The sequence below is a fragment of the Crocodylus siamensis genome, chromosome 11 (assembly GCF_052110815.1).
Source record: "Crocodylus siamensis isolate JL-2025a chromosome 11, ASM5211081v1, whole genome shotgun sequence".
Lineage (NCBI taxonomy): Eukaryota > Metazoa > Chordata > Crocodylia > Crocodylidae > Crocodylus > Crocodylus siamensis.
In genome coordinates this window covers 46,844,049-46,964,736 of record NC_143405.1, presented here as the reverse complement: position 1 = coordinate 46,964,736, position 120,688 = coordinate 46,844,049, and the positions used below count along the sequence as shown (strand labels likewise).

Here is a 120,688-nt window from a genome sequence, read left to right as displayed (position 1 = left end):
ATGGCAGCAAGGCTGCTGGCTCCATTGCTTCCCCATCTGTGCAGTACAGGTGTTGTTCTTGACACCCTTTCCTAGTCAGCTGATGGGATATTCTGGCTTCCATAGAAATGTAAGCACCTCTGCTCTGAAAGCTAGCCAGCTTTATGAGGCTCCCTCTTGTAATGACATCAGATTTTGTCTAGGGAGTGACTTAGGGCTCTGAAAAACTGAGCAGTAATAGGGAGACCCAGGCACACAGTGCTAACCAGGACTAGAATGTCTGGTAGGCTGTTATCCAGACCCTACCACAATGGCATTAGTCAGGGCTTCCAGATGACCATAAAGAAGACCAAAAGCACAATAAAAAGTATGCTCTAGAAACAAATCATTGTGCCAAAAGCTGCATCTGTTTCAAATTTCATGGCTCCCAAAGTGTCTGTGATTCAATCTGGATCTTATCAGCAAGGCATCATGACTGACTTTGAATTTTTTTTTCCCCCACTAGAGCTGATTTCTAATCACATGCAGGAGAAAAGGTTGTTGTTTCTCTGGCAAAGAGATTCCCTTTTTTCTATGCCAAAAAGAGCTGAGCAGAGGTGGATATTATCAGGGAAGAGATTCTCTTGGACTGTGTTCATTATATCCCAGATAACCTGGTGTCCTATCACGGCTGTGCCCAGTTGGCTTTGCTCCAAGGGCAAGTCTGTCTGCACATAAAAAGGTGATTTAGCTAATCTGCTGTTGCTCCCCAAAAGGAGACTCTCTTTTAGCCTCCAAATGAGAACGATGAGAGCAGAGCAAAACTGGTCATTTTAGTTTCAGGAAAAAGGACCCAACTCTTTTCCATGTTGGGTTATTAGCCAGTCTTGTAATGTAGCCATTAGCTTTATCTCAGTTGACTAATATCACCACATAATCCACCAAAGCCTATAATAGGCTTAGGAATAACAGGGGTTTACATCCTCATTAGTGTTCGGCACTAGATGTCAGAAGAAAGTAACAGTGGAAGAGTCCTTTGAAAGACAGCAGGGTCCAAAGGCCTGTGGACAAGACAGAGAGGATTATTATTGTTATTCAACTTGTGCCATAGGAAGGGAAAAGGGAAGCACGACAAAGAACTGGAAGCGATAAAGTCCTTGACACTGCACACACCTACCATGAACTTAAATTCCATTGAGTCAAAAGACAGCAAGTATGATGCAAGCCAGCCAGCCATAAGGTTAGAAAGGCAGGGACCGATTCCCCCATCTGAGATCTGCTGAGCAATGAGCTTACTGGTAGCACCCCCTGATTTATATATCATGCAACATATCAATAGTGCCCCCCACAATGTACATACATCTATTGAGTCCAGACCCAAGCTTTGGTGTGCTGACTGCTCAAGCTCTGCAAGTTACCTCCAATGGGCTGGAACTTTTTCCTTGCTGGAGCCATTAGGGTAAAAGGAAATTAGGTGACTGCCACTGGCTTTCATTGAATGTTAGGTGCCCAATTGCTGTCCATACCTTTGAGGCTTCTCCACAGCAGACTGTATAAAGCAACCAGGTTGACAGGGTTGCTTTAAGTAAATTTGCGGGACTTTGTGAAGCCCATTCACCAGAACAGGCAACCACCTCTAGATGCCTGACTTTTTGATCTTGTGATATTCAGCATTGTTTTTATCTTTGCAGTCTGTGGGAAAACTTCCTTTGGCTGAAGACCTTGTGCATCTCTGCCCCCGATGCTTCTGTGCTCCTGGTCCCACAGTGCTTGGAGAGTGTCCTGCCAAGGGACCGTTGGGCCTGACAGGAGGCAGTAATTAGAATATGAACAAAATGAGCAGGAGCCATGGTACGATGTTTAACAGCAAAAAATGGCTGCCTAAAACCAGCCTCCCTCTACATTTATAAGGTCTTAAATGCAGAACTAGATTCTCAGAAACACTTTGCAGAGAGTGAGCAGGAGCTCAACTCCTCAGTGTTTCTGAAATTCAGGCCACTTCTTGGAGGGTTTAAGAACAGAAGAGCTTCAGTGCAGACATTGGCACCTGGGAGAATTTGGGCCCAGATTCCAAGATTCTCTTTCCAGTTCTCCTGTTGAGTCAGCATGTAACTGGGGCAGAGTGGGCCAGTCCCTGAAGCTTGGTTTACCCATTTGTACAACAGCCCATAGATTCACGAGCTAGAAGTAACCAGAACTATTTTGTCTGACCACCTGCATAACAGTGATCCCTTCATCAAGACCATAATTTTGGTATGACTTGGTGCAAATCTGTCAGAAAAATGTCAAGCCTGGATCCAAGAACTTCACATGCTTGGAGAGTTACATTCAGAGTTCATTTCCTCCAATGGCTACTTACCCACACTATAAAAATCTGCATCTCACCACTGACCCTGCACCTGCTTAGCTTCAGCTCTCAGCCCAGTTGCTTGGATTGCATTATCCTTGTCTGCCAGTTTAAAGACTTCTACCACCTGATTTCTTCTAATGCAAGTATTTGTAAGACCATGATCAAGCTGCATCTTAGCCTTCTCTTGGGTAAACTAAAAAGGCAGAGGGGAATTTTTTATTCTCACCACAAAGCAAGTTTGCCACACCTCAAACTGAACAGCTGATGCACCAGTCCTCTTCTTTTTACTTAAGAGTAGTTAAAATATTCATGCCACATTGTCCTAGGTGACATCTGATTTGCGGGGGAGGGAGGGGCAGCTCATCTAATTCTGTAATGGCAACTTAGAAACTTCCACTGCATTTGATAGGCACCAGTTCACAAATACACCATACATACCAGTGCTCAGGCAGACATGGCACAACATTCCTTTCTACTCTGCTTTCGCTCCAAGGAGAGTGCCACACAAGTGCATTGCTATGGCGGTGGAGGATGCAGAATGGGGAACTTCAGATCACATGCCTCCCTTCTCTCGCTCCTGCCCAGAGCAGGGGGTCGGACTTGATGATCTCTTCAGGTCCCTTCCGATCCTAGAAACTATGAAACTTCTAGCATTAGGTTGACAAAGCACTGAATCCTGTTAATTTTTTCATCTATTTCCTTGGGGACAAGGTTTTACATTCCAGCCTAAACTCTTCCCAGTTAAAAACAAAGAACAGCAGGACACTTTCACTTGCAGATAGTGCATCTCCCACAAGCTTCCTCTTTTTTTTTCCCCACCCCCTTAGCCTGCCCTTGACTTGTGAAAATGGCTCTTAGCTTACCAAGCTGCTACTCTCTCCTCATTTAAATCATTGTCACATATTAATCCTGTGCTGCCAATACTTTTTCAGGTATAAACTCCATCTATTTTGTACTTAGAGAGAGACAGCAGAGAACAACCAGACACTCTTGCTGCTGTTAGCTTCTCATGACTCTCCAGTGCATACTGGTCCTATTAAGAATCCACCCTCATCTACTGCATTATTTCTGCTACTTGGATGCAAGCATATTGAGGGGCAGACTATCTGCCTCCCGTGCAAAGGGGTTGGTCCACCCTCTACAAAGTAACCCATGGATTGCATTCATTTTGATCTGAGAGACTTTCATGGCTAAAATACAAATGCAGAAGGACATGAAGATAACAGATACGACCCCATACACAGGAGATGTGGTGCCATGAACCTGTCTGGCCAACATCATCATTCATTCACACAAGATCATTTTAGGCTTATCACCAGGGATCCAGATTTTCTATTCACCATGGAGAAAAGCAGTAAAACCCAGAATTTTCATTTTAAGGAGCAAAACCCAGATTTTTCTCCTTTTAAAGGAGAAAAATATAGGAAATGGTGGATTTCTCCATGCAGGCTGGCAGAGTTTCAGGCTGCAAGGGGCTGGAGGAGCAGGAGGAAGGCAGTCAGGCAGGGGGTGCCACATGCATGTGCACATGCACATGTACACATACACATGGCCACCAGACAGCCTGGAGAGCAGCTCCCCACAAGTAAATCTGGCGGGGGGAAGAGGGGATTGAGGCCCCCATAATAAGGGAGTTGGGCAGGGCTGGGGCTGCTGCCCAGCTGGGACAGTGCATGTGGCTTGGGGCCCAGGACCATGTGTGGCCACAGGGCCCAAGCAGGGAGTGGGATGGGGCCATGGGTGGCTCATCCAGGGAGTGGAGTGGGGGCTGACTCCCCACCATTGCACACACTCTCAGGGGGAGGGTATGGGAGGCACATGCCCCCCAGATTTGTGTACAGGGTGGGGGTGGGCTACCTACTGAGGACTTGGGGCTCCTCGCCCTGCTGCCCTCCCCCTGGGGCCTTAGCAACCCAGTGGGCAGGACCAAGGGTGACAGGGCAGAGCAGGGTCGGGAAGTTCAGTGCTGCTGCCACAAGCCCCCTGCTGTCATGGAGAGTTGCCCATGGCCACCTGGAAGCAGCAGGGGCAGCAGCACAGAGGCAGGCAGCCCACTCCTGTCCACCACCACCACGGCCTTTGCCCTGCCCATGCCACCCTTTGGGGAGGGGGAGCTGGGTTCCACTCTGCTCTGCTGCAGCAGCCACTGCCTCCCACATGTGGCAGCTAGGGCTTGGGCGCTGCAGCTGGGGACCCCCTGTGGCAGGGCTGGGGGTGGGGCAGGAGGCTAGGGTGGGTAGTGAGGGGCACCAGCAGGGCCAGGGGGGCATTGAGTAGAGACTGGGGGCCACTGGCAGGGCCCGAGTATATCAGGGCTGCTCAGCACCACAAAGCAGTGGGGGGGAAGGGAAGTACAACAACATCCACAGCTGGACCCACATCCTGGTGAGCAAAGGGGGCAGGGGGAGCTCTGATTTTCCATGATAAAAAAACCCAAAATGAAATGCCAAAATTTATAGGTATTTTTAATTTATTTTATTATAGTGATTGAGGCACTGGTAGGCTTCCATACCGCTTTCAAATTGTAAATATATCAATAAAACATTGTGTTCAATGGATACTTATGTATATAGTAGTGTTTCATTTTAATAATGGAAAAACACAGATTTGGAGGTTTTAAATTGGAGCATTTGGCATTTTTTTATCAGAGAAACCCAGGATCACCACTTGGGTCCTTCCACCAGATGTTTAAAAGGGCATCAGAAGCTTCCCATTCAAGTAGGAAAAGTCAAAGACTGTTTTTCAGCCAAGTGATGTACAAGCACAGCTCTGTGTTGACCCCCTGTCATCTGGGAAGCAATGGGAGCATTACAGAAGTTACAGGCACTAGTGGGAAAATTCACCAGCAACTCATGTCTAAGCAAGAGCAGTCACAATGGCACAGCTCTTCAGGGTAGCAACGCGCAGAGGGACCCAAGCTGGGCAAGCCCAGGAGGAGAAAGTTGTCACCGCTGTAGTTGCAAACCAAACCAATAATGGCCTTTCTTGAAATGGGTGCTGTAGTTTCCAGGGCTGTTTCTTGCCAAGCTGTGAGGGAGGCATGTCATTTCTTGAATGCTCTGTCTCCTCCAGTGCCCTCACAGGGACCAGCCAGGCTAGTCTGTCCACTGGCTCTTCTTAATCCTCTGTTTTTGGAGCTGACAGCAGGCAGCCTTTATTAACATGACTGCTTTGCTTTGTGAACAATATTGTTCTCGAGGTTGTTCCTTCCCAACTCTCAAGAGGCTTTTGAATATCACTTTTCTGAAGAGCCAGACTGCAATGCGCTCTCCTTCCAGGCAGAAAAAACTCCTCTCTAGGAGAATGAGAAGCCAATTTTAGAAGGGCAGCCTGACCTAGGAGAGGAAAGCGACCTCCCTTGCTGCTGCACAAAGAGCAGGGAACTCGAAAGAGCAGCAGAGTTCTGCTTCAGGCTAAGATCACATTTAAACCCTGCCCAGCCTGCAGTTCCCCAGCATAGTTAAATACATTTTCCTTTTATCGCGGGTGCTTAATTGGACAGCAGGACGGAAGCATGGCTTTGCTGTATGCCTTGCCTGCACAATCAAGGATTAGGCAGATGGGTAGCCAAGACAAGCACGCAGTATACAGAGCTGACGGCTCACTGGGAACCCCTCAAACACACAGCATTTCATTTTCTGGTTGGAGGTCTGTCTGTACAGCTGCAGTCTGGTATCGTTAACCACTAGGCCTGAGCAAAGCAGCCAGCAAGAGGATATATGACAAAGGCAGGGACAGTCTCCTAAAACAAAGAAAGCCAGAGGGCATTTCAGACCAGCCCTAGGGGGCAATTCAGTTGCATGATGTGTGGGGGGCTGAGCACAAAGCCTTTGGGAGAGAAGGTCCTTGCTCTGAAGAGCACAGCAGCAGAAGCAATGATGTTCTTAGGAAACAGCTGGACACAGGCGAGGATAATAGGATCTGGGACAGGGCAGCTTACCTTCACCGCAGGACACCACTCGCATTTATACTCAGCTAATCTGTGCTGCTACGGCTGACTGCCACGGTTTGGTTCCCGTCTTCCAGAGCCATGGCCAGAGCCTAACGAGGGCAATAGACAACAGGAACAACCGCTTATGGAAAACAAACCAAGAGCAGAGGCAGCAGCCTCCTCTTCTCAGAGGTCACCTCACACCAAAACAAGCAGCACTGACTTACACTGAAATGACACCTTCATCCATATACAATTAAAAGAGTCAAGGCCTTACCCCTTCTACAAAAGAAAGCAAAACCCGCACCATTCATACTAATCTCACCGTGGGGTAAAATTCCTTCCTGACCCCAAATACGGCGATCAGTCTGACCCTGAGCAGAGGGACAAGACTGCAGCCAAGAAACTCTGGCTTTAAGTCCCAGCAGGAGCATTGGCACATCCCAGTCAAAACCCCCCCAGCCTTGGCTGCAGCCAGTATCCATTGCCGCTGAGAATGTGTTTAATCTTCTCTCACACATGTAGCAGAAAAGGAGGAGGTGGGGGAGGGCTTCTCAGCCCTGTTCAGCCCACAACCTTAGTCAGACCCCCCTCTCAGCCATAATGGCACTTGCCATGGTGCAGCAGCCCTCGGGCCTGGCCAGAGGGCAGCACTGGCTGCACCTGCTTCTCCCGGCTCGAAAGGCCTTTTTTACTTGTAGATTTTCAAGTCGATAGAACAGGCAGAGGACTGCTGGGATATGTGGTCTGGTTCCCCAGGGGTTTTGCTCCAGCTTCAACAGAGATGCAGGACAGCAGTGGATTTTCTTTCCTGTCTAGTCTGCTGGGACCACTGTGGCAACAAATACTAAGAGCAAAGGAAACTGCCTGCCTGCAGGGCTCCAGCCATTGATACCAAGAGAGAAGTGAATGTGAGGAGAGCCAAGACCTGTGCTCAGTCCTCTCTTTCCACAGCTTTCCTCAGAGGAAGTGGGAACTCACCAGGCACTGTCCATCCACAGGCTGGGGCGAGTTCACTTTTCCTGTGACTGAATAAGCAGCAGGCAAAGAAAGTCACTTCCTCCTCATCGCACCCAAGAGTGGCAAGAGCTTTCCATGCTCCCATGTCTTCAAGATTGCAAATGGTGTCCTGGACATACGCAATGGTTTGGGCAGTGCGCAGTAAGCCAGTCAATGAGTCACCAACAACTGGAGAATCCCACCATGTCCAATCACTGCCTCATTCCCTGCACCCTAATCAAGGTAGGCAACCCACAGAAAGAGCAGCATGGCAATACGTGGGCCAATGGGGCCAAACAATTTGTACGGGCAGCCTGGGTTCTGACCTTGAACAGGGACTTTGGACTCTGCAGCCTTAAGAGGTTCCTTGCTCATTGCCTGACACTGTCAAAGGGTCCTATCATCCTTGTGGCACACCAGCATCAAAGTCTTTGGGAAATGGGTGTCTAACTTGCCAGCTGTCATCTATACCAATAGTTGGGCGGAAATTAAAGCAATCTACACTGTCTATCTATAAAACAGAAAGGCACTACACCTCAGCAACAGGGCTGAATTCAGCAGAAGTGGTGAAGTATAAAAGCCATTGCCCCTTGTCTGCTTCTTTGTGGTCTGAGCAGGCACTTGCCCTCTGGTTGGCTGCTGTGGGCTGTCTCTAAGTGACAGGGGATACCCACTGATTTCCTGATCTAGGGACTCTTCAGTGACATCCCCTCCTTCTCCACCCCCAAAAATGCCGAGTGTGAAATAGGCCCGTTCTATCAGCCTACGCTGCTGCCCCTCATGCTTCCCAGATTCTGGGACATCCTCTGCTTGGCTTTCTCTGGTTAAAGAAAAACCAAGCAACCAAGACTGACTTCAAAGGGAAAAGCTCTATCAAACTGAGGATTCTGCCACCTGCACTGAAGTTTTCCTGTTACCTTAGCCTGGTCTCCTTGTGTAGCACAGTCCTCAATAAAGCTTCCTGGAGGAAATTTTATTTATGGCTCATGTTTCAATTTGGTCTTGCCCCAGAAGACCGCAGCCAGGTTGGCTGATCATAGAAGGATTGGTTTGTGCTGAGGGTTGTGTGTAAACCAGAGGGCCAGAAAAAAGAGGGTTTTGCTTTTTCTGTATAATGTGACCTGCCTGGCTCACCATGAAGCAAGGCAGAGGGCACCATTCGAATCCAGGAAGAATCATAGACTCAGAGAAGTCCAGCTGGAACGAGCCTCCAGAAGTCAAGTCCAACCCTCTGTCTGAAGCAGGAGCAGCCTTATCCAAACCAAATCCATTTTATTCCTAAGCATCTGATAAAAATTGCTACTAACAACGATCACATTGGTCCCCCAAAAAGATGAGCCCTGCTGGTTCTCAAAGTGACATATGACGGTGAAAGAAATCAGTACTCCAGGATGGGAACAAACCATCGTTGAGGAAGAGGTATATGCATGGCTCCAGAAGGACTAGGAAACAGCCACCTGTTGGAGACCGTTTTAAAGGGGGCTCAGGCCCCCCCCCCCCCCCCCCCCCCCCCCCCCCCCCCCCCCCCGCCTTACATCCTGCCATTTTCCCAGCTCCCTTATGGGATCAGGAAGGAGACAGGGACATAGATGCAAGCACATGGGAAAATACAGAGCCCTTTTTCTCAACAGCTTTAATTCAAGGCATCATTACAAGGCCACATCTGATAGCCCACAGCATGTTGGCCAGTGTCCAAGTCCATTCTGATCAGAGACTCTGGTTAAACCCAGCACAGCAAATAGGAATCATAAAAGCAGAGCTTCACAAAAGCTGTTCATCTTTTCAGACAATGCCCTGGAAAACACTTATCAAGCGCCTCTCTGCATTATTAGCTGTTTCTCAGCACATTAAAGTGATATTTCACTGTTACAGAGGAGCCGACTAACAAAGATTGGCAGCCAAGCGCAGCAATTCAGTATGTACCATCTATGCTGAAATATCTGTGGGCAGATCATTATCAGCAACCAGCACCATGAGCGGCTCGGGTGACATTGAAGTCCCCGGTCTGGGGCTAGCATTTGATCCCAACCTAACAAAAAGAAATGAAGTTTCCTAATGAATTTGTTCCAAGACAAACCCCCTCCATAGATCTTGGGTGGGCAGATGGCAGGACTGGGGCATCACAATGCAGTGCACGGCCACCCTATCTTCTACACAGGTCTCACTGGCAGACTACAGGTCCTGGCAGACAGCGCCCCAGTGCCTGCCACCATACTGGACCTCCCCATCACTCCTAACAAAGGGCTGGAAGTGTAAATACCAGTGTGTGACAAGCACATGCAAGAGGCCCAGATACCGAGTTAATGACACTTTGCACCTCCTTCACCACGGGGCTTGTTGTCAGGAAATCCAATTGGAAGTGTAGCAATGCTTTTAAAAAATTATGAAGGCTTTCAAGTTTATTTGTTCTAATTACCTGGGCAAAAGCATGGGGGAGGGGGAGCAAGCCATCAGGGCATTACCACCACAGAAGGGCTGTAATTGAATCATTCCAGACATTAAAACAAACGTGCTGGGTCACCTATACCAGACAGCTTCTCCAGTGCCAGATCCTGATGCCACTCACCCCTGAGATGTAATAAAAACATGCTGATCTGAAGAGATACGGGTTTAATAACAGCCCATGATGAAAACTCAAGTGCGTTATCTGTGCCTGTCGCCAACAACAGAGCTGCTGAATAGGCTCCCAGATAATGAGTTTGCAGAGGGAATGCAGGTTTGGATTTGCTCTGATTTGCTAAACACCAGCCTTTTCCTGCCAGGACACTCCTGGCACAGAAACACTCACACTCTTGTCCCCATCCAGACTGGCAAGGGAAGCAGAGGGCATCCAGCTCCAATTCATTACCTCTCTGTGAAAACCATTTCTCCTCCTTCACCTTAGTGAGATCCTGCTGACTGCAAGGAAGGGACTGAGCTTTCCCAACCCACCCTGGTTCCCTTCCATTTCTTTCTACCTGGACAGGTGAACCCCATGTGTCATGAGCTAGACAGGTTTGATATTACACCATCCTGCAGCTTTTCCTCCCCTCTCTCCCTGCCTAACCACGAGTCAATAGCTGTTCTTTCACTATGGAAGAGGACCGGGCCTTAGAGAAGTCCCTCAGCTCACAGGATCTGAAGGGCAGCCACCATGTCGCACCCTGCTCCCCATGCTGCAACTTCTCTGGCAGCTGGAACAGTCTAGGCACGAGGGGGCTGATGCATCTGAAGGGCTCTGGGACAGATACTCGCTGCCATGGAGAACACAGCTTCCTGGGCCAAAGCACCTACCCCAGCACCACCCCCTGCATTGGTACAAGTGCCCCAGCTAGCTGGAGGGTGGGGAGGTAGAAAGCCCTACACCAGGTAGAGCAGGGATTGCGCAGCAGGATGAAGCTGGGACCATGAGCTTCACAGCAGCCCGAAGGAATAGCCATCAATGGGCAAGGAGGCATAGCATGTACTACTACTCAAGAACCTTGCCTCTGCTTAGGACTGGAGTGTCAGTGGAGGGAAGCCATGGGCTTTGCCCAAGAGCTCCATGGCCAAGGATCTTGATACCAGGAGCACGTGGCTCCCTCTCAGCACCTACATTAGCCTTTGCAAGAGATCCTGCTGCAGCCACCTAGGCTGAGCTTGTTAGCACCAAGGCCACAGCTGTACCAAGGGGTGGTGTTTGATGGAGCTATCCATCATGTGGGTAACAGCGTGGGGCATTTTGCCCCAGTGGGCTTCATGCCAAATCGAGTTGCAGGCAGCTCCCCTGATACCCCTTACAGCAGCCTTCTGGAGCGCAGTGTCCCACAGCCCAGGCAAAGGAGGCCTGTCCATGGCAATGGTGGCAGATTTCACTGTGCCTCTCCTGTCAGGCCACAGGCACTAGATTCTGTTACAGCAGAGTTAAAGCACTCCTCCACCCTTCCTCTCCACCACATGGTCATGAGGCCATGGTATATACAAGGGAACAATGGGCCAGGGCAGGGTTGAGGTCTGGCACCAGGCACTCACTTTATAAGCTGAGCTTCAGTTGTTGATAAGTGCTTCATTACTGCAGACAGGTCAACCCTCAATGCCTGCTGAACCAGCAGCTCTGCTGGGGGAACACATAAGCAGTGGGCACACCATGTGAGCTGAGCTGCTTTAGCATCAACGGCAGAGACATTGTCTTGACAGGCCATGTCACAGTCACTGCCATGGCTGGGCCTGCTCTCTTCCCTGCTAGAACCCACATCCTTCTGACTTGCATCAGAAGCTCCCAGGGTGACTGGCTCCCCCACTTCTTGCCCATCCTGTCAGGGAAGGAGGGGAGACTGGTGGAGTTTGGTGCTAGATGTTTGTGGGCCATGGTGCCCAGTTGGCATTGCCCTGCATTATCTCCCGGTGTCTAAAATCAGCTCTGGCACTGCAAAGCCTCTCATATAGAAGGTCAATGGCCTGAGGTTTCACAGCTAATACCACGTGGCAGCAGATGGAGGGCTGCCTGCCTTTCTGAAATGGGCCTTGCAGCCTCCCCAGTAGGCACCCCTCACACACAGCAGCACAGCCTTCTCTCACAGCCTCCCCCTGACCCCAACCTCCGGGAACACCCCTCCCTCCCCTCCAGTACCTGGATGCCACAAACAGGAGACGCATTTGCACAGTTAAGACGTTTATTCCTTTGCAAGTTACAGTCACTTTAGTGTTTAAGAAAATACAGGTTGCTTTGACGATCATACATTTGTACAGGGGAACAGAGGTTTCTCATGGGGCTGTTTGTTCACCGTGGGAAGGCCAAAAACAACCTCCCGTCCCACTCCCACTTTTTGAGCTTTACAACCAATGCCCTTCTCAGGGCTTCACACTCATGGCCCATGGCTTTAGTTATGCTTTAACAACCTGTTGTTTAAAGCATATCCAGTTCCAATGGCTTCTATGCAGAGCACTGCCAAGCTCCAGAAGAGGGTCCTCTGGTTAGTGACAGAGCAATGGTTCACACAGCATGGGCAGAGTGCCATGCTCAACAGACCCGGGTCAGTTGGGGACCACATCTGTGACAGGAATTTTTGCTAGGTCCCTAGAAGAAATCGAACTAAAGGGGTCTCCACACGCGCACATTCACAGAGCGACAATGCCAGGCTCAAGCACCCTGTCACAGGGAGAGGGGATACAGCAAGGCAGAGCCAATCACTACTAAGCTCAAGGCTAGAAATCCACAGGCATTAAAGGCAGCACTCCCTGCTCCCAGCTACACTCCAGAGGAAACAACTGGGCAGACAGCAGGAGGTAGGCTACAGCTGTCACCAAGCGGGACATGCTTCAGGCCTGTGTTGAGGCCAGAGGCTTCTGGGAACAACGTCGCTGCGACAACCATTACTTCTGTGCCAGCACAGCGCACATGGGATTCAAACCTAAGCAGCATGATGGAAGCAAACCAGAGCAAGCAGCTGTCGGGGGAGACCCCAGCCAGGCTGGCAGGCTGCAACCTAGAATGAAGCCTGGGGTGAGGCAGGTATGGCTCCCCAGACACTGTATTGGAGATCCAGTTAGTGCCTCCCTTGCCAGGCCTGTGGCACTTCTGCACTAGCAGCAAACAAAACAGATGTTACAGAAGCTTCTTCCAAGCACTGGCGGACTCACCTGGGTAACTGCAGGGAGAGATGCATATGGAGAAGGGGTAGGCTAAGGCAAAGGCCTCTTGCTTTGGGACCTCAGACACCAGCAGAGCTGAACACACAACGCCAGCCAGCCTGATAAGTCCCTGTTGTCTACACTCAGACAGGTAACCACCTTCCTATCCCAGGCCCAGTAACAAATCCACACCCTTGTGCCAATCTGCTTTCTACACAGTGTCAGAGCTCTCCTAGGGGAGGAAGAACTCAGGGGGGGGCGCTTTCTACTGGGGTCCTGCACTGCAGACACTTCTAAAAGGCCCTTTGGCATTATCTGAACGCTAGGCCTCACCTGAAGGAATAACAAGGTATGAGCTGTACTGGGCAGGGATGGGGAGGAAGTGTCGACAAGAGATGTTTACGATCCAAGTGGTTCTCTTGGTCCAGTGCGAGGTCCAGTTAGCTGGTGCCAGAGGCAATCTCTGGGAATTCCTTATACATCTCCCAGATGATCATCTTGTCCATCTGGCACTGCTGCCCCTCCTCCTCCTCAGCCAGAATGCGCTGCAGGATCCCCTGGAGATCCAAGAGGCGGTGCTGATGCTGCAGATAGGGTGTGGAGCGGATGATCGCATGCATTAGAGAGAGATATTCCATCCGCAGCTGCAGAGAGTAGGGAGAGACTTTATACGAGGTAAGCCAGAGCACCAGCTCCCATTAAAGCATTAAAATCAGAACAGCTGCTGCCAGGTGACCAGCAGGAGGGGATTCCATCACCCATACCTCCCCTTCCCCCACCCAAAATCACACCTCTCGCTTCCCCCAGCCTTGGCAATAGTTACAGCAGCATGTTCCCGTCTCTGCTTCACACAGGGGCTAAGAAAGGGAACTGCTTTCCTCCTGGAAGCCCCAAGGCAAGCCCACTGGCCTGCATGGCGAATGACTGCATTAGCCAAAACCCCAGAGTACCCTGAGCGAGCACTTTTGACCACTTTCTGTTGGGGAGGGAAACCGACCCTGCCCCCCCCCCCCCCGCACTCCAGAACAATCCAGGCCACTAGTGCTCCTGAGAGCTGGTGCCACCCATGCCGACAGGAATGTGGGGATTCTCTGACAGAGCCCTGATAGCTCCCTAGAAGGCAGGTGCGTGGCTGAATGCGTCCGTTTCCAAACAGTCAGGGCACTCTCAGGGCCTCCAAGACCTAGCATAAGCGTGTCCTTCTTTCAGCAGACAACAGGCAGAAAGGGTGCTGGCCTCCCTGCTGGCCCTGCTGTCGAGAAGTCTCGGGTGCCTGTCAGCTGCTGGACCGGCGAGAGACCACAAGGTTGCAGAGAGCCCCTGCAGGCTACTTGGCCAGTCCTGCCAAGCCAGGAAAGATGGGTCCAGAAATAAGTGCTCCACCCAGCCCAAGCACCCACCACTGCTCCAGACTGCTCTGCTCCAGTGCTCCTCCTTGGCTGCACAGCACCATTACACAGTAACTCTGCCTACTGAGGCCCCAGCCCCTGTCCCTACCCTCAGAGCCTTGCGCTTGGTACCTTGTCTCCTGGGGAGAGGTCTGCAATCTGCCGCACCGTGATGTCGATCATCACCATCATGTCTGTGTGATAGAAGATGCTGGCCGTGTCCTTGCTGGCAAAGATGTCCTGGAGGAACTTCAGCACTGAGTGCGGCGGCTGGGGCTGGTGCTTGAAGATGCAGACAGGATCATCTGGTGTCCAGACAGAGGAGGACATGTGTTAACATACACATGCAGCCTCTCACCAGAAGGGGAGGAAGGAGAAGGGATTCTTGCACCTCTGCCAGGGCTTCACCTGAGCACTAGCAACACATCTGCACATCACCAGCCTGCATCACAAAGCGTGGGCTGTGCACACAGCACAGTGTGTCTGTGCGAGTTCAGTGCAGTATCATGCTAATGTGGCTGCCCTGCCCCTGGTCCCAAATCAACCCAGCCAGAGCAAGTGCGAGTATCCTAGAAGGGCTGAATGTTCCCTCAGCACCTCACGTTTTGCCCAGGAGATGGCCCATGGCGACACTGCTGCAAGGACCTGAGGGTCTTCAAAAGGAGGCTAGATAGATACCTTGCCAGAGTCGTTTGACCCCAGCATTCTTTCCTGCCCATGGCAGGGGGTCGGACTTGATGATCTGCTCAGGTCCCTTCCAACCCTACCAACTATGAAACTATGACATGTGCAGAGAACAGAATGCCTAAGGGCTTGCTGGTATTCACTTAATCCCAGTCTGCATTGTACCTAGCATGCTGCAGGGAAAAGTGCTGCCCTGCTCCTGGCCTGGCTGAGCCACAACGGCTCACTTCCCCCTGGTTTATTAATCCTGCTACAAACCCCTCCAAACAGCCAGCAGGACTAGCATGAGCCTTCACCATGGGGACCAGCCTAACCATCTACCTGGAGCCAGCAGCACACCTCCAGGCTTCAGCTGGCTGCTGTATTCCCCCTTCCCACCCTTTTGGAACAAGTTAGTGCTGTAGACCTCACAAGGCTTTCCAGACCACAGGGACTCCCCTCCCCAACCCCACCCTCATTGCTCAAGCAGGAGGAGGGGGCTGGTGTGATTCTCACTAGGAGTCTGTGGCTACCCAAGTTTTGCTGCTTACTACAGCCTCTCTGGACAAGATGGAGGCATCAGGTAATCACGCAGTGAAAGGGTTAAGTAGAGTCTTTGGGTGGAGGCCAAGCACTGAGGCTGCCAGCAGCCTTTGTGGGTGCTGTACACAGCCTGTGACTCACAGCCCTGAAGGGAATGAAAACCTGAGTGAAGAACTCCAGAGATGATAGACATGGGTCAGGTTATTTAACAGCAAAATCAACAGAGAAAGCCAAAGCACCAAGGATCCAGCACTCCAGAAGGCAGCAGAAGGACACTGTGCCAGGGTGCAGAAATAGGTAGAAAGACCTGGCATGGCACAGTGGGGGGGAGCAGAGCTCTTCAGGAGTCTGATGACCTGCCGTATAAAGGCTCTTCACAAACACTGGGTTTAATATGCTTCCGGCAGCAGCAGAACTAACTCTTGTTGGGGGAAGTAGAATGGGACGGTGCCCTGTAAGCAGAGCTCACCAAGGCAGGCAGCCCTGCCAGCTGGACTTCAAGCAGGGCAGTGACAGGAGCCCATCAATCCAGTGGACAAAGTCACACAGACCCTGGCTGTGAAGCACAATGCACTCTCAGGTGGTAAGGGGAAAACGGCTTTCAAGCCAGGGAGAAGCCAAGTCCCCTGCACCTCAAGACAACTCCTCGCCTTGCCTCCAAGGGTCTCAGCACACAGAAACCAGTGGAGAATAGCTTGCAAGCAAACATCAGCTCAATGGACATCATCATGTAGCTAGCAGATGTCAACAGCAGGATTTCTTTCCAGCAGCCATGGCCTTCAGAATGCAGCTCAGTGACAGGAGAGTGAACCTTGGATGAAGGCAGCAAATCTTAAGCAGGCTTTTCAGCTCATCTGCCAGCTGACCACCCCCCAACCCCTTAACGAGCATCAGGCTCATCTCTTTAGATCTGTGTTGCTATTAGCCTTTCCCTCCTGCTGGGAAAGTAATAAAGCCACAGAGACGCTCACCTCCCCTGTTCAGCAGTAGCAGCAGCTTTTCTGTGAAAGTCTTGACGTTGGAGTGCTTGCTTATCGTAGTCATGATCACGTTGTGCTCTGGGACTGAGAGAAGGAAAAGGTGGTTACTCCAAGTGACAGATCCCTTCCAAACACGCTGCAGATTTGCTTAAGTTTCACTCTTTCCCTGCACCCCACCAGCTGCCTTACAGCTGGCACTGCCCCCCCATGAAGTCAGAGTAGCCTCCATGCCCTGCAGGAAAACACATTTTGAAAACACCACTTGAGCTTCATTTCAGCTCCAGCCCTTTCAAGTACGTCCTATCCAGTACCTTCTCCTCCTGTCCCAGGGAGGCAGTGCATCGCTGGGGCTCTCACCTGCTCAGCTTACAAAAGTGAATAAGCAGTGGGCAAATGTTTGTGTGATGTTCCAGGGGACGGGCAGGCTGAGAGGTGCTGCTGAACTCCTGAATGATGATGCAGGGAAAGGGGGGGAAGAGGGGGTGGGTCCAACAAGGGACATTTCTTTCCTCCAAGATGTACAGCTGATTAGAAAAGTTGCAGGACAGAGGAGTTAGCCTTTCAGCCCCAGCCAAATTCATGCCCAAGTCACAGCCTGCCTCCCTATGCTCCTCCTCAAGTTTCAATGGAGATAGATTTTCCTGTGCCCTGCAGGCACAGACTGCTGCAGCTATTAGGGCTGCGCGAAGCTTCAGTAGCCAATTTGATTTGGAGAACATGTGGCCCGATTCGGGGGCCGAATCTCCAAATCAAATTGGGAAACCCATTAAAAGGTCTGAATAGATTTGGAAGCCTCCAAATCTATTTGAAGATTTAGACGGTCACTGCTTGCTGCTACAGGGAGCTGGACTCAGGCTCTACGCCAATAAGTAGCGAGCAGGAGGGGAGGGGCCATGGGGGGACCCGCGCCTAGCTCCATGCCCCACCAGCTCCCCCAGCCCCCACCATGGCTGCCCTGCCTGGCCCCAGAGTCCTGGCACTAAGAAGAGCCCCGCACTCACCAGCTGCAGCAGCACTGATTAGGGCCTCTGGGGGCTCGTGGCAAAGCCCCTCCATGCAGCCCAGGGCAGCAGAGATTGTCCCCCTGCAAAGCACCCACGTGGCAGCTGTCACATAGTACAGGTGCAGCTCGGTTCAGCAGGGCACTGAGGGATTCCACATGCTGTCCAGGAGCTGGGGCCACTTGGGTTGAGTGCTGCTGGGTGACTGACAGTGCGCAGGACCCTGCCGAGCCATGCTGCACTCGCGCGATGTGACAATTGCTGCGCAGGTGCCAGGCGGGAGGGCCGATACCTGCTGCCCTGCACTGTGCTGAGGGGCTCTGCCATGAGCCCCCAGGGGCCCCAATAGCTGCTGCTGCAGCCAGCAAATGTGGGGATTCCCCCCCCAATCACCGAATCAAATCACTGTCTCTTCAAATTGGCCGAATCCAAAGCTGAATCAAATACTTGCTGCTTTGCACAGGCCTCACGGCTGTGCTTGCAGAGTCTCAAAACTACTAAGAGAATCTCTCAAAAGCTGCTGTTTCAGGGGCAGTGATCCCCATCTATACTGTGTGGATCAAGGTACTTCAGTGTCCTTCATGCTGAAATAACCTGAATGTATCAACTGGTCTGCAGAACAGTTTTGAGCTAACGCTGCACCAGCCAACTGCAAATATTCTGAGATCTCCTAATGTCCTGGGAATAAAAATTCAGCCTGCTAATAAGGAACCCAATCATCACTTAGCCAGTTCCTGGAATCAGAGGACAAGTTGCTCTGCTTTCAACTGCACCCCAGGTGGGCAATAATCCCGCAGAAACACACTGCCTTTCATGCACTATTGCCTAATTACTGAAGCCAGCCAATGTGTCAGGTAACAGTCAGAAGTGGTAATGGATGAAAGCAGAGGAGAACACACTTCAGTCTCCGAGTGAGAAACTTGCACAAATTGGAAATTTCCACATGAATGTTAATGAAACAATTCCAATGACCGAGTGAGCTCCAGGACATGTCCTTGCTGCTTCATCCTCTCCTCCTGGGGAAGCCAAGGATAAAGGCATCATGTGGAACAGCGGCAAGTAATTAATGCAAGACAATTATGACCAAGCAGCAGGAGATTCCACAGATCAGCTCAGGACTAACAAGTGGCATCCCATACTAGGGTCTACCACTGCACTTGGCACATGGACTAACTTCAGAATTGCAAGCAGCAGTGGCAGGCAGGGTTTGGCCTGGCAGGCAGGCATTGGCTTCTTCACAGCCAATGGCTTTGCCCATTCTTAGGTAGCTCAATATTCAATCAAAGCATCCAGGAGAATGTGCTGACTGGAAGAATGCCGCCAGGACAGACCCTACCACATCTTCCTTTAATGAGATTCAGGGATTGGCCTAGCAGCAGTCCTACCAAACCCCTAAGGCAGGCAGGAGGTGAGGCATAGATAGGTGTTAAGCACCCACTGAAAGTATTACTGCTCCCAAATTGGTATTTCTGTGAATTAACCCATGCAGGAATGTGGCACAGTATGAAGAGGCAGGGTAGATATGCACTTTATAGCCCAAATAAATAAGATACATTTAGAGAGAACATGAGCTTTTGTGAAACTGAGTTCACTTCATCAGACAGTCTGAAGTCAGGCAGTTCAGTGTAACATGGCTAACTGCCTCTCTCTATGGCGTGAAAAGAACCATGCAACTGTGAGGGTGGTGGGGAAAACAAAAAAAAAAACCAGAGGCTGCAAAATCCCTTTGGGCCCAGGCAGGTTAAGCAGTTTGCTACAGGTTCTAATTTAATCACAACCATCTTTCAGCCTGAGTCTCCAAGGTGGAGTTTTGCTGTTCCTTCTCAACCATAAGCAGAGGTATTGGGGAGCAGAGGAGCAAGGCACCATGTCCTCATGGACAGGTTCTTTAACTGATGATCCTCCTCCAAAGGAATTCTTTCCCTATCCATGACCTTGCTCAGTACCTATTATCAAAGCCTTGGGAGCCCAGGAGAAGGCATCACACACATCTAGAAAGAGACTGGCATCTGGCCAGTTAACACAATGCTACCCATGGTTCTAGGACCTCCCCTGCCCTCATCTGTGACAGCAAGGACCTGCGACAGGAGCATCACTAACCTGGAATGTGGAGATTGAAGGCCAGCAGGACATTAACAAATAAGTCAGGCAGCTGATCTGTTGTGTCTGAGGGCAGTCCATCCTCAATCACCTCCAACAAGAACTGGACAAACTGTGAGTTAAGGTGTTCTGTACATGAGAAGAAGAGGAAAGTTGATGCAGTGCTGATAAGTCACATATCAGGGGAGTGATTCCCACCAGCAGGCTGGACTAGACCCAGCTAGTTGTGAGATCTTTGTGGTGGGAGATACAAACAGCTCAGAAAACATAACCCACTTTTTACAAGCAAGAAACCAACTGGCTGGTTTCCTGAATGAAATCCCAGAACCTGCACCAGCAGACCAACCACTGAAGTATCACTGGCACAGATTTGTATTCGTACCTAGTGGTTTGGTTTGTCTATTTAAAAATTAATCCAAATCCTTTGTAATAGCTCATGTTTTAATCTAGCTATTAGGGAGGCTTGGTGGCTCATGCAAACAAGTCCACCTGCAGGAAATAACTGCCAGGGTCATGTTAAAGGAGCAAAACAATTATTTCCAGAAGCCTGAACAAAGCGATTCACATCCCTGGTCCCTGCAGCACTGGTTCCAAAACCTGCACATTTATCACAGGGTCTAGTGAACCTGTTAAGGAGATTCTTTGGCAAAACTCTCCACAGCAGCCATAGAAAACAAAGGTCAGTGGTTCCCAAACACTGCGAGCATCTGGTTCCAGCAAAGTGGAAGGGCATTTGTGTGCGTGCGCACGCGCGGAAGACTAGGGAATGTAGTTGGCAGACAAAGGCTGCATAAGAGCAAGAGGTTAACAAGTACCAAAATGGGGTTCAAAAGACAACAGCACAGTTGGCATCTGCCTATTGATTCTCAAGAATCTCTGCTTTCATTAAAAACAAGAAGCTTAAAGGGTCTAGTTATGAGCTAGCTTCAAAAAATCTAAAGCTGCAGACATCCCAATATGCCCAGATGAGGACTGTACCACAACCTCAAGAATTCAGGACTGAAACAAACAACCCTGGTCAAGGAGTCCAGGCCCCTGCTATCATGGGCTCAGCCTAATTTCCACTCTGTATGGCAGACTACACCCATTCTAATGCAAGGGGGTGTTTTACTGAGAACAAAGTTAAGGTCCTTGAGGCTACAGATCCCTGCATGCAGTGCTCCATCTGAAGCCAAAATTCCTAGTGGAACTCTGGACTGGGATCCATGGTCTGTACATGCCCCTTCCTGTTAAAACAGGAAGCGACCACAGAGTAGTTCCCTAGGATCCACTTTGGTGACCCCCTGAAAGCAATGCCTTGCTCCAAGTCTGACACTGTCAGGCAGACTAACACTATCAGTGCTACAGGGGACAGGAGGGCAAATTCTATCCCCTTCTATTAAATAAAAGGCAAGGAGAGGACAATATTTTAGCAGGCAGAGGTGAGCAGGGGACAGCCAGACAGCAGCATTAACAAAGAGGAGAACAGATTTCTTTGCAGAAGAGCTGCTTGGTAACAGGACTTATTCCTGCAGGTAGCAAAGCTGTTTCCACACCTGTTTGCTCTCCCCTCCCTCAAGATCTAGAATCACTGTAGTCCAGTATTTCAGCAGCCCTCCCCCATGCTGTAAGAGGAACTTGGTTCTCCTTAGCTACAGGGCCACCAGAAAACCCTGCAGGATGCCTGGGTGTCAGCTTTTTCTTTCTGTAGTGCCTCCAGTTCCTACCGTAGTGATGATATGGCAGCGGCTCTCCCATAGAGAATATCATTGCCAGCACCAGTGCAGAATAGCACATCTTTTGATGATCTGTAAGATAAATCCATAGATCTGGTCGTTAGTACTCTCAGGGGTACAAAGTGTGTCCTTTGGTTTGAAGTGCAAGTCATTTCAGTACATATAGGAAAGAATAATGTCTTGTATTTATTGATCCATGAGACAATAGCTATCTCCTTTATAAGACCCTTGTCTTCTGCAACACCAATAAAAATCCAGCCAATTAATAATGACCATGCTGAGGAACATAATGAGGCTGATGTGCGAGACATGCAGTTGACTGTACCCCCTTCTCCACCCAGCACAACAGACTGTAGAACTACCTGGGTCTCAGGGCACTGCAGTAACACACTGTTAATCACCACTCAATAAGGCAATACAAGATGAAGACTCTGGAATTCTTCTTCAATTTTTGGTTCAGTTACCATGGCTTAAAGAAAGGTGGGGAAAGGGTTCCATTTTCTTCTACAGTCCTTCCCAAGCATCTCTGCTCCAACCACATCTACCCCCTGTAATTTCAGTCTGGAAATCAGGCCCTCCCCCACGCAAACCCTGCTTTACCTCCGCTCTGACACACACCATGCCAAGGGGACTGGTCTTGGACCTTTCAAGAACAAGACAGCTATCAAGTGTGTGCCACCACTAAACTACACATCAGCTAACATCCGTAGGTGCAAGACAAATCAGAGTAATGCAAGTTTTATGAGAGGCAGTTAAAAAGAAAAAGAGAAACCCCATTTTTAGCCATGAACTAACACAGGATTTGAACCCAGGTCTGCATACAAGAGGTCATTACCTTCATTTACAATGCAACATGGCCCCTCACATGCATTTCAGTCACAACTTTAAAACTGCACTAGTGAAGTAGAAAAGCCACTCACTCAGGATGGGGCACATGTATGCAAGCAATAATCTACCACATGCTCAGAAGCAGACTCTTTGGGCCAGTGGTGCCTAGCAGCAGAACTATGCCTATGCTTTCAGGCAATGACCCCGAGGGCATGGAGAGAAAAACACCATGGCCCAGTGGCCACTCTACTCCCTTCCCATCAGAGAAGCCAGGGTTCCAGGACTCTGCAGTAGCAAAGAAAAAAGCACATTTTGGACTGTGCACCTGTGAAAACACCTCTGAGAACTCCTGTCACCACACAGCCTTTTTTGTCAGAATATTAGTTCTTGGAGATCCCACTCTTAGGTTTACCAATGTTGATGCTGAATGTACCTGCTCCATGCTGCCTCCTGGCATGCCAGGAATGATCTGACTTCCTTTTGTCTGACTATATGAACATGGGCTATCACTTGACCAGCTGGCTCCTGAATCAATGGTAGGAACTTGATACAGACCTTTCAACTGCTGTATGTTCCAATGTGTTTCTACAGAGGTCAGCCATCTCACAACCCCATGTGTGCTCCATCAGAGAAGCAATGCATTACTCACTAAAGCATGGGCTGGCAGAAGCGATGACAAAGTCTGCCTCCATGCCTCCCTGAGGTCTTTTTGCCTCAATGGATAGGAGCAGAAGGATCCCCAGGGTACATGCACGGCCAAAAGGAGGGCAATGTTGAATGGAAAGACTGCCTTCAAGCACATGGGACATTCATGTGCCACTGGACTGACCAGATGAATGAACACTTAAAGACAACAGTCTGATGGGGTGAAATGTCCTTTGATACAAATGTCCTTTGATACACACTCAACTGGAAGCCCATAGTTTATCTAGCTGTGGTAATCACTCCTTTCCTATAGCAATGTAAAGGACCACCTACTGTAGTCAAAGAGAAAGGAGAAGACGAATGTGAGGGAGTTGGTGTGGAAGACATCTTTTCTCAAAACATCAGAACAAAGCTGAGTTCTTTTCCTGCTTCAAAAGAGCATCTTAACTAACAATAGATGAATAATTTTTTTTAAAAACCCTCATCTACACAGTCCACAGCTTTCAACAGTTCACTGAAAAACTGAACCCAGGAAGGTATCCAGCCCTTCAGCCATCTTTAAGTATTTCCTGCTCAGCACAGGATTTCCTGCTCAATATTTCCTGCCACATCACAGCTACATTTGTTCGCAATCATTTCTGGATGATGCTGTTTTCAGTAGATTGGTTCTGGCTGAATTAAGTCCCCACACAAGATCCTGAAACAATGCTCTGGCTTCCAGGTGTGCATTCTGCCAGCTTTCTTGGGTACACTGGCATCTCGTGTCTCAATGTGTCCGATGGCCTGCTGGTCCAGCACAATTTTCACTGGAAGTGGATCTACATGAATGCTCCACCAGATCATAACCTTTGCCTTGCTTGAATCTTAATTAGCCAATCCACTTCAGTAGGGATTTACAGAAGAACCACAGGAAAGGGTATATAACAAAATACAGTTAATTGAGTCTGGAAGATTTTAGAAAGAGGTATGTGTATGCTAGTACAATGCTTTGCAAACAGGGCAGGATACAGAGAGATAAAGTATGTTCAGTTTCATCTCTCAGGCAGTGGTTGTGTCACTTGTTATTTATGAAATAAATGAAACCTGGATTTCTTTTAAAGCAGCAGGCAGGCCAGAATGATCCTTTTTACTACTTGAATGTGAATTTAGTAAAACTGTCCTTTCAGCACAGTACTTTCACAGTGAACCAGGGGTCCCTGCAATCTATTTCCCCCACTCACTCCTGCCAATTCATTTTGAAGGCCCCTCACTCAGTCCCCTGCTCTGCTAGGTCTGAACATGCTGTCTGAGAAGGATCCAGTCAAGTCATGGGAAGGTCAAACTGCTGAAGATGTCCACTGTAAGCACCCTGGGCAGAGACCATTGCTAGATCACTGGTGTATCGCTGCATCAATAAAATTACTATACTACCCCCACCTCTCTCATATAGAGAACAGTAACAACTACAGTCCAAGACTGAGGTTTGCTAGCCATTCGAGAGCTGTAGGAAATGTCGTGGGGAGTTCCAATACTCCTCCAGGAAAGGAATCCTCCAGGCAGGCATTTACTACCTGCTCAGTCATTTGAAGTTTGCCACATTTACACTATGGAGTTTGAGTCACCACTCTGCATCAGGGGACAACAGCAACCTCTAAGTGACCCTTTTTAGCTGTGTTGTGCTGATTGCAAACTAATGACATCTAACTGCCCATTGGATGTTAACTCCTGACATCCAAGTCTAAGCAGCTACTCTGTCTGACAGGTGACCTGGCAGCACGAGACAGAGCAGGCAAAATGAGTATTAAGCTTCTCATTATACAAGGACAAGGAGATTCAATGACCATTTAAAACACATGACTACATCTTAGTTTGTGAAACTCTCCACAAAAAGGGATCAAGCACCAGCTAAGTTAAGGGCTTGGATACTCGTATCAATAATGGAAACACATGCAGCTATAGTGAGCAGGTAAACAATCTGGTAGGATACAAGGCAATCATTGCCTGCTTGATGCTGAGAAGAATCTCCCTGCCTGGGCATGTCATTCCATAATTATTCATGAAGATCCTTCATGCTTCTCTACAGCAGCTGGTGCTGGCCATTGTCAGAGACAGGGTACTGAACTGCGGAGGCTATTGGTGAGGCAATTCCAATTCTCCTAATACAGCAAGGAGCTTCCCTTGAAATTTGAAGTGATGAAATAATGACAAAAATGCTATTATCAGAAATTGAAAGTGTGGGGAGCAATTCTGCTTCCAGTAACTGGAAACCAAACCTGGAAGAAAAGATCCCAGTTAAGGAGGGGCTGAGGGAAAGGAAAAACTTAGACTGATGCTGCCCTGGCACATCTACACTATAGCTAGCCAGGAAGAGAGCAAAAAAACCCAGCAATTAAAGCAAGGCAGATACACTTTAACTAGGTTTGGCTAAAGGCAAAGAATTCACTGGCATTATAAACTGGAACCATCTTGGCTTTGTTTGCTGCCTGCAGCCCCCTCAGCCTAAGTTTTCTGACCTGGGGGAGGAGATATCAGAGCTCCAGCCACAAATGGCTTCTTCAGTTCTAAAACTGGAGTAAAAATGGTGGAACACAAAGAGAAGCTGGACTTTAAACCAGTGCAATTATTCAATATAGATTTGAATATGTGGTTTATTGGTATATGGAGCAATGGGCAGATGTTTTGGGGCATTCCAGCTCCAACTAATCACTTTCAAGGGACTGGCGACTCATTGCCATATTCTTCATGATGCCAGCACTGTCCTGAAGAGCAGCATCTGCCATTTAAAGCATGACTTCTTCTGGGTGGTACCAACTGCTGCAGAAATGCACTCAGTGCTAGCGAAGCTCTTTCGGAAGAACACAAGATGGTTATTTATTTGACTGGTTTCGCTGACAGTTCACCTGAATACAACTCAACTATTTATGAAGGACAGTAGAGGCAGGGCAGGCACATATTGCAGAAGCATTTTGCAACAAAAATGTCTGTTCCTATACATTTTAAAGACTTTCTTGCAGACCCTTACAAACTGTGCCTCTCCCAGCTCAGAATGCACAATGGAAGAGAAGGGCAGGGGAGAGAGAGACAAGAACTGTCTCTACAGCCCAAGAAAAGAGATTCTGACAGTAGTTTTGCATATTTTGAACTGCAACAGGGGACAGGGCTGATTACAGAGCGGATTAGCCGTCTGTTTTCCTTGGAAATGTTCTTGTTAATTCTGCCTCACTGTCTTTTTATAAGCTCTTCTGATGACACAGAGATAGATCTGCAGGCCAGCAGCATCTCAGGAAAATGACTGTCCAGGAGCAATAAAACCAAGGCATCTGGCAGAAGAACTGGATGGCAGCCAAGATGCCTGCATCAACCCCAGGGTAAAGTGCTTTCTCATCAAAGGCATCCAGAATCCATGCCGAGAGTTTTAGCCCCAAGTGTGCCTCTGTAACGAGTCAGGCAGGATCCTGTCAAACTTCTGCAGCCGGCTTTACAATCCCCAGTTGCCCGAGTGCTGGCACCAGTGGATCTGGTCCCTGCCATCCACAGAAGGGATTAGACACTCTGCAGCATATCAGACAATGGATCAGCTGCTGCTCCCAAATTCTTCATGCCAAAAGAAACTAAAGCCACTTCAGGAATCAAGGTCACATTTTAACTCAAGGTGCTATATTCCAGCACAAATGTTGCTCCAGAACAGTACACAGAAGGTCTAAAGGCCCCCAAGCAGGCCTGTCTGAGGCAAGAACAGATACCCATATTACCCCACGCCCCACCCCCAACTCCATTTCCTAGAGCTGGAGCCCCTACCTTTTTGCGAGCTGCTGTTTAAAAACCCATTTCCCATTGAAGTGAGTGGAACATCAGAAAGACAGGCTGCTTGGCAAGAGCAGACACTACTTACCTGCCAACGTGAACCTGGCAGGTTTAAGCAGCACAGGATCCAGGCATCGATTTGTAACGCTGCCATAAAGGGGCTATCTCTAGCTCTTGCCCCCTTAAGTAAGGGAGGAGGAAGCACAGACACCTCCTCTATCTGGAAGGGATGCCTTTCAGGATCACTGCTCTGATACTACCTGGAATAGCAATGAGAGGAGCAAGGGACTTTTTATCAGTAGAAGGCAGCTCTCACTTTTATGAGATCAGGTGACCATTACAGAGACCAAGAGGCTGCAGCACAAGGAGTTCAGCAGGAGGCAACGTACCCAGCACCTCAAAGCATTTCAGTCACCTCCCCACCTCGCCTCCATCACAGCAAAGCTTTGTAGTTCAGAGACTGCCCAGGATGCTGTAGGGGAAGTCACATTCAACCAAAGGAGCTAAGAGAGTTGTGTGCATGCCCAAGTAGATTACAACGCTGCTCCATCTGCATGGAGATCTGCAAAGCTCCACACGAGTCGGCTGCTATCAGAGCTCACTGCTTACACTGAGGTTGACTGTGCCGCCAAGCCACGTTGCAGCCCTGGGACAAGAGGCTTTCCTTTCCAGCAGTGCCGTTGGCCAGTTGATGAGCAATAATGAAGTACTCCCAAGAAGGTGAGAGAGCCCAAGGAAGTACACGGTATTGTATAAATGTAGGGCAAGCAAGGATGAACGCCAAAGTGAATGCAGCACTCCCTGCATGCAGAGAACAGCAAAAAAACATCCGCCTGCAGATGGGCTTTATGAATTAGTGATGGATGCAAGGGGAAGTTTATTTTTAGACAGCACCCCATTAGGAGTAACCCTGCCCTGGAGGCAAGCTTCTTGCAAGTGCTAACAAGTGGGGCTCCATCACCGCTCATTTCCATCTCAGATGAAAAAGAAGACAAGCTACACAAGAGGTGCTTTTGGTGCAAACCCAGAAAAAAACACTGATGCCATGTTATATGCACTGTGCAGGATAGATAAGCCCCAGGAACAGAGAGATTGTTCATATAGTCTTAACATGGGGAGCTCTGTCCTCATCATGTTAACCCAGCGTACCACGTGCTAACCCCAAGCTTAAAGTATCTTTTAAATCACTCTGCCTTGTGCCAACGCAGTCAAATCATGGCTTTCTTCAAGGAGAGACAAGGGCTCTCCATTAGGGTCAGCCCTTTTTTCACCAGGCACTCATCCAAATGCTAAATTAGATACATTAGCCTTTCCCATTGCACAGGCTGCTTGGCTGCTATGGGCAGTGGGTGGAGTGCCTTGAGGCAGCACATCCTATTACCCCATTTCTCAGAGGCAGCCCACAGGAAACATCCATCACTGACATAAAATGGAGGTAAGGAGCTGTCCTGAGCTGAAAGGTTAAAATCCTACCAGCCCCTCTGGAGACCAGATCACCACCTGGAACATGGGTGACAACACTTGCACAGGATCCAACAGCAGTAGGGACTTGGCTCAGGGCTTCCATTTCAGTTATGCCAAAGCATCTCTTTGTAAGGCTACACTCAAGCCAGTGTGCCCAGGCAGCAAGGGGCAACATCTCCTCCTCAACTGCTGGGAATAAACTCACCATACTCCTGCTACCTAAGCACATCGATACTACTCACAGGCAATTGATGGGGCACAGGCTGGACTCAGCATACAGTTCACTAGGGCCTCTGGGCATCACATTTTGGGCAGGCTAAGGATCCATGTGGGGAGCCAGTGCTGAGCAGCTCCTGTGCTGTAAATGTATACCTCATCTGACTGTGTAGGAACTGCCCCACATGGATAACACACTCGAGACCCTTCTGTTATGCTACAGGGGATTCCTCCAAGGGATGACTGAGGCTTGTCAACAAGGAAGAGGAAAGATAGCCTGCATGTCTGTGGCTTGCTTTCTTCCCATTGGCAAAGCAACCAGGGCTGTATGTCAAGCACTAGAAGGAATCCTTAGTACCAAACCTCGGTCTCCATAGTGCAGGGTTGTATGATGTATATTGGACAGAAAGGGAAGGCTGAGGGTAGCAGAAACATGCATCTAAGCTCTCAGCATCTGCTCTGTTGCACTTGCTGAGTCCGGCAGGTGCTGTGTACTTGCAGCAATGCAACTGCCAGACAGAGCCTTCACCAGTACATGTCCCTACAACAAATTCAGGTGACCCAGAATGGACAAGGACCCCCTCTATGAGCAGCCCTTTTCTTTAAATTTCCAGTCTTGCTCCCCCTGGTTCAGTGGCTGAGGTTGTTTGACATATTTCCTTGTTCCTTTGTCCATCAATGACCCTGTCACTGATCTCTACAGGACCTCCAAGGCAGCATGCCAACAGCCCGATACCCCATTCACCCAACCTTGAGCAGCGCCCCCCCCCCCCCCAACGGCCTATTTTCTGCTTCCAGTGGAAGCCACCAGCTCCAAGGTACCTGGTTTCAAAGAGATTAACAAAGCAGCTAGAGGTGTACTGATACGTCAGTCTGATATGGGATCGGCACCAATCTAATAATGTGGGGAGCAGATCAAGGCTCCCATGGTGAGGGAGGGAGTAAGGCAAGGGCAGGGCAGGTACTACCCAGCCAGGGTGGGGTGAGGACCAGGATAGAGCTGTGGAAACCTGGGGGTGGGGGGGCGGCATGTACCCCTGGATCTGTGTGGGTAGGGTGGGCTGTAGCTGCGGGCTGGGGCCAGGGCTACACTGGGCTCTTCCTAGCATGGCGGGGAAGGGGAGGGTTGGGCCAGGACAGTGTCTGGGGTGGGCAGCAGCAGTGCTGGGAGGAAGAGTTGGGGGGAGGGGGAGGGCGGCTATGGCAAATTTTGGGATGGCTGCAGCCCCTCCCCCCGGTATTCCCCCTCCCAGTGCCACTGCCACCCATCCTGAGTGCAGCCCAGCCCCTGCCAGGAAGAACCCTGTGCAGCTGCAGCCCACCCCGCCCACACCCCATGCAGATCCAGGGGCACATGTCCCGCACCCCAGTCAATGAGATTAGCCATCGGGGGACCCTCCCCAGTCACTAACTGGTGCCCTCTGACTCGAGAGGCTCCAGTTGCCCATGCTTGTAACAGAACCATGACCGTGTTTTGAAGAGCAGCATTGCCTTTAAAGGGCAGTGTTTGTAGCACATGCAGCCAGCAGAACAGGGATTAATAGCCCTGTAGCCACGTTAGCTCACAGGGGGCATCACATGACTGGAAGAGGGCTCAGGCCCAGGCTATGCGAGCCCTGGGCTTGAGCCTGTCTAGGAGGCCATCCCTGAGAGTTGCAGAGTGCAGAGATCCTGACAGCAGCACAGCAGGGCCCCTGACTTTACAGTAGGGCTGGAAGGAAGCAGCTATGTAGGCCTGGGACCAAGGAGGAGCTACCTGAGAGCAGAGAGGGAGAAACTTGTTATGCAGACACGTGGCCTTTATTATAAGCCCAGCAAGGGTTTGGGTGCCTAGCAGAAGGTAGAAGTGCTTTGATTTAAGGTACACCAGTGGCTTGGGTTTGGGACTAAAGGGATGATTTGGAAGCCCCGTTGGTGTCCTAGGGGCATGCGACTAACTTGAGCCCTGCTGGCAGTAGGCTCAAGGAAGAAGAGGTGCTGTGCCCAGAGCAAGATAAAGGGTGGATGGAGCTGCAGAGCCCAGAACCTGAAGCAGAGCAGAGACAAGGCCCATGGGTCTGGCACCCAAGAAGCCAAAACCAGGGCTGGGGCCCAAAGGTTGAGAACAGTGGGCACTGGCTATGGGACCAGCCAGAGTAGTGGGGCAAAAACTGTGAAAGAGTGCTTATGCCAAGCAAGGCCTAGCATTAAAAACAATGCACTAAAACTCCCAGAATGCTTCAAGGAGGTTGAGAAGTCAGCGATTGACATTTTGGTAATCACTTTCTGACCCTTAGATGAAAATACTGAACTTCTGACCTTTGAACAATGATAAAAATAGCAGACACGCCGCTTACATTGTTAAGAATAGGAAACTGCATGGCTAAACTGCAATGACAAAAAAACAACCGCATATTATGTCAGTTTTGACATTTTAACCCTGCAAAAACCAGCAAAACATATAGATGATTAATGTATTAAGTTATAGAAAATTAGCATAAGAAATATAAAGGTCATTAAGGAGTAACATAAAAAGCGTAATGATTATAATACAAAGCGTATCACCTGATATTATAATATAGATAAGTTAACTAAATAACCAATAGAAGTAAGAATTAGAAATGCATATGTATAAGTGTTATCATATAGAACTAATAGTAAAGTTATGTTAGATGCCTCACTTCCACCATGGGGACAGTTTTGTATCTTTTGCCTAAAAAAAGATAAGGGACTCCTTTTAAATGAGCTGTTGACCACTTCTGAGACTACTGAATCAGGCAGCTGCACCTAGCCTCCGGGGTAGAGAGCAAGGGCTTGATTTGGGAACCTTGTGAACCAACAGACCTCCTTTAGTGTATGACTTTGTGAAACAATAAAAGTTTTAAACTGAACAGGTCTGAGCCTGTGCTTAATTCAGTCCTTATATAATTCAGCATTGAGCTCACACAAAAACCAGGAAGGCTAAAACCCTGGTAAGGTAGGGACAAGTATCCCACCTGAATGAGTACTCAAAATACCTGCAAGGCTTGAGCCATGGTGTAGGGGTAGAATGAAGCCACATAATTCGCCTACAAGGCATTGACTCCCAACACCTGGGGATCGTTAGTGCAAGATCAGGGCAGCCTCCCGTACTTTGTTAACAATTTCCTTCAAGCCATGGCAGGAAAAAAAGGTGGAGTGCCCCGAGAGCACAGTGCAAGAAATTTGCTCAGGCTCCAGGAGCTTCACAGCCACCCAAGATGGTGCCCTGTTACAATGCTCTAACAAGCACCGTTTGACCTCCAGGTAGTGTGACTGCAGAGGCAAGTAGATGGGATCTTAACTACTCTCTCTATGGTGCCTATCACCATCATCAGCTGATTAAATTGGTCAATACCTGAAGCATGAGACCATAGAGAGAGCTGGGTTTTTTGGTTTTTTTGAGGAGTTCTTTTAATATTAAAAAAAAAAAAAAAATGCACAACTTCTCTTCACCCCACAGCTCCACTCAGAAGCTAGATCTCAGGATACAAGGCAGACAGACATAAAATGGCAGAACACCACAACAGCAAAACATCACAGGTCAGACCTGTCAGGCGGGGCTTTCCCACTGACACCTAAGCCATTCAACAGGAGATGGGTCAGATTTCTGAAAAACGTGCAATACGCAGGAGAGGAATGTTAGGAGGTGACAGTGCTAGGAGCTGAGGAAGAGGCAATCCCTGGCCACAGCGTAGTTTGATGAGATTGTACCCTCCAATGCACTTTGATGGGAAAATGAAAAAAAAAAAAAATCAAATTAGTCTTCCCTTCTCTTGCCCCACCTCCAGGTTTTCTGTTAGGTCACTCAGTCTCCAGCACAGCCCAGTGAATCCAAGCTGCTGATAGATGTTGGTGGCTCCCTAACACTTTTCTCCAGTACAGGGCAGCTTCTTTTCATTCAGGGCAGGGTAAGAAGCAACTGACCTTCCTACCGCTCCCTCCCTGCTCAGTGGGATTTTTCAAGTCGCATTCAATGCAGAGGCAAACACTATAGCTCTCTTGCTGCCTTCTTGCCCAGCTCTAATGAATGGTTGCTTAATTTTGGTCACATCTGGCTGCTCACACAGGGGAGGGCCAGCTTAGCTGTGACAGTGCCCCCTTGCCCTGGGTCAGGCTAAGTTTGGCCTCAGGGTAAGCCCAGCAAAAGAGGCAGCTCAAAGCGAACGGCCTCCCTGGGGAGCTTCCCTCTAAGTTTTATTCTTTGTTTCATCTCTGCACCAGGAGCCTAGAGGGGCTTGTTAAACAGTTTTCTCTTTGTATTTGACATGGAAGCACCACCCATTACCTCAATTAAGCTGTACTTTCATTTGGCAGGTTGGCTTCAAGTGCTTCCCCCACTCCCTTCCTTCAAACCGGGTCTTCAGGAAGGTGGAGTTGTACTGCTGTCATTTCATATCAGGTGTTAGCCGAGAAGAAAAAAGTCAGCAGCTTTCACCAGTAGGGACTGAACTGGGAGGAGCCGGGGCATAAGTCTTACACACAAGGCCCAGAAAATTTCTGTGGCACTGCATGGTACCTACAGCCATGGACAGTTTTCAGTTGTGCTAAGGCTACAGAAAGGATCCAAGCTGCAGCTACCTCCAGAAGCAGCATGCATGTTCCAGGGCAAAAGGGCTGCCTGTATTAATGCCAGAGGACCCCAGCCTTCCCTTATGAGTAAGAGAAGAGTCCCAGCTCTCTCTCTTGGAGCTGTATATTCATTAAGAATACACTCTGCATAGCACATTCCCAAGCACTACTAGGTGCTGGCTATCTGCACATGCCCTCACAGGAAACAGGTTTGTTTCCATGTCCTCATCCACACTGGTGGCAGGACAGCTGGAGAGAAGGAAAAGCACCTCTGATTCTAGACCAGGTCAGGGTTGTGCTGTCAGTCTCTCTACAGAAGATCCAGACCCCTTGCAGGGGAGGGAAATCTTACCTTTAGAGGCCATGAGCTGCAAAACCTTCCCATCTGCAGCTCTACAAAACAAAGGTCATAATTGCTGCCAACCTAGAAGGCATCTGCCTACTAAGATCCAATACGGCTGGCTTACCACCACCCTCCACCAGCAATGCATATAAACAAATGAAGGGGATAAATTACAGAACAGTACAAGGAAACTGTCAGAGGAACAAGATGCTTTGCAGTATGTTTGTCAAGGGATCAGGGAAGTTTCACTGCTTGCTTTCAAAACCAGGCAGAACTGGAAAAGTAGGGAAGGAAACAATCCACACCTTGTGCTCTGGTGGTACTGACAAGCAGTCAGTCTAGCCTCAGGGACAGCTGCTTGACTTGAACTGCTACATCTGTCAGAAAGAACTGGGCACTTTGCACAGGGGTGGAAAGGCTGGGGTTCAGAGATGCAGCTGGCCTGGAAGCAGCCAGATTTCTGCATCAAGGACCTGCATGCATCCTCCACCACAGCCTTGAAAGAAAGCTGAAATACTTGAAGCCACACTGGTAGATACACAGAATACCAATGCATGCAGCTTCCTGCTTAGCAGGACATTGGAGAGCGAGGCAGCCTGTGCCAGTGGGATGCTACCTCCACATTTATTTATAGCTTCACTCAGAGGATTAAACCCAGCTGGCTTTACCAAAGAAACCAAGCTGCCTAACCATAAGAGCAGATATGCTAGTTTCCCTGAGAGCCTCCAGCAGCTCGCCAACAACTTGTGAGAGGTTAGAGCACAAAAGCTTTGTTACAAGCTGCTGAGGAATGCATCTAATGGAACAACACACCCTTGGGGAATCGTGTCAGAGCAGCTCAGAGATTGTGGCTCACCTTGTGTATGAGTCTGCATGTCTCGGGCCAACTCCATGGGGAGGACAGAGTTAACGAGCGTGGAGATAATAGCAGCATCCAAGTTGCACATGGCTCCAAAGCACTTCAGCAGCAGCAGGCGGAGTGGCACTCGGTGTTCCTGGAAAGGAGAGCATCCTTCAGAGAATCATAGAGAAGCAGGGCTGTTAGAGAACCTCCAGAGGTCACCTAGTTCAGTCTCCTGCCTGAGGCAGGATCACCCTATCCAAACCATCCTACACAAATCCATAAGCTAACCTCTTTGTAAACTACCATCAACCCAGACACAAGACGGAAACACACTAACCTGCCACAGGTAAGGCAGGGGAACCACAGCAACCAATATCCTGTTTCTGTAAAAGGTTGTTAATATATGGCCAAGAGCTCCCAGGTAGAGGGTCATGCTCCTCTGCTACAGAGAAAGGCAAAAACCTCCTCAGTCCATACCAATCTGACTATGGGGTAAAATTCCTTCCTGACCCCAAATACCACAATCAGTCTGACCCTGACCCTCTAGCCAGGAACCACTGCTTTGAGTGCCAGCAGGAACACTGGCACACCCCAATCAAAATCCCCAGCTTTGGCTCCAGCCCACACCAAATGTCTCTGAGGAAGGCTTAAAAATACCCTGACATGCAGGAGAAACAATGCCAGGTTTTACACAGAAGCCCAGGTAAGCATGCAAACACCTGCATTTACACCAATGTCTGCATTTAGTTCTAACGTGGGAATAGCCCCAAGTTTCAGCGCATCATCAGGAACAGCATAGGGTTGTCTGATAAGATTAGACTGTGCCCCCATCCCAGCTTTTAGTCTGAACTCTTTAAGACCCACCCTCATGGCTAGATTGATCTCAGACAATCCCAAAGACTGCACATGCAGCAAAGGCTCAGATTCTAAATGCAACTCAACTCTGCTATTGTGATGAGATAGGTGATGCTCAAAAGCTGGTCTGATTTAACGAACAAGCAGACAGACTACATGAGCCCTGGTATGAGAAGGCAAACAAATCCCCTGGGAGCACGAGGCTTGCAAAGCCTCCCTTTCCCTTGTAGTGTCTTTGATAACTCAAACAGGATCTTGAGGGGCTGCTATGAGATTATTTGGTTTGATGCTGAGAGGATGGGATTTTAATCAGAAGACTTTAGAATGCTGCTCTGTGAGCTCCATTGTCAAGATTTTGTGCTCAAGCCTGGGGTGCACAGAGACACCACGGTGCAACATTAAGCCTGCCACTGCTCCAAAAGCCAGCCTAGAAACTGCTCAGAGCTCAGAAGGAAAGCTTGATGAAAGGGCAGCTAAGTCCTGGCATGTGATGCCCTAGCTGCTATGTGGGCAGCCTTACTGCTCTCCGTACGGTCAGCCCTTCTGTGCAGATGCATTCAGAGAGCAGGGCAGGGCAGAGCACCATTGCATGGTGGGGAAGCCAGCAGATCCCCATTTCCCATTGCTCTTCCCTGTTCTCCGAAACGTGCTGCAGTCCTTTCATGCCAAGCTGAATTTAAATAGAGAGAACATACTAAAAGCCAAGCATAACAATACTTAATGTACTATAGCTGGAAACTAACAAAGATCCCCCTGTCCACGTCCAAGTCCCACAGCAGCGTGCTTCGGAAAGGGATGGGGCACAGAGGCATTTCCGTAGGCTCTGAAGGCAAACTCAAACTTCTTCCTCTGAATACTGATTTCCTTCCTCAGTCCCAGGGCTTCTCCTCACAACCTACTTTCCTAAGCAAAGCTGTTTACTAATGCACAGACGTGCGTCAATTGAGAGGAACAGTAGCAGCCCATCAGCTTTCCCATGGCATTCTCAGAAGCCCTTCCTCTCAGTGACAGCAGAACTGCTACTTCTGCTCCCAAGTGGAGCTAAAAAAAAGAGCAAGCTATACCCTTCAGACTCCTGGCACAGAAAACTGGACACTGCTACTGAAGCCACTCCAGAGGTCCAGTCCTGCATGTAACCTATATATGTACTACAGTAAACCAAAAGCAGGAGAGGTGTTTCTGAAACTCAGCCCAGTTTAAAGAGCAAAGTGCCCAAATGGGAAAGTTTCATATGTTCACCCTTGTTAGCCCTTCTCTTGAGCCTACAGACCCTCCAATAGAAGAAACAGGCTGCAACATCTCTTACCATCTGATAATAGGCCACAAGGGACAGGACTGATTCAAACTCATTCTTCTTGCACATTTTCTTGCAAACCTCAGGATCTGCATCCGTCTGGAAATACAAATGGGCAGGTCACACAGGTGGGACCCTGCAGGAGCAGGATGGACTGTCAAGAATCTGCAGCGAGCCTGGGTCAGGCTGTCCTTCAGCCGTGTGAAAGGTTGTTCCCATTCAACCAGGCCTCACATTCCTGTGCTCTCAGGCCAAATACCTTATAAACAAATGAAGGGCAACGCCTGAAACCTGTATCTGAGAGCACAGCTGCATTAGAAATACAAAATAAATAAACAAATCAAAGTTCTGGAGATGTCTAAATGCCACTCCCATGCATCCGCCTCCAGGTCCTATAAACTAAAGAGCAGCTTCTCAAAACTACCGCTATGCAGTACCATGTTGTGCTATGGTCATGAGAAAGTTTAATATATGCATATGTAATCCAGCTCCCACACAAAGTTAAGCTTGCGTGGACCACAACAGCTGCTTCCAATGAAAATGCAGCTCTCCACCTATGTCACATGGTGGGAGGACATTTCACATTTGCTAATTAAAAATTTTGAAATTCACCTTCAGGGCTTCTGTACCTTTGCAAACAGGATAGCTCTTACCTTGCAAAACCCTGTGGGCACACAGCAAGCTATGGTTAGAACATGGTTTCTAACGTCATTTGCCCTACGTGAGCTGGTTGGACAGCTAAGCCAGCGTAGTTTTCTGACAGATTTGGCTTCACATGAGCTTCATGGAGTTTCACTCCCACCCTTTGCCTGGGCAGAGGATTTTGGGTGACTAAGATGGGTTACTACTATGCTCACTGGCATGTAGGACAGCAGGGACTAAATGTTTTTCATGACAATTTTGCAAGGTGGATTTGAACATGATTACCCAGCAAGGTAGACTGTACAGGGGCGAGATTGCTCAGAAGCCAGCACCCTCCATCACAGACTACATTATTGTGTATAAATGGAGTAATGACAGGACTACATACCTGGAATAATGGGTGCAAGACAGAAGCCAGCTGCTGAGCTGGGGGCAGAATGAGGAACAAGGAAAAGACAGCAAGGAGCGGACAAGGGCCCCGGGATCCACAGAACCAACATGCAGGCACTCACCAGGATGCGAAGCAGCTCTTCCAGGTAGCAGCAGATGACATTTTCGTCTTCATAGAGAGCCCAGCTGCGCTGCTGAGCATCATCTTTATGCCTGGCCAGATCAGCAAAGATCACCTCGAGCCTCTGTTCATCATGGCAGATCTGTCCCGATGGCAGCCCAGAACTCAGATTCTGCAAGATGACAAAGTGCTAGCAAACAGAATCCCAGTATTTTGTGTTAGCGAGAAGTTTTATGGGTCTCAATACTGACAGATTATTTCACATAGCCAATATAACTGGTGGCAGGTGGGGCATCAGGTGAAGACCCCACCTTCTAATCAGGATAGTTTACACTTCAAAACATTTTCCAGTTCTCTCTTTTCCCCTTTCTTGTGAAGCTCATGGCATTGAGAAGTCAGTGAAACCCTCCTAGAAACCAGCTTTGCATCTGAAAGCCTCCCACACTTGGCTGGTTTGCCTTCACAGGGTGGGAGAAGCTCACTTAGTTCTCATTAAAGGTTTCTTTACAGAGATGTGGGCTGGATGCCAGAGCAGCTGATTTTCTCACCCTGACCAATGAGAAGCCTACCCTCAGATCAACTCCAGCAAGCATCCTTCCAGCCAGGAGAATTTATACCTGGGGCTTGTTTGAATCAGATAATTATGATGCAGCATGTACATTATTTCCTCATTTCTTAACAGGGAGTCGGAGCACTTGGAAAAACAGCACATTATTTGCACTGCACTAGAGGAATGCTGCTGAGTGAAGAGGTGAAGGTGTTCTCCACCAGAAGCAGCAGAAATTTGGGAACTGGCTCAAGATGAACTAACTTCTGCTTCCTTAGACCACTGCAATCTAGCAGATTCACAATGTACAAGGAAAAAAAACCCAAGCTGCCATATTGGTGGCACCAGAAAGGCACCAGTTTGCCAGACATGTCCACTTTCCAAACATAATAAGGAGAATAATTTCCTTTTCCTTAAGCAGTTCAATATGCTAAAAGCATCAATTAGCCTCCTGACACCCAGCTAAAGTATGCTGCTCCCAACACACAAAGCTAGTGCTTCAGCAAGCCCATTTTCCATCATAGAAGCATATAGGTGAACAGGATATAGGTGAACAGGGTGGATCAAGAAGTTGATCTGAGTGGTAAGCCCAGCTGTTCTAGCATGGGCTGCATGACACATTTTCCCAAGAGAGAAGTATTTCAGAGTGAGAGTGCAACAATGGAGAAGCTCTGAATGTGATCACACCAGTGTGGAGGCCCCATTTTCCCTCCACCTGCAAATGGACAGATTTTCATTTCATTCATCTGTCAGTTGTGTCAATTAATAACAGAAGGGTACCTATTTGCATTGCACTTTGACAACATAAACACCTTAAGTGTCAAGCTTTACGAATACAGCCAGGAACCAATTTCTCTCCAAATTGCTTCACTTCTGCCTTTCCTCAGATATTCAACCTAGATGACAATTCACAGTCATCAACCAGTCTTACTGAGCACAGCTCTCTCTCTCCGATTATAGAGTCTGTATGCAATGGCAGCCACAGCTTGCATGGCACTACCTTCCTGTTGTTTTATGCAAAGTCTTTGAGCTAAAGAGCTGACTTCCTCAAAAGGTAGTGAGCGAAGGCAAAATAAAGGACCAAAAGCAAGATCTGGTGGTCAGATGGTAATCAGTCATGTCCTGATAGTTTTAAGTACTACCTTGTTTCTGTAATGAAATGGAACCTGATTATTCTACCCTACAAACAAGCTAGTTTCTTCAAGGTATCAGGGGAGCAATGGGTCTTTAGGAGGGATTTCAACATGAAAATACCCTCAGAGCAATTCAAGTTACAATTCAGGATGAAAAGGGCAGCAATGGAGGCACTGGAATGCCTGGGAGAGAACAGGACGAACTACATCCAAAGACTGACACTATTTGACAGAGGAAACAAGACACCAAAAGAGGCCAGAGTTTTCTAGTAAGAGAACTATGCAGAGCCCAGAAGACAAGGAAGAGCAGCCTGAACCTGATGAGAGATCCCAAGCTCAGAACAATAGTCATTGATGAACCAAATCAATGAAACAAAAGGGGTTTTGTAATCCAATGCATGAGTAACAGACTGTGACCTCCTCCGGGTAACAGAAAAGGAGGACTGCTCATCTCATCACCACTTACTTAGAAGATGCAAGGAAGAACATATTTAAAAAGGTAGGGTCCTGGACTCTGGAAGGCTTCAGGTTCCTTTTTGCTGACATGAACCTTCAAACCATCAATCTTTCAAGCAGCAGCTTATTTCAGAAGCCAGAGTGGCACTGGTTTACTTTAGAGAAGCAAGTCAGAATACGGAGTTTGGATTAGTACCTGCCCTAAGCAAGCTCAAAAGTCCCAGAGCAGGAAAGCAGGCTGTTTATATACCAAAACACTGCAACCCTACATTGCAAAATGATTTCTAACTTATTAATTCCAGTGTTTTAAGATGTTTCATTAGAGAGACACTTGTTCATAATTTGCTTCATGGCATTTGAGGTGTGATCTAATTAGGACCTTTTTCACTACATAATTGAAGCACCAAATCAAAGTATTCTTCTTGTTGCTGTTAATTATATAATCTTCATCAGGCTGAGATAACGAAGGCAGATTTCACACAAAGCTCTGAAGGTTCTTGGAAAGGTATTTTGGGAAGCTACAGATGGACGAGGAGGCGGCTGGCTAGATTATCTGCAGGTTGGTGTTAGGCTTAGAGTGGTTTCCAGCAACACAGGGCATGAACTGAATGGAATTAGTGATTTATCACAGGAGGCAGAGAGAAGAGACCTACTTGACCACATCTGATTTTTCCCTCTGCCATGCAACACAATCTCCACAGCTCCAGCTGGCCTCTATTCAAGCATCCCAAGTAAAGTGGCTTTCTTCAGAGACTATTCTACACCCAAGGTCTGGACACTAAGTTAAATGTATCCAGCATTCCCTTGGCAGGTAATCAGACTAGGCGGAACTGTCTTTATTTGTTTTAAATGCTTACTTTTAACTTCTCAAAATTCAAATCTCAGCTTTTACCACCCCTCATCCGTAGCCTTTCCAATTCCAACATCCATTGAACTGCTAATGGGCTTGAAGGAGATCAATCTATTAGCATAGCTCTTCTGTCTAACCAGTACAACTGTATCTGTACGGTCTGAACAGGATCTCAGCACCAGTCTCATTTGCCACAGCCTCGGCCCTGGAGCCAGGTCTATGCCTGTTAGGCAGTTTGGCGGTTACGACTCCCCTACACCTATGCCTGCTGCAATGTTGCTTCAGGAAATCAGACCATTCCCAGAAGGTAGCTGTAAGCAAGTGGATAGTGCTAGATTTGTAATGAAGTTTGCTTCCCATGACTGTGTTGTCTTTCACTAACAGCTGGTCCCCTCCAAACAGAGGCAGAACTATTAAACCCTGCAGGGCTTTCACTGTTGCTAAAGAGAACAGGATTATTTTTGGAAATGTCTGTCTCATCACCCCACCCCAACCCACTCGCTACTAGATTGCCAGGTCTGAGGGGCAAACTTGGCTGAACTTCCACAAAGCTGTTTTCTCCATCTCCTCCTGCTTTTGATGCCACCCCCACCACTGTGTCAACAGCACTGGAGAAGAATCACTGTTGCTTTGATCACAAGCATCTTCCCAGTGTTCCCCTTCCAGATGAGCAAATATCAACAGTAGCTACAGGAGACAGCAGCTTGTAGCACAGACACAAAAGATCAATCCCCATATTTTACCCTTGGCTGCTGCAACAAATCCCACTACCTTGGACTACTACCTGCCCTAACAAGTCGCTAATGAGGAGAAGGGCTCTTCTCCTCTACATCTCTCCCCAAGAGACCAGCCCAGATAAACAACATGGTAGAGGACAAACAGATTAAATTCACTGTACCAGACTCTCTGGGGTCACACCACTGAGCACACTGGCTTCAAGTAAGAGCTCCCTGGCTAGGCTTATAGCACTTATGGCTGTCTTGGGAGCTGTAAACCTGTTAGAGAGCAGGGCTGGTTTGAGGAGAGGCAGGGCCCACCGCGTACAGATGTGCAAGGGTGTCACAGGAAGCAAGAAGTCACTTGGCTTTCAAGCCACATTAGCTATGCTTCAATAGCATCTTCCCAGACAGTGCCTTTCAGGTGTTCCAGCCATCTGCAGGCTAACAAACAAACAGTCACGCCACAGATTTATTCAGCAGCAAACCTCTCTGGGTGACTGCAGCCCAGGACTGAGATGGCAGTGAGGAAGTGGCACACCTGGAGGGTCTGACACCAGCTCCCCCCAACAGGGTTGCTGCAACAGCAATTCATGAGCAAAAGGCCCCCTAGTCCTAATGCTGCTTTTCAAAACCTGTATTAAGGGAGGAGACGCAAGTGAAATGTGCTAGTTGTAAGCACTCACCCCGCTGAGCTCCCCATTCTCTGGGGGAACAAGCTGCCCTTACCAGGCTGAGAAAAGCCAAACCTGGAGAGCAGGGGACAATCCCCAACCAGACGTAAGCATCACTTGTTTTAGGCAAAACAGAACTGCAGGGCTGACTGCAATCCAAGACAAAAGGCAGCCTGCTTAAAGAGGCAGCAGCATGGAGGAGGCAGGCGCAGGGAGGTTTGTTTGAGCTGATGAGAGGGCAAGAGCCGTCACACCTACCCCTTGAATGGACAAGCAGGTGCAATCCTGTTCAGACTGTACAACCTGCCGCCAGCATAAATTCGCCAAAAGGAATGCTGCTGGGACCCACATGCTGTCCTGCTCTAGCAACAGCCAGTTATTTCGGTTTTCTACTCTCCATGTCAAAAGCCTTGTTTCCCCATCTATCCTGGCCATCCACCCTGGACTCAACACACAAAGGCAGCCTGCTCTGTGTCTGCCCAGACAGGATTCCAACTCCTCTGGGGCTAGCAGAGAGCTCAGGGTTGCAGCAGAACGTGACCCAGCTGTCTAGTCTCAGAGCTCGGACACATCTTTGCTGGCCAAGGAAATTGCATGAGAACACCTTTGCCCAGGCAGTGCCCAAAAGTTCATAGTTTTAATGGAGGCAACTGTAAATAGGTGGAGAGACCTAAGTGGAGTTTGGTGGCACTGTAACTTGAAGGGTAGAAAAAAAATACTGAATCATACACAGGACAGCCAGCAAATCTTCCTGCCTGACAGCCACCCTCATATCAAGCACCCCTCCAGCCGTGAGCCCTCCTTGGTGTTCTCCCTTTCTCTGTATGGCTTGCTCCATAGAATTAGAGAGTGCATGTCTAATTTTGCTGAATTTTGTCATCAACCAGGAATCCCTAACCTGCTTTAGACATCTTCAACAGACTTGACACCCTCATGTCTCTCATTCCTCTCTGGTTATGACAAGCTTTCAACCCATACCAAGTTCCTATGCAAGCCAATTCAATTTACTTGTCAGGGAATCGTTACAGTAAACAGGTCTGCAAAAGCCCAAAATGTTATTTTTCTCCATTCCCTAACAGGTTATGCAGTAAGGACAGAAAAAGGAGGGGCCATTTCTTAGACCTAGTCAATCCTTTCTTTGAGGAAAGTAAACAGTTCCAGACCGAGTCAGGTTTTCTTCTGGAGTCTGATGTTCCAGAGGGAAGCGAGGGGAGGAGGTAACAGGGCCTCCTGCTATCCTGGACATGCTCTCTTTCTTTTTCACTGTTTCCCTTTTAAGGATACACTGGGAAATTATAGATTATTAGTGATCTTAGCTCATGGTTTTGGAAATGTCTCCTGTTACACAAAGACTGGTCAGAGGCATCCAGACAGATTTGGGGAGGCAGCATGTAGTGCTGTTAAAGCAATAAGAAGTCATTTCTACCCCACTCTCCAGTCATGTAAACTGGGTCTACAAGAGACAAGGCAACTGAATGGAAAAATGCAAGCACTTCAACCTTCATAGGAGCACGGTGGGAATAAGCTGGAGGTAATAGATTCTAAAATTGATTTAGTAAACCAGTGATTTGACTTCAAATTAAAACCAGAAGGAGAGAAGAAAGGATACAACTAATTAGAGAATGTAATATGAAGCCTGAAACAGGCATGAGATTTACTATGGGTAGGCTGAAGCTTTAATCAAAGATGATGTCTCACTTCACTTAAAAGACAGAGTCCCTTGAAAATGCTCTCAAGAGCAAATATGAGCATCGGCCAGGTTGGAAAATAGACCCCAAAGTTATATGAAGTCTTTTTAAGGAATACCTTTTGCTTAAAACTGAAGACTCAGTCATGATCCAATATACCATATCAGATTGTTAAAATCCAACCTGTATCCCCCTTGGACATACACATGCATAACTGTTTAAATATAGAAGGATTTGTATGCTTATTCTTTACAAGGATGATCAAATGCAAGTTACAGTGCTTGAACTATAGTGGTATAGCTAAAGCCATTCAAGCCCCCAGTGGTCAAATTTGATCAGTATTAACATGATTTATACTAGGACTAATATTTCTGTGCAGGAAGATGAGTAGCTGTCTCCGTGCAAGGTCCATCTTCACTAGTATAAAATTACACATGTAAGGAGTTGCACCTACATAACTATTTCAGTAAGGAAACACACCCTAACTGAAACCAGTTCTACTGGAATGAGTGCTGTGCTTAGACCAGCCTGAACATCCTTTCCAGATGAATACCGAGATCAGGCTCCACTAACAGCTAAATTGCTCCACTAACAGCTAAATTGCAGTGGTCTGCTTTTGTTCTTTATACAGTACAAAATGCATCACCAGGGCATAAACAGAGAGAGAGAGAGAGAGACAGAGAGAACTGTGAACTGCACATCCATGTTCTCCCCTCCTGCAATTCCAAACCAGTTTTCCCAGACAGACAAGTGCTCAAGCAAGAGGGTGGATACCTTCAAGCTTACTAGCGGGAACTTGGTGTGCAGGCTTCACTCTTAAGTTTCAGGAATGTTATGAAAAAATAAGCAAATATAATAAGAAAACAAGGAAGGCCCTGTTTTCCAAATATGTTGAAATGCCAAGTTTCTAGATGTTTGTCCAAGGTGCGAGTAAGGGGAACTGGAAAAAGGCTTCTTATGTGAGACAAGCCCCAAACTGCCTGAATATTAGTTAAAAATTTTTGCCAAATCCAGATCAGACACATTGTCTATTGTTATTGTGTGAGAAAGCTATTACCTGATGGGGCGAGGACCACAAAATGTGAGATTTCATGACTACTTACAGGATAATCTATTCAATGTAGATAATTAACTGGATTATGATTTGATCTAAATTTTGAATGCCAGCAGTTCTGCATATCTGAATGCCTCTGAACACTTCATTATAATCTTGCCATCAGCAATGGAACTCTAATCTTAGATTTTTATAAGAAACGTACTCCTTTGGGCTCTGTTTAGCAAGTGGAAGCTGAAATTTATTATCCCTCCTTCTAAAGTTGAGGGCTGCCCAGATGCACACTTATCTGTCTCAATGGCTGCAAAATTGCATTCTTTTATTTCTCTGGGCATGTAGAGGGAGGAGGGTTTGCTTTTTATTTATTTTTTTACAGGTATAAATTTAAGAGGATGTTGTTGCTTGAGTGGCTTGGGGAAGCACCCTTCAGAGTTAAAAAGGAAGCTGAGGAACACATTAGGAAACAGGCCTACACATTAAGCTACAGAAAAGCTATATCTCTAGGTAAGCCATCTGAATGCTGGAGGAGAGATCAGTAGGAAAACCAGGGAAACAGCTGAAATGTACCAAGTTAGTGCACTGGGACAGGAACTGGCCATAGCACTTCCAGCGCCTTCCTTGCCCTTGGTGTCTTTGCTTGCTTTGCTCTCCTTCCTCCTCAGGGCACATCCTTAGACTTGTCTCCATTATTGCTCTTTAGTTCATGGATAGTGGGAGCAGAATTCAGCACTGCTGCTGCCCACCTGCATGCACTAGAACAACTCCAAACACCCACAGACTGAGAGAAGGGGGAAGTGATCCAATGGGAAACACTGCACAAGCATCAATCACCATGCTCTTCCTTCCCTGTAGTAGAGAAGGAAGGAAGAGCCTTCCCCTGCTGCACTGCCACCTCTGCCATGGCAGCCAGCCTTTGGCTGGGACAAGTGTAATCTCCCTAGGTTCCATCAAGAACATTTCCCAGAGTGCCACAGTCCTGCAGTATCTGCATCCACTGATATGTCTTACTGCTGGCACTGTCCTCCGGGTCTAGAAGCTCTTACCTCTCCAGCTCTCATGTTTGCTGGCAGGCTCGTGGCATGCTGGCTGCCATTCCTTGTCCTGTTCCACCTCCCTGCCACCCTAAAATGCCTACCTCCTCTGCAGCCTGCACACAGCGTACCTAAAACCCAAGCCAAAGGCTTGACATCTCCAAATGTGCCCCTTCTCCACATCCTGCTGCAGTCCATCTGGAATGAGGCCCTGGGCAATGCATCAGTTGGCCAGTTCTCTGTTGCTAGCTAGTCCCACTCAGAATTGGTCTCCAATGCTCTCCCCTCCCTGCTGGACTTTTGCACACCTTTATCAATCAGTTCATTTTACCATGGGACTTTCTTCCTTTTGTTTTGCTCCAAGGCTGAGAACAGAAAGGCAAACTGCTATCTAGAGATCTCCTTCAGCACTTTGACCATTACTCGAGCCTGGTCCCCAGCCTCTGCAGAGCTTGGTATTTCCTTTACCTTGCTTTCCACTAGGGAGATGAGAATCTGCTCCATGATGCTGCTGGTCGCTGGGACGTTGCTTTGTATGTGGCCAATCACCACGCCAATGGCCACCCGGGACAGCTCATAGCTCAGGTTTGTGTTTCTGCGCACCAGCTCAATTAGCTCAGCACCCATCGTCTTCGGCACTGATACAGCCAGGCTGTTGGGTTCTGGGGCCAAGGACTCCAGGGCAGTTGCCTTTTTCTCTTCAAGGGAAAGCGAGTTGAAGGCTTCTAAGCCTACTGGGGGAGCCGCAGTGGTTTTCTTGACCTGTGGATTCTTCTCCCCATCCACAGTGAGACACCTTTGAAGCCCTGCTTCAGTTGGAGGGGCCGGGGCAGCCCTCTTGGTCTGAGGAGATCTGGTTATACCATCCTTTCCTGAAGTCCCATGCTGTGTGTGGACAGAAGAGCCAAAATCCAAGCTGCGTGATATAGTAGTGTGGGCGCTCCTGCTGGGCACGGGTGGCGGGGTGTTGGCGGGACTGGAAGTGGCTGTTGGGAGACACATTTCCGAGGGAGTGGAACCAGTGTACAAGCTATCGAGGGAAGTGGAGCTCACAGAAGAGGCACCAGAAACTGACCCAGAGGTGATTTCCACAGCATCTGAAAAAGAAAGGCCTTAGCAACAGCATCAAAGAAAAAGGAAGAAACAAATTGCCACAGCCCAGTCCATTAAGAAGCTCATTGTGCATACTACCAAAGCAGTTTAACTCCTTTTCCTGGCTCACTTATCTCAAAGCAAAATTGTATTAGCTCTCTCTTGAGCATTCCAATGCAATCACCTCTTTAGCAAAGGGGAAAAATCCTATTCCACCAAGATGGATTTGCTTCAAAGAGCTCACAGCTTCACAGGGTGAAATAGCTCAAGGAGAAAGGAATCTTTTCCCCCTAATTTAGACAATAACTTTTTCCCCCCTACATACTGAGCATGATGGTTACTTCTGACATGGCTGAATACCAAGATCTGTAAGACTGCACCTTGTGGCAAGCATCTTCTTTCCCTCCTGCAGAACAGACCATGCTGTTGGTGTAGTGTCAAAAGCAAGAAAGAAGCACTAGAGCATTCGGCTGGCAGGCACCTGTGGTTTCTCCCTCTAAGCATTCTAGATGATTAACTTCTAATCCCCAAAGACATATTGCTGGCTGCCCTACCACTACACGATCACTCCCTATTGTTTATTTTGGGGTGTGCTGTCCATTTTAGATATGGCTAACTCCAGCCATGGTGCTTACGCCATTTCTCTAAAGAAACCAGCTCAAAATCTAATTGGCCTCCTTGTCAGGACATTTATTCCCCCATGAGCCACAATATTGACACAGCTTTGTCTTGCAATTTCTAAAAAAACAGGACTGCAGAAATGTATCCCACATCAGCCTCTCATAGCTCAGCAGGGAGACACAGTCATTCAGGCAGAGTGACAGAGCCCAATCACTCCCTCTCTGGACCCCAAATTAAGGGATTCACAATCTGTGGGAGGATGAAAGTCCCCCTTCAGGTTGACCTTGATTCCCAAGGCGAATTCACTTCAATTTTGTATGCTGCACCGGCATTCACATCACTGCTCGCTGTTCTTTGCTGGCTCACCTGTTTATCCACAGAAAATAAAAATCTCCTCAGGCAATGAGGATTATCCCCAGGCAAAGGGAGAGAGAACCTCTTATGTCACCAGGACATTGAAAAGCCTTTTCTACGCTTGTGCTGTGTGAGGCTTCAATAATCTTATTCTACAACCAAGTCCTATCACTAGTTGCACATCACTGGCTGAGAAGCACCCCCCGCCCCACCTTTTGAAACACAGAATACTGGGATCTTGAGCACCATTTGGTCTCAGGTCAAAGACAAGTAGGGTTGCATGAACTATACTATCTCCTAAAAAGCACTCCCCTATTTTCTACCTTCCTCCTCTGTCTAAAGATAATAGTCCACATGCTGTCTCCTAATGAATGGGGTAGTTTAAACTAATCACAACTGTGCAACCTCTCACTGCTGTAGTGTGGAATGGCACAGGCCAGGTGCCTGTCCCACGTTTCAATTACCTGCCCAGAATCAGTCAGCTCCATCCTATATCTCATGTAATCACTGAGGAGAACATGACTGAGGTTGGGTGGAGCTGGCTTTGGTCACAGAACAATTGTGGCAGGACAAGAGAAAACCATGGCAAGGCACCACCACACAACTAGTATCACAACAGAATGGCTTTCCTCATTCACATCCCAACTAAAAATAGCTCCTCAGACAGGTGTCAACTATATATTTATTTGTGTCAGCCCATTAGCACTTCTGCAGTCAGGACTGCAAGTTTTCACACCCACAATGGGGTCGGTCGGTCTGTCTGCAGGATGTACGCAGGTGATTTACAGCAAGGGACTGCAGGTGGCATGCTTCTGCCTTTTGGCTAGACAAGGGACTGGCTTTGCCAAACTCTAACCTGAGGAACAAAGAGCTGGGTGGACTGCCAGCAAAAAGCTCCAACTGAATGCAAGCCAGTTCCTCACTGCATTAATACAGAGCTCCCCCTGGCGACTGACCAGATTTATCGCATCCAAATGCAACAACATCCCCCCAGACACCCCAACTTATCATTCCACCTGGCCAAAACAATCTCAGTGGTATTTGTGCAAAAATACTGGAACACAAGGACCCCGGCCCACTGTGGCTGCAGGAGTCTTTCAAGGAAGCAAGCTGAGCAGAACGTTGCAAACGCTGCTTTTGCAAACCCTGCCTCCAGCCAACACTGAACTCCTGAGAAGTGTCTAACTCCTTTGGAGATGATGGGGAGAATAATCCATTGGTGCTGGACCAATACTGAATTACAGGGTAGGGAGAAAACACAGGTCCCCAACCCATGGGTGTTATATTTAAGAACCAGGAGGTAAATTGTCCCAGCTGCTGACAACACGGTTTCCCTCCCCTCCTGCCCAACATCCAAAAAGAGGGTGTCTGTCTCCTTACTTTTAATGGGCACTGCTGTCTGTGTGCTCTTGCGCTTTTCTGGTGGTGGTGGCGTGACGGGAGCAGCTCGGCGCGGCTGCGGTGGGATCTAGAAGGGAACGTTTTAGAGCAATCAAAGGAGGCTGACAATAAAGACATTCGGTGTTAGAAAGCCTTTCTTTGTGCACACGTGTAAATTTGTCCTTACGTCTCATCATTCCATAAAGATCCCTCAGGAGGACAGATATTAATAGGCAGCTTCCCGCAAGAACAAAGCCAAACTCCAAAACCCCCCCTCCCACTGACAGGAAAAGCAGCGGTTGTTTAATTGCTATGTTCAGCAGTGTGCAACATTTGTGTCTCACAGACCTGTCAAGCATTTACTCCTTTCTTATTCCAGATGCAATCCCACATGTTTGCCATGACTTTACACTGCTCTCAATAGCTCCACAGAGGCAGCAAACAGCACATATTTAGACACTCTTTTGGAGAGATCCATCGCATTAGCTACAAATACCCTTGAAGACAGACAAAGCCAAGGACTGAAGATATGCAAATTCCCACCCAGTTCATACTTTCACAGCAATTTCTATTTGGGCAGGGAGAAAGGCTAAGGCGAGAATTGTTGAGCAAACTTAAAGCCCAAGGCTTTTCCCTAACAAGAAGCTTCAACTAGAGTGCAGCACTAGACTCCCTACCAACAGCCCTTCCCCAACATAGCTGCTTCCCCGGAAATAATGGAAAAACAGCAAGGTCTCCAATGGCTAACACGCCAAGTCTCTGACCTCTACATGAAAGCAGGGACCCTTTTCATGCTTAAATATGCCTTTGCCACCTACAGTTTCGAGGAATGCAGTGGGCCACTGGGAAATCATGGTTCATGCTGAATATACTCAGCCAAGTTCAGTAGTTTTCTCCAGGAAGCAGATTTCACAAAATCTCCGAGATTTATATAAGCTGCCACTGACCTCCATCCAGCTTGGTCCCACAAGGCCTGATCTGGTTTGAAGCCAGCATCCCCCACGCTCACAAATAACATTTTAAAAAAATATGAGGTTTCTTTTATTCACCTCCTTGTTTCAGAGCCATTAGCTGTACCTACAGCCTTGAACAAGACATGTTAAGAATCTGAATGGTGTCCCAAATGGTATGACCGAGACCCAAAGGGAGTACCCCGCCTGGATCTACCATGCTCCATTGGTAGACCGTATTCTTAAAGAGTTGGTTTCTCCGGAGCTGGCCACTGCTATGCATCCTGCCAGGTTTGCTCCTGTTGGGAGGTCAAAGTTGCCTACCAAGAGGTGTTTCCTTTGTTCCCTGCCACCTGGGCACTGTGCACTTGGTCCTGTTTCCTTGGCAGGTTCAGCCACGATACTGACTGTACACTATGGACACGGTTCTGGGTACTTCAGAAATATCCTGTCTCATCTCAGAATGACACAGCAGTTCAGACTAAACTGGAAGCACCTGAGCTCTTTACATGGCAAGAGGGTTAGAAGTCCCCACGAGATACTCAACTGTGCAAATTGCTTTTTCCAGAGGTTTAGAGCCTGAATTTATTGACATCCAGGCAATACTGTGATGTACTCGTTATTGTTCTTCACCACCCAGCTCTTCTACTTCTATGGCAGGTCAGGTAAATGAATGCAAGAAATTGCTCCCACATATGGACCTTATGCTGGGGAATCAAGCTGAGCTCTGTGTTCACTTAATGCCTGAGCTCTTTGCTTATTCCCATCCCCACACAGACGTATTGTCAAAGTGCTATATAGAATCTGAAAGCTGAACTGGCCAGAATCCAGGAATGTACTTTCTTGCCCTTCAAGAATGATTAATCTTTGGCCCACAGAGACTGCACAGCTGTGAGAGTCGCAATAGAACGGAGGAGGTCTCTGCAAAGGGCTGGCAGAAGGCCCTCCCTGGCTCCGATAACTGCAGCTGTGCTAAAAAACAAACAAAGTCAGCCCTATCTTCACAGAACGTCAGGGAGCTAACTTTACAGGACACAAAGCCACTTGGCTCAGTGCACTCATGATTAGACAAACAGTGGGATTTAGCAGCCAGCTCTGGCTGGCTTATAACAGCATCCTCACACTATTTGGTACCCTACAGGGAATGGGCTCATTCCTGAATATTTCCATGGCTCCACGCACCCTTCCAAATTTGTCCCATATTTAGTTCTAATTATTATAGAAGTAATGGCTGTAAAATGTTACCAAGTACCACAGAACATAACCCATACACAGAGCTATGGACACCATATCCATATGGATACCCAGAGGGGCAACCAGAACTCTCTCCTGGACAGTGAAGGTACAATAAAACCATCAATCTCAGCAGAATCCAAACTGCTTCATCCAAAGAAATCTAGATTCCTCAGTTAAGATGCAGCTCTTTCAAATGGGATGGCAGTAGGTCCTCAAGCATGCAGAGCACTCCTCCGCCACCTCCCCACCCCCCACCCCTGCCTGGTAGAGCTGTGTGCAGCAGATGAGGTGCAAAGGTGCCTGGGAGGCAGCCCCTGCCTCAGCCACAAAAGCTTTGCTTTTCACCAATCAGTGGTATTGAGCAGACAGCACTGAGTCTCTCTGAAACTGACAATCTTTAGCAAAACTGTCAAGAATCAGATGGATTTCACTTAGCAAAACTGTGGGCAACAACTCAAAAAGATCCAAATGTCCAGGCAAGGGCTAGACAGAGATTTTTTTTTTTTTTTTAATATATTTTGTGTTCCAGGTCAAAAATCAGCCAAATCGCACCGATTGAGCAGGCAGAACTCAATCGGATCTAAACACTATGCATGGTGCTACAACTGGAGAGCATCCTCCAAGCCCAGCCTCTCACCCTGGGACTTCAGATACTCTCAAATTCATTGGCAGGCATCCTACATACAGGCTCAAGCCAGGAGGTCTTGGGATTTGGATGCCCCAGAAACTACAGGCAAGCATCTTTCAGATACTTCTTACACTCAGTCTTAGCCCACAAGGGGCCAACTGCTTTCCCCAGCCCTCGCTAAAGTCCAGAGTTGACTGGAGATAGCATGAGACAGGCAAGAGGCTTTAAAGTTTGGGTCATTTTCAGAAACGAGTGAGAAGGAGCTGTGCAAGGCATGGGCTATCCCGAGACTTGCACAAGACTGAACCTTCAACCAGGTCCAAGAGCAGGTTTCAATCACCTTCCTCTTCACAGCACTGGTGTCAGGGCTGAGCTGAGGCCTGGAAAGGGGAGAGGCTCAAAAAACAAAAACAAGTCAGCATTGCTCCAGGACTGTCTTGGGTAGAAAGAAAGAATGCCCAACCCACTTGATCTCTTGGTGGCCAGCCTAAAGGAAGAAATAAAGCTGGTGCCCGCTCACAGAACTAAAGCAGCACTGCTGTTATTGGCTTGCTCAGCTCTCCTGCTCCTGTTTAATCCAGATGTTGCTGGGATGGACTCTATGGTCTACAGAAAAGCCTCTAAGAGCAGGAGCACAATAAGCTTATCCCCAGGTAAGCAGCCTACCAAGCATGCAGAGATGCAGCAGGTTTTATAGCTTTTGAGATTCCAAGCCTCCTCTTTAGCATTGGTTATACAAATGCTCTGAATCTTCCCCCTCATGCCACTCTAAACTGACAAATTACATAAGTGTCCAGCTTGGATTTCTCCCACCACACATTCTGTTCAGCTCAGCCCTTGAGAAGCAGGGAAGCAAAGTCTGAGTGCAAGTCACCAAATAGCTCAAAGGTTACCAGGGCAAACAGTAAGACATAAGCAGCATACCCAAGTGGTCAAAGGCATCTCCCTTCAAGCATCTACTCCTCTCAATGTAATAGGTCTTTTTTTAGGCTGCTTCAGAAAGTGATTGCCTTAAGAATGAACTAGGGCAGCCTCTGCTTTTAGCAGGGGACACAGGGTGCTTCTGTTGCACTTTAGCATTTCAGGAACATCCCCATCCAGCAGTGACAGTCGAATTAGTCTGGTCAAGGGGCAAGCACAGGTCTTACAAAGGCAACAACTCGGAGTGGGCTCAGAGACCCAGTGTAGGAGGGAGCTGGGCCTTCTTATTAAAATCAAGGACTTCAGTTTCCTCCAAATCTTCATTGCAACTAGGTAAGCACAGCCTTATAAAGAAAGATGGGGATTGAACATTGCAGAGGGTTTTGTCTCCATCTCATTTTGCTCTAACGCACCTGGCTTTCCCCTCCAGAAACCTTTAGAAGTAGGTTGGGTTTGTTGCCTAGAGGAGAGTAGGAATAGAAGGGAGTTGTATGGATGCCTATATTCTATTTCACTCACCAGCCTCTTTTCTATCTGAGTAGACTTCAGGTTCCCTTGTAAGTCCGTAACAAGCTCCACCTACCATTGGTGACAGATACTGCTGTAATCTAGGTAAGCAGGTCACCTCTCCAGCTTCCTCATCGAGAACAAGTAGCTCTGAGTTCAGGTGCCTAGTCAGGTTCTCTTACATGGAACAAGTTTGTCCCCACAGCAAACAAAGCACACAACAAAATAAGAAAGTATGCAAGTAACAAAACCAAAACTTGTGGTCATTCCTCAGACCTAGAAAGGGGCACCCCAGGCTCTGTGCTACTCCCTCAGCATGCCAGCCTCCTCTCTCCCTGTAGCTCCACCTTCATTCACTGGTCACCAGCTGCAGCTGGTTCCCAGCCAACCAGACTCTTAACTGCTGACTACCTGCAGCTGGGTCCAGCTCCCTGAAGGTTAAGCACCTCCTTACTTTCTGACTCCAAGCCATCACCCTGAATAGATGGGGCAAACCTATACTACCAGCACAGCTGTGGGAGGGGATATTCACTGCACTTACATCTTGGCTTCATCTCCAACCTCCCAGGAGCACCCTTACAATGTAACTGGTTAGACCCTGAACAAGGGCTGTAAAGACTACTTTGGCCTTCCTCTCTGAAGACTTGTTGATGCCCTACAGTAACCCTGAAACATGCTCTGTTTAAAAAGAATTCTGCTTGTAAGTCATACTTCCTGTGTTTCCCCTCAGATTCATCATTACTAGAGACATACGCACGAACACAGGGTCTTTACACTTTACAGCTTCAGCAGAGGAACAAGCAGCTGAAGCTGTTGAATTTCTAGGGGAACATGAACCTAGTTTTGTGCAGATTTCACAAGAAAGAAACAAAAGCAGAGAAAAAAAGTTTGACATAAGCAGAACTGTCTCCAAATATGATATTTTTCAAAGTATTCCCTGAGTAGTCAGCAGCTCTTTAAAAAGGTGTCAAGAAAAAGACAGTAGCATAAACTAGACCAGAGCTGGTGCATTTACATAAAATCCTCTGGGAATCCAAAGTGCTTCACAGATTTAAACAATACACAGGGATTGTATCAGCCACCCTGGGATAGGACAAGGCAGCTGTTTAGCAGCACACAATGAATCCACACAACAGTTCAAGGCAAGAAGCAGAAAAATCATTCTTCAGTTTTAGTTGAATACGGAGGCAGTTTTCCTGTGCCACACAACAGCAGGAGGAATTCTGGAAGCAGGCACATAGGAGATGCTAATGCTGATGTTACCTGGTAAAGACTTTCCTCATTCTCTTGGAGCTCGGTGTTAGGAAGGCTGTGGTGTCGCTCATATCCTGTCCGGCACACCCCATTGGGCTGCCGTGCCATATCTAAATGGTGATCACTAGAGGACGGGGTCATAGTCATGCCCTGACTGGCTGGCGAGTGGCCTTTGCGGGATACAGTCTCCTTTCGATGGTGGATCAACTTCCTGGCAGATGGAACAGGAACAGCAACATTAGGGATGCAGAGGGAGACAGGAAGTCACTATTCTAGGTTACAATGCTCTAAATTTAGGTACTGGACAGTACCTACAATGGCTCTCTGCCTAGAGAAACTACTTACTAATGGTGGAACAAGTCCATTTCCATAAGAGCTTCCTCAGAGGGGAAGAAAAAGTCATCACAAAAAGCAGAGTTCACAGAAAGGAGAGCACTTCAAAGAACTAAGGTTTAAACATCATGTTATGTGCTTCAGAACTCTGGCGCCTCTGCCTTGCATCAAACAGCGATGAACACAAAATGGATGTGCCTCAATCTACAAAACCCACATCTCATAAAAAGCATTTGTCAATGGTGCATTACAAGGATGCCCTCTCCTCTGACTTTCATACCTCCAGCATCCAGCTGACCACCCAAAATGGTTTAAGTTGGCAGAGGCAATGGGTAAAAGATTTCTTAGGGTGATATCTTTTATTGAACCAACTATGTACAGTTGCGACAATTAGACAAGCTTTCAAGTGAAAGACATTTTTTTCCCAGGTCTCCGATCACAGGGAACCAGACACAGCATAGTGGAAAACAGCAGAGGAGAGGGTGAGAGAAATTCTCAGGGGTAGCAGACCTCAGATAATTATCAGTGAAGCAGTAAAAGGGGAAAGACTCAGTGCTCCATGCCCCCCTCCCCTACGCAACCAAGCCATAAAAAAGCAACGAGTTCTGGATACCAACAAGTGAGACAGATGATATTTGTTAAGTGTGCTTCATTCTCCCATATCTTTTTCCCCAATAAGAAAATTGCATGCATAAAAGATCTGTTTGGTTTTTGTGAGGGTGGTGTGGGGATGGATTCAGTTCCATGGGGCTCTAATGGAGCAAGTTTCCCAGGAGGTCGCTCTCAAGAGACAACCACTCCAAACTGTAGACATACTTGTCAACGTATATACACCCCAATATGAAGAAGTTAGTCTCTTTTGCACCTGGAGCCTTACACACAACTCAGCCTTCCCAACGAGAGGAGCAGCCAACCCCGAGTTGTGTGTAAAATTCAGAGGCACCTACCATTCAGTGCCCTTCTATTCTAGGGCAGGAGATTTACAAACCATTCCACTATCTGCAGTTTCCCCATAGCAGATGCATTGCATAAATTCAGTCCTGAAACTGCTCTGTACCACTGTTATGACACTGTATGAGCTGGCCTTTAAGATGCATCTTAAGTGGTTCACTGCCTGGGCCTCGACTGCAGCCTCACAGGGTAAAAAGACCAAGCTGCAATCAGGAAATGAGGACTCCCCAGTTGGAGAGAAGCACAGCTAAATATCACCCAAATGAAGCATAAAGATCCTTCCACTACCTCACTCATCAGGCAAGACTGACTCCTTCTGGTTCATTTGTCTAACCAGGTGCAGCTTTAACGAGAAAGGCCAAGTGACCTGGGAGTCCAGGCAGGAGGGAGGGCACAGATCTGCACTTGATAGATAGGAAATGCGAACAGCCAAAAAGCAAGAGATCTCCCCTGGCTTGAGCAACAAGAAGGACAGAGCATCTCCTCTTTACCCACCTGCAGAAGGAGCTAGCAAGGAACCTTGGATATGAGGCAACACCCCAATTCACTGAGGTAAGTTTAGATTGGCAAACAGTTGTCCAGGGAGTTGGAGCTGTTCTGCAATGGGGGCCTATGGCTGGTGACTGGGAGAAGGGGATGTAAGAGTAGGCTGGGGGCTCACCTGCTCACCTGGCTCCATTTCCTGAGGAATGGAGGGATAGCCCTCAGCACACCAGAGCTTTCTTTGCAGTGCTGGGGCCCTAATTGGCAGCTGCCAGTCCAGCAATCCCTTCTTAACCACAGCCTATACAGGAGCAACCAAATTCATGTTGTGCCTGTAGTGCTAAAGTCATGTCCCCCACCTCCTCCAGACCAACATAGCCCACTGCTTCCCCCATCTGCCCCAGCTATCTGCTATACTTACTGGAGGACATCCCTCTGCTCCAAGTTGTACTTGCCCCCATTCTTCATAGCTGCATTGTGTATAGCCTCAATGGCTCGATCAATAGACTGCAGAACCACATCTTGTTCCAGTACCTGCAGGACACAGTGTGGTGATACATATTACCATGCCACTTCATTTTCAGATGCTTTCGATTTGCAATTTACAGCAGGTGATAAAAGTAAGACAACAGAGACATCCGACAACCAATGGAAAAAAAGAATGAAGGTTTTAAGTGTTCACTCAGGTCTACAGCTTGTCTGCACTGTCCCAAGCTATTCTTTATTCATTAAAATTAAGTCTTTCTCTCACAATTTTGAAAAACCACCAAGTTGTATATAACTTGGTAGTTTCTCAAACAGATCGCTTTAAAAAGAAAAAAGGAGACAATGTACTCAAAATAGCTTGTGTCTTTTCAAGATTCATCATCAAGAAAAAAAAAAAAATGTTTGGAAGAACCAGCGAGTACATTAGAGCTCCCTACACCAGCCTCTGGGTCTGGAAATTTCAACATTTTGTTGCAAGACGCATCATACAATGTCACCTTCAGATCAAATCACATTGTAATAAGGAGCTTCTGAGCTTCTACTGCAAAACCTGCTTTGTTCCAGGCTTCATTCCTCCTGCTGCCCTCACCCAGCTCCAGAGTAACACACAGAGCAAGGCTCTGGAGACCATGCCAAAATTGGAAGGCCCTTGTGTGGCAACTGGCTACAGTGTTTGCATGTTTGCTTACTTGCTTGTTAGTTTTGTATTACTTTTGGTGCTTGAAGCAGGTTTTCCAATCTCCCTCCCCCGCCAGCCCTCCTGGTATTGCTTGCCCTTGGAATTACAAGCCTACCTAACAGCCAGTTTAAAACATTTTTTGAAGAAACTAACACTAGCTTTTCAAGATGCTAAGCACCAAACTTCATCCAGTTCATCCTCACGGGGTGCATCTACACAAAGACACTGACTGTGTGGTAGCTGAATAATACTGCGCATGTCACAGCATCAACAGTATTAATATGTTACTGCGCAGTATTATTAGACTACTGCACAGTTGCATCACTTAAGAAGTGTTTGCCAGCATTACTGCACATTTATTTTATACTTGATTATACCAGCACTGAATAAATGTGCGTCTTGTCTAGGCACACCCACAGTGGCCAAAACCTCACACAGCTGAAGCACTTTTCTCAGCCCAAAATTATACCTCAGCCTTCCTTAGACATGTCGTGGTACTTCCATTTTAAGTGCTTTTGCATCAAGCCCCATCTACACAGCTTTCAAATCCTAGGTCAGATTCCCCCACCTACAGTAGGAGATACTAACCTTAGGCCCCTGACAGATATGCAAGTAAAGATGGGATGGGATCTGATGTGTGATTCCCCACAATCAAGCTTCCTGCCATTCCACATGTGCATAGCCAGAGGTGCGATTGTGGGATCCTCATCACACCTTATTGCCAGTGCAGGGGGAACCTAGGATCACAATCCAAACTCTCCCTGCGGCATCAAGTAGCAAACTCCTGAGGCTGTAAGCTTCATCAGCTTACAAGACTCCTAGCCACAGGGATGCACCCTGAGGGTGGGAGTCCCAGCGCAGCCACATGTACTATTAACAGCACAATAAGAACCAGCACAAAAGTTATTACACGTTTTTTGTGTGAAATAACTTAGTGGTTTATTCCTAGATTTATCACATCATGGACTTCTGTTAACAAGCAATTGGTTAACAACTTAGGATGTGATTAACTGGTTAATCAAGTCTTAAGTATAACACATGCCAGGGGCCTTAGCTTCACAAGATGAGCTGCACACCAGCCAGAAGGCCTGTACAAGAAGGGCTGAGGTAGATGGCAGCAAAAAAAAACACAGGGAAAGTTTGAGTTTACTCCTGTATTTGTGCCAGTAAACAAAGCTTCTGAGAGTACGTATTCAACGCCTTCTGAAGATCTAAGTGCTTTAGCAATGATAGAGCTCGTGTTTCCATACAGCCAAGCCCAGGTCTAGGACAGACCTTGCACTGGCAAGTCATCTGTCCAAGATCACATCGTGTCACCAGCAGAATTATGAACGGTGCCCAGGAGCCCCAACTGCCAATTTGCTCTGCTGACCATTAAACACCACTGTGCTCTCAGTTCCATGCAAATGGCGGTTGCAGGGGTCTGGAGTCAGGCACTGGCTGCATCTGCCTAAATGCTGAAGGTCTTCATCTTTTTTTGCTTTGTCCCTTCCCTGCATGGTAGCAACCATTTATCTGGCCACAGAACACTTGGAAGCTCATCAAAGATGCACCTTAATTGGCCGTGGGGGTTACTGCCATGCAGCATACGGCAACCCCCTCCCCACAGGGGCCGAACACACTGCCTCCACAGCCCTGCTGTGCAGTTTTCTGATAACACGCTATGTATTATTTATACACCAATTAATTACTACGCCAAACGTGTATTTGCAGCAACCTGCAGACAACACTGAAAAACTCCACAACAAGGCAGTGAATCAAAGTCCATCTCTGAAAGACACAGCTTTTTTCAAATAGAAGAAATTTAGTTTTCTTGGAAGACAAGAGATAAGGAAAAAACAGTGGGGGTGGGATTCAAATTCTGTTCATATAAAACCATCAAATCCCTAGAATAGCAGGTTGCGGGCTGAACCACCACTCAGCACAGAAAGCAACTCAGGAAGGAGCCTTCGAAACAGCTCCGTTTCCATCTATAATGAAAGATCTAATTATGACACCAAAGCAGGGCTCACTGAAATCTACTTAAAAGGAGCACTGGGGAGGGAAGGCATTTCAGAGAATGCATTTTATTTTCTGAGAAGATGGGGTGGAGAGGAGATCAAGGCATTTCCTCCATGGAAAGGAAAGAAGAAACAGTAAAGAAATCATCAGTGCCTCCTTCCAAGTGACTGGGTCAGGTCCTTGGAAAGCTACAAACAGCCCCCCTTCCTCATGTTTTAGGCCCTCCGCTTGTAAAGCCCCCAAACTGCTTCTAAACATCCTACCATTTGAAAGATTTACGCAACTCTTGCCAAAGCCCTACAACTCTACCAGAGGGGTCCAAGAGCCTAATGCAGGCATGGGCAATTATCTCAGTTGGAGAGCAACTTGATGAGTTTTGGTGAACTGTCAAGGGCCACAAGGGTAGCCCACCCCCCAGTCACCATCTTTGGACCAAAAGTCCCATCCCTAACCTCTGACTTTTGCCACTGGAAGTCCCTCCCCTTGCCCCTGGATATACTCCTTGGTGGGGGGCAGAGTGGGGAGGATCATCTTGGAAGTCATATATTAAAAGTCAAACTTCTACTGTAACATTTTTATTTTAATTAAAAAATTTTTTTTACCATGATTTGTGCTTGTGCAGTGTATATAGAGATTATTGCATAATACTGCAAAAATAAGAAGTCTTGCTCTCATATACTGTGTGAGGAAGTGTGTGGGATGTGGTTGGGGGGGGTATAAGGACTGTTGGGGGCGTGTATATTTGGAGGGTTGTGGGGTAGGAGGAATGGGGAACCCCCACACTCCCTCCCCTCCCACCCCCACAAATGGCACACAGCCCCTGCTGCTGGTGGCAGCAGCAGCCTCTCGAAGTGCTCATGGCCATCACAAGCACTGCCACCCACCCGGCGGTGCATGGCTCCAGCCAGTTCTGGGACCTGAACATGGTGGCAAGGAGCAAAGCCAGGCCAGTCTGCCTCTATCACGCAGGGCTCCCTGTAGCATACATGCAGCTCCCAGCACTTGCATGCCACTGGGAGAAGCCCTGTGTGATGGAGCCAGCTGCCTTCCCCGCTCTGCTGCCACATGCAGCTGCTAGGACTCTGTCAGGAAGAAGGGGGCAAGGCCACCTGCCATTTCCAGTGGAGGCTCAAACCACACATAGCAGCAGGAAAGGCAGCCGGCTCCATTACACAGGGCTTCCCCCATCGGCGCACAAGTGCCAGAAGCTGCACATGCCCTACGGGGAGCCCCATGCAATAGTGGTGGGCTGGCCTGACTCCATTCCTTGGTGCCATGTGCAGCTCCAGCACTGGCTGGAGCTGTGTGCTGCTAGGCCATGTCACCTGCACAAGCCACAAATACCCTGAGCACCCACTGCCTGCTGCTGCTGACAGAGGCTGTGGCATGGGGGGGAAGAGATTGTGAGAGAGTCCCCACCTCCCCACCCCACCCAAGCTTTGCACTCCTGTCACCCACCCCCCAGGATGTGGGCTCCAGGCTCCTGCCAGCCCCAGCCCTCACCCCACCCCCACTGCTGCTTCCCTGCCTGCTGCCTGGAGCAAACGCTTCAGCAGGGGCAGAAGGAGCCACTGGAGGCTGGGGAAGTCAAGCTGGTCTCCCAGCAGCTGCAGCAGCATGCCTGCTGCGTGTGCTGGCTGGGTTGGGCCCTTCTGCACAAAGGGTGGGAGTAAGGCATGTGGACTGCACAGGGTACAATTGGTGGGCACCTACAGGCCAGGTGAAGATTGCCAGGAGAGCCAGATCCAGCCCACGGGCCATATTTTGCCTACCCCTGGCCTAATAACATGCTCTCTGCAGTTCATGAAGCTTCACACAAAACTGTCCACCAAAAAGTTTTGAGGCCTTTCATGAAGTGCATCCCTCCCTAACCCTTGGTGCTTTACTCAAGCTGGGAGCTCTCCAAGGGAGGGACCATGCCCTTTTCTGTCTGCACCAATCCCTGCCTTCATTTTCCCCATCTGGTTCATCCTCTCTTTGCGTAACCTATTCCAAAACAGTTGCACAGAATAATACACATGGACTTTATGTGACATCTGTGCTCTCTCACATGATTCACTCTGCTTATCCGATATAGCCCTTTGTCTGGCTGCTCTGTTTAAACTGGAAGCTTTTCAGAGCTAGGAGCTGACTCTTAGAGCAAAGATGCACAAAAAAATTACCGTGAGGCAAGAGAGGGTAGTGCTGTGTCATGGTAAGACCTCTGTGCACCCTTACACCACCACTAATAAAGACAGGTAACCATGGTAGCTTGGCCCTAAGTGAAGGAGACCAAGAAAACTAACCTGTGGCATCATCTACCTGGGGGCAAGCGTGTGCTCACAGGCAAGTATCATGGAGATTCACTCTGTGAATCCCTGACCTCTTACTTCACAGTAAGTTGTGCTTGTGTGTGCCCACTCTATGCTTTTACAGATATCAGCACAAAAGGGGCCATTAGTCTCAGCTGGCCCCAGCATAATACACTTGATAATTTATGAGGCAAGCACCATACACATGATTGTTTAAGACTAGCCAGGAATGGCTGATTTGCACATTTCCTGAGGTTAATCAAACTGACACTGAAAGGCAAGGCTCCATTTAGAGAGAACAAGACCAAAATCTGTGCATTCAAAGGCCTGCACATTCTGCAAGGATAGAATTCATAGTTAGATTTGCCAAGCGTCTTATCTGTCCTTTCTTTTTGCACTGCAATTTAGACAGCAGGCAACTCACAGAACATTCAGAGCAACGTGTGTACTTAAAGATCAAATCTGCTGTCATTTGCTCTTGGCCTTCTCTGCTGTATTTAAATAGTTGCTGAACATAGTAGCTGTTGCTCTAGAATAGTGGTCTCCAAAGTGAGGTGCGCAAGACGATCCACTGGGTTGCAGGAAGAAAATATTAGAACTTCTATTTATATTTATTTTATCTTTATCTCATCCTTTTTTAATTTCTATTTTTTGTGTTTTGTAATGTACATAATATATTAGTACATGTATATAATTTATACTACTGTACATGTATATAATTTATAAATAAATATACATATATTGGGGGTACGTGCTCAAAAATTTTTTACTGATAGGGGTGCGTGATCAAAAAAGTTTGGAGACGACTGCTCTAGAAGACAACCGCCAGCCTACAGCCACTACTGTACAGATGATTTACCAGATTGCAAGGCAGAGCTCATGGATAGCACTGTTACCCTGTTCATCTATTTATAGCTCAAGCTAGCAATGGACAACTCTTCCACCTTTTTGCAGTGGGCAATACAGATGTTTACCTAGCAGATGGGGGAGTCCTTGAATTTACAAGTCTGGGTCTCAGAGCCAAGGGAGTAGAGAGTGGTGCTTTTGCAGGTATATGGCTAGACCATTATGCCCCCTGCTCACATCCCCAAGCAGGAATGCTTCATTACAAGTTAATCTATACATTCATGTACACCTCTGAGGATAAAAGAAGGTCTAGCCCTATCCATTGTTTAGTTTCTATTGCAAAGCTATGTGATACTGAAATAGTGGGACAGGAGGGTAAATGGGGGTATGTGGAGATGCAGTGTCAGCAGATGGAAAAAGGCAAGACGAACACAAAATTGAACTACTCCAGTTAGGCAGGCAACAGTGTGCCCAACAACTGATGGAGCCCTGCACACACCTGAAAGACTAAATGGAATTAAAAACACCCAACACCAGGTATTAGCTGCACATACAAAACCCTGCTGTGCAGGCAGGCAAAGGCAATGCTTTCCCAACAGGAAATGAAGTTTAGTGGGGAGAAAAAAGAAAGGCCGACTACAGTAAGCATGAGCTAAATTCCCTAATACACCCTCACACGGGGAAAGTGCATGCAAGGACTCTGGCAGAGCACATGCATGTTCCCTATTTGGGCACCCACTAGCAGTTTCAGTACAGGGTGCTGGCTCATGAGTGGGACTCCCAGCTTTACAACTAAATCATCATAATGCAGGCTGTGGTCCAAAGGAAAAAGAAATCAATAAGGCACTTTCTTTTACTTAACGCGGATGGAATCAGACTGAGATTTTAGTGCAGTATTGATTGAGACCTTATCCAAAGAAGGCATTTATACAGATTTCCTTTCCAAACGAAAGCAGTAATAGGAAAGAGATTAATTGCAAGCTTCTGGTCTAATCAGTTAAAAGACACTGCATTAGAGAGATGCAGTGCCCCATGACTGGCTTGGCAAGACAGGGCAGCCACTAAGAGACACAGGAAGAAGCACTTAACCTCTGTGTACTTGCTGGGCGGGCCACTGCAATACAACAGATAAGGAGTGACCTCCAATATGCTCCATCTTGTAAAATAGGGCGTCTCACTCACAAGCAGAATCCTTTACCAAGGCAAAATTCATTTCATGAGCTAGTTGCATTTAAAGGGGGCACTTGGATATTACAGCAAATATTGGCATTTTCTTCTTCACAGGGTGGAAAGCAAATTACAGAAGTGTCAGTAAAAGTGGTCTCCACTGCTCTGCCCACAGAACAACAAACAGGAAGCTTCTCCTGAGAGCAGGTCTGCAGGCTTCCCTCTCTCCTCACCCTCACCACAAGAAAGCAAATGCTCTGGTAAGGAATGAGGGGCCAGTAGGGATTTAGGCTCCATATTCTGCACCTCTGGACACCTAGCAGTGTCATGCTTCAGTCCAACAAGAGGAAGAGGAAGACATCCTACTTGCTTCCAAAGGAATAGAGACAGAAGTCACTACAGAGTTCATTTCTGACATCTTGGGCAACATTCATCCCAAGACATTTGTCCTAAAAAATACTGAGACCCTCCTGAAGTACTGAGTTGCTGAAGTACCAAAAAAATAAAAAAATAAAAAAAAAAAATCGAGAATTAGTTTGTGCTCCTGTCAGAGGTGGGGAACTCAGTAGGCTGAAAGTCTTGGCATTTCTCAGAGAACCTCGATCTACACACTGCTCTGCTATTATCACCTTTTTCTTCAACAGTCCTCTCCCTCATTACTCCCTGCTTTCCCACTGCCATAACAAACACCGTGTTCCTCCCTCCATCTTGATGTCTTCCACAAGTGTCATCCCCTCAGTGCCTGGGCTATTTAAGTGCAGCCACACAGCAGAAATTGTGCAGAAGTCTAGTATAATCACACCTTTCAGAGAAGCAGTCTTCAAGACAAATAGCCCGATGCTCTGAATGAACAGAAGATGGACGACAGCCATGCTGTGTGCACATGCGTATGACGTGTGTTTACTGCAGTACACCCATTACAGAACTGACAGCATCCTTTTTGAGACGGGCTTTCCTTGGCCCTCAGGAGCGCGAGTGAAGGTGATGCTATTCCAACCCTCCCCATCTCCCCAGTTCTGCATGGGCAAGGAGGCATCTCTTCAAATGCAAAAATCAGCACCTGCTAGCAGCAACTGCCAGCAGTCAGGGTTCAGATGATCTCACCATCACATCGTTGCTTCAAGTCTCGTGACAGTGGTAAAAGCAGACCTCAGTATCTATTCACAGCTTAGCTATAGCACAGCTGCACTCTCACAGGCTGCTGCTGAAACTGTGATATTTATTCGGGTGGTGGAAATATCCCCCAGCAGTCAGTTGAACACTTTGTTACTCTGAGATTCCAGACAGACCTCGCCTACAGTCACACACTTTTTTTTTTTTTTTTTGGGGGGGGGGGGGGGGGGGGGGGGGGGGGGAGGGAAGCATTAACAGGAAAATTAGCTAAATCAATTATTTCAAATCTGTGAGTCGTTCAAAAACTGTACGTGGCCCTACCAGCAAACATCCTCCACCCCTGCCTGGGGCTTCAGATACTTCCAAATCCTTTGGCAAGCATCCTACATGTAGGCCCCAGCCTGGAGCCTTGGGGTTTGGATGCCCCCAGGTTTCACTTGCCCTCAGCCATATGGCCACAGGAGCAAGCTAGGGAGCAGACTCCCATTTCCATAAAATGGGCATAAATCCAAGATCTTCCCAGAGGAAGTGGAAGTGGGAGGTTAACTATACATCTGCCAAAGTACTACCCCTTGCCAAAAAAGCTGTTATCCCCAGTGATTAGGAAAACAACTTTAGTGGTCACGGTGTTTCCCCTTCCACACACAACCCAATTCCTCAAAGCTGCCCTCTGCACTGTGGCCTTCCCAGAGTTAAGTAGGTTAGGCAGTGATTTTAGACAATCTGTGCTCAGCTATGCTAACAGTAAGGGGAACAGAGGAGCATGATCTTTCCTCCATGATCTGAACCATGATGATACAAATTCTCTGTAGAACACATCAACTGGTCTGCTCTGCCCCCTTTTGCACCTCCAGCATAATCCTGTTGTCATATTTTTAGCCCACAGCAACAGCTGGGAGCTGAGAGAGAGAGATGCACTAATTCTGTCTTAGCGCGTGTAACAAGGTTTGTGTTCCAGGACAGCCATGATGTCCTGTGGTGGCCATGCAGTGTCTGCCCAGCTCCAACTCCTGGATGCCCTCCCTCTTCTTACTTGCCCACCATGCCTTTTATGCAATTACGTTATGGAGGCTGCCTAAGGGTCCCTGAGTTCTTCTATCTGCCAGGAGGTCCCTCCCAGACCCTGCTCTGGTCTCAACTTTGCCCCTTTTGGGTAGAATGGGTCCTCCTAAGCACCTGTGAGGCCCTAAGGCACCTGTAGCTTTAAAGTCTGTTCTGTGGGCTCCATCCTCCCAAATACCCACTCCAATGCCTCGCAGATGCTATGCTAAAATGTGCCCTTCCTGGACCTTGGGGTCCCAGCCCCAGTCCTTGCCTCTCTTGGGCTACAGGCTCCTTGGCTCCCTTGGTCTCCAGCTGTGGTCCCTGACCTTTGGTATCCCCCAGACGCTGGCCCCACTCCTAGGTCAGTTGAGCTCTCCGGGCTCCCTGGCCCCAGCCCGCTCAGGCTCAAGGTCAGGGACCACAGCCAATCTCTGGGCCTTGTACTTGCTCCTGGGCCAGTGAGACCTCCAGTCTCTCTGCTCTCTTACCCTGCTCTGGGCTATAAGCTCACCCACCCTTGTTCCCGGGCCTCTCCATTCCAAGCTTGCAGAGCTGTTTACCCCAACTCAGCTATTCAGGTAAGAAACCTGGTGCAGCTCTGTTGCTAGAAGCTCCTCTCTCTAGCCACCAGGGCTAGACTCCCTGACTAGCTCAGGCTCTGGGCTTATGTCCCTCACATTTAACCCCCTTCTGGTCAGATGTCTCCTTAACTGGTCCCTTCCACACACTTGCAGGCTACTTCTCCCTCAGCCTCTCTCCTCTTCAAAAAAAGTGATGGGCATGCCACGTGCCCCATCACAGTGCAACCAAACAAAATTCATCCTGATAAAAAACACAAGTGCAGCACCAGGCAGATAAGTGAGAAGTGCCCCACACAAGCATCCACTGAATAGTGCTGGCCAGCATGTGAGCATCCAGCAGTGTGCTCTTCAGGGCAGATGAAACAGGTGGCTCAGAAATAGCAACCCAGTGTTTGCTGACTGGCTGTGGAGGGGGATCTCACAGATGCACCAGTTTACAACAGTTATATGCTTGAGTACCTACAGAAAGAACAAATGTCACACAGGAACAGTACATGCCAGGCCAGAGCACAGAGTTTATTGCTGGCAAACAGCAAGAGGCACCAATGAAAACCTGGGAGCTCAGACAGAGAGGAGACCACAAATACCAAATCTCAACTAACACAGAGTCAACTTAAACTCTAGCTTCCCATTATTGGAAAGGAACCCTAGAAGCCAAATACAAAGCAGTGAGCATACCATAAATAATCAGACCTAGACAGGTTACAAGGGTGGGCGGATGAGAATAGGATGGGTTTCAACACAGACAAGTGCAAGGTGATGCACCTTGGGAAGAACAACCGGCACCATACTTGCAGGTTGGGGAACTCCCCTCTTGTCAGCACGGAGGCGGAAAAGGATCTGGGGGTCATCACTGACTCCAAGATGAACATGGGCCGGCAGTGTGGGGATGCAGTCAGGAAGGCCAACCGTACCTTGTCATGCATCCACAGATGCATCTCAAGCAGGTCCAAAGAGGTGATCCTCCCCCTCTATGCGGCACTGGTCAGGCCGCAGTTGGAGTACTGCATCCACTTCTGGGCACCGCACTTCAAGAGGGATGTCGACAGCATGGAGAGGGTCCAGAGGAGGGTCACTCGCATGATCAGGGGACAACAGGGAAGGCCCTATGAGGAGAGGCTACAGGACCTGAACCTGTTCAGCCTCCAAAAGAGAAGGCTGAGGGGGGATCTTGTGGCCTGTTATAAACTAGTCAGGGGGGATCAGCAGGCATTGGGGGAGTCCCTGTTCCCCTCGAGCACTGCCAGGAGTGACCAGGAATAACAGTCACAAGCTGGCAGAGGGTAGGTTTAGGTTAGATATCAGGAGGAGCTACTTCACGGTCAGGGCGGCTAGGGTCTGGAACCAACTTCCAAGAGAAGTGGAGCAGGCTCCTGCCCTGGGGGTGTTTAAGAGGAGGTTAGATGAACACCTTGCTGGGGTCGTTTGACCCCAGTATTCTTTCCTGCCATGGCGAGGGGTCGGACTAGATGATCTCCTCAGGTCCCTTCTGACCCTAGAAACTATGTCACAGGGTGTTTCAAGAGGGCAATGGATAAGACGGGTAGATCTGTCAGAAAACTGAAGGTGGGCAAAACATGGCACTATTTAAAGCCTAACTTAATGTCTATTCTTTACAGCCTTGAGTTTGAGAGATCGCCATTTTTTATCCTGACAACAGTGGGTGAGAGAGATGCTGACCAGCCCTACACAGCATTAGCAGAGATTGCCTTGTACCAGCATATTCATTCGACTCCACCTTCCTGTGACAATAGTACTTCCAGTAATCAAATAATTTCTTCAAGCCAGAGTACTGCTTAACCTGAACAGTGAGAACAAAGCACAATAGAGAAAATGGATTTTAAGACAATGAATGTCTTGCACACATAGAAAGAGTCACAAACAAATGTTAACAATAGATTCTCCTTTAAAGGAGAAAAATGTGGGAAATCATGGCTTTTCCCTTGCAGGCTGGCAGAGTTCCAGCCTGCAAGGGGCTGCTTGGGGCCCCCCTTGCCCCACACACACTCCCCACCCCATACACCCATTCCCTGCCCCACATACTGGAGGCCTGGGGGCAGCACACTGGAGTTAGGGGCACCGGGTCAGACTGGCCATCAACGCTTCCAAATGGGTCCTGGTACCAAAAAAAACACAGAGAACCACTTATCTAATGCAACTCCCTGGCTCAAAGAAGGACCAGCCCCAACTAGATCATTCCAGCCAGGGCTTTGTCAAACCAGGCCTTAAAATCCTCCATGGATGGAGATTCCACCACCTCTCTAGGTAACCCATTCCAGTACTTCACCATGCTTCTAGTGAAACAGTTTTTTCTCCCCAGTATCCAACCTAAACCTCCCTTGCTGCAACTTGAGACTGTTGCTCCTTATTCTGTCATCTGTCACTGAACAGTCCAGCTCCATTCTCTTTCAAACCCCTCTTTAGGTAGTTAAAGGCTGCTATTAAATCCCCTCTCATTCATCTCTTCTCCAAATTAAATAAACTCAGTCCCCTCAGCCTCTCCTCACAAGTCACGTGCCCCAGCCCTCAAACCATTTTCGTTGCTCTCTGCTAGACTCTCTCCAACTTATCTACATCCTTTCTATAGTGGGGGGTGCAAAACTGGACAGAGTACTCCAGCTGTGGCCTCACCAGTACAGAATAATTACTTCCCCCAATCTGCTGGCAACGGTCCTACTAACACAGCTCAGTATGCCATTAGCCTTCTTAGCAACAAGGGCACACTGCTAACTCATATCCAGCCTATTGTCCACTGTAACTCCCAGGTCCTCTTCTGCAGAGCTACTGCTTACCCACTCAGTCCACAGGCTGTCAATGCATGGGATTCTTCCATCTTAAGTGCAGGACTTCGCACTTGCACTCATTGAACTTCATGAGATTTCTTTGGGCCCAATCCTCCAATTTGTCTAGGTCACTCTGAATCTGAGCCTTACTCTCCAACATATCTACTACACCCCCCCAGCTTGGTGTCATCCGCAAACTTGAACAAAACCAGCTCCTGGCCCCTGGGGCACTTCACTCGATGCTGGCTGCCAACTAGACATTAAATCTGTTGAGTCCAACAATCCAGCCAACTTTCTATCCTTCTTACAGTCCATTCATTCAATCCATACTTCCTCAGCTTGCTTGCAAGAATGCTGTGGACAATGGTATCAAAAGCCTTGCCAAAGCCAAGGTATATTACATCCAACTGCTTTCCCCACACCTGTAAAACCAGTTACCTCATCATAGAAGGTAATTAGATTGATTCGGCATGACTTCCCCTTGGTGAATCTATGTTGATTGTTCCCAATCACGTTCTCTGCCAATGGATTCTTTGAGGACCTGCTCCATGATTTTTCCAGGGACAGCAGTGTGGCTGATGGGTCTGCAATTCCCTGGATCCTCCTTTTTCCTTTTCTTAAAATATAGGCACCCTATTTGCCCTTTTCCAATTGTCTGGGACCTCTGCTCAAATCGCCACAAGTTTTCAAAGATAATGATCAGCAGCTCTGCAACCACATCAGCCACCTCCCTCAGCGTACTCAAATGCACTGCATCTGGCCCCATGGACTTGTACATATCCAGCTTTTCTAAGTAGCTCCTAACCTGTTCTTTCAGCACTGAGGGCAGATCACTTTCTCCCCAAGCTGTGCTGCCCAGTGCAGTAGTCTGGGAGCTGACTTTGCCCGTGAAGATGGAGGCAAAAAAGACGTTGAATACTTCATCCTTTTCCTCCTCATCTGTTGCTAGGTTCCTCCTCTTCTGTTCAGGTCCCTGAGGGTGTCAAAGCCTGCTTTTCTGAAGTCCAGGGTCCACACTCTGCTGTTCTCCTTTCTTCCTTTTATTAGGATCCCGAACTCAATCATCTCATGGTCACTGCTGCACAATTTGCCATCTACTTCTACATCCCCCACCAATTCATCCCTGTTTATGAGCAGTAGGTCAAGAAGATCCTGGCCCCCAATTGGTCTCTCCAACACTTACACCAGGCAGTTGTCTCCAAAGCTCTCCAAAAACATCCTGGACTGCCTGCGCACTGCTGTACTGCCCTTCCGGCAGATGTCAGGGTGATTGAAGTCCCCCATGAGAACAAGGGCCTGTGATCAGGAAACTTCTGGTAATTGTCTGAAGAAAGCCTCACCTACCTCATCCTCCTGGTCTTGTGATCTATAGCACACACCCACCACAACATCATCCTTGTTGCTCTCTCCTCTAACCTTAGGCCTGTTGAAAGTATGTGGGTCATCTCAAGTTTCATACTGGAGCTCTAAGCTACCATATGGCTCTTTTACATACAGCACAACTCCTGCTCCTCTTCTCCCCTGCCTGTCCTTCCTGAACAGTTTGTACCCATCCATGACAGTGCTCCCATCATTCAAGCTATCCCACCGAGTCTGTTATCCCAGTCACGTCATAACACACATCCATCTTCCAAATCCCCAGACACCAAGCAAGGCCTGCTGTTTCCAACCCGCCAGCAGAGTCCTTTGCGGCAGCCTGTCCCAAAGGAACAGCCACTAGACAGCTACACTCCCTCCATCTCTAACCAAGGAAATCTTAACTGTTTCATATCCTTCTGGCTCCTGGTACTGGCAGTCAATCACAAGAACTCACATTTTAATAATTACAGCATCCACATAGGCAAATTCATGCTCCTACTTGCATGCATCGACTCCAGGGGAGGTGGTGCTCTCCACTACCTTGCGGGTCTTCAAGAGGAGGCTGGACAGATATTTGGCTGGAGTGATATGACCCTAGCACCAGTTCCTGTCTGGGGTAAGGGGTCAGACCTGATGATGTGTTTAGGTCCCTTCTGACCCTAACCACTATGAAACATTTGGATGTCTACCTTGCTTGCATCCTTTGACCCTAGCTGACTTCATGCCCCTGAGGCAGGGGGCTGGACTCGATCTTCCGAGGTCCCTTCCAGCCCTTATGTCTATGAAATCTATATCTGAAAGGAACCTAAAGATATCTGTATGCAGATTGCTGAAAATGCAATTCAGGTACAAACAGACGAGTATAAGCTGGTCCTCAATGATAGTAATGAGACAGGGTAAGTGGTCTACTCTTCTGAGACCTGGGTGTTTGGTGTACTAAATCTCACAAAGAAAATTAAGAGAAGTAGCACCAAAGACCAAAAAATTCTTGCACCCTCATCTTAAGTCGCTGATCATAGACTTAAAGGACTGATGCCCCATCTCCTCAAAGATATCTGACAGACCTTTCAAGATGATCTATTTGTACCCAGCTATTCCCAGTATACTGAAGTTGGCACCAAGTACAAGGACAACTTTGGTCAACCCACAGCATGCATCTTACACAACAAACAAGAAACTGAAGCTGTCAAAGGTGGCTTCACAGGTACCAGCTGGATTACAGGCTGATGTAGTCTCCATAGAAATCTGATTTAATTAGCAAAGAATAGGATCCATGCAAGGACAAAACTGATAACACACTCATAAGAGAAATTAACCTTTAGCAAACGCAGCTGATCCCAAAGGCACAGTTTGGTTGGGCCTACCAAAAGAGAGCAACAGGCTGGAACATGGCCAGGGTGGTTCAGCTCTTCCCTTCTAGCATTTAAGGGTTGCATAGGAAACTGGATCTTCAGCCTATGCTTATGGAGAAGGCTGCACCAAAATGATGGAAAAAAGAAGGCAAAACTCATGAAAGATAGCATACCTAAATTTAGAGTTCTGCCATTTTCAAGAGAACTGCTCTCCTGCCTACCCCGGTCAGCAGCTATTGAGGGTGTTGACAGCACGTTAGGACTGGTTTGGTAAAATCTTCAAAGCTGCTGAGAAGCTGAAAAAGCAAATTAATTAGTAAAAGTATACTAGTATCCAGAGGTAGCATTAACAGAGTAGGAGTTACAGAACAGTTCACCCAAGAGCTCTTACCATGTGCCCATAGAATCCAAAGTAACCATTTCAATTCAGGACAATTTTATCCAATAAGAATATATTTCAGAGGTGAACCAAATGCCTGTGGGGCCTGATGACTTTAACACCCCTGATTTAGATCATGCAAAACTCCAGCCTGCACCATGGAAAAAAAAATGCATTGTTCAAATATAAGCCACATAAACAGCCACATGTACTTTATTAAAGCCGCTAATGATGGAAAGGCAGCTCTTATACCCTCTAGGGCAGCCTTCAAGGAAAGCCATTAGCTAATTTTCTTCCTGGACAGATGCAAATTGCACAAAGAACTACACACCAGACACAAATCCCAAATACCTTTATAGCAGCTACTGGAAAAGAACAGCCTGTGGTTCTTTCTATAATACCATCATCACAAAGATTAAAACCCACACTTTCATTAGCACCAACACCAACTTTGGAGAGGTCTTGAGAAGGCTTCCATAAGAAGAGAGATCCTGGCCAGGAGAATTAAAGCCCATGTGCCTGCTGCAGAAGTTAATAAGACACTAATTGGAAAATGTTTTCTATAGATAAAGACTACATACAAACTGGATATTAGGGGCCTGACCCACCCACCTCCAAAAAATTACCAGCATCGTGTCAGATGTGATGGGCTAAATTCACATTAGTAAACCCAGAGCCTCTCATTAACAAGCATGACACTTCTTGAAACTATAGGCATATTTGGTCAAGTACATGAACTACCTTGACGTATCTGGAGGTAATTTCCCCCGATATTCCTCAACAGCCATTTACTCTAGTCACCGAGCGTGGGTTTCTATAGAAAGGAGAATGCAGGAAAAAGAAGCAAGGAGAGACCCCAGGGGCTGCCTCAGGGTCAGAGTTTCCCATTAACCAGTATTAAGGCAAGGCTTCATCTGAAATCCTGAAAGGAACCAGGCTAGACAGGGTGGCAGTAAGACATCTTTTTTTAGGACACCTGTTTGGGAAGTATGTCTATATACCATTCCTAAACCACATGCATTTGTGAGGGGCTTGAGAGGGGGACAGGCAATTTAATATTATTTCTTCCCAGGATGCCTGTACCATAACCCACCCAGGGTTAACGGCGTCACTACAACCAACAAAAGGAATTATGGTACCTACTTGGCATAACGTGTGCCCCAAGAGAGAGGAATGCGATTTGAATACCATCTTATTTAACAAGTCTAGCCATTTTGAAACCAGCATAGCAGAAGCTATCTCCTGCTGGAGGGTGGTAAATATGCCCCTTGCTCCCACCCTGCACAAGCCAGCACTTCGCTAGTTTCAGAACAGGCCCTTAGGATAGCAGTATGGCACCCAATATGCTGTCTGCTAACCAAACATCATTAATTACAATGAATATGGCTTAGTTATAACAAAACCATTTGAAATGGGCTCATGATGCTGGGGCAGGCCAGGGGGAATATGCAGGTGCCTTTGGGAGGAGGTTGCACATACAACTGGGCTGTAAGAAAGTTTTCCTCATTCTGAGCATCTAACACAGGGGTGGGCAAAATGTGGCCCAGGGGCCGGATGCGGCCCGCCAGGCCGTTCTATCTGGCCCACGGGGCCCCTAAAAAATTTTGAAAATTAATATTTATCTGCCCTGGGCTGCCTGTCATGTGGCCCTCGATGGCTTGCCAAAACTCAATAAGCAGCCCTCTGCCCAAAATAATTGCCCATGCTTGATCTAACACAAAGCAGTTTGGCAGGAACTTGTGCTGGAGGAACTTAATTCCTGATAAGATGGAGACCTGCAACTCCTGGTAAAGCAACCAGCGTTAAGGCAGCAGGCAAACGTGGAGGGAGGGAAAGGGAGAGGGAGAACACAAGCAAACCAGCCTAGAGTGGTTACCAAAGTGATCCTACCTTTCACTCAACTCCGACATAGATTTCGTAGATGTTAGGGGTTGGAATGGACCTCATAAAAACAATCAGGTCCAACCCCCTGCTCAAGGGGTATCAAGTCAGCTCAAGTCAAAGGATCGTAGATAAAAAGTCCAAATGTTTCTTGAAAGTGCCCAGAGTAGGTGCTTGCACCACCTCTGGGGGGAGTCTCAGACAGTAAAGAAGTTTTCTCCTTATGTACAGCCTAAAACAGTCTTGCAGGAGTTTGTGACTGTTGGACATTGTCATCCCCTGGGGTGCTCTGGTGAACAGGTGTTCCCCCAGATCTTGATGCACACCCCTGATGTACTTACAGGATGCCACCAAGTCACTCTTCAGCCTAGAGAAGCACAGGCTCAAGAGTCCCATACCTCAAAGCCTCTCTTCATAAGGCCTGTTCTCTTGCCCTCTGATGGTGTATGTGGCTCTCCTCAGGACTCTTTCAAGCTTCTTCACATCCTTCCTAAATTATGGAGCCCAGAATTGGATGCAGTTCTCCAGCTGCGGCCCCACCGAGGCCGAGTACAGCTGGAGGATGACATCCTGGGTCTTGCTTGAGATGCACTGATAGATGCAAGGCAGAGTTTTGTTCACTTTGCCAGCTACGGTATCACATTGGTGGCTCATATTCATCTTATGGTCAATCATAACTCCCAAGTCTCTTTTGGTCATGGTGTTAGTGAGTGTACCACCGCCAAGCCTATAAGTGTGATGAGGGTTTAATTCCCGAGATGGAACAATTTGCATTTCTCCATATTGAATGCCATCAGGTTTTCATCCGCCCACCTTGCAAACCTATCAAGGTTGGCCTGGATCACCAGCCTATTTTCCAGTGTGGACATACTTCCCCAGATTTTGGTGTTGTCCGTGAACGTGGCCAGTCTGCTTTTTACACCAGTGTCCAGATCAGTTAGGGTCCGGAGCAGTGAGAGACGCACGGGTGAAAGCCCACTGCGCCCCTGCCCACCTGAAGCCCCCCAAAGACCCTCCAGCAGCCACGGAGCCCCCTGCCAACCTCCAGCACAGCCAGGGGCAAGTGGGGCCTGTGGTGGGAAGGGGTTAACCCCTGAGTGAGTGGGAGGAGGCAGCTGAGTGGAGCCAGGCCCCTACTTCACCCAGCCCCCCAGGGAGCCACGCAAACAGGTGTGCTTGTCTGCTGGCTCATGAGTTAGCGTGGAGTTCACACAAGAGGGTGCATGGGAGGGCCCAAGACCCTGCCTGCGAATCCCCCAGGGTAGATAGTCCCAGCCGTAGCCAGCCTAACAGAGGCATGACATGGATGGGCACGCGCCAAACCGTGAAGGTATCCTCGGGCTCTGTGGCCCCCCCCAGCACCTCAGAGACTGCCACCCCGATGGAGCCCATGGTCCCAGGCTCCACGCAGATGGAGCCCCTGGCTCTCGGCTGCAGAGGCTGCCTGTCGCTTTTTCAGGCTCTGGGGCCTGGGAGAATAACCACCTCCCCTTGTGCGGTCTGCTCCCTTTTGGGGCCTCTGGCGCAGCAGCTCAAGGAGCTCCAGGCTACAGTCCAGAGACTGCGTGCCATCAGGGACTGCAAGCAGGAGATAGACTCCTACTGCCAGGCCCTTCTCCCCTGGGAGCCGGAGGGTAGACCACGATCCCCCTCCAGGACAAAGGAGGACTCCAGGACCTCCCATTCTGTCCACTCAGGGGCATGGACCAAGGTGGTCAAGGGCTCTAAGGCCCGCTGCACCAAGGCCCCTGCCCTGCCAGAGCTTAGCAACAGGTACACACCTCTTGCTGCTCCAGCAAAGCCTGCTGAGTTGCCAGCTCCCACAGGCAACACAGGCTCAACTGCAGCTACTGCCCCCACTCTCCCCAAGACAAAACGTAAGGTGTTTGTTGTGGGAGACTCTGTCCTGAGGGGGACTGAGGAGGCAATCTGTCACCCCAACCCCTTAATCTAGGAAGCCTGCTGTTTCCTGGGGGCCCGCATCTGGGACATTGTGGAGAGGATCCCTAAGCTCCTCCAGCCCACAGACTGCTATCCTATGCTGCTTATTCATGCGGACACCAATGACAGCTCAGAGCGCTCCCAGCCAGGTCTGAGGTGCTACAGGGATTTGGGAGCAGGGCTAAAGGGTCTGGGGGCACAGGTAGTGTTCTCGTCGATCCTCCCAGTCTTGGGGTATGGGCTGAGGAGGGACAGGAGGATCCACGTAGTCAACCAAAGACTGCGGCACTGGTATCACTGGGAAGGCTTTGGCTTCCATGACCACAGCCTGCTCTTTTGACAAGAGAGGCAGGAAGCTCCTGGAAAAAGATGGCCTCCACCTCTCTCCCCTGGGGAGGAGGCTCTTCTTGGCCAGGCTGGCTGACCTGCTCCACCGAGCTTTAAACTAAGCCCATTGGGGATGGGGGGACTACCGCCACTGCTGGCCTGCTGAGCAACCCTTGCAAAGCCAGCAGGCCAAGGCACTTAAGGGATCCCACCCCTGCCCCAGCCCTGGTACAATCTGTGGACAAGGCAAGAGCCCCCAAGGGGACACTTGCCTGCCCGCACACAAATGCCAGGAGCTTGGGAAACAAGCAGGAGAAGCTCGTCCTCCTGCTCAATGCAAATAATTATGATGTCATAAAAGACCTGGTGGGACTCCACCCATGACTGGACCTCAGGTATAGCTGGCTATATCCTGTACAGGAGAGATCATGTAGATAAAAAGGGGCGGGGGTGTAGCTCTCTACGTTAAGGAAAGCTGCATGTCCCTGCAAGCTGATCTTGGCGACCAGGGTGGACAACTGGAGACCCTCTAGGTTAAAATCCGTGGGGAACACGGCACAGGGGACACAACGGTGGAAGTCTACTACAGACCTCCCACCCAAAGCCAAGAGCTTGACCAGGAGTTCGCCCGGGAACTGGCTGAGGCCGCATGCTCCAGGACCATGGTTGCCATGGGTGACTTAAATTACCCAGACATCTCATTGGAGAATCACTCAGCAAAATCTTAGCAGTCGCAAAGATTCCTCTTGTGCGTGGATGACCTCTACCTGACCCAAGAAGTCTATGGACCAACGAGAGGCAAAGCGCTGCTCGACCTGATACTGGCTACTGGGGATGACCTAATCAGCGACCTAGTGCTCGATGAGAAGCTGGGTGACAGTGACCACGAGCTGATCACCTTCAACATCTGCTGTAAAGCTGGCAAATTAGTCAGCAACACGGAAGTCCTTGACTACAGAAAAGCCAACTTTAACAAGCTCAGGAGGCTGGTCAGTGAGGCCCTAAGGGACCATGACCCCAGGGAGAGGGGAGTTCAAGAAGAGTGGTTGCTCCTCAAGGGAGTGATCCTCAATGCACAAGCTAGGTCTATTCCATCTCAGAGGAAAGGCAGCAAGAGGACAGAGCAGTCCCCCTCACTCTCCAGGGACCTAGCAAACCTCCTGAGGCTAAAAAGAAAGGCCTACAAAGGATGGAGGATGGGATTCACCTCCAAGGAGGATTATTCTGCACTGGTCCAGTCCTGCAAACCAGGAAAGCCAAAGCTTCAACCGAATTCCAACTAGCTTCGAGCATCAAGGACAATAAAAAGTCCTTTTTCAGATATGTGGGGAGCCGGAGGAAAAGCAGGGCAACATTGGACCCCTGCTGAACCAAATGGGGCAACTGACAACTGATGCCCAGGAAAAAGCCAACCTATTAAATGGACTGGCTGACACCAACATCCTAGGGCACAGCCAGCATGGGTTTGTTGTGGGTAGGTCTTGCTTGACCAATCTCATTTCCTTCTACGACCAGGTAACCTATCACCTGGACAAGGGAGAAAAGATTGATGTCATATATCTTGACTTCAAAAAAGCCTTCGATCTGGTATCCCATGATCACCTCTTGGCGAAACTGGCCAATTGTGGCCTTGGGTCCACCATGATCCACTGGTGGGGAAATTGGCTCCGTGGTCGGACCCAGAGGGTAGTAATAGATGGAAGTCACTCATCATGGTGTCCTGTGACCAGTCGGGTCCCCCAAGGCTCTGTCCTTGGACCCATACTGGTCAACATCTTCATTAATGATGTGGACACTGGAGTCAAAAGTGGACTGGCCAAGTTCGCCAATGACACCAAACTTTGGGGCAAAGTATCCACACCAGAAGACAGGCGGGTGATCCAGGCTGACTGGGTGGACAAGAACCTGATGGCGTTTAACACCGAAGAATGCAAGGTTCTCCACCTTGGGAGCAAAAACCTGCAGCATCTTTATAGGCTTGGCAGCACTACAGAAGAAAGGCTTGGGGGTCATCATTGACCACAAAGATGAACATAAGCCTGCAATGCGATGCTGCAGCTACAAAAGCGACCAAAACGCTGGCTTGCATCCATAGATGCTTCTCAAGCAAATCCCAGGACATCATTCTCCCACTGTACTCAGCCTTGGTGAGGCTGCAGCTGGAGTACTGCTTCCAGTTCTGGGCTCCACAATTCAAAAAGAAAGAATGTGGAGAAGCTTGAGAGAGTCCAGAGAAGAGCCACGCGCATGATCAGAGGTCAGGAAAACAGACCTTACAATGACAGGCTGAGAGCCATGGGGCTCTTTAGCCTGGAAAAGCGCAGGCTCAGAGGTGATCTGATGGCCACCTATAAATTTATCAAGGGTGACCACCATGATCTGGGGGAATGTTTGTTCACCAGAGCGCCCCAAGGGATGACGAGGTCGAACGGTCATAAACAACTCAAGACTATTTCAGGCTGGACATAAGGAAGAATGTCTTCACTGTTTGAGCCCCCAAGGTCTGGAACAGCCTGCCATCAGAGGTGGTTCAAGCACCTACACTGAACACCTTCAAGAGCAAATTGGATGCTTATCTCGCTGGGATCCTATGACCCCAGCTGACTTCCTGCCCTTTGGGTGGGTGGCTGAACTTGATGATCTTCCAAGGTCCCTTCCAGCCCTAATGTCTATGAAATCTATGAAATCATTTATGAAAACATTAAAAAGTACAGGTCTGAGAATGGAGCTTTGGGGGACACCACTAGTCACTGAGTGTCATGTTGATTCAGTTCCATCAACTACCACTCTCTGGGTCTGATCTTGGGGCCAGTTCCCCAGCCATAAGGCTGTGGAGTAGTCAAGGCCACAGCTGCCCAATTTTTCCCTGAGGACATTATGGGACACCAGGTTAAAGACTTTTTTAAAGTCCAAATATATGACATTAACCTCTTTCCTTTTGTTTAGGTGATAGGTCACCTGGTCACAGAAGGAAGTAAGATGGTAACAAACCCATGATGGCTATCCTGCAGAACGTTGCCTTCTGTTAGTTTGTCAAGAATGGTTTCTTTGATAATTTTTTCCAAAATCTTCCCAGGGATTGAGGTCAAACTGATTGGCCTGTAGTTTCCCAGGTCTTCTTTCCCCCCCTTCCTAAAGATGGGCACCACAATGGCCCTCTCCAATCTTCAGGTACTTTGCCTGGGGGCTACAAGTTCTCGAATAGCCTGGCCAGTGCTTGCACTATGATGTCTGCCAGTTCCTTTAGCACTCTTAGGTGCAACCTATCCAGACCAGCTGATTTATGGGGGTCTAGCTTCTCAAATTGCTCCCTCACAAGATCCACACCAATGATAGGCATATATTCCTCTTCACCTCGATCATCCCGCATCATGTTCAGCAGGGTGATGATCCCTTTGGGCATCATGTTCGGCAGGGTGGTCAGTAGTCAGCTGCCCCACCTGTTTTAGCAGGGGTCTAATGATGCCCTTGTTTTTCTTTATAACCCCCACATATCTGAAGATGGACTTTTTATTGTCCTTGATTCAAGTAGACAGATGGAGTTCAGTTGCAGCCTTGGCTTTTCTAGTTCACTCCCTGCAGGTACGGACCAGTGCAGTATACTCCTCCTTAGTGGTGTCTCCTGTCCTCCGTCCATTAGTCGCCTCTCTTTTTAGATTTAGGAGGTTCACGAGTTCCCTGTTGAGCCAAGGGGGTTGCTGAGTCCTTTTACTACCTTCCTTGAGGGTGGGAATGGACTCTCCTTGTGCTTCTAGGATTGCTTTCTTAAGGAGCAACCACTGATCATGAACTCCCCTCCCTGTGAAATCATGGCCTATCAGGGCCCCAAGAACAAGTGTCCTGAGCTTATGAAAGTAAGCTTTCCTAAAGTTGAGAAACTACTGCATTGCTGACCGACTTGCCAGCTTTGCGATGGATAGTGAAAGTGACCAACTCATGGTCACTGTCACCCAGCTTCCCTGATCCTTAGGTTGCTGATTAGATCATCCCCTTTGGCCAGTACCACGTCCAGCAGCACCTTGCCTCGTCGGCCCATAAACTTCTTGGGACAGGTACAGCTCATCTGTGTATGTAAGGAAGCTTGGTGACCAATTGGATTTGGCTGAGTGCTCATCCCATGAGATGTCTGGGTAATCAAAGTCCCCCATGATGACCATGCACCAAAAGCATGTAGCCTTGGCTGGTTTCCTGGTGAATTCTTGGTCAAGCTCTTGTTTCTGGTTTAGAGGTCTGTAGTAGACTCCTACCAATGTATCCCCTTCACTACGTTTCCCTTGTATTCTAACCCAAAGGGTCTCCAGTTGTCCTTCTTGAGTGTCAATCTCAGCTTATAGGGATGTGTAGCTCTTCTTCACATAGAGCTACACCTCCGCCCCTTTTTTCAGCACGATCTCTCCTGTACAGCATATAGCCATTTATATCAGTAGTCCAGTCATAAGAGTCCCACCAGGTCTCTGTGATCCTTACGAGATCGCATCAGTTTTATTTAGCAGAAGGACCAGTTCTTTCTGTTTATTCCCCAAACTTCTAGCATTAGTGTACAGGCATGAAAGTGTGCCATTGGAGGCCCTAGGCTTCCTTGTACTCATACAGAAGCTGCGTTTCTGGGCTGGGATAGGAATGGATTCTCCTGAGCATCCTAACCTGTCGGTTTTGCAATTGATGCTTAGTGAGCTTGCTCTGGTGGTTGCCCACCCATCCCCCGGCAAGCTTAATTTAAGGCCCAGTCAAGCAAGTTAGCCATTCTGGCTGAGAAGAGCTTCTTCCCCAGTGGAGAGAGATGGCCTCCATCTCATTCCTCAGGGAAGATGCCATTCAGGTCTCTGGGGGTTTCTTATAACCAGGGATCCCGGTTTTCCGTTTCCCACAGAAAAACAGAGAAAACCATGGATTTCCCCTTTTTATCAGAGAAAACACGGATTTCTCCTTTTAGCAGAGAAACCCACAAATTCCCTGCTTTTGCAAAGAGCTCTGCAGGCTGGCTGAGCTCCATCCTGTAAAAGCTGTTTGCACAGGGCAGGAAACCCCCAGCCTTGCCCAGAGGGGCTTGCAGGGGGGACTGGGGGCCCCTCTGGCAAGGCTTGGGGGAGGGGGGGGGGGGAGAACCAGGAGCCAGCCCTGGCCCCACCCAAGCAGACAGCAACAGTGGGGAAGCCGGCTCCACACTGCTTCTGCTGTAGCTGCCTGCTGTTGCCAGCAGGGAGCTACAGACTTGGGTCCCTGGCCCCATAACCCTGGCAGCTGTGGGGCAGGGGCTGTGGATCTTTGGGGGCAGTGAAGGGTACCAGCAGGGCTACAGGGGGCTTTTAGTTTTAATAATGGATTGGGGGGGGGGGGGGTTAAAATCAGAGAATTTGCTTTTTTTTTTTTAATCAGAGAAAACCAGGATCCCTGCTTATATACACAGCAGGATCTTTACCTACATTTTATTTCTTTTACCTTTAAAATTTAAGCACCAGGCCAGCACAAACCAATAGGAACCAGACAACTGTAAACCAAAGCTCATGAAGACCTGGGAGCTTTACGAGTCTTCTCTGCCAAAAGCAGGGTACAAGCATGCTTTTCATGCTGCAAAACCTTGATGCAGCAAGAACCTCCAGCAACTGGTCCAAAACCTTTAAGGTAATAATAGTGTTTAATAATGAAATGGCGCTGATTTACTGTAATCCCTAGACTCAGCATAAGAAACAGGATTTGTTCTTTTATAAGATTAGAGGGTTCAACTGGATTTGCTGGGATTAAATCTGAGTGGGGAGAGGATGATTAGAGGTGGAAGAAGGCACTTCATTAGTGTCATGCGTTACAGCTGTGGAAGAAAGAGTCATGGAACCAGCCAAGTGTTCCAGCTGCTGTGTTTAATCCCCAACCTTGGTTTCATGGCTCTGAACAGCAGGTGGAAACTCCACAGTGGCAATCAGAATGGGAGGATCAGTCTGGCCAAGGGGCTCAAAGGCAGCAGAGCAGCCCTGGGACTGTCTCTCCTGCTTTCCAAGGCAGAAGACAGGAAATTAACTGCAACTCCTCCTCTTAGCTGCTAGACTGTACACGTCTTGCACAAGTTTGTGCATTTCCTTTGTTGCAGTATTGGTAGAGGTGCACTGATAGAGATTTTGGGGGCCAGTACTGATAGCCAATTTTTAAGGAGGCATGTCAGCCAATACCAATCTGATTTCTGATACAGCTGAGTGCAGCTGGTAAGTCAGTTGTGGTGGAAGAAGGGATCTTGGGAGGCAAATCAATGCCCCCCTGCGCTGAAGGAAGGAATGGGGCAGGAGCAGTTCCAGCCCACAGCTGCACCTGCTCACCCTGCCCTGTAAAGATCCAGGGGGCACACTCCCCCCCAATGTGTGCCCCCCCAGGGCGCAAGCAGTGGCAGAAGCCAGACCCCGCCCATGCCTCCCTGATGAGCTGTGGCTCCATCCCACGCCCCGCCTGGGCAGTGGCTGCCCTCACTGTGGGGAGCGTTGATCTGCACCCCCCAGATCCCTTCCCTACCACAACGGACCTAGCAGCTGCATGCAGCTCTCCAAGTTGCTGGGCTCTGCTCCTTGCCACCTATGTGCTGTGGCTGCATGCATGGGCATTTATCGGCCAAATTATTGGCTGCATTGGGCCAATTTCTAATGCAACCAATTTTCTTTTTATCAGTGCTAATCAAATATTAGACTGATGCATCAGTGTACCTCTAAGTACTGGTTTTGGATGTTTGCCTTTTTGCTTGCTTACTCTGTGTCCTCATCTGTCTGCAGGTACAACACATCAGTCTGGGTGAGAGGAAAGAAATAACCAAGACAGCTATTCCCAAGTAGACCAGCCAACTGCTTCTGCCTGGGTAGGACCAACACAACACCCTGCCTGGAGAGAAGCAGTAGCACTGGGAACATGCCATCCCTCTCTGGGAATAAAGGGCTCTCCTTCTCCAGACAGTGCCTGACTGCTCCCCTGCTGATCTCTGCTGCAGAAGGAACTGAAAGAGCCTGGCTACAGAAGCCAAAGGAGTGGGAGGGAGCTGTTGTGGGAAAACCAAATGGGGAGAAACTGGGGTGTTCTACAGTTTGGGCCGTTCGCTGCCAGTCTGTCTCCATTTATGATGAATGCAGGGCTGCACCTGGCTGCTGTCCTGTTTGTACAACAGGAACCTGCTCAGACGTGGGACCACAATTTAATACTGAAGGAAACCACCGTCCCACTTGGGCTACACAGCACCAGCCTGTGGAGAGGGAAAGGTACCAGATGCAACCTCAGACCACGGCATGAGCAAAGGCCACACCAAAGACTGGCTGGCAGCCAAATTAGTGCGCCTCAGCCTTTCAGACACCCTCGCTGCGGCACCAGAGAGGGAGTGCCAGGAGGTGGCAGCCAAGATGCTTGAAGTGTTCATTCTGGGCAGGGCTCTAGGATTTCAGCCTATTTAGGATTTCAGGGCACGAGGGGGCCAATAACTTTGCTGCACATTAAAGAGATGGGAGCTGACAGAACTGTTTAATCAACAAGGCTCTCTGAAGCAGAATGTCCGGGCTGGTGCTGGTCTCCAAACTGCCAATTCACTGCCAGGTTCATGTCACCACACAAATCTATCAGCCCCCTGGCAAGCATGTCTTGTCACGTGCAGGAGCTGGTCATCAAAGTAAAGCATAAAAGGCAGGACCACACCCGCAACTAGAGTCTGGCACTTTACTGGACAACACATGGTAGAGGGACAGGGACATAAGAGCACCAGCAGCTGGGTGGGAACTATGCACGTGCACACTCTTACCCCACAGCAGGGGGAGGTAAACCCATGGCTGCCTGGCCTCACTTTCCGCTTCACCATAACTAAGCTCAAGGGCCTCCTCCAATGCCATTAAACTAAATGTGTTCAACTTTCTGCCTGCAGTGACAATCTTGAGACCCTCCTGCTGGTTCCTTCAGGAAGCCATTAACACTCAGCAACTGCAGCTGGGCACCAGCTCTGCTATAGCACAGGCTGAAAAGCCCTCCTGTGAAGGCTCCAGACTCACAATTACGTGGATCACCCTGAAATCCAGTGGGTCTCAGGGGGTAGTGATCCAAATTTCGGCACACTGGAGCAAGGGATTGCCAAGATACAGACCCCTGAAAAACCAACCAACAGCTCTGCTTAAGGCCGACACATTCCACTGATATTTTGAACAAAGCTGGGGATCATGCTGTGGCTGATCTGTAGGCATGCTGCTAAAACATGCCTCCACTGAGGAGGAGGGTATGGAGTTATTTTAGGGACATGTAATCTGAGTGCAGCAGATAGCTCAGAAGATGCTCATAGTAATTCAGGAAAAAAAACCCAAACAAACCCCAAACTAAACTGTATGCTAGCACTTGTTTAGAAGGGAGAGGCAATCAGGGGATTACCAATTACTGGAAGAGGATGAGTGGAACAGGCAGCGAGGAACATGGGGGAAGGATGAGACCCTTTAAAGGGGGCACTGCTTTGGGCAGCAGGAGGTTGAGTGGGGGAACCAGTCTGCCCCACATGCCCCTCCTCCCCAATGTGCAGTACCTGGAAGGACCCTGCCTCTTTGGGAAACCAAGTCCCGCTTCTTGTCCCCACATGAGCTGGTATGTCATCCTGCCCAAACTGCTCTCCTTCCCTTTATTTCAGCCAGGCACTGGGGACAGATATTTAATATGAACTTAAACATCTGAAAACCAGGAGATACAAAAATGAAGATTCCCTCAAGATGCATAGGCACCACCTTCCTTTGATCACACGCAAGGGAAGACCAAAATCCAGAGCTCTCCATACCACATCCACAGCCTGCCATGCTGCTCAACCTAATCCTGAACACTTAGGACAGTAGGGGCTGTAAGAAACAGCATCGTTTGGTTTCAACTTCTTTTTCGCCATTTTGAAGCACTGTCCCATTTTGTTCCATTGAAACAGTTTCACTGTTTCGACGTTTCACCCATAGGCTATAATGGGAAAGCATGAAAATGCCTACAACTTTGTCATTTCTTGCCTGATTTGGATGAAAATTGAAAGGATAGTAGCCCCATTCTGAGGGCAAGAAACCTGCAAAGTTTCAAGGAGATCGGAGCAGGGGTTTCTGAGAAACTGTACCTCAAAGTGCTGACAAGCAAAAAACTTGTGTCACTTGCTGGCAGCGGCAGCCTCCTGTCATCCTGAGCACAGATCTGGGATCCTGCACCCCCGAGAGGGCTGTGGGGTTGTGCTGAACTCCTCCTGGGGGTGCAGACCCACTGATCTGCGCTCGGGATGACAGGAGGCTGCTGCTATTGCCTGGGACAGCGCTGGGCGCAACCTGTGCCCAGCACCGAGAAGACTGGTGCTGCTGCTGGCCCCAGGTAGCAGTGGCAGCCTCCTGTCATCCCGCGTGCAGATCTGGGGGCCCATGCCCCCAGAAGGAGTCCAGCAGCACTGGGAGGGCAGGCTGAGCTCCGTGAGGCTGGCAGAGCCAGTCGGAGCACAGCCCTGTCTCTCCTCCGCCTCCTGCCACCAAGCCGCTTCGAAACTTGAAAGGTTGAGCACCCTCATTTTGTTCTGAAGCTGTTTGAAAGCCTTTTGTTTTATTTTAATTTTGCTGTTATGAGCTCGAAATGCATCAAAACAGCTTCAAAACAGGACATGTCAAAATTTTGCACAGCCCTACAGGACACCTACCCTGAAAAGAGCCGTCACAGGCAGTGTGCAGAGGCCGTAGCCCTATCTGTGTCCACAGAGCGGGCAGCACTGGTACGTTCCTTGACTCTTTCTTTCCTGGCTTTTAGCAGATTGCATATCACTAAGCTCAATGCTCCAGAAAGGCACAAAGCATAAGTGGGAAATCTTACCCCTGCATTAATAATGTTTTAATATCAGTGATGAATATCCTGGTCTAGGGAAGAAGTAAAATAGATTCATAGATGCTAGGGTTGGAAGGGGTCTCAACAGATCATCGAGTCCGACCCCCTGCCTAGGCAGGAAGGAGTACTGGGGTCAGATGGCTCCAGCCAGGTGCCTATCCAGCCTTCTCTTAAAGACCCCCAAGGTAGGGGAGAGCGCCATCTCCCTTGGAAGCCCATTCCAAAATTTGGCAACCCTTACCAGGAAGTTTTTCCTGATATCTAGCCTAAATCTGCTCTTTATCAGTTTGTGACCATTGTTCCTTGTTACCCCAAGAGGCACCCTAGTGAACAGAGCATCTGCAATCCCTTGCTGTGTCCCTCTAATGAATTTGTAGGTAGCCACAAGATAACCTCTCAGCCTTCTCTTGTGGAGGCTGAAGAGGTCCAGGTCCCTCAGTCTCTCCTCATAGGGCTTGTCCTGTAAGCCCCTAACCATATGAGTGGCCCTCCTCTGGACTGTCTCGAGTCTATCAACATCCTTCCTGAAGTATGGCGCCCAAAACTGAATACAGTACTCCAACTGTGGTCTGACCAATGCTGCATAGAGGGGAAGTATCACCTCCTTGGTTCTATTTGTCATGCATCTGCCGATGCATGATTAAGTGCAGTTAGCCTTGCTGATGATTTTGTCACTGACAACTCATGTTCTTAAATCAGAACTGCAGGACTAGGACACTAAGGTCAAATGTGATTCAGCCATGCAGCACTTTCAGAATCCAGCCTCCAGCTCTGAGGAATACCTACAAAAGCAGCTCAAAACCACAAAGATGAGGCTCCTCAAATCTGGCCTATAGAAGAGATTGCCTTCCACCCCCTTCCCTACCTATAGGAGCACAAGCTCCAGTCCTTTGGATAATAACTGCATGACTATCTCCGATACTGCTTTTGCTCTTGCCATTAAAGTTAACAGAGGGAACGAGCCAAAAATCAATTCCAAAAACAAATTAAAAAGAGCTGCACTTAAGCCAGAACAGGTGATTCTGGGGCAGGCACAAACTTCATTAAAGATGGAAAACTTCCAGGAACTCTGCTTTCTTGATGTCAACAGGAAACGAGCTCTCAGCTCCAATAGCTTTGATTCTGCAGAGCTGAAGAAAATCCTCAGGCTTATGTGTTAAGCAGTTTAAAAAATCTGTGTGCTCATCATTCCCATCTAAGGTCCAAGATTTTACTATAATCATTCTCTTTATGTGCAGAAAGAATGAGAATTTCTGTGACACCTGAACCCTGGCTGTGGGTACAGAAATATTTTTAGAAGCTCAACAACTTCTATAGAGTACCCAAGACCAACCTGAGTGCTTCTCTCAGCTGCAGTCCTAAGAACAACCCCAAGCCAAAGCACTACATGGTCTATATCCAACAGATCAAGGGAGATTTGTGCGCTAGGCGCACCATACTTTTCCTCTGCTCAGAGGCCAAGGGGTCCCTTCATTCTTCCACAGAATGAAATGAACATCCTCAACCACGCTCCAAAGACTGCAAAGACCTCAAAACTAAGTCAACTCAAAAAGATTAAAGGAGGTACCACCACATCAGAGCTCAAAGCCATCAGGGCTTGCATTTGTGGGAGCACTGGGGTACAGTCAGTTGGATGCTGCTGAGTGCTCATACTCTTGGTTGGATGGAGTGCTAATACTTTGATGAAGGATGCCAAGCTACAGGTCCTTTTATCTTCTGCTTATAAATCTAAGGTAGGAAACAGAAGGGCATTACATTCATCAGGATTTCTTTACCACCCTCAAGTCAACTTTACTGCCGTTTTGCCCTTCACTGAGCCAGCCTACCTCTGGGCTTCCCCTCCTGCTCTCTACCTCTATGCAAGTCTCTGAACTCTGCTGTTCTTCATTTTGTGCTTGTACCATGGACTCCTGCACTGTTTGCTCCCCATCCCCACTCCAGTAAATTCCACTGGTGCAAGATCTAGAGCAACATTTTGTTACCACTCCACTCCCAGATCTCCTACTCTGTTCAATGACATGCACAGCTCTATTTCCCCATGAGTCATCCACTCCCTGTCCCTCCCCATAGTCAACTCAACAGCTGCTTTGAAAGGAATCTGCCTTCCTCAACAGTGGTTCTCTCCCCTTCTGTGCAGGTGTATTATCATACAGAGACAGGCACTTCCTACCCCAGACTCAAGTGGGAACCTCTGAATCCAGGTTAACACACTCTCTCCTTTCCTCTCCCTTCCAGTCACAGATCTGAAATCCTCGGTATTTTCACTACGACTAATCGAGAGCAGATTCTGCAATGTTATCCTGAAATACAAACTTACTTTGTTACTCCCAGACGCTACATGAATTTTGGGCTGATGAAAGACTCCAAGTTGGCCATGGTGGAGACTGAAACCAACCCCTTTGAGCAGACAGCAAAAGTCAGGGCAGAGCAAGCCTGGTCCATGTGGTAACAACAAAATACACCTCCCCCTTGGCCTGAGGGTTGAAGGGGAGTTGGGTTCTGTGACCATTCAATCTTAGGCTTCTCTCCTGAGGGGATCATGAAGTTTGCCAATCCATCCACACGCATGCAACAGCCACCTCTACAGTAATACTGACTCTCTGTGCCTTTATACCCAACCCTACATGACCTGAACTTCCCTGCCCCCCACCACCCCAAGATCCCTGGACCTACTCCCTGCTAAAACTCATTACTTGAACTCAACTGCTGGCAGCAAAGCTTCAAAAGGTACCTGAAACTCCTCCGCCAACACCAGGGCCTCCTTTTTGCCAGCAGCAGCCCCACCCTTGATCAGCAGCTGGCAAAAAGCATGTGCAAGCACTCCAGTGCTGTCTGCTGACTGGCATGGCCCCTCTCACAATCAGTGCCTTCCCAGGGTGCATTTCACACCCTGGTGGCATGGATGCTGCAGTGAAGCCACCAAAAACACCTGGCCGCCAAAAGCCTGGTAGTGGCAGCTGCTGCCAAGACTTGCACCAGCAGAGACAGGTGAGGAGATACAAGGCCTCAGCCATTTTTGACTCCTTCAGGCCCTTCTAAGGCACACCCTTCATCTTACCTTTCCATGATCTCCACTGCCTCCAACTCCCTCCCCTATATAAGAAGCACAGGGCACATTTTAAACCACAAGGCACTAGCCAGCACGGAAAGGGCAGCTGGCACATCCACACAAGGGACAAGTGAAAAGCTTTTTCTATGTGGGAGCTAAGCTACCAATTCCCAAGCCCAAGGACTGCCCTTTCAATTTTTGTCTCTAACTCCCTTGTGCTCAAAGATCAGTTGCCAGCCATAGACAAAGTATAAACCAGTGCAGTGTCACCCAAGGGCTCCTCTTTCCTGCAGAGTACTTGCAGTGCTGCTCCCATGCACATGTACAGCCCCTCCTTACCTCAGGGATGGAGACGCTTCAAGCTGTCAGGGGTGTGAGGTAGAGCTTAAACTGACACCACCTGTCAGCTGCTAACAACTCCTCCATGCAGCTCCTGGTACTCTGAAAGCAAGCACAGGCCTGTTGGAGCTATGCTAGCTTGAAAGGCATTATGTCAAACATAACAACCCTGCAATGAAGACATCCTCTGAATCTACAGGGAGACCAATCCAATTGCAGGCTGCTGCTTTGAGGAAAGAGACCTAGCATGCCTGTTTTACAACAGCTATTCACATCCTCCAGGATAGCCATGAGACTCAAGAATCACAATCATGTCAAACGGCTCCTGCCAGCTCCCACCCGTCAGAGGCACTGGAAAGAGAGAGGCAGGAGCTGGGAGATGTAGAGGGAGGACTCACACAAGGCAAGCAGAAACCCCTTTCCATGGCCTGGCAGCTCTGGAGAAGCAGGGTAGAGCACTAAATGTACGTGCCCCTGATTCCTCAACAGGATACTCTGGAAAAGGGAACGGCAGCAGAAAGCTTCTTTCATCCACTGTGGACAGTACTTAATGTTTAATAAAAAAAACCTCCTTCCTGAGTACTGGGTATGTAATTAAGCTGAAGCATCTCTTCCTCTCCAACCCCCCTGCAGTGTTCTGGCAGGGACCACATGTGTGCTTCAAGCATTCTTGTGCTCATATTGAAAGCTCTCCATCCACAAAAAATCCAGGATTGAGATTCCCCCATTGAGAGAAAGAATGAGTCATGTCACATATAGGCATCAGTGCTTGAACAACTCCGGCTGCTGTATATGGGAATATAGTTCACCTCCAACCCCTACCCCCAAAGCTTTTGCCTGTGCACTCCTCTACTCTTGCGGGAATCTCTCTGGTTTTGACCAAGGAGCCGGGCTTCAGGAGGAGGATTTTTTGGCTGTCCTACTGAAAACAGAAGCTGGAACCCTGCAGGATGAAGCTCTAGAACCAGTTACACTTGACTTCATGGGAGTACTCCTGGAAAGAGACTGACTTTTTAATGGAGAGGGACTCAACAGGGGAAAAAGGGAGGCGGAACCCAAAGCCACAGCCAGTGTCATCCAAGGGACTGCTTTGGGATGAGCAGCTATGCTCGCAAGCAAGGCTGCCCAGCGCTGGAATCCTGCTCCAGAAGCACTTACAGATGGCACGTCACTAGGAATATAGCTGCCTCCTCCACACACAGACGCATATCTGACGCACGTCCATCATTGACATGGACCTTTTTTGCAGGGGCAACAAAACTAAGAAACTCTGGACCTGTGTGCCTAAGCATCATGAAGCCTTGACAGCAGGAGAAAAAAAAAACCCTTCCCCACAACAAAGGGAGAACTGATGTCTATTATCAAGGATGTGAGCAGCCAGGAGCTAACTAGTCCTAAGTTAAGGTTAGCATTCACAACCTCTCCAGGACAGGAGCCAACCTACGTATGTTGAGACCAGCATGCAACACTGCACAGCCATGAGCTGTGAGAAGGATCTGCATGGCAAACTAATGGTTCTGCCTTTCACAGCCTAGGTACAAAACACAAGGATGTTTGGGGACAAGAAGTCCAGCCACCACTGCTGGCCCAAGAACTACAACTTCTGATACGTGGGGGCACATGTGTCCTTGGAGTGAAACATGCACATGTGGATGCGCACTCAAGGGATAACTGGGAAGCAGCAGAAAGCTCCTTTGTGGGCCATCTGGTAATTTTTCAATCACTACATGTTTTATTACATCCCTTTCCCCAACCCTTCAATTAGAAATACTTTGGAGCCAAGAACCAGCCATGGGCATCTCCAAGTCACCACAATCCTCTCTTGGACAAGGAAAAAACAAAACATTTGAAATCACTGCCAACAAAAAGACAACGTGAACCTTGAAGCAGTGACTTCCTGAGAAAGGAGAGGCAGCCTGAAATTACCTAGTCCACCCATAGTCCAATGGTTTGATTTTCTCTCTTTTTTTTTCCTTGTTTTTTAAGCTGACTACACCAAAATATTAAAAGGAATCAGCAGTTCCTACCCTCCCATCACTCATGTGTAGTTCCCATCTTAGCAGCATGAGACTAAGAAATGGACACATGGAAATGGCTGCAACCCTACTAGCACAACAGTGCAGCAGTGTTCACATACTGAACCAAGTCTCTAAAAAAATCAAAAAACCTGCAGGTCAAGTGTTCAGTCCCAAAGGGATTTTAGGTGCTGTTTCAAGATGCCAGAAAAAAAAAAAAAAAAGAGGGAAAAAATGCTCTTTATGGCTCATTCAATACATTCCATTACTAAAGATCCAAGTCTTTTGTCATTATTTATTACAGAAGGGGAAGAAATGGCATCTTTTTATGCAAGCCCACAAGCTAGGAGGAAGGAAGAGTCCATGGAAAGCATGAACTTCATCTCTTTTCCAAAAAAGCCTTACTGCCAGCAGATTGCTTCCCCTTCCAGCTTGTCCTCTACCCCAAAGGCGAACAATCAGCAGCATTTTGTTCCCTAACAAGAACGGTATGTTAACAGTAGGTTAACCTTGGTAACAGCAACTCCATCCACTTCAGGGGTAAGTTCCCAGCAACTTCTGACAGAGATAAAGCTGCTGCGTGCAGAGGTTTAACAACAACCAACCATAAACATGGCAATCAGCAAGTGTGAATTGCAATTTGTAACCTAATGTCAGTGGATCAGTTTCCACAGCGAGTTTTGCCACATTTGTTTCAAACAGTCACTGTGTACAGGGAACAAGTGAGACGTTTCAATGGCATTTGGACTCCATCTGCAACAAAAAGGCACTGTGCAGCACACACTACTGCAAACAGATCTGAAGGGAAACAACAAAACCCACTATGCGGAGGTAGATTTGTCAGAGCCTGAGAATCAGCCGATCCCCAAGCTGACAGCAAACATTCCTGGACCCTCGCAACAGACACCAGCACACAAAATGCATCTTGTGGCAAAATAAATTACAGAACGGGAATTGCTACTGCCAAGAAAGGTTTCAGTTTAAGCTCCTCTCCCTGGAACAAATGTTCAGCACAAGCTTTTAAATTTAAAATCTTTGTACACGAAGCTCTAATAGAGTCCGTGGCTCATAAAATGTAGGTTATGTCAGTGATCACATCAGACTCTAGGGTCTCTGAACTCTTATTTTTCCACAGACAGTATAGTGCCATAGTTGTGTATTGAGGCTATTTGTATTTCTTTTTCTAATAATACCCCTTATGGAATCGATCCTTTTACCAGTGCTCAGACTGACAGCTCAGCCGCTGAATACATAATCCAGGGTAGGAATGACATGAAGTTTAAATCCTTCATCAGGGAGTGAGCCAAGATATTAAAAATTCTATTTATTTTTATTTACATCCAAGCTGTGCTGAAAGGGGAAGAGAAAGGAGAGGCTGCTCCTCTGAACAGAAGCAGAGATCTACAAGCAATAATGATAACAAACAGATTCAGCTGTTTTACAAATTTCAACCCCTGACAGATGAAGCACTCGTTTTATAGCTTGAGTCATGTTCCCCCCCTCAGCCATCATGGGCATAAGTATGCCTGGATGTTCTCAGGCCAGCAAGTGACTAGAATATCTCTGCAACTGTAAGCCTTTGTTAGCTTGCAGTCTGCCTTACCAGGCCCTGTTGCAAATAGCACAAGAGGTTTAAGCGTGGGAGTGCCTGCATGGCCTTGTTTCTCCATTCCCAACAGATTCTTGAGTTTTTAAGCTTTGTTCCACTGCCACCCACCTGAAGGGAAGCCCCCTTACATCCCTTTGCCTGATCTCTAAAGGTTGCATCAGTTCTTTATGCCCACTCACACTCAGCAATTACCCCAACACTCATGTTTCCCATAAACTTCTAGTTTGTCAGGTTTGGATTCAAGATCTTTCTCCCTCATAGCATAGCCACTGAACCAAGGTGACCCAAACTGTCATGGAACCAAGCGCTGAAAGGGATGAATAATTAATTATAAGCAAAAAGAGACATAAGCTTGGAGACCAAAGTTCACGTTGAAAAGATATCAGCCAATTTCCCTCCCAGGCTCAGGGAAGATGTACAAAGCTGCATCACCCGAGGTAGACAGGGAACAAGAATGGTCTTCTGAAGACTCAGCTCATAGCTACTGTGGGAGCAAGATACTGGATCTGATGGACCAAATATACAATAAATCCTATTTGGTGACTGCATTTAAGGAACTTCTCTTTTTGTCATAATAGAAACATGTCTGTACTGCTGTACCACCAGTGATGGTTAAGAGGAGTAATTCTAAGAAGTTCTGATGACAGTGAACGTTGTCCAACTCAACACCTTTTACTGGAGCATCAATGGTTTTCAAAGCATTAATTTAGCCTCAACCCTGTTGTGAAGCAGGTCAGGAACATCCCCATTCAAACAAGGGATGCTCACCACATGACAACAGAAGTAGCTCAAACCAAGTCATACCACCGGGTCTGTGGTGGAGTGGTGAACAGAATCCCGGACACCTGCATGTTCAGCACAAGGGTGCAGGCAAAAAGCACGAGCTAATCCCGGACAACGGTACAGACCATGCCCAAGAAGGTAATGGGCTGAGAGAGGACTTCCGTGCTTGCTCTTCACCAGAGAGAACATACTCCAAGGACATCCCTTAGTCTGCTCAATCCAGAGATGTTCTCAGGGGGAAAACAGTAAGTTTGCCATCTCATTACAACCGGTCATTTGCTTGGCTAGAACAGAAGACACCTTACAATAGACACACGCTGCACACCGTTCAGTAGCTTCAGCTGGTGTCTTGATGAAATGCATCTAAGGCCTAGTCCAAGTAGCACAAGCCTGATCAGTTACAACTAAAGAACTCAGGGACAATTAGCCAAAAGAATTAGATACCAGGGCTCCAATCCAAGCAGGTGCTATGAGGCACTCTCTCAAATGCACTACCCAGACATGATGGGTCAGCTGAGAAAACAAGTCACACAAGAAACCCACTACATCTCCTGTACCCAGAACCCTCTATGCTAGAATTAGTGTCCCAGAGGCCTAAGGGAAGCAGCCGCAGCAGGAGGCCTTCACTTTGAATCTTGCTTCCTCATCACCTTGACATTCCTCTCTTGCCTCCCCACTGCAGCAACTTCAGCAAAGGCAACAGAACCACACTAGTTAGGATCAAAGCACATGCTTATACCTATAAAGGGAAGCTACACACCCACCTGGAAGCAGCATCTGAGCCTTAAATCAGTTAAAATGTGCAGTTCTCAGAACCGAGCAAACACATTGGGATCATCAGATCCCACCCAGTTACAACCATCACAGGCATGCCTCATCTTCCAGCAGTAACAAGCATGTCCTTTGGGCCACCAATGCAGCTCACAAAAGGGAATCAAGGGCACAAGGCAGGTTTTATCTGATTCAAAAATGCCTAATTATTTTTTTTTTGATCAAAAGTGCCGTAAGTGAGAAAAGCCAAATCTTAGCACTCAAAAAAATGGCTAAAGATCATTAGCATCTTTCTTCTCTAATCATTCCAAATTATGAAACATCCCAGAACTTCTGGCGAAAATACCCAGTCTTTAGCTACAGTAATTGGAACTGATTACAATTCCCCTGACTGAGTAATTTAGTTTCAAGAGTAAAATTTCTTCTCTAAGCATTAGCAGCCCTGATATGATACCATCACTGCTGCTCTGACAGCCTGAAGAAAAATGCCTCTTTTCCTCTCAGTTTCTGGTAAGTGCTGAAAAGTGCAGCCTCAGCTGTAAATCACTACCAGCTGCTTATTCTCAAAAATAAATCTTTATTTTTAGCATAAGTGCCTATTCAGGACCAGTGTGAATGTCCCGATTAGGCACAGACACCCATTAAAAAGCCTGTCGCATCTCAAACTGGCGCCACCAAGAAGCTATTTGAGTTCCACAGAAATTTCCCTGATTTTGACAACAGATTGCGCTGATACATTTATCTGAAATGCTTGAGTGCAAGGGGGCCATAAGGGAGGCTCTGCCCGTTTGAAGGGAACACTGCACCATACACACATGGTGAAACCCAGAACCCACCGAGGCCAATGGCAAAATTCATATTGGCTTCATGGGACAAGACGGGGAATTTCCCCATGGGTTTAATTCCTAAGTGACCATGTAGACCAGTGGGCTCTCGATCTTGTTGGGCCATTACCCAATTCCAGGGAGTGCTCATGACCCAACTTTTAATCAGCTTCAACAGTGCACAATCCAAGCCTGTCTGAAGTAACAGTGTCTGACTGTGGGGCCCACAATCCCACCCATAAGTGCCATGGTCTTCGTCAAGATATGGCACCCAGTTGGGGAACTGCTGGTTTAAAGTCTTGAGAGAATGCTCTTCTATAAAATGCTTGCGCCTCAATGACCGACATGCCCTGGAAGTACCCAGTACTTGCTTCCTCAAAAATAGTAGACCCCTAAATCCAGCTTAGGGTCTAGTGTGCAACACTGCATTTTTCTAATGCCTATAATTTCATGTTCCTCTTGCTGTCACTCTGCCTTCCTTCTGCATATGTTCTTCAATCACTTGTCATCTCAATCTTAGTAGGGCTTTTGGGACAGACACAAGATGGTACCTAAGCAGAGTACCAATCCTGTCACAGACATTAATATTGCCAATTATGAGGACAAGGAATTCCCTTCTGCTGGGGAACAGCACAAAATCTGAATTCTGATCATCTTTGCTGGTAGTAGAAAGCACCAGTAGCTAGGTCATCCTCTCCCAGGAATATGAACAAACTAGGCTTGTTGTAACACATCTGCCTCTATCCCAGACAGCAAAAGCAAATCTCACAGACAACTCACAGGCTATGTTGCACAGTCTCTTGGTTATTTACCTATTTATTCTTGTATCCAAGACACTGCTTAACTAAAACCTTCTAGCTGCCTCGATCCTATCTCCTTTCCAAATAGGCAGCCCAAACTTTTTAAATCACTGTCAAACACAACCACTGTCCTACCCCAACTGCTGTTGCTTTTCTCTGAACCTCTGGAAGATTGGAGACCCAAACTAAATGTAACATTTGAGGTAAGGATGTGTCAAATGCTTCTGATAATGCTATTACAGTAATTTCTATTTCACTTAATATAATTTCACTTAATATAGCCCTCCAGCTTATTTACCATTTTGGGAAAGCTGTGTAATAGAATAAATGGCTCCCAATTCAGAAAGAAATGTCTCCACTTCAATCAGCCACTTATTTTTGATAAATCCCAATCCATCAACAGGCCAGTGTTTTATACGACTGTCATGCTCTCCTCAAAGGATAATATAATATTAATACTGTAGGGATTTTTTTAAGGGTTGAATAGGGGCTAGGGCACTCCAAGGCGTGGGCCACAGAGGCAAAGCAAAATTGCATTTTAAAGTAGTTGGTCACCACCTCAGTAGTGAATAAGAGATTACCAGCAGAGTGTAAATAAGTCAGAAAGACCCTGAAAATGAAAACAAGTAGCTCATGTTTGCCATGTCAGAGGGTGGAGCATATGGATAGACACAAGGAAAAGGGAGACAGGGACAGAATATTGAGCACGGAAAAGTATCTTTACAGAAGCATTCTGGAAGCACCCCTCTGGATATGGATAAAGGCAAAACTATCTGTCAAGGCCAGAGAACAGAACAGTGCAGGCATTGAGATGATGAGAGCTGGGGCAAAAGTTTTAGCTGCATCAAGGTACAGGGAAAGCTGAATTGGAAAGAACAAAGTAGGTCACTTCACAGAGACAGCTCAGCTGGGTGTACCTAGTAAGAAGTCAGAGGTGGGGATTAGATCCAGGTTCCAGACAAACAGCACACAGAACAATGGTACTAACTGCAATCAAGGAAAAAGCAGGAAGGCAAGTCTCAGTTCTGTCTAGCAGTCTTGGGCTTGAGCTGACTGCCAGGCACAGATCAGACTTTAGAGAAGAGTGCAAGAATAGAAGTGAAAAGCATGGAAACAAGCCTACAACCTAGCACCAGGAGAAAGGGAAGACGAGGCTGGGCTTACAATAAACATGACATTTTCAATACTGATGGCCTGGAAGTAACAGAAAGACTAAGAGACAGGAAGTTCATGCTGAAAGGAGGCAGGGGGAATACCGCACTAGAGAGATAAGAGACAACAGTGTTTAGTGAAGACCAAGCAAAGTCAATGGGCCTATGGTGAGTGGGAAAAGTCAGCCAGGACTGCGGGTCAAATTAAGTGGTAAATATGCTTTGCCTGGGGTCAGATGGGAGAGCAACACAGAAGCTACCATCACTGAGAGGGAACAGAGAAGACCATAAGGAGGAGGGCACCCTGGGAGACTAATTTCAAAAGGAGAAGATAAACAGGGAGAAACTGGGTGGGCAGCAAGTGAAGCAGAGAAGAGAGAAGAATCAGACATAGCGTTGTGCAGAACACTCAAAGCCAGAACATGGCAAGTTTTATGCTCCAGACATACCAAATTGTCAAGAGGCACCCATACCTGGGGTAGGCAGGGCTGCACCCAACTCAGACACTTCAGTCACGCATGACAGGAGAAAGGAGCTGTAGCCAACGACAGACGGAAAAATGCCAGTTGCTACACACAGCATCAAGGACCATTGAACAGAAAGATTCTCTCCGTTTAAGATTTCCCTTTCCTCTTTAAACTCTCCACACAGGAAGCTGCAAGAACCTCTTATTTTCTAGGGAAGAAAGGGCTCCGATAATCCTGCCAGGATTCAAACTTAAGCTTGCCAGTAGTCTAAGGTAGGGATAGCAAAGATCTGGCCCTCAAGCCCCAAACCTTTTCAAGTTCTGGCTTCCAGCCTTTAACAGGAGTCCTATCACCCAGCTTGCAGTGCTTCCAGCAGGTCCTGGACCAACTAGCCCATGTACACCAGCTCTGGACCTGGTCTTGTGCATCACATGTAGGACTGGTCCAGGGCACACACTGCACGTGGCCTGATGAGTTTGATACTCCTGGTCTATAGGTTTCTGAACTAACGTTTAAATCACTGTTCATCCCCTGGGGCTACAGAAGGGGCTACTAAGAAAATGGAGTGGCAGCAGCTTCTCTTCGTTTCACTTGCCAACAAATAGATTGAAGCCTTGCAAACTGCAGTGGGTCAAAATGGATAAATTTCTGGCCTCACTGTCTACAACGCTGCCAGTGTTGCCGTCATCGTCCCTGCTGCCGGAAACCAAGCAGGGCTTGTGCTATTGCAGCACAGCCAAAACCTTGACAGTCTGGAAGCCAGAATTTGGAACAACTCCAGATCCCCATTAAGTAATTACATGTCTTACCATTATGATGATAACATATGAGCTATTTAACCCAATGAAAGGACCCTTCTTATTTGCTATACTCAGCTTTGTCCTCTACTCAGCAGCCATTCTCCTAACACAGAATAGCCCCCTCCCAAAGAAGTTGTTTTTTTTTTTTTAATTGAATGTTTTACTACTTCATATAAAAACTCCAAAAGACCCATCAGCTGCAATGAATGGCTCTGCCTTGGACAGAACACCCAGGCTTCAATATAACCTCCACATTTCTGCCATTCACAAACCGCTTAAAAGCCACACCCCAGCCATTTGAGACAAAAAAGCCAAAGCTTTCTGCTGACTGGGTAGTCAGGAACCATGACACTCCCTTGCTGATGATTTCACTATGGCAGCTTTTGCCTGGCATGAGCTATTAGCAGCATCTGTTTCTGCTATGTCAATATCTACAGGCAATTATCTTGTCTGCTGGTACTGGACGCCTCAGTGTTGGGTATACATTCTCACTTGTCTCATCAGCAGCACCTGTTAGCTTCAGAGTTTGTTGCAGTTTTGCTTGCTAACATAGCAGAGCTCAGGGGCTGCCAGCTTCATTGCTTGAAACCTTATTTGCAGAAGTTTCAAATAGTCTGAAGCTCCAGAGGGCAACATTCAAGCAAGCAATGTTTTCTCTCCTTGCTCTTGTGCAAAAGCAGGACTGGAGCCTGTATTTTTCTCACGTTTCTTGCACACCTATCAAGCTGGTTCCACCCCCCTGAATTTAAGATGAAATTTTTTTCTCATTAAGCAGTCCACAATTGGGAGGTATGTGAGCTTCAGTGACATGCTGTCTCATAAGCTTGTGGGTAAGCTCAGATCTGCTGCATCCTCTGCACCTTGCTAAACAAACAATCTCATCCTCACTTAGAACCAGGGCTGGAAAGGCCCTTGTGAGGTCTAGTCCAACGCCCTGCTAAAGGCAGGATCATCCCTGTCGAAACCAGTCTAGACAAGTGCTTGTCTGATCCTGTTCTGAAAACCTCTACAAACCCTCTCACACAACTACCTGGCACAATGCTCAAAACACTAAAAATGTCCTTTAATTGCCACAATAAAGCAAAGGGACAACAGCACAGTCAAAGACAAGTAGTAGTTAGTAAAATGCATGCAAAGGGAGAAAAGGAACAGGAACATGTACCCTACTATAGAGGAAGGCAAAAACCCCATGCCAGTCTGCCACGAGGTAAAACCCCTTCCTGATCCTGGATGTGACAAATCAGTGTGACCTCGTGGGGAGCAGCAAGGCCTCTAGGTTTTAGAAGTTAAGACTGAAGGCTGAAGATATGTCCAAAGCAAGTTTGCCTGCTTGTACATTTAATTTGACTCGTTTAATGGCAATGCTGTTTAAGATGCTAGCTTTCAAGCATTTCTAAATGGAGGACACCAGCCACCTTGAGACTTCATGGCTGAACACAGTTAGCATGAGAAGTTTAAATGAATACCTGGTACAGGATTGCATGTTCTTCGCAAAGAAGCCAAAGAACAACCTTTCCACTTGTATTAAAAATGAGCTGACTTGCATAAGACAAGAAAGTTTTACTAAGGTTGATAGCACCAGGGTGAATTCACTAGGTCTCTGCAAGGGTGAGGTCACTAGGTTTCCACTTTGATACTAATTTAATTGCCTTATTATGAGTAACTTTCAGATTCTTCTGGGAATCCTTACCAGGAAAGGAGAATAGCTTCTTTGGGCTGAGACAATTTGTTTACCTGGCTGCACTAGTAAGGAGTCTGCTGCCTTGTTTTTGCAACAGTGACTCCCATCGAAGACATGCTGTCTCCCACCACTCCAAATGCTCCGTCAATAACCACTAATGGTGTTGTTCTTGCAGTGATCATGGCAACGCTAATTACTGCTCCACACATTGTCACTAATTATTATTAATATCCTTATTAAACAGCAATGGGATGGAAGCTGTTTCCAGGCTCATCTGGATGCTGCAAGAGACTGTTTAAAGCAACGTTTCAGTCAGAGAATTTTTCCACCTCCCCCACAAGTCAAATAAGCTACTTGGTTTCGTATGGAATAGCAAACCATAACTCCTGCCAGCTTTGAGAAGTGGACGGGAAAGCACTGAGGCAGTCAGTGCACATTGAGCACTGTAATAACTGCAGACCAGCACAATGAATTCTACTGCCTCATGTAGCATCAGCACAATCACCTGTCCAGAGCATTTATCGTCAAGAACAGAGGAAGCAGAAAAAGCCCAGATTTATTTCCCACTAAAAGGATTAAATGATGATTAAGAAAAATGTATTTCAGCGAAAGGAGAAGGAACATGAATCCCAGAATCCTTTACTACAGTCTCTTTTTTATCATAAGCCTACTTTATGATGCTTAATATTAATAAAGTGTTACTTTACCCCCAATACTGTATTTTGTGTTGCAACTGCAAATTATGGTCTGAAAATACATTGCAGGAAAAACTGGAGGGGACAGGAGGAAGATGTTTTCAAATGACATTTTCAACTAGAGTATTAGTGAGGCAGATAAATATAGGAAGGTTCTAAAGGCAAAAGCTACAGCAGAGGTTTTCTCCACCAAGAATGATAAGCCCACAAGGAGGGAGAGTGCAGACATCGGTACCAGTGGTGCAGATGAAAGGTCTGTAGAAAAAAATGCAGGCACATATCCAGACCAAGTCCACATTTGATTTTAAAAACCTACCCTTTTCAATCAGGGCTTTTGCCATTAAACACCTTAAGCTCTCATTCTACAGCAATTACATGCAAGTCAGCCCACTGATGCCAGACTGTTCTCTTGCACAAAGCCTGAAGGACAGGGTTCTTATTTGAGAACAAAGGTAGTTGGAATAAGAAGCCTGTACAGTTAATAGGCCACTGCAGACTGACACTGTGAAGCACCACCAGAGAAGACAGTGTCCTTCCTGCAACACTGAGTGTTCTGAAAGAAATTCAGTCACACCATTTACAAACAGACCATTCAACCAGAAGACTGGAGACATCTGAAGGAGATCTTCCATGAGCCAGAATAAAAACATTCATTGAAACTCTGGCATATACTTTCTCAGAGACTCCCAAACAGAGAGGCTCACAACATTTGTGCATACTTTTGCGCAAAAGTTACCTATGCTGCTTATGGAAGAGGGGGGCAGGGGGTTCTGCCCGCTTATCTGGTAGACGCCATTTCAAACCATGGCACTGGAAGAATCACAATCTCAATGCAGCCTATACACAAAACAAGGTTAGGTTTTTATTCCAGAATCTAGGTTCTCCCCTGAAACACAGCCGTGCAACACGCCAGCAGACTAAAAGCTTTATTCTTTGCCAGCTCGGTCATAAGTGTAGGGTTCATTCTTGCAGTTGCGACGGCTGCGTGCGCTCTCCTCGCTCCGACTCCTCTAAGGAGCACAGCAGTTGGTTCCGACTCGATGTAATGACGGATGCCGCCAACTCCTCTATAATTATTGTTGCTGCTGTCACAGCTGGCGCTTCTGGCTTCAGTGCTAGGACAGGCCTGTTATTACACCCACTGTGTTATTCTCAGCAAGAGAGGAATGGGTGCATTTAGTGCTTGTCCCCCAAGCCTCCTTGCTTACCACCAATAGCGCAGAGCTGTGATGAGTCGTGGACCCCCTGGCAATCCACGGAGCGACAGCTCCAGCACAGGGGTGCAATGTCCGCCACAGCAAAGGGGCAATCCCAGCCAATCACCTGCACGCAGGCAACAGCCAAGAAGGCCCCACAACAACATCCACTACCTCCCCCCTTCACCTCCTACCCCTCAGCCCCGGCCCAGCCCCACGGGCAAGGGGCAAGTGCATGACCCCAAGCCCCCGAAACTGGATCTGCCTGACCCATGACCTCCAAAGTCAAGGGTCAGCCCTCTCCCCAGACCATGGTCTCGAGCCTGACCCAGCCCAGGACGAGGCTCCACCACACCGCACATGACCCCTACCCCCACGTGACCTTTGCACCTGACCTCAGCCCAGTCCAAAACGAGGTCCCGCCACCCCACGCGACCCCTGCCCAACCCAAAACGAGGCCCTGCCACCCCCACATGACCTTTGCCCGCTGACCTCAGCCCCGCCCCGCGTGCCCTTTGCCCCCGACCTGGATGCGCTGCAGGTAGGAGGCGGGTGCGTAGCCCGTCTCGCCGGAGCCCGCGCGCGTCACGAGCCACCAGTGCTGGTTGCTGCGCTCGAGCAGCAGGAAAGTCTCGCCGGCGGCAAACGGCAGCGAGTTGGGCTCGGCCGAGCGGAAGCCGTACAGCGCGCGGTACATGGCGGCGGCGGCCGGCCTGGGGCCTGCCCGCGCCGCCGATGTCAACACGCCCGCCTCCGGCGCGTCACCCTGACGTCACCTCGCAGCCTCACGCCCACGCTCGCCACTCGGCTTAGGCCCGCGCGCCCTCTGCTGGGCCAGGTCGAACGCGTGTAGGGCGCATGCGCACATGGCTCCGGTGAATTGGGGGGCGTGGCAAGAGGGCGCATGCGCACAGGCCCCTGTAGAGTGTTCAGGGCTCAGAATGGCTGTCCCGCCTGCAGCGCACCCCCCCGGTCCGGCAGCGCACAGCTTGGCTAGGAGCTGGGGCCAGATTGGAGCAGCCTCTGGGCAAGGAGGTAGCAAGGACAGTACAGTTGTCCTCGCTACTAGGGTTGCCAACCCTCCAGGATTGCCCTGGAATCTCCAGGAATTAGATATAAATCTCCAGGAGATTGCTGAGAGCCACCCAGGAGATAAATGATAGGGCATTTATTACAATAAATAACTAAATGTTGAATCTGATTTATATAGTAGGCCAGTGGTTTTTTTAAAATGTAATAGGAATGTTCATTTGCCTTCGGTATGTAAAAGTTATTAATGTCATTACATCATGTGATGAAACCTCTCAGAATACATTCAAAGGGGATTAGCAACCCTACTCCCCACTGCAGTTGCAACCACCCCAGCCAGGCCTAAGCTTGACCTATGTAGCAACGACATAGGTTAAGCAAGTGCTGTAGACAGCGACTGAAAAGGTGCATGGACATAAAGTGGAAAAGGATTGGCATAGCTCTAAAGCATAGCCAAATGCAGAAAAACTCTGCGTTAAGTGTATACTCAGCTATGCAACTTCAGACTTCTCCACAGCTCAGCAAAAAAAAAAGAGGAACCAAATCAGCAAACGTCCCCAAGGAAACAGAGAAGTTGGCCAGTGGACCTGTTTTCCACTTGAATCCAAGACTACTGTATTAAGCACCGTCTTCATTAATACAAATAAGTCTTTGTTATTTTGTATCCTAATAAAGTTTTCGAGTTGTGACTGGAGTAGTCTCACTGGTCATCAGACTCATTCTCAACTCCAGTTAAAATTTAGAGTAACAGTTTGGCTTCACTTTTCCCCCACAGCCCATCATTCAAATCGTGCTGAGGGAAAGAATTGTTCTTCTGCCCCAGTGCTTTTCCATGGCACTCAGCCTTGTAGTTGCAGATGCTTTGCATGCAATAACTTGTATTTTTAGGGCCCCTTGTGATGTGAGAGCCTCTTGTCCTCCCCATGAGAAACTGAGACGCAGAGAGACAGAGCAGGAGCAGGATCCTTAGTTCTCCTACCCACGTCAGCATTTGGGGACAAACAGGACCATGCAGTTAGGGAGCACCTGATAAACTCAGGTTTCTGCAACTTAGTATCACATAGCAGCTTGGGCAGTGGCAAGATGAATCCAGTTTTCTGGGCAGCATTCAACTGGCTTAAGCATCAAACCATCCTTTCGTACACCACTGCTTTATTCACCTCCTCACTCCTGCAACCAGTGAGCCAGGAGTCCTGGAAATAACAGCCAGCACTGGTAAACCCCACTGACTCACCCCCAGGACAGGTTCACCTTGTGCACTGGCAGGCAATTAAAGGCTGTACAATAATGCCCAAATCCAAATAGGCTTAATAAAGATTGCACAGGCAACCATCCTCCTGGCATGGCCCACTTTTTGAGTGCTCAATTTAATGATGTTCATAAGCTTGTGTGTGTCATTTCCAAGGCTTCAAAACCAAAGTGGAAAGAAACTCCAGCACATGGCTCCATGTGACACATGTCATACTGGCACAAGGGCTGGAACCTGAAGATCCAGCACACACAGATCTCCTATCTGAGCTCCTCTAGGTAAACCATAGCTAGAGAGGGATGAGACACTTTGCCAGAAACCTGCTGGCAGCAGAGGACGGGTGTGACTCAGGAATCTTGGTGCCCTTTTAGGATTCAGGGGGAGTGCACTCAAGTGGTCCAGCTGCCTGTCTCCTCAAAGCCTGACCACTATTTCCAATTCTGTCACTGTCCCAGTCCCACCCCTAACTTTTTCAATCCCAGAGCACCAGCTGGGCCCCTCACACTGCAGTCTCAGTCTCCTTCCCTTGCATATCCTAGTCTTACCTTTCCTGATTCCCACTCTCCTCCTTGCTCCCAGGACCCATCTTCATGCAGAGTAGTTCCTAGTTCACCAAACAACTCCTTGTTCCCAGTCTCCTTGCCCACCTGAGCCCTCCTGCATCCGTATCCGAGCTGCCTCTCCCGACCCACTTCCAGTTGCTTCCCGCTCCTGTCCATTGTCTCCACCTCTGCTGAAGGCTCTTCATCTAATTTCAACATTCCCACAAAGGCCCCTGGGTCATGTGCCAACCTCTCTCCCTGGCTGGTCCCAGTTCTGCCCTGCACACCAGTGCTTCACAAGATCTCTCTCTCTTCTTCCCTATCATCTCACTCACTGGATCTCAGTTTCTGTCTCTGCCCAGACAGTCCCAGTCCCCAGCTCCTCATCTCAGTCATGCCCCTACCTCCTCCTATTTCCATCACCATGCCAACACCCAGTCCGACTGTCCATTCAGCCCCTACCAGCTCCGCAGCTCAGACTCCCTGCTGCTCCCATTTCCAATCTGACCAGTTCTGGTCTCCCCCCAAAAAGTCCCATTCCACACCCCCACCCTCCCAGGCTCCAGTCCCTGTTTCTTTCTTCCAACCTACTCTTAACACCCCCTGCACCCCAAAGCTCATCTCTCATTTGCAGCTTGTTCCTGTGCATTGCCTAGACCCAGTCAGGAAACTCTGAGATTACAAGATAAATGAGCTGCTTGCTCTCGAGTCCTGTGACCAGACACAGCACAGCCCATGGCTGCAATGGAAGGGAAAGACCTGCTTAGTGCCCAGCTGGAGCATGGCTGTTGTGGACAGTCTCTTTAGGGAATTTGGTTGTGTAGCCTAAGTAAGTCTACTGACCATGGTGATTTTTCATAGGCTTATAACTTGGCCATGGATGGATCTGCATGGGGATGGGAAGAGACACATCCCTGATATGGAGACCACTCCGTGCCAAAGTTGAAGCACCTGCTCCAACCTGGTGCTGTGAAGGCTCCAGAACAGGTTGCCAGAATGTTGTCATGTGGTCCAAATAATGTATTTTCCCCCAGCCTCATTCATGAATACAGCTGGGGAAAAATATCAGCATGAAGCAGATGCTTAGCATGGAAAATTATAGCCCAAATGGCTATAATCTGGCAAAGCTATACACATCTGAACACCAAGCCTTAAAATAGCAACCTGCCCTGCCTACAATGATCTTCAGAGGAGGCAGATCAGGAGCATCTCTATCCCCAGCCTGATAACAAAAGAACAAGGACAGCAGATAGCACTGAAAGGAAGTATATTTCAAAGGTAATAAAAGGAAAGTTTTCTTTGTGTGGCACAATATTGGACTGCAGAACTCATTGCGGTGAAACCACCATCATATCAGGAGTCAGAGAGCAGCTGGATGTTTTCATGGACAGAAAAAATAGATACCCAGAGGTTCCCAGAATTAACACTGAAATAAAGTTTAGAAGGGAGATGATATTGAGGGTGCCCTACAGAAGGAGATTCTCTGGGGGGACAGACTGTCCTATGTCTGGGTACTGCCAGGTTTCTCATACCTTCTTCTGACACCTGGTGCTGCCTGTGGCTGGAGACTGGCCTGTTTGTTATACAGGCAATCACAAGCCTCCTTCAGTGGTTAGAGGGAGGCCACTGACTACATAACAATTGAATACTTGGGACGGAGGGTGAAAAGATAGGAACAGGTCAAGGGATAAGAACAAGAGTTCCAGGTAGGGACATGGAGCAGAGAACACCAGCTAGCGCCCACTGCCCCTCAAACATATCTAAGGAGTCTGTGGATGCTGCCTAGTGAAAATATCCAGAAATGTGCACAGACAAGGGAAAGAAACACCGCCCTACAGTCACCTGAGTCCCCCTCTTCTTTCCTGGTCTGGCAGGTAGTAGATGAATTATTTGCCAGGGCCTGGGGAGGCAGACAAGAAGGTCCTGGGACTTGGTGGGGTGATGTATGGTCAGAGTCAGGATCCTCAGAGGTGGGCTTTTAGCTGGCATGGCAATTACCAGACTCTGAAGTCAGAGCGGGCTGCTGCCAGGTGCACTTTGTCAGCAGCATTGCACAACGTGGCAGGAACCCCATCATTCCACAACAGGATGAATGACCACAACATCATGCAAGTGCCACGCCGTTCAGAGAGCAGCAACGCTTAGCAAACAATGCAAGGAGCCAAGGGATGGTACAGGGCCCTGAGCAAATACCCAGCAGAGGGCAGCAATGCTTCGTGAAACATGCACACATCAGCACCGGCTTCACTGTTTCCTGTACAAATATTTTGAGGATGCCATGAGCCCAATTCTGCTCTCAGATTGATACAACAATGGTACAGACAGCTCAGCGTGACACTGAGACAGCCCAGGGAAGCTACACACCTCTGTCCCACTGGACTTACTCCCTGTATCATAGTCATTTCTTCCTTTTCATTGTTGCAATACTGCCTGATGCAGGGAGGTAACCTGGCTGGTGGAGCAGCCTTCAATAGGTCCCCCCAGGTCACTTCACCAGCCAGCCTAGCCAGAGCACTGTGCTGCCAGGGCATCCCACCAGCATGCCCTTGCCCCATGAGCAGTGCAGAGCAGCAGAAGGGCTGTTCCAAGTGGAAACAGAGTTACAGGACACAAATTTGACAGCCCCACCACTGGAGGAGCCCCAGATGGCAGAGGGGAAAAGAAGCATCTTCACATTGGAAAACAGGGTCTAAAGGGAAAAAAATAGGTAAAGGAGCCTATTTATGTACAGAAAATAGAGGCTGTGAAGACACCTTGAAGTTCAAAGGGAATGGTTAGCAGGGTCACTGAGGAGAATATAAAGCAAGTGACTGCAGACAGAACAGCCACAGCAGGGATCACAGATGGAGCCGTAAAGGGACAAAAGAAAATCTCACAGGAGATGTTACATCAACATCTCCTGTGATGGAAGACCTTCCAGGGGGCCCAGGAGACGGATGGGCCTGGAGAGGAAGAAAAGAAATAGCCTCAGCCTTTTATGGCAAGGGAAGCAGATGCTGTAATGGTCAGGTAGAGAGACCAGGGGCTGAACTGTAACCTGGATAAGCTGCGTGCCCCAGGCCTGAACAAAACACTTATGACAAGAGGTGAGCTGAGTACAGAGGCTTTGGGGAAGTGCGTTGGATGGACTGTCAAGACATGTCACACTTGTATCAGCCTTGCAGCATTTGATCACATCCTTAAAGCCCCAGGCTCCTGGAGTCCTATGATTATGGCAGAATCTCTGCTTTCATGTGAAGGAAAAAAGGCAGTTTCTAGGCCTCAGGGTTGCAAAGAAAAGCTTGAAAATGAACCCAAGGGCCCCTTGAAGGTGCTGAAGTGAGAATGCAAAGTGCCTGGGATTTATTTTTTGAAGTCTCTTTTTTTAAGGTCCTCCAATGATGTTGGCAGCTGCCTCATGGTTTGGAAAGCTTGACATCAGCAGCAGTCTAATGCTTTTGCCCACTCGCTCTGACAAGCAGCAGCGAGGCAGGCCTGCCTGGCCATGTAGACATCTTAGGGGTCCTCAATAGGGGAGGCTGGTTATGATTACCATGTCCTTGGCAGGAAGGTACCCACTCTCCTTCCTAGCTGTAGTGACTCTGGAGAGCAGACAGTGCCAGCTGGGGTAACAGAAAGAATAGGTGGGGAGTCAGGACCCAGAGCATGCAGGTCCATGTGTTTCCGGAGAGATTGGTTTGTGTTTCAGGGTGAGGTTTCCTTACTTTGGACAATATCACATCAGTTTTCTAGGGCCCTCTGAGAGGGATCAACAGCCCCTATCATCCTAGTCATCTCTGCAGAACACAAAGGCCTTGCCCAGGCTGGCTGCAACATGAGGCGACACAAGGCCACATATAGCTACTGTGTCTCTCAGGGAGCAAAGGCTCAGCCATTTGGACCGCATTCATGATTCAGAGGCGTGTCTCCCTCCAGGAAGGGTGTCCATTCACTCTGCAAGGGGACATGGCTGATGGATCCAAGAGCCTCTCAAAGCACAGGGGCACGGTGGTGGGAGCACCAGGAACTGCCAAACACAGGCACAAACGCTCTTCCAGGTCCACCACCCTTCCCACCTCCCCACCTTGCAGTCCCAGGGTGAGGCAGCCACACAGCCTTTCTCTTGGTAGCCTGTCACTCCTCATCCATGTGCCCCAGCCTCTACTCTCCTCCCAGTCACTGCCCACAAGTGCAACCTTCTCCTGCCCAGTCTCCCTGTCTCTTTCCCCAGCCTGCCCACAGTAACATTGCCAAAGGCCTCTTCTTGCCCCTGCTCCCTATCAGCTCCCTGTCCTGCCTCTTCCCTGGGAGATCCTCATGCCCCTCCGCAAAGCCATCCCTTATCTTCCCCCACAAACACTCATTTCCTTTTGCTCAGCTCCCATTAGCTGTGCTCCTCCCAGGTCTCTTGTCTTTCTCCAGCCTTCAGCCTCACAGGCTCTCTCCTCCGAGTCTCCTAGGCTGCTCCTGGCAACTACCTCCTTTCTCCTTCAAATCTTCCTTTGAAGACATCTCCTTGTTCTCATTAGTAACCCCAGCCGCCTGCTGCTCCTGTCCTTTACACTGCTTGCCACAAGGCTCTGGTTGGCATTCAGTCTCCCACAGCCCTCAAAGGGATTTTTAGGTGCTCAGTCCCCATCAAGGCAGGCAATGTGCCAAGTACTGCGCAGACCATAGAGTAAGAACTTCACAGGGAGGGTGTACTCAAATCCAGCATGGCGAGTGCTTTAGACTGGCCCCTAAATGCCACTGTGTTTGAAAAAAGAGCCCAGATATACAATTCAAGGCCAAGAACCTTGTTCAGGCTGTTACTCTCTGATGTCCCACAGTTTGTCTTGATGTGCCAGTTTAACCGAAGAGGTTTCCAAATGGATCCAGTGAGGTCAGTGCCAGGCCCCACAGCTTGAAAGTGCCTCATAGTAATGCTCTTCAGTGTTCACACAAGGGCTGGCATGGATTCAGCTACACTGATGTGGAAACCAGTCCCATGAAATCAAGACAAGTTCTATGCGTGACAAGCCTGAAGTCCACAGGCTGCATTCTGCTCTCAGTTCCTTGGAACAAACCCAGCGTCCTGAGCAGTGGGCTCTGGTTCCCTCTGCCTGTTTGTACTACAACTTCTGAAGCCAGTTCTCTCCCAGGCAGCTATTTTGGCAGCAGACAAGCCAGAGGGTTGCTGCCTTTGCATGCACTCATAGAAGGAAGGCATCAAAGCTGCTCACCTGCTGCTTCCCCCTCTTCTGTGGTCTCACCAGGATTTAAAAAAAAAGCCCTGAATAAAAACAAATCTCATGAACAAAGCCAGGCAGTGACAGTGCCTAAGCCAGGTCTTCCTTGAAGGAAATGCCCAGGCTAATGACAGTGACAGCTTCAGGAGAGGCTAGAGGTTGCCTTTTGAGGGCATTCAACTCTGCACAGACTCTTCCTGGCGGGAGGGGAGGATGGAGTGAATCTGGGGTGGGATGGGGCTGATGACTGTCATTGCCATGATGCTTTTTACTCAGGTCATGTTAGCGGAGGAGCCTGACTGAGAAAGGCCTGGCAGGCCCAGGCAGCAGCAGCAAACACAGATTTTGTCAAAGCCACGCAGCCACCAGCCTCCAGTTTGGCAGGGTCCCTCTCTGCACCCACTGACCAGCCCACAGCCCTGCTGGGAGCCCACCTGAGGTCACCGCTGCGGGAGACTAGCGCAGCAGCCATGGCCTCTCCTCACAACAGAGGACACTTCCAAGCCTCCTTCTCACCGGGCCCAAAGGGAAGGAGACAATCTGAGTGAGGAACCTCACAAACACTTGCTGTATCTTGCCCAGAATCGGGGTGGGCTCCTGGGGCAGCTGCCATCTTTGCTCCAGCAGCCGAGATTCTGGGGCTTTGGAGGGGGACAGAAATATACTCTGCTGTTTGCTTCCCCACCTTTTCTCTCCTTCCCTTCCGTCTACCTTTACACTCTGAGCGCAGCAGCTTTACAGTGGGACTATGGAGCCAAGAGGAATTTTCCAGTAAACGCAGCACTGCAAACCCAAGTCCCACCTGATAGCATGGGAGCCAGGGAATCAGGTTACAGCTCTTTCCCACATCCTGGCCAGAGCAGGTAAACACACCAGGGGATGTGTCACGTATCCAGGTTGTATGCATAAAGAGGCCGACCAGGCAAAGGCATGTACCACCTAGTAAGGAGCTCCCAGGTGCCAAGGAGAAGAAGTGAGACCAGCAAAGCTTCCTCTATTCCTTACTAGGATTTGGTTTATTTAAAAACAAAACCCCACCACACACACACACACACACACACACACACACACGGAAATTAAACAACAAAGCTTGGCTTGGTTCTGCTAGGACATCCCACCCTCTGCTGACAAAGCCAGGTTTCACCGTTCTCCCTGAAGGCTCTTTAGCCATTTCCGGGCCTTGTCTGTAAACCCACACAGGATAACTTTTATTTTAGTCCTCACTTTTCTGGATGAAAATAGCAGCAGGCATGTATACTGACCACTGGCCTGGAAATGGAAGCTGCCTGAGGCTCTTATCATCCAGCCAACAAACCTATAACAAAAACTAATGAGCCAAAATTAAAACTAGGCTAATTCAAATTAGAAGCCAGATGCACCCTTTGGATGGTGAGGGAGACTAACCCACTGGAACTGCCCAGGGAGATGAAGGGTCCTCTAGCTGTGAAGCCTCCTGATGCAGAGAGGCGGCCTTCTCCAAGAGACATGCTCCCAGGAAACACTGGAAATAGAACCCAGTAAAACCCCTTGTTATAAAGGACATCAGAATGCATGATCTGTGGTCCCTTCTGGTTTTATAATCTCTGACCCCATAAGGGAGCTGAGTGGGATCAGGGTGAGGCAGCTACCTGGAGCACCGGGCTCTGGGGGACAGACCACCACACTATTTCCTGCCTCTGGCTGATGGGAAGATTTGCTCACCTGTGCCACTGTATCATTACTATGTATTAATTGTATTTCCATAGCAGCTGTGGGTCCAGACTGGGACTAAGACCCCCACGTGCTGGTCACTGGACTCAGAGGCTGGAGCCCTGTGGAGGTTGTTGAGCCTGCGATCTCCCATCCCCACACTGGATCCAACACCCTTGAGAGGTGTCCTTAGCCTGTTCCTCTGCCACAGGAGAGAGAAGTCACCCTGTGTGTTGGTAGAGGAGGGGGAAAGGGGGCGTTTTTCTACTCTTGAGTGTCAGGCATAAGCTCTTCCCCTTCTCCCAGCATAGGGGGAGAGACTGGGCCCAGGACTAGCAGCCCCCCAACCTGCTCTCCCCTGCTGGGGGGCACACCCGGCCTCTCCTCCTCCCAGGCCCCTCCTTTTACTCTAGCCCCTTCTTGCTCCACCTCATCACTGCTTCCCCTGCCTGCCTGCGCCCCATGTCCAGGGGCTCCTGCAAATGGCCCTACACTTCCCACACTCTCCCTCCCTCCCCAAACCTCAAATGCCGTGGAGTCTTCCAGGACCCTCAGTTCCAGCACTGCCCTCCTTCCCAGTCACCCCACTATCCATCTGACCGACTTCACCTGGAGACCTACAGCAGGGGACCAGCACCCCAAGCCAGTCCTTCCATCAGGGGAATCCCTTCCTGCCTCCCCAACTCCCATGTTTGCCTTCAGAGCGGTCCGCCCCATGCACACAGCGCCTGTCTGCTGGAACCAGGTGTGCGGGCAGCAACTTTTATTCTCTGGAATATGCCTGCTGCTATTTGCACTTAGCACAATGAAGCCTTATTTCCATGAAGTCAGCAGCACAGCGTGTACCATGAAGCGACTGTGGCAAAAATCCCACCTCCCACACAGCCTCTGCCAGGGCCAAGGCCTCAGCCTCACCCTGTGCTTGGCACAACTCACCAGTTTCTGGATGGGAAGGAGGCGGAAGGCACGCAGCTCCAAAGGACTCTGGGTTTCCTGGTCTGATCAAAGCCATTTTCCAAGGGTCCTCTCTGCAGGGGAGGGAAGCGTTTCCAGCCTAGCATAGCCGCACATGACTGCTAACTCTGCCAGGTCAGAGCCTACCTGCCACTGCTGGAATTGTTGGAGATAAATCAGCCCAGCTCACAATTTACAACACACATCCCCTTTGTTCTGGCAGAAGGAAAAATTCGAGGTCCTTAGCACCCTTCCTACACAAAACCATACTAGCTTCCCTCCCCCTGCTTGCTGAGGCTCTTCACACCTGCTTTCCCTTCTGTTCCCTCCACAGCCACCTTCCCACCCCAACCTGCAACCTTTTTCCACCAGAACCCAGGTTTCCCCTGCACTTGGAAGGCCCTCCTGAACCAGCCCCCTCCTCCACATCTAGCCCCATCTTGTGCAGCCCAGCAGTGTTACAGCCCCCCGATAACATCTTGTTTCCCATAGAACAGGGGTGGGCAAAATGCAGCCCTCAGGCCGGATGTGGCCCACCAGGCCATTCTATCCACTCAGTAAGCAGCCCTCCACCTGAAATAATTGCCCAACCCTGCCACAGAAGCACTCCGTTTCCATCATACTGGCTTTATACTCACTGCACCTGGTGTGTTTGGTGCAACACAACATTGTTCCCATGTCCAGAAACACGAGCTCGCAAGCTCTACATAAACTTACATAATCTTACAGCGGCTTATCATCAGGATGCTTCAAAACAGATAAATCACTTGCTGCCAGTAAGAAAAACATTGTTCTAGGCCTGCAAGGAGTCTCACAGCAGAAGATATATGGGACAGCAAAGGCACTAATGGATCCTAGGGTTAGACTCCATTACACTCTTAACAGACAACAAAGCAGTAGCCCCCAACTCAGAGGCTATGGACAACATGCTGCCCTCAAGCCCCTCTGACACTGCTCACAGGAAATTAAGAAGTGAACACTGAGGTCCTCACCACAACAGTCCATGCATGCAGACAGAGCAAAATGGGATGTGGCCTGCAACATGGGTCCTGCTGGGTTCCCCTGGGTCCTCCTGCCCCTGTCTCCTGTCATCTTTGGCAGGCAACCAGGAGCAGATAAATATAAATTTTCTAAATTTTTAGGGGCCCTACAGGCTGGATAGAATAGCCTGGCAGGCCAGATCTGGCCAGCAGGCCATATTTTATCTTCCCCTGCTCTAAACTAGTTACAAACTAGTCAGAGGGGACCAGCAGGCGTTGGGGGAGTCCCTGTTCCCCTGAGCACTACCAGGAGTGACTAGAAATAACGGTCACAAGCTTGCAGAGGGTAAATTCGGATTAAACATCAGGAGGCGCTACTTCACTGTCAGGGTGGCTAGGATCTGGAACCAACTTTCAAGCAAAGTGGTGCTGGCTCCTACCTTGGGGATCTTTAAGACAAGGCTAGACAATCACCTTGCTGGGGTTGTTTGACCCCAGTACTCTTTCCTGCCATGGCAGAGGGTCAGACTTGATGATCTGCTCAGGTCCCTTCCGACCCTACTGACTATGAAACTATGGTAATAGTCCCACACTGTTGCTTGTGGGCCCAGGAAGGTGGCCATTGCAACTGGTAATGCCAGCAGCAGGATCCTGTAAGTGAACAAGTCAAGGGACCCAAGTTATGGCTGCGTAGAGGGTGTCGGTCTGAGGTACAGCAAGTATTTCAGGATGATGGCAGGGGGAACTAGCCAGAAACCCACTCTGCTCATTCCCAGACCCTCTCACCTTTGACATCACATAATGTTTGGAGTCAAATGGTGGTCGCCAGGTGAGAGCCATTAGCCAGACTCCACTGCAGCTCCTCTTCAGCCCTAGCTGCATTCTCAGTGAAGATTTGGCAAGTGCATTCATTTCTCCAGCAGCTGTTGAGCTTCAGTGACACCATTCCTTAGTCACCAGGAGTCTGGTACATCTGAGCAGCTGCCTTGTGTTCGTCTTACTTGAGCTTTAGGCACTTGGGGCAGAGGCTACATCTTACCCCATATCCCTCCCCCTGCAAACACCCACCTGGCCCTCAACTAAGAAGCAGCAGAAGAAAGGGGAATGAGAGGGTAAACAACCCTGGCACCCTCTAATTAAGGCACAGCCTCACTGTCCCATGGATCCTTGCTTTGAAGCAGGAACCAAGTCCTCCACCAGACTGGTGAGATGTTCTTGAGCAACAGGAAATAATTGGCCATCCACTGGTGTTTGTCCCTGAGGTTGGTGGTGTAGGGTAGGTCATTGCCATTTTGCTACCAGACAGAAATATTTGCTTGCATCCTTGGTTTGTTTGCACACGACAACGCACCCTGTGTGGTCCCGCCACTGCCAGTGCTGCACAGAAGGTCAGGTACACAGGAAAAGGTGCCTTTCCCAGAATAAGCAGGCAGGCATACCAGCCCCACCTGTGCATGTCAGCCAAAGTGCTTCAGTTTGGCACTTTGCAGAGGAGGGGAAGAAGGCACTAGACCCATTTTACAGGTGTGGAAAGTGAGGTGCAGAAAAGGGGGGCAGTTTGCACAGAGTCACTTAGCAAGTTGGTAGCAGAGGCCGTAGCAAAACCCCCAGTTTTTGTTTTGTTTTTTATTTCAAAATGCATTCCCTCCCCTTCCCCAACCATTTCTGACTTTTTCTTTCCCTCTCTATTCCCTATAGATAAGTATAAGTGAGCTAAGACATAGGATAAGCTTCAGCATTTTATTTTGGTAGCAAGTTGTATTTGTTTTGTTTTTTCTCCTTCTTTATATTGCTTAATTATTGTTCTATATTACCATTTTACTGATGCTATATGATTTAGGCCTACATATGTAAAGTTAGCATAAGTTATGTCAAGTTTCCATCTTGTCCTCCATGCCCTGTTGTGTAACCCATGATTCACACCTACCCCTCCCATGTAACTTGGTTCCTGAATGAATGGGGATGAATGAGGGTGATTGAGAGACAATGGCAGTAGGTCTAAAAATAGGTCCCCCTGAATAATCAAACCATCAAAACCAATACCTGGACCAACGAACCAGCCCTTGGAACCACCCTCAGCATTCAAGAAACAAAAGATGAGGCAACCCACCAAGGCTACACGTGCTTACCTGGAACAGGACTGACATTGTCTGGACAGGCCTTCCCCATAGGAGATCATAGATAGTCTGCCCCATAAAAAGGGTACTGAAGACTGATTCCTTGGGACACCCTCTCCATCTGGACCAGCACCATGCCATACCACCTATCCACCCAGAAGCCCTGCCGGCAACCCCCCTCTGGACAACACCTACTGGACAAAGACCTCTTTCCAGCCTAGATAGCCACCTATCATCCCCTACCTCCTCTTCAACCAAGGACTTGGACTCTGCTTCTCTTCCCTACCTGGACTCCAACCCTTCTACTGAGTCTCTTTCTCCTGCTGCCATTGTGAATGTGGCATGTGGGGGGAGGAGGGGAGAGTGCATGTGCAAGTGTGTGTAGCAACCAAGCTGTACAGTACAGTGTTCATTTAATAAAACTGTTATTTGGAACCCTGAGTTGGGCTTTGCTTTACTATGGTACAGCCCTGCTCCAATCTCTGCTCCTCGCCCTTCTAACTTCTGTCTAATTTCTCCCTCTTCTGCTTCTGGCTCACCACCACCTCCAACACCTGTCCCATGCTCCTGTGGCTCCAGCTGTCCTGAGCTCCTCTCTGCCTGCAAACCTCTATTTCTTTGCCACCGTCCCATCCCCACTGCCTTTTCCCCTGATCTCTGCCACTGTTATTGCCTTATCCCCATTGGCTTTTCACCAGCTTTCTACCTCCATCTCCTGGCTGTTTCCTCCTTGCCACCAGACTTTTTCCCTTGCTTCCACCATGGCACCAGGTGACCCCAAGTAACCCTGGGGCCACTTGACCTTAAGTAACCCCAAGCTTCAGTTCCTCAGCCAGTTTCTCTCTAATGGTTCTAATCCCGGTTCTGGCAACTTTCACTCCTTCGACTTTTTCTCTCACCTTAACCTTCCCTCAGGTATCCCAAGTACTCCAAACACATACATACATACCATACCATCCAAGTTAGGAACTTGCCTGTGTGTATGTGTAGGTGGGTGGTATGTGTGTGAACTGGTGACTATACATGTCATAGTGTGTGTGATACATGAATTAGTGATCCATGTATGTGTACAGAGTGTGTGGGTATTGACAACTGATTGTTGTCTAATTTTTGGTGTAGTGTGTACGTGCTTGAACTGGTGATTGGTATGCATGTGCCTAGGCTGGTTTGGATGTGTGTGAGTTGGTAGTGTGCGTCTAATTAATTTGTGTGTTTGTATATGTGCAATTGTGTCACTGCTTCCTGGCCAACAGTGCAATATTGAGATCCTGAGAGTTGGCCTGACCCCAAAGGGCAACAAAGCGAGAGGAATGCTGAGTCTCCCAAGGCCCTGCCTGGTACCATGCACTGCAACCTGCATGGATGCTGGAATGGGATTTTGTGGGTAGGTGTATTAGTAATGTTTTCACTTCCTCTCGAGGCAATTTAGACTCTGGCTCCAGGATCTCAGGAAGAATCCTGCAGAAATGGATAGTTTTGGGTTGCCCTAGGTACAAGGACTAGAAACAATGGAGGCGCTCAATTTGAGCGTTCTACTCGGGTGCTTTGTTGTGCAATGTGCCTCTTCAAACACTCCCCACAGGTGGCCTATCTGGGCTTATGCCCGCTTTGTATTTCCCAGCAGCTGCCTGCAGGAGGTCCCAGGGGCTCTGCCTGGAACCAGGGGCCTGCACATGAGCTCTTCATGGACTCTCCTGGAGCAACAGCCGACCTGGGGGCAGCTGCACAGGACACTGGTGGCTGACTCACATGACAAACACATGGCAGGCCAGGCCCCATCACGTGTTAGCTTTGGGGGTACAAAGCATTACCAGGCAGAAGAAACAAATGTAGGAGTAACAAAGGAGGCAAGGTGCCTGCCAGCCCCTGGGGTGTACATGAGCACTTTCCACTCCCTCCCGCAGGCCTGTGAAGTCCTTCAGGACAGGCTGCGTTGGGTTTCTAGGAATGAGTCTGGTCAGATCCCAGCCAGGCACCCTCCCTGTTCAGAGCAAGCCTCAAAACAGATGTCCTGCACCAGCGGCAGGGAACAGCCATCTTCTCCCAGCAAGAATAAATCATCTCAGCAGTCCCCAGACGAGGACATATTGCTGGGCAGCACTGTGTAAACAAGGCCCTGTCAGGAAGGAGTGAGGGAAAGCAAGTGGTGGAGAAACCCCAATTGAAAACACAGGCACAGAGCTGCCCTGCCACCCGCTGCTTCCCACGTCACAGCAAATGAGAAAAATAGAAACTCAAGCCAGAGCGTGGGCTGTCGCCGGGTGGCTTGCTGGTATTGTTCCTCTTTGCAGAGAGGGCTTGGGTGCTCTCACAGCTTTCTTCCTGTGCTGGGTCTATAGCCTCCCTTGGCCTGGCCCCAAAGCCCTCCCCTTCAGCCAGCAGAGAAGGAACATTTAGCTGCTGTCAACAGCTGGAATTCCTAGAAGCGAAGAAGACAAAAGGTTGCCTGAGTCCAGGATCTGTGACAGAGGGAAGGAGCCAGCGTGGTTGGTAGGAGAGCGCAGTCAAAGCAACCCTCTGTGCACAGCCTGATCTGATCTACTGTAGACTTCAAGATAAACCACTGTGACCTTTAGCCCAGACTTCCCCAGCTAGTTCAGCTGAGGGAAAACAAGCTCTCTGCTCTCGTACAGTCTAGTTTTGCTCCTGATTAAAGACACCATTAACATCTTGATGGTTCTACCTTCACAAGCCACAGTGATCCTGAAAAGGAGGGTATCAGTGTGTTTCAGCAGGGGCCCACCATGTAGTGTGTGACAGAGCTGATCGGGGAGGCGCATCTCATCTTCGCCTTCCTCAGCTCCTAGCCAGCAGCTAGCCTGTCTCCCAGAGCTGTAGGGATGCAACCCTAGAGCAAACAGACTGCACTGCCTGGGGAGCAGCAGCAGCAGCACACAGGAGCACAGCTGGCTTTTTGCACCTCGTCATCCTAAAGACACAGTGCACAAGACTACAGAGAAGTGCAGCAGTAGAAGTATGAACTTGCACACCCTTGGCTTCCTGCTGCTTTTCCCACAATACCACTGAGTTGAGAACATCTGGCCACCACTATAGGGTGATTGCTAGGTCCCTGAGCACTGGTTTTGTTAGTGACTAACCCCCAAGCACAAACACCCACTGCTGATCTCTGCCTCCTTCCCCTGAGAGCACTCTGTGCAGTTCACAAAGGTCTCCTCCCAGAAACGCTGTGATGCCATGGGGAAGGGAGGGGGTCACATTCAAGCAGCGAGGTGCATTGGTGCTTGGAACAAACCGCAGAAGTCCTGGCTCCCAGTAATGCACCTCCACTGCCAGGTCATTCATCCTTCCTCTGCATAAAACCCATGAAACTATAAGGCAGGGCTTGTGTGCTCCCAGAGCTCCAAGGAGGCCTGTCCACATCAGTCATTGCAAGTGAGGCATCAGAGGTCTTGCCCTGGTGTCCTCCTTTCAACAAGGCTCCAAGTGAGCAAGGCCTGGCCAGCTTAGGGTGGCTGGGGAATGGGGCAGTGATTGGACTGTAGGACAACTCTGAAGGTAAGGAAGGTGATGCCACCCAACGGCTGCCTGGGCATCCAGGGATCAGGCTGGATTCTTGATTGTTGCTGCTGCTGCAGGGAATGCTGTGTCGTGGGCAAGGAGTTGGTGGCTCTGAGTCCGCTTCTGAAAATTCATTGCTATTATTTCTACTCTAGATACACTTCCTCCAGTATCACCCAGCTGGCAGCCTGTATCCCAGCCCAGATTCATTCCTGAGCCCCAGGACAGCTCCATGTGGCTGGGTGGAGCCAGCTGGCTCTTGCTGGTGCTCTACAGCAGTGGTCTTCAAAGCGGGATACGCGCACCCCAGGTTGTGCGCAAGACAATCCATTGGGGTGCAGGAAGAAAATATTAGAACTTCTATTTATATTAATTTTTATCTCATCCTTTTTTAATTTCTATTTTTGTGTATGCTTTATAATGTACATAATATATTAGTACAATAGTACATTTATATAATTTATAAATAAATAAATATACATATATTGGGGGTGCGCGATCAAAAAAGTGGGGAGACCACTGCTCTACAGAGCCAGGGCAGGCACTTGGAATGCAAACTCCAAGCCTACAGTCTGGGCAGCAAGCTCAAACATAGCACGTTACCCAGGATAGAATGAATATACCAATTTAATGGAAATTACACCCTGGGCATCCAGGGCTCAGCTTGGTCCCTGGAGCAATGCTGTGCCCTGGATAGAGGGCTCTTTACCCCATCCTCCCCCCAGGAGGCCTCTCTTTGGCCGAACTCCTTGGGGGCCTGGAGAAACTGCAGGGCAGGTAGGATGCACCACCCAGGACAGGGTCTCAGACAAAACTGGGAAGGAGCAGCCAACAACTCGCAGCCTATTTTGAGGAAACCACAATAACACTCAGCGGGGTGCAAGGGGTATCATTGGAAGGTACCACATTCACTGCTCACAAGACCTGACTGCCCACATCACAACAGCTCCGCCCGGGGAAATAAATTACACAGTGGGATGAGAGAGTTAATTGGAGCCTGCAGGAGCAGAGTCAATACTGGGCTTCAGCCATTGTATTTTTACCCTATACAAATACACAAGTTTTATTTTGGACAAAGCAGCTCCAACAGTGCTGATACC

At 48.5% G+C, this 120,688-nt stretch overlaps 1 protein-coding gene across 7 annotated transcripts; it reads right to left on the bottom strand.

The window, feature by feature from the left end:
- Positions 1 to 11,857: 11,857 nt before the first annotated feature.
- NCKIPSD (NCK interacting protein with SH3 domain) lies at positions 11,858 to 103,081 on the bottom strand. Of its 7 annotated transcripts, none has more exons than XM_090021740.1 (13): positions 102,829 to 103,080; positions 56,492 to 56,604; positions 54,313 to 54,514; positions 48,808 to 48,895; positions 45,829 to 46,472; positions 37,213 to 37,401; positions 36,071 to 36,157; positions 33,922 to 34,060; positions 21,209 to 21,289; positions 19,503 to 19,631; positions 16,393 to 16,485; positions 14,348 to 14,520; positions 11,858 to 13,471 (listed from the first exon to the last, which is right to left on the bottom strand). In XM_090021740.1, the coding sequence occupies exons 1-13, from the start codon at positions 102,997 to 102,999 to the stop codon at positions 13,268 to 13,270; spliced, it is 2,313 nt and encodes a 770-aa protein (XP_089877866.1). In that variant the 5' UTR covers positions 103,000 to 103,080; the 3' UTR covers positions 11,858 to 13,267. The 7 variants fall into 7 exon arrangements, with proteins under 7 accessions (XP_089877866.1, XP_089877868.1, XP_089877867.1 ...); XM_090021742.1 differs by having other exon boundaries at positions 37,213 to 37,383; positions 102,829 to 103,079; XM_090021741.1 differs by having other exon boundaries at positions 45,829 to 46,457; positions 102,829 to 103,079.
- Between the last annotated feature and the right edge of the window lie 17,607 nt (positions 103,082 to 120,688).

What these genes read in the sequence shown, in the direction of transcription:
- NCKIPSD (XM_090021740.1), bottom strand. Translation starts at nt 102,999, where the DNA reads ATGTACCGCGCGCTGTACGGCTTCCGCTCGGCCGAGCCCAACTCGCTG. An exon ending in ATGAGGAAAGTCTTTACCAG is followed by an intron (nt 48,896 to 54,312) that starts GTAACATCAGCA and finishes GTTCCCTTCTAG; the next exon opens with ATCCCACCGCAGCCGCGCCG. An exon ending in CATGCAGACTCATACACAAG is followed by an intron (nt 21,290 to 33,921) that starts GTGAGCCACAAT and finishes TTTATCTTACAG; the next exon opens with ATCATCAAAAGATGTGCTAT.